Raw genomic sequence first — 144,179 nt, forward strand, 5'->3', positions numbered from 1 at the left:
CAGTATACCTTATGCTGTTCTGCGTGCAGACGCACTGTTCCTTTTTGCTTTTCTGCGACCGACGCTCCCAGAAACACTATCGCGCCGCGTCTTTCGCTTCAGAGACGCAACCAATACCACAGTCGCGCCGCGTCCTTTGCCTCAGAGACGCACCTGAGTCTTCACTGTACTGCGTCCCGGCGCACTTTCCCTTCACTGAATCTGCGTCCCTTCAGATATAGAAGATAAGAGGACTTCAGAACCAACCCAAACACTCAGATCCACAGATCTGATCATGCGCCATATAGATCGTAGTCCATTAGAAGATTTGCCCTTATAGATTTGGACTAGATCACACCAAGAGATGTTCCACCAAGATGATACTCAATCCAAATGAACTCCTTTGCTTTATATAGGCAAGCTTCTCCCCAAAGCGTGGAACAATACCACGAGCCGACACCATAGAAACACAAAACCGTCGGCTAGATACCACACAAGAAACCCCCACGTGCTTTTCTCTGCCTTGAAATGTGTGCACTGAGCGGACGCACCTCCTGAACGGCTGGCCTGCGTCCCTGGACGCGGGTTCTGTATGGTATACCTGCGGGGACGCACTTGCTGAACATATTTCCTGCGTCCTTCTTGATTTACCACCTGAATGAGTTTGCCATCAAGGACAACACCTGAATCATAATGCCAACAAACTCCCCCTTTGGACTTGATGGCAACCACATAATCTTCAGCTTACATAATCTTCAGTTTCATCATTCTCCCCCTTTGACATCAAGGGCAAAGGGTATGCTCCCCCTATGCTCATGCTTCTCCAGATCTGTAACCAGAAATCCATCATGAAGGAGACAGAGACATATTGCAGCTATTTCCAAGATCTCCTTCTCCATAATGCCAACAATGCATTATGTGCTCCCCCTGAGCCTATACCATCAATAGGAAGATGATCAACAGTGATATGATGCATCAACAACCCCCAGCTTTTGCCTGAGGTATTCAAAAGTGTCCCTGGGCAATGGTTTGGTGAAAATATCAGCAACTTGTTCCTTAGAAGGAACATACTCCAACTTGACCTTCTGTTCAAGTACTTGTTCCCGGAGAAAATGGTACTTGATTGGTATGTGCTTGGTTTTTGAATGCATAACCGGATTCTTTGAGATGCTGATTGCACTTGTGTTGTCACATAAGATAGGAATAGGAGGTGTACAAGTGATTTGATAATCCTGCAAAGTCTGCATCATCCAAAGAAGTTGGGTGCAACAAGATGCAGCAGCAACATATTCCGCTTTAGCTGTAGACAAGGCAATTGAACTCTGTTTCTTGCTGAACCAAGATACCAGTCTGGGACCCATAAAGAATGCACCACCACTTGTGCTTTTCCTGTCATCCACGCTTCCGGCCCAATCTGCATCTGTATAAGCATGAAGAGTGAGATCTGTATCTCTAGGATACCATAGGCCATAATTTTGAGTCCCTTGAAGATATTTGAAGATTCTCTTCACTGCTTGAAGATGAGTCTCCTTTGGATTTGCCTGAAACCTTCCAACTATTCCAACTGCATGCATGATGTCTGGTCGGGTACCTGTCAAATATAGTAGACTTCCAATCATAGATCTGTAGGTTGGTTGATGTACTGCTGCAGATTCGTCATTTGCACTGAGACTACATCCTGTGACCATGGGTGTACATACTGGTTTTGCATCTTCCATGCCATATTTCTTCAAAATCTGCTTGAGATACTTGGTTTGAGATAAAAGGATTCCTCCTTTCTTTTGTTGGATTTGCAAACCAAGGAAGTATGTCAGTTCTCCTAGCAAGGACATCTCAAATTCTTTCTGCATGACCGAGGCAAAGCTTTGACTCATAGCTTCTTCATTACTGCCAAAAATAATGTCATCTACATACACAACAAGTATTAGTAATTTGTCATTTTCAACTTTTATATAAAGATTGCTATCTGCTGAACCTTTTGAAAAACCTTGTTGATGAAGATATTTGTCCAACCGGTAATACCAAGCCCTTGGAGCTTGTTTGAGACCATAGAGAGCCTTTTTTAATCGGCATACAAGATTTGGATCGTTTCCAAGAATGAAACCATCTGGCTGTTCAATGTACACTTCTTCATCCAAGTCTCCATTCAGAAAGGCTGATTTCACATCCATTTGAAATACTTTGAAGTTCTGACAACTTGAGAGAGCAAGAAACATTCGGATGGCCTCAAGTCTTGCAACAGGAGCAAAAGTTTCTTCAAAGTCTATTCCTTCTTGCTGTGCATACCCTTTACAAACAAGTCTGGCTTTGTTTCTAATTACTTCTCCATTTTCATTCAATTTATTTTTGAAAACCCATTTTGTTCCGATAACATTCTTATCCTTTGGTCTAGGAACCAGCTCCCAAGTGTTGTTCTTTTCGATTTGCTCAAGTTCTTCATCCATTGCTTTCACCCAACATTCATCTTTGCATGCCTCTTTCACATTTTGTGGTTCAGTAGAGGAGAGTAATGCCAAATAACTTGAAGCTTCTGCAACTGTTCTTCTAGTTTGTATACCTGCTTCTTTTTGTCCCATGATCTGAGATTCTGGATGGTTCTTTTGAACATATCTGGATGGAGTCTTTTCTTCTATTCTTGTTCTTTCTTCTGCTTCTTCGTGAGGTCCTTCTTGAGATTGTTCTTGCGGTTCTTCTTCTTCATCATTCTGTCTTTGAGGGTAGCTTTCATCTTCTTCAATGTCTTCACGATGTATTTGCCTAGGAATGTATCCCTTCTCATCAACCACTACATCAATGCTGTCAACAATTCTGCCAAGTCTTTTATTGTAGCATTTGTATGCTTTGCTATGTGGAGAGTAGCCAAGAAGAATTCCTTCATCTGCTCTAGGATCAAGTTTGCCAAGCTGCTCCTCAGTATTCTTGATATAGCATTTGCTCCCAAAGATTTTGAAGTGCTTTACCGAAGGAGTTTTACCACTCCAGAGCTCATGAGGAGTTTGAGTGCTGTTCACTCGGACATTTGTCTTGTTGAGAATAATAACTGTCGCATGTGCAGCTTCACCCCAGAAGGTTGCAGGAGTTCCTGATTCATCAAGCATAGCACGAGCCATTTGCTGGATTGTTCTGTTCATTCTTTCCACTACTCCATTTTGCTGAGGAGTTCTAGCTGTAGAAAATTCTCTCCTTATCCCATGTTCATCACAGAAATCGAAAAATTCATTTGAAGTAAATTCTCCACCTCTGTCGGATCTGAGGCACTTAATCTTGTGACCTGATTCATTTTCAACCAAAGCTTTGAAGGATTTGAATTTTTCGAAAGCTTCATCTTTGTGCTTCATAAGTCCTAACCAAACAAACCTGGAGAAATCGTCAATAAATAATATCAAGTATTCCTCTCCTCTAGGTGTTCTTTTTCTGAATGGTCCACATACATCTGTGTGTACTAGCTCAAGAGGCATGCTGGCTGATCCTTCTTTCTCTGGAAAGTTAGTTCTGGTCTGTTTTCCAAACTGACATGATCTGCATATGGTGTTGTCAGGAATTTTGATATCTGGAAGATCGCGAACTGCCTGATATTTGCAAGCTTTCCTTATTTGTGAGAAGCTTAGATGTCCCAACCTTCGATGCCATAACCAGTGCTCTTCATCCTTGCTTAGATAGCATTGTTGTTGTCCTTCATCAAATATGTATAGATTATTTGGAGTTCTTTTACCTTTGAGAACTGTTTTACTTGTATCAAGATCACGAACAAGACACCATTTGATCTGAATATAACCTCGGTTCTTTGATCACACATCTGGCTTACACTTAGAAGATTATGCTTTAGTCCATCAACAAACAAAACATTTCCAGCCTTAACATCTTCTTTTAAAGGAGCAATACCTTTTCCTTTTATAGTTGCAGGAGTATCATTTCCAAAAGAGACTTTCTTTCCCTTTTCTAAATTAGAATAAGATTCAAGTTTTTCTTTATCACCTGTCATATGCTTTGAACATCCACTGTCAATGTACCATAGATTTTCTTGTCCTTCTGCATAGAATGCTATCCCACATCTTTCTGTTTGAGGTTCCTTTATTTTCCATGTTTTGGTGCCTGAGGTTTGTTCCCTTTTTTGTTCTTGTACCTTTCTTTCCGGAAACCTGCTTCTGCATTCAAAATCTTCATGTCCAAAATTATTGCAAATAGAGCATTCAACTTCATTTTCAAGAGCTGAAAAATTGTTATAGGTCCTTTTTGTAATCCCTGTCATACTTCTTTGCTTTTGAGCTTCCCTAGTCATGATTGTTTTATACGCAACACATTGAGCTGCTTTGTGACCAAAGTTATGGCAAGAAAAGCATTGTCCATTGAAGAAGTTTCTGCGATTATTGAATCTACCAGCCAACTGATTGTAATTTCTATTTTCATCTATTCTTGAACCAAATTGGGAAGATTTTACCTGTGGCTGGTTGTGGCTTTTGTTCACCCTTAAGCTGGATTGCCCCTGATAGTTTCTGTTTGACGTTTGTCCCTGCTTTACCTGATGATCTTCCTTGTGCTCTTGCTCATTTCTTCTTGCTACATCAAGATAACTTTTTGAAGTGGATGCTTGAGAAGTTTCTCCATTATAGCCCAGACCTGTCTTATTTAGTGGAGACCGCTGCACACTGATAATCTCATTCAACGTTTCAGATCCTTTGACAAACTTGAGATTAATGGTTTTTGTTTTCTCAATTTCTTTTCTAAGACCAACAATTTCACCTTCTAATTTTTCAAGATGTTTTTCCTTTTCATCAATCTGAAATTGTAGAGTATCAATAATCATGTTCTTTTCTTCTATACATCTCTTGAGTCTAGTAATTTCATCATAAAGGTTATCCACATCTACAGCATCCTCATAATCATCATCTTCAAATGCCATTAACAATCTATATTTGTTACCTTGTTCATCTTCATCACTGTTTGATAAGCCATCACTATCTTCATGGGTGTAGTAGCTTTTCTTATTTGCACTTTGTTTCTTGTTCCATCTAACTGGTTCCTTTCCTTTATCCTTATAAGAGCATTTTGCAGCATAATGACCTACTCTTCCACAAGCAAAACATTTGAAAGGTAGCTTACCTCTGAACCTTCCAGAACCTCTTTGAAGATTTCTGACAAAATTTGATTCTTCTTCCTCTTCTTCTGGAACATGACTTGCTTCATAGTGATCTTCTTTGCCTGATGCTTTAAAAGCAGCTTCCCTTCTGTCTGATGGACCTCCCTTTCTCATTTCATAAGCAGTTAGAATTCCATGCAGCTGAGACATAGTGAGAACACGGAGATTTTCCTTTTCTTCTACTGCAGATACTTTAGATTCAAACTTGGGGGATAAAGATCTTAGAATCTTTTGAACTACTATAGTCTCTTTTATTTCTTCACCCAAATTTTTCATACAATTAACAATCTCATCTACCCGAAGAAAATAATTAGCCACACTTTCATCATTATACATCTTGAGAGTCTCATATTGAATCCTGAGAGTTTGAAGTTTAGCTTCTTTTACCTGTTCATCTCCTTCATAGCTAGTGATCATTTTGTCCCATATCTCTTTTGCTGATTTGAAGTGCATGACCTTCATGAACTCTGTTTGAGATATACTTCCTAATAGAGTACTGACTGCTTTTGCATTTGTTTCATACTGCTTTTTCTCAGCTGGATCTGTAGGAGTAGCTGAAGGAAAGGCATAGCCTGATTCTACAATGTTCCAAACTTCTGTACCAAGAGATTGAAGATATGCAGTAACTCTTACCTTCCAATAATTGAAGTTTGTCCCATCGAAGACGGGTGGCCTGATTGATGCTTCTCTCTCGTAGTTGCTCATGATGAACGATCTACCTTCAAGCGATCAAGCTTTTCTGAAGGACCTGCTCTGATACCAATTGTTGGAAATAATACTGAGAGGGGGGTGAATCAGTATTATCTAGCAATTTACCAAATCTTCCTTATTTGATCTTTTGAAATATTCTTGCATATCAGTACCATAAAACAATGAGCATGAATAAAGAAAATAGACAGTCACACCAAAGAACACAAGATGTAAGGTGGAAACCCAATGCGGGAGAAAAACCACCTGCTGCAATATGTCTCTATCTTCTTTCAAGAAATTCTTTTTACAATGATTTTGTACTGGTGCAGTCCTTTACCAGCACGCAGGCTGCAACCTGCAAAGAGCTACAACTCTTTCTCGTTTTCCAGTTTCTCCTGGAAGGGAGCTACAACCCCCTACTTCTTTTCATGAAGAATCAAATCATCAACAAGTAGACAACAGATACAGTCTACTACAGATATCAGATCAGTAATTACATAAACAACCCAGAACACCTTATGAACAGAAATATACAGTCAACAGATCATCTTAAGACAGGGACGCATATTTTCTTTCTGTGGCCTGCGACTGGACGCAGTATACCTTATGCTGTTCTGCGTGCAGACGCACTGTTCCTTTTTGCTTTTCTGCGACCGACGCTCCCAGAAACACTATCGCGCCGCGTCTTTCGCTTCAGAGACGCACCCAATACCACAGTCGCGCCGCGTCCTTTGCCTCAGAGACGCACCTGAGTCTTTACTGTACTGCGTCCCGGCGCACTTTCCCTTCACTGAATCTGCGTCCCTTCAAATATAGAAGATAAGAGGACTTCAGAACCAACCCAAACACTCAGATCCACAGATCTGATCATGCGCCATATAGATCGTAGTCCATTAGAAGATTTGCCCTTATAGATTTGGACTAGATCACACCAAGAGATGTTCCACCAAGATGATACTCAATCCAAATGAACTCCTTTGCTTTATATAGGCAAGCTTCTCCCCAAAGCGTGGAACAATACCACGAGCCGACACCATAGAAACACAAAACCGTCGGCTAGATACCACACAAGAAACCCCCACGTGCTTTTCTCTGCCTTGAAATGTGTGCACTGAGCGGACGCACCTCCTGAACGGCTGGCCTGCGTCCCTGGACGCGGGTTCTGTATGGTATACCTACGGGGACGCACTTGCTGAACATATTTCCTGCGTCCTTCTTGATTTACCACCTGAATGAGTTTGCCATCAAGGACAACACCTGAATCATAATGCCAACAACTTTCATCATTATACATCGTGATATTTTCATACTGAATCCTGAGGGTTTGAAGTTTTGCTCGTTTTACCTGCTCATCTCCTTCATAGCTCAGAACAATCTTGTCCCATATCTCTTTTGCGGATTTGAACTACATTACCTTGACAAATTCTGATTGAGATAGGCATCCTAATACAGTATTGACCGCCTTTGCATTTGTTTCATATTTCTTCTTCTCAGTCGGATCTGTAGGAGTTGTTGATGCAAAAGTATACATGTATCTATGATATCCCAGACTTCTGTACCAAGAGATTGAAGATAGGCAGTAACTCTTACCTTCAAATAAACGAAGTTTGTCCCATCAAAAATCAGTGGCCTGACTGATGCTTCCCTCTCATAGTTTCTCATGATGAAAGATCTTTCTTCAAGCGATCAAGCTTCTTCTGAAGAACCTGCTCTGATACCAATTGTTGGAAATAATACTGAGAGGGGGGGGGCTGAATCAGTATTAATTTATTCTTCAGATATTGATCATTAATTTGCATGTTAGTGCCATATAATAATGAACAAGAAAAAATAAATAGGCACACCAAAGAACACCAGATATAAGGTGGAAACCCAATGTGGGTGAAAACCACCTGCTGCAATATGTCTCTATCTTCTTTCAATTAGAAACTTCTTTTACAAGGATTTTGTACTAGTGCAGTCCTTTACCAGTACGCAGACTGCAGCTGCATTGAGCTACAACTCTCTCTCATTTTCCAGTGTCTCCTGGAAGGGAGCTACAACCCCCTTTTCTCTTTTACTTCTTTAAGGACCACATTTCATTAATTTTCAAACTGGATCCAAGAAGATCAAATAATCATCAAGTACATGTAAATCACCCAATCTCCTTATACAGTCAACCAAAGAATCACCCAACTCCTCAGAATTTTGTAAACAGAAAAGTACTACTAGAAATATCAACCCAGAACTCTGCAGCAATAGATAAAAGACAGCCAACAAATGTTTTAAGATAGGTCCGCAACTTCACCAATAGTGGCCTACGAATACCCACAGCTCTTCTGTGACAAAACTGCGTAGATCCGCACCTCGTCGGTCCACTGCTCTGCGTATCTCCGCACCACTCGTTCTGCTACCCTGTGTACCTCTGCTCAGATCCGCACTTGCTCTGTCTGTCCAACAGCGTACCTCCGCAAATTGTTCTTCTGTTTCCTGCGAACCTTCGCACTGTGTCTTCTTCTGCACTGCGCACCTCGCACTGCGCCTTCTGCTGCGCTGCGTACCCCTGCACTGCGCTTTCTCCTACGCTGCGTACCCCCACACTCACGCCGTGGATAGCCTGCGAACCTCTGATTAGGGCCAAATTAACAGTCTTGCAATGTGCCATAGACATCCAGATCCACAGATATGATCATGCGCCCAAGAGATCACGACTTATCAATAGATTCGCCTTGTGTTTTCTCCTTGATTTAGATCTAGCTTTTAAAACCAGTCACCCAAAATTCCAGATCTTAAGATATTCAAATTTCACAAGTGTCTAGCCAAGTGATCTCTTTTCCTTTTTATAGGCAAGCCCTTATTCAAACCATGGGACAAAACCATCGAAAACCAATACAAGGGATCCAAACAGGGGTTCAAATAATTTATATCCTATACCATGGGCCAAAACCATAGGATCGTGAACCACGGGCTAAATACCAAGGGCCAAACATAAGAAACCCCATGTGAGCACGCTTCTCTGCATTGGAGTGAGTGAACTGGGGGACCGCACCTTATGAACGGATAACCTCCAAGTATGTCCGCACTTCCTGGATGGCGAACTTGCGGGTCTGCACCTTTTGAACGATGCACCTGCGAACCTCTTATTTTCCATCATTTTGAGAGCCTGAAATAGAATTTTGTCACTTGAGTGAATTGCCATCAAGTACAACACCTGTACCATAGAGCCAAACCAGAATCATAATGCCAACAGTCATTAAACTTATTCAAATTTGTCTAGTACATACATTGTAAATGATCTCATTGTGGATTTTTCACATAATTATTGCATTTTCTCTGTAGCTAATCTCTGTATCTTAGGAAAGTTTAAAATATACCATGTTTCCAAATCAAAGGTGAATAATAGAGCTAAAAATAAGCAATGCAACAGCCTTTTTCTATGTAGTTTGTACAGTAAAATTGCCAAGAATTACTTGTTTCAAACACAAATAAACTTCAAAACAAAAGAATATGAAAAATAGCTTTGGAAATAGTCAAATATCATGATAAGAAAACATAAAAATCTTGATGAAATTAATATATGGAATTACTAAGTCTCCCATTAATCTATTATTAAAGTGAAAACTTATACAAAGTATCCTACTTCTCCCACCAAAGGGAATACAATCTACCATCATCCATAACTTATTTGATAATTATAAGTTTTAACCCCATACATAAATTACTTGCCGACAAATTCTAAAAATAGAAAATAAACAATGGAGAGAGAATAAAACATAAAAAAATATACATAGATACTTTCCCATGGATCCCAAATATAGGATGACCAAATTGATATTTCATTATATTACTTTCAATGTTAATATATATATGTATATGTATATGTATATGTATATGTATATGTATATGTATATGTATATGTATATGTATATGTATATGTATGTATGTATAAATATACATGTCAAAGCATCCATAAACCCCAATCCATTAACCCCGGATTAGAACATAATCGTAGTTCCCTTGATGAGATCATAAAATACCATGGGAAAAAAGCCATCATGCCCAAAACCATGTGCGAAAACTAGGCACAAAACCATATGTAGGTCTACCAACCTACTATAGTGTCCAAAAAAAATCCTCATGGTACTACCCTAGACCTGTTAGAGGGGGCCTACCGCCCCCCCCTCAAACCTCTCGACAGGGTGGGGCTGTCACGCCCCTGTGACCCCCCTGCTGCGCCCAACGTAACGAACAAGGGGGGCTCTCACGCCCCCTGTGACTCCTCCGTGCGTGGGCCTAGTCTTGGAAAGGATATACACACACCCAACAATATTTAGATGGAACTAAATCAAATGTTTTTTATTAAACAACATAATTTTTTATTATCAAAGCGAAAATGAAGAGCTAATGAGAAGCGACATGGTAATCATTTTTTATGTTGTTTGTGGAATATGATTCCCATGAAGTTCTAGGTTCAAAACGAAAGTAAGTTCACAAAAATAGAAAATGAGAGATAGATTTGGAAATAAAATTATTTGAGGAAACATGAAATTTTTTATGAAATTAAGCTACAAAATTAACTTGGTCTCCTATTAATCTATTTTTAAAAGTGTAAATTTATAAAGTATCCCAATTCTCCCTATAAAAGAGGAAATTGTACTCCACCAAAGGATGTAGAAGTCCTAAGGCTACTTGCATGACCAAACCTAACAATAAAGTCAATGGGGCTTTGGTTCAATGGTGAGGTCAATAGATATTAAGTTGTAGTGAGATTTTATAGAAAACCCTCATCCTCAAAGTCCACGAAGGTTCCAATCTTGTTGTGGTTTAGGCCAACAAAATTGCCTGAGTTTTGAAAAGATGATGTTGGGTGAATATGCAGGCAATTGTAGTAGAATATCCTCCCCTTAAACCTGGCACCTATGCTTTCCCTTAGGGCATGTTTCTTGGAGTAGTTTAAACAAAAAAGGGGAAAAACAAGCAGTAAATATTAAAGGAATAATGATAACACCCAAGGCTCATTATTTGACATACATACATCACTATTTGTTGCAATATGACTTTCTGGACATGTCAAGAACATCAAAATTGTATTTGACCATCTTATTGAGAAGGTGAAGGCCCAAATCTCAAAATTTGTCTCATGTTCCATGCATTTTTAGATAAATTGAGTGGCTTAGTGGATAAATTGTCCAAACACATAATCGTTGGCCAATAAATATCATTGTGATTATCACCATCTTTCCTACTAAATAGTCTTTCATATAATCGTCAACAAATTCTCTAGCTTGTTTCTAGATTCTTTTGTGGTTTATAGATGGAAAATTCAGGAAGGGATTTTAGATGTTATATTTTTTGTTCTCCTAAAAGAGATTATGGATGTTTCATAAAATTTTATGAAACCAAATTTTCAGAAAGTTTGTAATAGCTAAGAAGAGGTTGAAGTGTTTCCTTTACTTGAACTTTAATTTTCAGGAGTGCTAACAACTCTAGAGAATTTCTAAATGTAACGAAATAATTTTATCTAGAAATAAATATATTAGGATTTTTTCCTTGAAAAGTAAAAATACATTCATGTAATCATTCATCACTGATGTGTTCCACATCAAATGGCTTCCCTGTGGCATGAAACTCGATCTGTAGGTGCATTCTCCCAAACTTTATCACTAAAACAAGTACGCTCATGAATGCCTAGAAGCATTTAACTATAAACAAGTAAATAAAAGAATCACATGGACAACAAACTTCATCAAATTGATTGGTACCAATACTCATTTAACAAAGTTAGGTCCTATAAATCAAAGAAAAGGTAGATCATGCAAGATCAAAGAATCTTGTTGAAAAGGGAGAGGTGTCTATTGGGAATTTTAAGATGGGAAAGTCACCAAGAACACTACCTCGGACAATGGGGATAGAGAATCTTGTAGGAAAATTGACCTAGGACATCCTGCAATGAATGAGCATTCAAATAAAAATTCAATGGATGACCCAAGTGAGATTCAAGGAATCAGTAAAATGAAGCTTGTTGTAATACAAAAAAAATCCTCCATGTCTTGCAAAACCAGATCATAAACCTACACTTTTTTCATCCATTGGGAAAGTCACCAAGATCATCACCCCAAATAGTGACGATAGAGAATTCTATAGGAAAAATTACCATGGTACTTCTTGCAATGAATGAGCATTCAAATAACCATTGAAATGATCACCCAAGTGACATTTAAGAAATCAACAAAATGAAGCATGCCATAATACAAAAAAATCCTCCACGTCTTGCAAAACCACCTCCTAAGCAAACAATTTCTTCTTTCCCTATGTGTAATATTGTAAGAGATACTAATGACATACCCATCCCCCCACCTTGTCCACCAGCTCTACCGAGTGCTCCTCGTGTGCCTCCACATCCACCTTCACCTCTTGGAGGCATGGTAAAATTGCAAGGGCCATCAGGAAATAAAATGTATAAGGCTCTAGAGCTTGTCAAATTCTATCAATCTTTGATGAAATGAGAAGCTAAGAAGGAGGTTTCTACTATGTCTTTTGCAGCATTCGATGTTTCACATTCTTGGAATAGAATGATTTGAGAGAAATAAAATCGATATGAATTCCTCCTACTTGTAAGTGTCACATTTGGAGTTACTACAAAAAATAAATAGATTCATTCATGCAGACCCTTAACAAAGTACCTATGTTTTAAAGCTGAAACTGCATGATAAGAGAGATGTAAAATGATGCATGAAGATAAAGAAGAGGAATGGAATATATTATTACATTTTCCAACATATTATTACCTTTCTACAACTCATATTAGCCCCCAAGGTACCTTTGTTTTTGGCACTTTATAACCTAAGATTCAAGGCCCTCTAATAATGCACTTTTGCATTCTTTAGGACTGCCTCAACTCAACTTTGACAAAACTCATATAATTCGGTGGTTACCCCTCTTCTACACCTATCATACCTGCACATTATCATGAGTGAACTCTTCCCTTATTCTAGTAGATAAAGACATTATTTTTCAACTGATTTATGGATTTGGCCCTCCATTATTTGCTAAGATAAATTTAGCCTAGCTTTAGAGAAGTTTTCACCATCAATTTTTCACAAATCATGCCCATAATACACCTCCTTTCTCTTTCTTCCAGCTTTCTTTTATTTGGCCCAACAGTCACTAGAGGAACCATGTTGAATATATCTCCTTCTTATATTTGCATTGCCTTCTTTAGCTTTGGCTCAATCACAAAGATGTTTCTTCCTAGGATGAACCAATCAATATTCAATACTTCTACACAATTATTCTCCCTCCCTCCCTTGAAAACATTCATTTCTACTCTCCAAAAATAACTTGGATCTAAGCAACAATTTCTATGGAACTTGGCCCTGATTAGAGCATCCTTTACCTGCATAAAAAATAGAAATACCACACCTACAAGAATCCTTTACCTACGCTTCACATGTAAAGTAAATTTGGTTTGGTCTTGACAACTTATCACGCTACTCAGCCTCCCAAAACACAGACTTCCTTTCACCTATGCAGCACAATATCTAGAACTAATAGGTATGAGATTGACCCTCTTCTAATGCACAAAATTTATGCACTAAGACTCAACCTATCCTTCTAGAAAACTTACTCTCCTTCTCTACCTTAATATGCCCAGATTATACCCAAAACAATCATGAGATAGACCTCACATAACGTCTTCTTCTCTTATTCGTTCAAGTTACTAGGGTTGCGACCTTCTAAAGTATTATTGGCCTCCTATTTTAGTCTACACATGAGATAGAATGCATTGACTTAATGATTCAGTTGAAGGAACAAGTCCTCCTTGAGTACTATCCCTTAGCTTTGAAGATCAGCTTTCTCATGGACTATACCTTAGAAAGTACTTGAATTGATGTCCAAGAATGACATACATCATTAGAGTAGTTTATGTCATAGTCATTTATTTCCTTTGGAATAGACAACACATATTATTTTAGAGATAGGGTTACCTACCTTCCATATAAAACCATGTCGATTGCATTCACATATTTGTATGAGCTCAGATCATGTACATCGTAACTTCTGAAGAGACTTACATAGATTTTTCTCCTATATCATTGATATTACTTCACTTGCCTCCGTGGTAATTTGGATTGTATTTGCTTGTATGACTGTAGCAACTTCACATTACTATACTTCATAATTCTCATTTCTATTGAAATATTTTGAAATTGAATGCTAGCCAGGATCTAGTAAGGCACTACTCATTTTTGACATTAATGGATGAACTATTGTAAAGGGTATTTTTATTTTATGCCAACATCAATGATTATCAAGGCAACTGCTATTAACCATAGATATAATATGACGTTGGAAAATCAATATGGATGAATATTATAGTTGATTTTCCTTCGCATGATAATTATTTGTGAACTATGTTGGCTTTTTATTAAATTATTTATGTTCTCTTTTCATCAGAAAATTATCAAAATGTAAACATGTTTTCACTAATAGTGTCCTAATTAACCATGAAGTGATAACATATGTGTCTTGAACCTAATAGGAAAGGATTCAAAATATTTATGGAAAATAATGAACTTTCCGTTAACAATTAAAGCTAGTTCTTGTTTGAAAAGCCTCAATTCCCTTGAGGTTAAGAGGGTATGGTTCCTCGAGAAAATTAGCCTTACATTGATACTTCCATAGAAAACCAATAGAAGGTACTTGTAGTGTCTTTGATAAATATTTGCAACTGTACCTATTCATCAAGGTGTCCTCAAGGGGAGTACCTTTCCAAGAAATTGGGGTGGTAAGAAAATAGTTAAGCTTAACTTCAAATCATGCCCCAAGTGTCCTGGAAGATGACTGCTTGTTCTTTGTTTTAACCACTAACACATTTCTTAATAAATTAGAGCCTAGAATTTTGGATCTTATTGAAACAATGTCGCATGAGGTGTTTAAATAATTCAATGAACTAACGCCATTTCCATTTGCAGACAAAGGCATGGGCGATGACTCGAAGGATTCCATGAGAGTAACAGAATCTTCCCCTTTTCTCCTGAATATAAAAAATAAATTAGACATAAAAGCATCATGAAATGGAAATTTGTCTATATGGGGGGCATGATGACACATACATTGTACTTCTCCCGATTCAACAAGGAAAGTGGAAATTTCTCATTTGGTAGAGTTGGTGATAAGAATAACATGAGAACTAAACCATGTGTCTATCTACATGGGATCTTACTTCTCATTTATATGCTATCGATAATTCCAGACATTGTAAAATACAAACTTGAATCCAATGAAGTACTTGATGGAAGAGTACTAAATATTTTGGATGATGTTAAAACATTAGCAACAAGATCTTAGTCCATTTCTATGATTCGCACTTAAAAATATCAGGAACAATAATTAAAATTTAATTTCTTATTGTATAATAAACATAAATTATAATAAAGGTGACTATGATTATATGAAAAAACCAAGTCAAATGTTTCAAGACAAGCTTGTGATCTGATGATTCTTGTAGAAGCTTTGATTCCTCTATAGTAGCTGCCAACTGATAATGTGTTAGACCACTTGACTCCTTCCCTCTTTTCCACATAACAGAAGATCCTTGCAAAGGTATTGTCAAATTTCTCTGTGTTGTGATTTTCCATATGTCCAATGATCGTTGTTGTAATCCTTTACTTGAATACAAGAATGCAAGTGTTCGTAAATTCCAAGATTATTCTAGTAAAGCTTCTAGTTCCTCGTGCACTATCCATTAAAACCACATGGTTATCCTTCTTGAAGCCTTCTTATAATAGTCTCCATGCCTTTGCACCATGCATGGTTTCTAAATTCTATAACCCCACTTCTTTCCAATGTATCAAGAAGACACAAAATCTTAAGGTCTCTAGTCACTAAGCTAGACTACGAAACTAGAATGCAAGATGACATCCATTGGCCTCTGCTGACAAGTGAAAATGAATACATAGTTTAACCTGACAAAATATTATGTATTAAAGCAACATAATACATTAAAATGAAAGTTACATACGACAACGCAACTATTTTCTATTGGAAATTACAATATAATTTGTGCATGCCTATTGATTTATTTATACGAGGAAGAATAGGAAGCCAATAGTGTTAACAATGTCATCAACCCATATTTTAGTAGTAAGAGCTTGTCAGATTGAAAATGAATCCAATTTGTTGAATTTGAAGCCGTATTGTCAAGAAGTTTAGAGTTCCCATTTGAAAAAGGAAGCCTTACCATGACAAATTGTGAGAAGGCTAGCTTATCATATGAGGCTAACATGGATAGTAACTCATTTGAAATCAATAGATTAAGGAATATGCTTAAGGAATTGGAAGAAAGGAAAGTTACACTTGAAGAAGAACTTTTTGAGCATTATGGTATGAATAGGCAGGAAGCAAGCATAGGATAACTACCAACTCATAGGGTTTTTAATTGTTTCCCTCTTATCAATGATATGCCCACTTGTACTCACTAATCTAGGTCATCCATAAATAATATCCTTAATTGAGTTCTTCGTTGCTCTAAGGTTAGTCCTTAGGGGACATATACCAACCATCAAACCAATCTTATTTTTCCACAAAAATGTTTGTACTTAAGGTACACAAGGAATCCAACAAGTTTATTCAATGAAACAAAACTTAGGGATCCTTTACTGTTATTCAAAACTTCTATGGATAGACCTCATAACACTATCATCAACACATTAGTGATCATAACAAAAGAATAAGTCAATGTACCTTTATAGAACTCATCACATCTCGCAAAGGTACCTCTCTTATGGACACTTGAGAAAACAAGATTCCAATCCATCATATAGTTCACCTGTGGGTTATTTAGGAGTTCCTTATCTCAACCTTGATATAACTCATATAAGTCTGCGATTACCCTTCTTCTAGACCCATCACACCTACACATTAGCATGAGGGATATCTGCCCTCATACTAGAATTTAATCGTATTATTGTTCAATTGATTTAGTGATCTGGCCCTCATTTATTAGCTCAAGTAACATCGTCCTATTTTGAAATAAGTTTGCACCATCAATTTTGACCAAAACACACCCAAAATACACTTCTTTTCTTTTTCTACCAACTCTATTTTAGCCCAAAAGTCACTAGAAGAACCATGTTGAAGAGATCTTATTTTTCTCTTCGCTAAGCCTTATTTAGCTTTGGCTAAATCATGAATATGTTTCTTATTAGGATGAACCAATTAATGTTCAATACTTGTACCCAATTCTGCTGCCCCTCTCCCTTGAAAATATTCACTTATGCTCTCCAATTATACCTTGGATCTGAGAAACAATTTATTTGGAACCTAGCCCTGATTAGTGAATCCTATACCTGCATAAAACATATAAACACCATGTTGTGGGGAAAAGTATCCGACTCGGATGACCCTATCCCTACTCTAAAGGTGACAGTCTTTAGCAACAACTGAAAGTAAAGCTTTGATATTTTCCTTTATGAAAGTACAGAGAGAAGGAAGAAAAGATTAACCAACCTGGTGTCTTTCGTTTAGTCGATCCTTATCCTCTCTCTTTGTCTCTTGTTCCCAACTCCTTGCTCTCTTTGCCGGTCCAGCTACACACAGATCCTGCACAAAACAAGAGAGGAAACTACAAGATACATGTACTCATAACTGATGCATGGATTAGAGTGAATCAAATATACAAGTAAATACAATACATCAATGCAATACAAGTATATAGGAGAACATGCAAAACTTTATTGATAGAAGTAACAGGGTTCTGAGAAGGTTACAACCATTGATGGCTCCAATCCAGCAGCACCTCCCCAGCAGCAAGAACTCTCCTCTTCACCTCTAGTAAAACAATCACCCAATAGCTCTAACTGTAAACCAACAGCACCTCCTTGCTTTACACAAAATTCCAGCCTCCCTAGACCTCATAGAAGAGCTCTATATATAGGAGAGAAGAAGAAAGGATGAGTCAGCTTGAGGCTGGCATAGAGCTGACTAGTGTCCTCTCCTTCTTCAGTTAATCTTCAGTTCTTGAGTCCACTTGGAGATCCTTGCTTACACATGGTGATCAAGTACCTCTTACTCATTACAGGGCGAATCTCATGAACCAAGTGTCAGTTTGGAAGCTTCCTGGGCAGTTGACACCTTGCAGAATGACTGTGCCACTTGGCCAATCTCGCCCAGCGTAGGTAGCCTTCATTAGATTTGACTTCCAGCGCAGGTACAAGGAGGAGCAGTTGCATTCCAGCGCAGATGCTCAGTGGAGCAGCTGACATGATCCAAAATAAGCCTGTTTTTGAGTGTTTTCAGGTGGAGAACTGATGGGAAGTGCTGTGGTTTGCTGACCTTGTTCTTCTAGGGGTAATAACAACATGTTTAGGGACTGAGGATCCCTGTAATTATTGACATTTCATGCTCCATGCTGCGAGGCACAAAAATGTCTATAACAGTTGCCCCCTAAAGTATGAGGCCGTTTATCGGGTGAAATGCTTTATCTAGAGGGTCCGAAGTTCATTCCAGTGCTGAGGAGGCGCCCTGTAATACAATACAATACAATACATTATTTTTCATTCTGTTTTCATGATCTAGCTGAGGCGGGCATTCCCATGCTCATCTTTATAAATACATTTTGGTACATAGAACAGACGATCGTCTGATAGTAGACTGATAATTCTCTGCTGAAATTATCATCCTTTGAGTAGGATGATCATCTGCTGCAATGATGTACATGACAAATGCTTTTATATTTCCTGAATATGTATCGCAGCCCAGATGGATGAAACTAGATCCGGGGTCTTCAAACTCGTTCGATCTTCACTCTAAGTACAAGTCGATCCATGTGAGAATTTCGCTGAAGTCGAACATGGAAAGACATCGCTTGATTACCGGTCAATGATGAAAACCGTTAACAAGCGCGAGAGGAATCACCGATAATGATAATGACCCTCAAGGTACTGCAGTACAATTCACGTGGCGTGAATAAAGGACTTGGCGTCGAATGCCACGCAAAATCTTCTGGTCGAAGGTCATTGATGTATACCTGTCGCCGGAAGTGAGAAACTTGCCATTGAGGCATGCAAGCTTCAAAGTACTGATGGGGTTGTTCCTAGATCAACTTCTTGGATAATGAGCTGAAGTCGACAAGAAGCGGTCCGTCAAAGGAGGGCCTTAATGAATCCCACATCAATGACACGGAACGGAGCTAATGATTTTAGTGGAGGTGAAAACAAACTGTGATATAGGATTCAGGGTGGCGATCATGAATGGATGAAGGATAATGTATGGCAGTGGATGGGACACGGTTGACACTTTCAGAATGACCCCTCTTGAACATATAACGACACTGATGAGATGGATCGGTAGCATTACCCCAAATGTGGATGGTTTGGCGAGGACCATGGTGATGAGACCGGTGAATGAAACAACCCAACCCGATGTGGTACGGAGGAAAAGTGTCATGTTCAAGAGTGACTTGCTACCATTAAACTTTGATGTTCTCCCAATTTTTCCCCAGTCATTTCTGACCAGTACCTCTTTATTTTTGTCAAGCTTGAGGAGGATAACATATGCTTGTTCTATAACCTGCCCTTCGGGCAAGCCCATCGCTATGATTTAACGAGCTTAGCGATAGGGAAACTCGTTCTCGTCTAAAGACAAGTTTGTCGCTATTTAATCATTTTAACGAGTCTAACGACAAAGAAAACTCGGTCCTTTTCATCTTTAGAGAGTCTGAAAAGGTACAGAAAGTTAACTCCATAATTCCTTTTTCGTCATCTAATCCCTTAAGTCCGAAAAAGTATAAAACGATACAGAAGGGATGGCTGTTCGGTACTTTTAACGAGCCAAACAAGACAAGCGCTCGATCCTTTTATGCAATAATCCCTCAGGTCCAAAAAGATTAAAATTTAGAGGAGGGATAGCGTTCCGGTCATTTAACGAGCTGGAAGGCCAAAACTCGGCAAACTTTTCATATTTTACGAGTCAGTGAAAAGAGCTCAAAGAAGACTCGTCTTTTGAGGAACGAGTGATAAACAGGGATAGCAGCAGATTCCAGGTACAGGTTGGAATTCTCCAATCACGGCAGTGTCACAAGGATGGCTAGGTGAAATCACTCTTCGCAGCTGTTTCTCAAAAGAGGTAAACACATAAATGGAGGTGAATGATCGGCCAAATGAAAAGTGGAGGTGACGGTGCACAAACACGACCAAGGTTTTTATGGCTGATGGATTTATGATCTCAAAAGGTTATTTACCGGGATAGGTTCTTTTTTTAGATAAAAATGAGCTTAAACTCTGGAGGGAACATTGCTCACTGCTTTTATTTATTTTTTAACGAGCATGAAGACCGCGTTAAAACTGCTCGGATCTTTTGCATGCCCCCAGCATCATAATAACGCATGTCAAAGGAGGGTGCCCCCCAAGCTTCATTGCATTCAACTCGGTGGTTGGAATGAAGGTTTACCTTTGAGAAAGGGGATTTGTTTCATTTTTTAATGAGGTTGACATAATAAAAGAACTATCCTCATGACTCCTTGTTTCATTTTTTAACGAGGTTGACACGAGATTAGAACCGTCCTCGGAGCCCACTGTATTTACAGTATTTCCATTAGGGCAATGATCCATGCTGACAAAATGTTCAGGAATCTTCCGAATCCATTAGATATAGAAGATTTCATATTGTAGGTTTCCACTGTGGCCACTTCCGCCAGATTTCTTGCAGGCGGTAGGGCAAAAGTACCCATTAAGGCAGGGTCTTTTAGGAGACCTACTCCAATATTTTGAAGCGAATGATCGCTTCCATGGATCATTGGAATGCTTCCCGTAACTTGTGAACTGTCGGGGAGGAAAGTTTGTTGGTCGACGACTGTAATCCCTCCTTGAAAGGGAAATGCAATCTTCCTGAAGTAGGTCGACACGACTGCGGCCATGGCATATATCCAGGGCCTTCCTAGTAGGATGTTGTAATCGAGGTTTCCATCAATTACTTCAACATCGACTTCTACTGTTTTGCCCCCCAGTTCAACTTGCAAGTTACTTATAATCCCGTAGGGAGTGTATGATCGTCCATCAAATGCTTTTAAGGTCGTTGACGATTTCGACAAGGGTGGTGAGCCTAAATTTTTCCAGCAACTCATCGACATAAGACATGTAGATGCCCCCTCATCAATAATTGTTCGATGAACAGTTTTGTTGAGGGCTTTCGCTTGAATAAGGAAAGCTAGTTGAGCTGGTAAGTTAGGGTCATATCCTTTATGATCAAAGGCCACAAGATTGGAATCCATTGGGCCAATCCCACCTATTGCTGATAATAAAGTTTGCTCTTGGGAGGGGCAATTTTGCGGTACCTTAAGTGTCGACATAGCGGACGGCGATTGGGCCAGGTCCTCTATTATATTATAATTTTGTGCTATTTTGGCACGAGGATTAAATGTCGATTTTTGTACTACTCCCTTTGGCAACTTTATCATTGGTTCAGGAATGATGGGTGGCACAACTTTGGTCAAAGCTGTCGTCGAACTACTAGGTTGTTCATTAGCCTTGTTATTCGACAGCCATGGATTCCTGTAATCTATATTCCTTGTCAAAGCATTATTCTGCTGCTTTGAGGTAGACAACATAAGCACTTGGGATCGGGAAGAATTTTGATTAGCAACCAGATTTTGACCAGGATTAGGAAACGGATCAGTCAACACAGCTGAGGTTTTCGGACTCTTAAAGAATCTTTTAAGCTCAGCTTTGCATGGACAATCTGCTGTCCAATGATCCTCATCGCATATATGACACCCCAAAGGGGGTTTCCCTTTTCTCCCTTTCTTTTTATTCTTGTCTCCTGGTTGCTTCAGTTGTTTGCCCTTGTCGTCTGACACGGCACTCACTTCCGAGGCAGGAAGTTCTTCATTTGCATTTTGATTCGAAGTCTTACGGGTTTTCTTAGACGAATCCCGTGTTGACTTTGCGTTTGCAGTGCCAATCACACCATCGCCGGCATGATAGTCACTATTTGATCCAGGAGGGGGAGGAATTGAAAATTCCGGTCTAGGGGCGTCAGGTATCTTGTCATAGAGCGTGCCAGACTGAGTATATACTAAGTCTAAATACTGGGCACGAGCAATAACTTGCTCCTCTGTTACGACGCCTCCCTTGGCCACATCTTCTGTTATAGCAGGAAGAAGCGACTTTATAAACCACTCAGCTAATAGCTGATCTGGAACATAGGTCTTCACCATTCTGCGACGATGACGCCACTCATGTATATGATCAGATATATGTGTGGCCGTTGTCTGTTTGAAATTGGTTAAGATCTCTGTTCCAGTTTCGTACCTTATAGGTAACTGAAAGTGGGTTAAGAAAGTCGTGGCTAGGGAACTGAAATTGTCGAAAAAGGCTCTAGGTAATTCAATATACCATTTAGCCGCCGAACCTGTCAATGTCCTCTGAAAAAGGCGAAGCCTTATCAAATCATCATTCAAGGTGTTCGACGAACACCACAGATGGAAAGTCATCACATGATTCGACGGGTCTTCTCCAGGATTTCCATTGAATTTAGGAATGTCCGAAGGAAGTTTGTGAGGAATCGCTGGCCACCAATGGGCATAGGCGATTGGATCATTCGTCAATCGATGTAAATCTGGTAATTCTAGAGTCGCCATGAATGGCAACTGCTGATTCAGGTTTGGCGAGGCGTACCCAGGATACGATGGAATCGCTTGAGCAGTAGGCCTTTGCATACCAGCATAATGCAACTGATGTTGATAGGACTGATATGGCTGGTGGGCTTGGCCACTGTAAAGTGGTTGATTTAACCCGTTCTGAATATAGGGTTGCCCACTATTTGCAAAGATCTGTTGCTCAGATCCCTGGTACACCTGTTGAAACTGAGGTTGTTGGTATTGCACCATCCATGGCTGCGAAGCCATGTTTTGCTGTGCGATACTAACCAACGGACCAAGATGCGGGGTTATGGTTCCCGTTTGTATCTGTGTCGTCCCGGCAGTTGGCGATTGTGGTTGTGTTGCTGGGTCAAGGGGCTGTTGCATTACAACTTGGGGTTGACATACAACAGGCATCGATTGAACTTGCGACACGGTTACAATTGTTGGCGTCGTCGGGATGCTAGACATAGGTACACATTGTTGCATGGAATATACAACTCTCGGTTGTTGGGGCAACATAGGCACCCAACCACTCGTCGTAACTTCAGTCAAACCTGAATGCGGTTGAAAACTGCCGTATGGGTATCCTCCCGGAGGGGGAAGTGAAAGGGCATATTGCCCCCCATACGGTAACAATCCGGAGCTCAAGGGTATAGATTGCCTTTGAGGACTGGATGGTCCAAACTGATTTCCAAAGGGATCAATTTGTCTAGTTTCAACATAAGAATTACCGGGTATTATACCGGAAGAACAAACTGGAACAGACCAAGTTGTCATAATAGTCCCTGGGTGGACTCCTTCTAGCTGTTGAGAGCTAGTCGGGACAGCTGGTATGCCGGAAAACATCGTCGGAGTCACAGCAGGAGCTTCTGCTATTGCTGTGTCATTTGGCACAGTCCTAGATGTCGACGGTTGTTCAGACATTTTAAGTCTATCCAATAAACTTCCTAACGATTCTTCAGGAACTTCCGGTGGCGATAGACAAACTTCTGATGCAGAAGGAAAAAGAGGGGTACTTGCTCCAAAATGAATTGGAGTATTTGCTTGCTGGTCCTCTACGATTTCCTCTATTGCAATCAGACCAGGAGGAAGAGGAAGACCGTCAGGTCCGTAAAAGATTTCTGGTGCCGAAGAAGGGGTTGCTTCGACAGCGACAGTTGTTTGACCAACAAGACTCTGTGGACCGGTTTCAGATGGAACTGGTTCAGTTATGCAAGTACTTGTTTTCAGACTAGGATCAGTACAACTGTCCTTCTGTCGCTGTTGAACTTCTTCAATAGAGGCAGGGATTCCAGAAATATTAGGAGTGACCAGAATCTCAGATGTAGTTGGAACTGTTGTTCTAACTTTAATGGGAGATTTTGACCCGGTCAAGCGAGTTTGCTTCGTCCGTACTACTCTCGATTCCGGAGACAAAGACGGTTGACTCGCGAGTCTCCTCGAACGACGGAGTTCTAATTGACTTTCCTCCACGGTTGCGGATTACTCGATCAACTAAAATACAAAAAGGGGAATTAGGTTTCCGTATTGAATGAATTTTATTAGACGCTTTTAGACACAACTTGCTTTTTCATGTTTTAAGAGTCGAGAAAAAGCTAAAGATGACTCTAGTCGCCTTCGATGTATTAACGAGCCCGAAGTGACAAATGATCGGTTGGACTTTTTCAGTTATAGAGTTTGAAAAAGGCCAAAAGAAACTGCTCTGGAGATCTAGGCAGAGGGTGTGCCAAACCTTTCGCGAAACCACAGAATACGTTTTACGGTACGGGTGGTCGATCTTCGTGAATGCTGTGTTCACTGCATCGCGATCAGTAGGGCGGTCGACACGGCTTCCTAAGGATAAAGGATAATTGCCTATAGGGGTCTCCCAATATACGCGACGGTACGCGGGAGCTCAAGTCCGTATTAGTGCTATCGTCCCTCAGGAGGAATCACCCACCTTCGTAGAGATCGACAGTCACTACGTTTAACGACGCCGGAACAGGTCTCTACCTAGACCTCTATTGTGAGCGTTATGTTACAATGCGTTTTTAGATTCATTCAATATATTTTAAGTTGATCTTGTTTAGCAGTTTGTCTTTCAGGATCACCACGAGATGTATTGGTACAAATTCCTAAATGCAGCTAAAATGATAAGCAAGCTTTATAATCTTTTTAGCTTTGAAAATCCTAACTACTGAGGGGAGAGAAAAACATTATCTTTCCACACAGAGCACAAAGCACAAACTAATGCACTTTCTCCTAGATCAGTCACGCAAACTTATCAAAATATGCAAATGCAAGATGCATGTATTTCTTTTCTTTTCCCTTAATGTTGATGTAAACAAAAAGGAAATTGTCGTATAATTTTCGAATTCAATTTGAAGCGTAAACAAACAAGTTTTGTCTAAAATGAAAAGACGCTTTACAAGCACTTGTTTTGACACTAAAAATGTATGAATTCAAACCATAAAATGAAAAACAAACAAACTCAAACAGCCATGAACAGTAATAAAACTAGCTCTTAAGATCACAAAGACACTTTTACAGTTCAGGATTTAAGAGGTCACAGCTATACTGGTTTGCTTTTCACAATGGGAAACTGTAACTGAAACAAGAAATACTGAAAGAACAATCACAGTTTCATCATACAACTGAGGCGGAATAATGTCAAGGAAAGTTGGTTTACAGCAAGTACAATGACCAGCAATCAGCAGCAAAAAATCAGTGAAAACAGGGCTAAGACACAGTGGAAAACCCCTGGAAGACACTGGCTAACAGGTCCAGCGCAGGCTCTGGTCTGTCAAATTGACTTCCAACGCAGTTCCCGAAGGGAGTACCTGCACTGTAATGCAGACTGCCTGTGGACAGCCTGCTCTGGGACACGAGAGTTGCGTTTACAAGGATTTCCGGGTCATAAAAAGCTCAAAAATGCACTGTTTTTGCTAAAATAAAAAGCTATAGGTCAAGTACAGGCTAAGGGATGATCAAGAGGATGAAAAGCTATCACAAAGAGTATAAGAGTCTTTTGTAGATCAGCTCTTCAAATCATGAATCTGCTCAAAAATGAGCAAGAGTAGCAGACCCTCTACTTCGCTTTTGATATAGTCAAAAGCTTTTCGATTTGGTACTCTTTTCTTCAAGAAATGAATAGCAAAATACTACAAAGACCAACAAGATACTAGGCTCCCCAGCGGAGTCTCCAGTTTTTTGTGGGGAAAAGTATCCGACTCGGATGACCCTATCCCTACTCTAAAGGTGACAGTCTTTAGCAACAACTGAAAGTAAAGCTTTGATATTTTCCTTTATGAAAGTACAGAGAGAAGGAAGAAAAGATTAACCAACCTGGTGTCTTTCGTTTAGTCGATCCTTATCCTCTCTCTTTGTCTCTTGTTCCCAGCTCCTTGCTCTCTTTGTCGGTCCAGCTACACACAGATCCTGCACAAAACAAGAGAGGAAACTACAAGATACATGTACTCATAACTGATGCATGGATTAGAGTGAATCAAATATACAAGTAAATACAATACATCAATGCAATACAAGTATATAGGAGAACATGCAAAACTTTATTGATAGAAGTAACAGGGTTCTGAGAAGGTTACAACCATTGATGGCTCCAATCCAGCAGCACCTCCCCAGCAGCAAGAACTCTCCTCTTCACCTCTAGTAAAACAATCACCCAATAGCTCTAACTGTAAACCAACAACACCTCCTTGCTTTACACAAAATTCCAGCCTCCCTAGACCTCATAGAAGAGCTCTATATATAGGAGAGAAGAAGAAAGGATGAGTCAGCTTGAGGCTAGCATAGAGCTGACTAGTGTCCTCTCCTTCTTCAGTTAATCTTCAGTTCTTGAGTCCACTTGGAGATCCTTGCTTACACATGGTGATCAAGTACCTCTTACTCATTACAGGGCGAATCTCATGAACCAAGTGTCAGTTTGGAAGCTTCCTGGGCAGTTGACACCTTGCAGAATGACTGTGCCACTTGGCCAATCTCGCCCAGCGCAGGTAGCCTTCATTAGATTTGACTTCCAGCGCAGGTACAAGGAGGAGCAGTTGCATTCCAGCGCAGATGCTCAGTGGAGCAGCTGACATGATCCAAAATAAGCCTGTTTTTGAGTGTTTTCAGGTGGAGAACTGATGGGAAGTGCTGTGGTTTGCTGACCTTGTTCTTCTAGGGGTAAGAACAACATGTTTAGGGACTGAGGATCCCTGTAATTATTGACATTTCATGCTCCAGGCTGCGAGGCACAAAAATGTCTATAACACACCACACCTGCATACCTCCTATACCTGTTCTTCACCTGTAAACTAAATGTGGCTTGGCCTTGATAGCTTACTAGCCTGCTCGACCTCCCAAAACACAAACTTCCTTCCAACTGTGTAACACAATTTCTTTTCCATATTAGAAAGAGATTGACCCTCTTCTCATGCACAAAATTTATACACAAACACTCAGCATATCCTTCTAGAGGAATTCCTCTCCTTCGTTACCTTAATCTACCGAGATCATATCCAAAACAATCAGGAGATAGACCTCACATAACACCTTCTTCTCTTCTTCTTTCAGGTTAGTAGGGATATGAATTTTTTAAGCATCCTTGGCCTCCTATTTCAGTCTACATATAAGATAGAACGCCTTTATTGAATGATTTAGTTGAAGGAACAAGTTCTCCTTGAGTATTACCTTAGCTTTCAAGATCAACTTTGTGATGGACTATGTATTAGAAGTAACTTGAATTGATGTCAAAGAATGACATATATCATTACAATAGTTTATGTCATAGTCATGCATTTCCCTTCGAATAGAGAAAACATATTATTGTACAGATAGGGATACCTACCTTCCATATAGAACAATGGAAATGTAATTAAATATCACTATATCACTTCTACTAATTAGATTGTATCATTCCATGTTGCTTGATTGCATTCACATATTTTTAGGAGTTCAAATCATGTACATCGTAACTTCTAAAGAGACTTAGTTGTGTTTTTTATGAGTATCATTTTTATTAATTCACTTGCCTCCACAATAATTTGGATTGTGTTTTCTTGCATGAATGTAGAAACTTCACATTTCTATACCTCATAATTAAATTGAATGGTAGCGAGGATCTGGTATGCCACTACTCCTTTCTACGATTGATGGAGGCACTGTTGTAAAGGATATTTTTATTTTATTCCAACAACAATGATTTTCGAGTCTCCTTCTATTAACCATAGCTCTAATACCATGTTGAAAAATCAAGATGGATGAAGAATATAGTTGATTTTAGTTAGCATGATAATTACTTGTGAACTATGTTGTCTGTTTATTAAATTATTTCTATTCTCTTTTCATCTAGAAATTATCATAATGTAAACATGAATATCACTAATACTATCCTAATTAATGCATAAGTGATAGCATATGAGTCTTAAACCTAATAGAAAGTGATTCAAAATCTTTGTGGAAAACAATGAATTTTCTCCTAACAATAAAATCCAGTTCTTGTTTGAAAAGCCTCAATTCCCTTGAGCTTAAGAGGGGATGGTTCCTCAGTAAAAGTAGCCTTACATTGATATTTCCACAGAAGACCAGTGACAAAGAGTTGTAATGTCTTCCTTAAATATTTTCAACTGTCCCTATTCATCCAAGTGTCCTAAAGGGGAGTACATTTCTAAGAAATTTGGGTGGTAATAAATTAGTTAAACTCGGCTTCATATCAAGCACCAAGTGTCTTGGAAGATGGGCACATGTGATTTGGTTTAACCACTTCATCAATTGCTTAATAAATTATATCAATTAAGCCCCAGATTTTTGGATATTAGTGAAACAATGTCGTTCGAGGTGTTTAGATCATTCGATGAACCAACGCCATTTGCATTTGTAGATGAAGGCATGGGAGATGAATTTAAAGGATTCCATGAGAGTCAGAGAATCTTCCCTTGTTCTCCTGAATATCATTCCCCTTTTCTTCTGAATATCAAAAAGAAATTAGACATAGAAGCATCATGGTATGGAAAATTCTTTATATGGGGGGCATGATGACTCGTACATTGTTCTTCTCCTTATTGTATAATGCAAATGGAATTTTCTCAATTGGTAGAGTTGGTGATAAGCATAACTTGATAATTTAGCCATGTGTATATTTACATGGGATGTGGCTACTCATTTATATGTTATCAATAATTCAAGACATTATAAAATACAAACTTGAATCAAATGAAATACCTCATGGAACATGACAACATCTTTTGGTTGATGTTAGAATGTTAACAGCCAGATCTTTGTCCATTTTTATGATCTGCACTTAAAAATATAAGGAACAAGAATTAAAATTTCATTTCTTATTGTATAATAAACAGTAATTATAATAAATGTGACTGAAATTATATGTCAAACCCAAGTCAAATGTTTCAAGACAATCTTGTGATCATATGATTCTTCTAGAAGTCTAGTGGCCTCTACAGCAGTTGTCAAATGATAATGTGTCAGACCACTTGAATCCTTCCCTATTTTAAACATAGCAGAAGAACCTTTCAAAGGTATTGTCAAATTTATCTGTGTTTTGATTCGCCATATGTCCAATGGTTTTTGTTATAATCCTTTACTTGCATATAATAATGCAAGTGTTCATAAATTCCCAAACTTTTCTAGCAAAGCTTCTAGTTCCTCCTGCACTATCCATTCAAGCCATAGGGTCATCCTTCTTGCAACCTTCTAATAATAGTCTCCATACGAAACTAGAATACAAGATGACATCCATTGGACTCTGTTGACAACGTGTAAATGAATACACACTTTAAACTAAAAAAATATTATGTATTGTAGAATCATAATAAATTACAATGAAAGTTACATAGCACAACGCAATGATTTTCAATTGGAAATTACAATAGAATTTTTCATGTTTATTGATTTATTTACAGGAGAAAGAAGAGGAATTCAAAAGAGTTACCAATGTCATCAACCCATCTTTGAGTAGTAAGAGCTTGTCATATGGAGAACAAATCCTCTTGCTTGAATTTGAATACCTATTTTGAGGTAGTTTGGAGTTCCCATATAAAAAAGGAAGCCTTACCAAGACAAATTGTGTGAAGGCTAGCTTATCATATGAGGCTACCATGGATAGTAACTCAGTTTAACTCAATATATTAAGGAATCTGATGACGGAGTTGGAAGAAACGAAATTTACACTTGAAGGTGAATTTCTTGTGTATTATGGTATGAATGGGCAAGAATAAAGCATAGGGGAACTACTAGCCCATAGCGTTTTCAACTTCTAACCTCCTATCAATGATATTCCCACTTCTACTCACTGATCTAGGGAATCCACAAACAATGCCCTTAACTGAGTTCTATGTTTCTCTAAGATCAGTCCTTAGGGGGCATATACCAACCATCATAATAGTATGATTTTCCAACCTAGATGTCTGTCCTTAAGGTACATAAGGAATCTCACATGTTTCTTAAAATTACATAGAAATTAGGGCTCCTTTACTTCTATTCAAAACATCTATGGATATACCTTATAACACTATCAAAAACTTATCAATTATCATGACAAAAGAATAAGTCGATCTACATTTCTATAACTCATCGCAGCTCACAAGGTACCTCACTTCTAGGATCTTGAGAACCTAAGATTCTAATCCCTCTTATAGTGCACATGTGGGTTCTTTAGCACTGCCTTAGCTAACCCTTGACAAAAATCATATAAGTGAGTCGTTATCCTTCTTCTATACCCATCACGCCTAGCATGAGGGAAATATGCCCTTATATTAGCATATAAACACATTATTGTTCAACTGATTTAGGGATTTCGCCCCCCTTTATTAGCTCAGATAACACTGGCCTAGTTTTATAGAAGTTTACACCATCAATTTTGCACAAAACATGCCTAGAATACACCTCCTTTCTTTTTCTACTAACTCTATGTTATTGCACCCAATAGTCACTAGAAGAACCATGTTGAATATATATCCTTCTTATCTTTGGTAATCCTTCTTTAGATTTGGCTCAATCAAAAATATGTTTCTTCTTAGGATGAACTAATCAATGTGCAATACTGGTACCCAATTATGTTCCCCCTCTCCCTTGAAAAAATTGGCCTCTGCTCTCGAAAATTACCTTGGATCTGAGCAACAATTTGTGTGGAACTTTGCCTTGATCAAGGAATCCTATACCCGCATAAAACTCATAAACACCACATGTATAAACCTCCTTTACCTGTGCTTCACTTGTAAAATGAATGTGGCTTGGTCTTGACAACTTACGAGGCTTCCCGACCTCCCAAACCGTAGGCTTACTTCCAAATGTGCAACATAATTTACTGTCATGATCAGAAGGAGATTGACCTTGTTCTCATGCAAAAAATTTACACTCAAGCAATCAGCCTATCCTTCTAGAAAAATTCCTCTCCTTTGCTACCTTAATCTTCCCAGATCATACCCAAACAATCATGAGATAGACCTCACATAACATCTTCTTCTCTTCTTCCTTAAGGTTACTAGCATTGTGACTTTCTGAAGTATTATTGGCCTCCCATTTCAGTATACACATGAGAGAGAATCCCTTGATTGAATGATTCAGTTGAAGGAACAAGTCCTCCTTGAGTACTATACCTTAGCTTTCAAGATGAACATAGTCATGGACTGTATCTTAGAAATAACTTGAATCAATGTCAAAGAATGACACACATCATTAGAGTAGCTTATATCATAGTCATGCATTTCCCTTGGAATAAACAACACATATTATTGTAGAGATAGGGTTACCTACATTCCATATAAAACCATGCCACTGGAATTCGATATCACTGTATCATTGCTAATCCGATTGCATCATTCTACTGTTGGTCGATTGCATTCACATATTTGTAGGAGTTCAAATCATTTACATCGTAACTTCTAACGATACTTACTTGTGTTTTTCACCAGTGTCAGTGGTATTAATTTATTTGCCTCCATAGTAATTTGGATTTTATTTGTTTTTACGAATATAGAAACTTCACATTTATATACTTGATAATTCTCATTTCTATTGAAATATTTTGAAATTGAATGCTAACCTGGATCTGGTATGCCACTACTCCTTTCTGCCATTGATGGAGGAACTGTTGTAAAGGGTACTTTTGTGTTATACCAACATCAGTGATTTTCAAGTCTCCTTCTATTAACCATAGCTCTAATACCATGTTGGAAAATCAAGATGGATGAAGATTATAGTTTATTTTCCTTAGCATGATAATTACTTGTGAACTATGTTGGCTTTTTATTAAATTATTTACGTTCTCTTCTCATAAAAAAATTATCAAAATGAAAGCATGAATATATCAAATAGTGTCCTAATTAACCTTGAATTTATAGCATGGGAGTCTTGACCCTAATAGGAAGGGATTCAAAATATTTATGGAAAGCAATGAATTTTCCCATATCAAGAAAAGCTAATTCTTGTTTGAAAAAGCTCAATTCCATTAAGCTTAAGAGGGGATTCTTCCTCAAGAAAAGTAGCCTTACATTGATGTTTCAACAAAAAACCAATAGGAAAGAGAGTTGTAATGTCTGCCATAAATATTTGCAACTATACCTCTTCGTCCAAGTGTCCTGAAGGGGAATAGCTTTCCAATAAATTAAGATGATAATAAAATGGTTAAACTCAACTTGAAATCATGCTCCAAGTGTCTTGGAAGATTGGTGCCTATGCTTTAGTTTAACCACTTCACCCATTGCTTAATAAATTATCTAAATTAAGCCCCAGAGTTTTAGATCTTAGTGAAACAATGTCGTCTGAGGGGTTTACAGAATTAGCTGAACTAATGCCATTTTCATTTGGAGACAAAGGCATGGGTGATGAATTCGAATGATTATATGAGAGTACAAGAATATTTCGCTTTTCTCATGCATAATAGTTCCCCTTTTCTCCTGAATGTCAAAAATAAATCAGACATAGAAGCATCATGACATGGACATTTCTTTATATCTGGGACATGGTGACTCATACATTGTTCTTCTACCGATTCTATAATGCAACTGAAAATTTTTCACTTCGTAGAGTTGGTGATAAGCATAGCATGAAAATTCACACATATTTCTATTTACAAGGGACGTGACTACTCATCTATATGTTGTCAATAATTCAAGACATTATAAGATAAAAACTTGAATCCAATGAAGTACCTAGTGGAGGAGGACTAGATATTTTGGATGATGTTGAAATGTTAACAACCAGATCTTGGTCCATTTCTATTATCTATAGTTAAAAATATAAGGAACAACAATTAAAATTTCATTTCTTATTGTATAATAAAAATAAATTATAATAAATTTGACTAAGATTATACGAAAAACCCAAGTCAAATGTTCAAAGAGAAACTTGTGATCAGATGATTCTTCTCGAAGTCTTTCTACCTCTACAACAACTGCTAGCTAATAATTTGCTAGACCACTTGACTCCTTCCCTATTTTTTTCATAACAAAAGACCCTTGAAAATGTATTCCCAAAATTCTATTTGCTGTGATTTTCCATATGTCCAATTCTCGTTGGTGTAATCCTTTACTTGCATACAAGAATGCAAGTGTTCATAAATTCCCAAACTCTTCTAGAAAAACTTCTAGTTCCTCCTGCACTATCCATTCAAGCCATAGGGTCATCCTTATAGCAACCTCTTTATAATAGTCTCCATTCTTTTGTAGCATGCATGGTTTCTAAATTCTAGAACCCCATTTATTTCTAAGGTATATGGAGGACACATGATCTTAAGTCCTCTAGTCACCAAGCTTGACTATGAAACTAGAATGCATGATGACATACATTTCCCTCTATTGACAATGTGAAAATGAATACACAGCTTAACCTAAAAAAATATTATGTATTTAAGTAACATAATATATTACAAGGGAAGTTACATACCATGGCACAACTATTTTTGGATGATGCAAGTTGATCCATTTCATCTGTAAGTCCAAGAACTCTTTAAAGGTACATTAAAAGTGTATCAACACCCTCCTTCGTTAAAGGAGACATATCCTTGTTTCGGGAAGTTCTGAGATACCTAGAGTTGTATAAGCAACATAATATTGCATATAAAAAATAAATTGTGTCAGAAAATTGCTTAGGTTTGGGGGAAAGAAAATCAAAAGCTCAAATTATTTTGTTTGGTAGACATAAAAAGCAAGAATATATTACCATCCTACAAGAAATTTATGCCAAAATAAATAGCGACTATTGTTGTCAAATTAATACAGAAGCGCTTCACATTTTTCTAAGTCTCTATTAATAGCATTGATATATTTCAAGTTCTGTGATGAAAATGGTCCTTATAGGTAGTTTCAGTGCTTCTTTGGAGATATTGTTTGTCATAGAATTTAATTCTCTAATAATGTGCATGAAGGATAATTAGTCGAAGGTGGAGAGAGAAGCCCTAAGGTCTTGTAGGATAGGTTGTAGATAGATGTTTTCAATAGAGATATCCTTGCTTTCCTAGTCGATCACAAGCTTTGGGTCCTCCATTATTTCTAGAGATTTGAGATTTTTGTGAGGAGCTATTTCCAAGAGGGTCTGGAGGGAAAGAAATTTAACTTGGTTATTTATGCCATACACAGGGGCATAGTGAACCTGAACACTAGAAAACTGTGTGAGGAATAGAACCACACCAACTTTACACTGGAGTAGGTATCCTTGTGATATTTCATTAAAGAAACCCCAACGGTGTCCCGAGTGTTAGGTGCTAAAAGGTGTCTTTGAAACACCTAATTACCTCACATTAATCATCAACCTCGGCAAGTCTTTTTGTTTCAAGAGTATACACAATATGTGTATGCTATAATCCTAGAGAGTAATGTTCTTAAAAGGAAGTATATACCTTTGATACTGTTGACACCTAATCCTTGTGATTGGGTGAATTAATGTAAATAAATAAATAGGAAATATGAACAGTCATTGGGAGACGAACTGAACAGTCTCTCCCTCATGTATATAATGAAGACCTACCTGAAGGAATAAAGTAGTCAAATCATTTTTGCCTTATCGAGTTATTGCCTAGCCTGACATGGTACCAGAGCCATCTCCATTTTTAGCTCTTGTCCCTTGTAACTCCCTTGTCTACTTTGATATACATGCGCTGCACCTCCATACAATTAGTTGCGCCCTCTGTCTGCCATATTCCATTTATATAGACCTGCTCCCTCCACACTCACTACCAGGTCTAAACACTGTCTACCTGTGCTATCTGCACTGTCCATGAATGTTTTGAAAGAAAAAAAGGTGTTGTGCGTTAACATTCCTATCCGCTCTTGCTCCTCACAGCACCACACTCCGCATTGATACCACGTTGCCTCTACTATTCATTACTTGTGTAATACGCCTCTACCTGAGATTTAATGCTGTGTATACCCAATACGCCTCTGCCTGAGATATAACACTATGTCCATTACTGTCACCTGAAAGATAACGCTATGTCCATCCTCTTCATAAAATCAGATCACTCTTATATTTTTTCATAGTCATGTAATATGCAATATTCCAGTGAAATCATCGGTGCAGAGAAGCTACATTTCATTCCTTTGAACTTCAGTAATTCTGCAAGAGCGTCTGAGCATAAATGGCAGTGACAAAAATGTTTTGAATCTTAACTAATTCTGTAAAATTAGTGCCTAGTGACAGTGATAGAACCGTTTCTGAATTCATTTGCAGTATCTTGGTAAACGTTGATACATACGCTGTTCACATGGTATTTTTTTAACGCTGGTCTGCTCCATATAAACGCTGCTTATATTGCTTTGAAGAATGCTCTCTGCTCCATATAAACGTTGTTGCTCTTGCTTTGAATAATGCTTGTCTCATAACCCGAGATGTCAGGCCTTCTTCGAGTGGATCGAGGGGATGAGCATGTCCTTGGAGGGCTCTCTCTATTGACTAACTAGATTGTGCCTTTTCCGACGACTTGAGCTAGAATACGACGAACAAAAATGTCTCTTCATCTGATCAATCTGTTGTCCGAACTTTAAATGAAGACATGAATCATTCTTTCATCGCAAAAAAAAAACCAAAGGCTTTTAATCTAGTCAATCTGTTGGTCGAACTGCAAAAGAAGCCATGACTCATTCCTACATCGCAGTTTTGAATGGATGAAGTTGTATGAAATGAAGGCATTAGGGCTTATGTTGTTTGTTGATGACATGACATATATTGCATGATTGCAGTTGATTCTATTTTTTGGGAAGTCATAGAAAATTATTGTTAGTGTTTTGCAACAAATACTGTAATTATTTTTGGGCTCAGTTCAAATTTTTATAATGGAGAATTTTATTGAAAAAGTGAAGGGTTTGGAAAAGAAGACAACACTTATTGCACACAAAAAGGATAATCTTGTTCTATATTCTTCCAGGGCAAGAGGTAGAAAACATTTTAGAGGTATGGGGGGTAAAGAATCTCAAGGAGAAAAGGCAAATTTGCACTGCATACGCTGCAAAAGAAATGGATCACATGATGCCTCTACATGCAAGCTACCATGGGACAAAATTGAGCAGAAAAGAAACCAACAGAAAGGTAAAACTGATGATACAGACAAAGGTAAAGCACCTAAATCGGCTCACTATGTTGTGGCACAATGTAACATTGGAGTAAATGAAGACTTATTTAATGCTTCACTTGCTTCTTGGAAAAATGATTAGTTGATTGATTCAGCAGCAACCTGCCACATGACTCATAGAAAAGATTTTTTTGAAGATTTCACTGACAATGTTTATGGAGCAGTATACTTTGCAGATCAATCAAAAATCAAGCCATCAGGGCTTGGCAAAATCAGGCTTAAACTGCCTAATCTTCCAAACTTTCTTCTGCATCATGTTCTATATCTCCCACAACTCAAGAGAAAGTTGTTGTCCTTGCTCCACATCTGCCAGGAAGGTCACTCCATTCATATGTTTTATGGCAAGCTTGAGGTAAGAAAAGCATCTGACCACTCACTTGTCATGAGGGGAATAGAAGAATAAAGGCTTCTCAAGTTGTAAGGAACTTCTGCTCGTGCACAACATTTCTCATACAATTCTCATCATGAAGAAGGTACACTTCCATCAAGTTTATTATGGCATGCTAGATTTGGACATTTAAACTATGACAGTCTCCGCTTGTTGAAGAAAAATGGTGTTGCTGGTTTGCCTACAATTCCTAGAAAACTTAAGCAATGTGATGCTTGCATTCTAGGAAAGCATAACAAACAATCTTCTCATGATTCACATTCAAGAGCACATAGAAAAATTGAACTCATTCATTCAGATTTATGTGGTCCAATGCGTGTTCCTTCTGCAAATGGAAATAAATATATCATGACATTTATTGATGACTACACCAGAATGTGTTGGGTTTATTTATTGAAGAACAAATCCGATGCTTTTCAAACATTCAAGAATTTTCATAAATGGATTGAAAATGATGCACAGTGTCATATTGGGTCTATTCACACTGATAATGGAAAAGAATACACATCAAATGAATTTGTAAACTATCTTCGCCAACATGGGATCGAGCATCAAACAACTGTGCCTTATAATCCCCAACAGAATGGTGTAGCTGAAAGAATGAATAGGACAATCTTAAATATGGTATGATCCATGCTTTTCTTCAAAAATGTAAAGATAATGCTTTGGGCTAATGCCGTTCTATGTGCTGCATATATAAAGAATAGATGTCCATATAATGTTATAAGAAACAATACTCCATATGAAATGTAGTATGGACATGTTCCTTCGGTAAAGCATCTCAAGGTCTTTGGTTCCATCTGTTATACCTTGATACCAAAGGTACATAGAAACAAACTTGGTGCTAGAAGTCGTAAGTGTATCTTTCTGGGGTATTCAAAGACCTCCAAAGCATACCGCCTCTATGATGAAGTAAATAATAAGTCTGTTGTATCTAGAGATGTAATTTTTCTTGAATCATCCAAGACTGACAATGTTGTTGAGCGGTAACTTGATTGCTTGGATAGATTCGCAAAAGAAAAATCATTTCAAGAATTCGATAATCAGATTCCACATCTTGAAGGGGGGATTCCTATACTAGATCAACATGTGGAATCTTCTTCTAAAGAACAATCATGAAACTCCAACAATGGATGATGCTTTAAGTGATGTAATTGATAGAATTGGGAGACTCAATCTTGATTCATTCCCAACTCAAACAATGGAGCAGCCTGGACCATCTAAAAAAGGTCCCCCAAAGCGGGTGACAAAGACACTTGAAAGTGTTCATCCTGATGAAGTTGGAAAGATAGGAACCAGAAATTCAAACCGGCAAAATGGAGGTGATGTAGATGACTCTAATTCATCCGTTGATATGGATGTTTCTTATGATTGTGAATTGAACTTGTCTACAGATTTTGAACCAACTTCCTTGAAAGAAGCTACTTCTCATGATCAATGAACAGAAGCGATGCAAAAGGAGTATGATGCCATCATAAAGAATGACACTTAGAAGATGGTTGATCCTCCACTAGGAACCAAACTAATTGGTTGCAAGTGGGTCTACAAGAACAAGTATAAAACTGATGGCTCACATGACAAGCACAAATCTAGGCTTGTAGCAAAAGGTTTTGCACAGAAGGAAGGGGTCGATTATGAGGAGACTTTTTCCCCCACAACAAAATGGGCTACCATCTGGACACTCTTTGCACTAGTAGCTCAGAACGGTTGGAAAGTCCATTAAATGGATGTAAAAACTGCTTTCTTGAATGGAGATCTAAAAGAGAATGTTTTTATGGCCCAAATTGAAGGATTTTCTATGAAAGGACATGAACATAAAGTATGCAAACCTGTGAAGTCCTTGTATGGCCTCAAACAAGCACCGCGAGCATGGTATGAAAAACTAACTGAGCATCTTCTGAAACTCAATTTCAAACATTTTGATCTTGATGATGCAACTTTATTTGTCAAGAAAGTTCGAAAAATAGTTGTATATATTGTGGTGTATGTAGATGATCTTTTGATGACAGGGAACAATGAAAGCTACATTGCATCCATAAAGAAGGAATTGGGGAAAAGTTTTGAAATCACTGATTTGGGCTATGTTCATTACTATCTTGGCATTGAAGTAACCCAACATCCAAAGTCCATATTTCTTTCTCAAAATAAATAAATTGGAGATCTGTTGAACATATTTGGCATGACAGAGTGCAATCCTCTCACTACTCCAATGGAACAAAACTTAAAGCTCACATCTATTGAAGGAAAAGAATTTGAGAATGCAACAATGTATAGATAGCTTGTAGGAAGTCTCAACTACCTAACTACTACCAGACTAGACATTTCATTTGCTGTTGGAATTCTCTCCAGGTTTATGAAAAAACCTTATCAGAGACATTGGTCTGCTGCAAAAAGAGTTCTAAGGTACTTGAAGGGAACTCAAGACTTTGGAATCAAGTATACATAGGTGGACAACTTCAGTTTGATTGGATACTCTAATTCAGACTTCGATGGAGACAGAGAAACTGGGGTATCAACTTCAGGATATGATATGAGTCTTGGATCAGGAGCTGTCTCCTGGAGATCATGCAAACAATCAGTTCCAACAGATTCCACAACAGAAGTAGAATACGTTGCAACAATTGAAGCAACAAAAGAAATTGTGCGGCTTAGGAAGATTCTTGAAGATTTCCAAGTAAAACAAGTACAATCAACTCCACTCGTGATTGACAATACCTCTACAATAAAGTTGGACAAGAACCCAAAGTTCCATGATCAAACAAAGCACATCAATACTAAATATCATTTGATTCGACATCATGTTGAGGCCCAAACAATCCATCTATGTCATTGTTCGAAAAATGAGCAAATTACAGACATCTTCACCAAAGCGCTTGGAAGGGAAAAGCTTGAATGATTTAGAATGATGCTTGGACTCACCAACATCCCTTCAGTTTGGGAGACGAACTGAACAATCTCTCCCTCATGTATATAATGAAGACCTACCTGAAGGAATAAAGCAGTCGAATCATTTTTTCCTTATGGAGTTACTTCCGGGCCTGACAGATACAAGAGTAAATGGATACATCTAATAAACTCAAATTGTAATCATTAAAGGAAATATAACATCTAAGCTTCAAGGCTCAATCCTCTCCTGAAAGTGTAATCAATTCTCACACAAGCAATTCAATTAAAAATAGCATTAGCAGAGAGCACAGTAGCAATAACTCATCTTTTCTTAGCTGATTCAATTTAAATCATACTAAATCTCCAATAAGCAATCCAAAAAGCAATGATATCAATCTGAGAGTTCAATAGCGATAACCAAACTCTTACAGCTGATTAAATCAATATGGATCACTATCTAAATAATGCAATCTAGAATAAGCGTAAATCAAATCAAATGATAGTGCTGTAAAACATATAAACAAAAATGCACTACTTCAATAGAGGAAAGCAATAAATATCGAATAAGATAAAATCACAGAAAGCAGGAAAATTAGCAAACCAATCAGAGTTACAACAATTAGAAATATATAACACAAAGAAGCAGCTTAATCCACCAGAGGCCAGGCCCTTAGCCACCAGCGAATGCTGCTGAGCTACTTCAGATAAGGCAAATGAACAACAACCTCAAATTATAGATTAATCATTGAACTTGAGTAACATTACAGTATGATCGCGTTCTCTTGACAACACAAGTCTGTAAATTAAATTTACAATTTGAAATAATAGATATCCATCCCCTTTCCTCCTATCCTATCCTATTCTATCTCTAATTATCTATCTAACCTCTAATAATCCACCTCATTTTTTATTTCTGTTTTGTTTTAAATATAGAGAGAGAAAAGAGAAGTTACAACTCAGATGATTACAATATGATTCCCATTACAATATTGGATTGTTCACAACAAATTGATCAACAAGTTCATTTCTAAAATATCTTTTCGCTAGCATTCAACAAGAACAGGTCGAATTTGGTATTGCAACTAAGATAATTTGAAACCAATCACAACAATGAATCTGAGAAAAGCATCTTAAGATAACCTTCTGTTTCTCTTAATACAGACAGAATTTGGGAAAACGGATAATTGCAAAACTAAAATTGTCTATTCTGAACAAAACCCATGTTTCAGATTTTCCAGATTCTTCTCCATTTGCCTGAAACGTCCAATACAAGACTATCGAATTTCTGAGTTGGCACATTTAATGATGAGCTGGAGATCAAATCTGCAACATGGAAAATATCTTGGAGGCTAAAATAGTGAGTGATGTTACAAAAAAATTATTAATAAACCATCATTGGCAAAATCATGCATAATAATCATCAATTTATTAAAAATAAAAGAGAAGAAACAATATTTATCCATAAGACCATAAATAATTATAAAATGGAATTATCTGATAAAGCATGACAAATGAGATGATAAAGAATGGTAGAAATCGATGAAATAGGCATTAAAGAGTGATAATAATAATGATAAACTAGCAGCCCAACATACCCCCAAACTGAATATATTGCATGTCCTCATGCAACCCAAAGCCTTTGTATTAACCAAGCAATAATACAAAAAAATTTCATCCCAACTCATGAAATGGATGGAACAAATGACTTCTTCCTCAAATAATAAATATTCAGTTTTAGCAATGTTGATGAAGGCATAACAATTTTTACATTGACGTTCAACTATAACTATATGAAGTTGCAACAAAATATGATATAACTAATAACAAACTTCATTAACTATTTTCTCAAAAAATACAAACCACTTCTTGCTGAAATTTTCCAAGTAGATTTCTACTATATTAAGGCTTATATGATCCAAAAATTATAGCATTTTGATGCACGGATCATGAGATATAAACAAAATGGCTGTAGGTGACAGTGCATGATTTCTAAAATTTGACAAACTAATTTAACTTGAAATTTTCTGGGTTTGTGTACTTTAATGATAGCTCTTTATTTTTGAGAAATCTTAAGAATTTAGTTCATTGTTTTAAAGATATACGCAAATCAATTTTTGCACTGTATAAAAATGAAATTGTATACCTTAAATGATAAATAAATTAGAAAACATCCATCATGTGTAGCAATTCCTCCTCCAAATTGGAGAATTAGCATGCCCTCATGTAATGCTATAAAACAAATTGAAGTGGTTGCTACAATCTGTTGAAATCTATGCTTGGTGTAAAACAACATGGAATAAGGGAGGTGTTGAGAATAAATAATCCATGTCTTTGAAAAAAGGGAAGTGGTAAAGATGTGGAATGAATGATGATAAATAATGCTCAATGGATTTTCATGAAATTCTCCTAAATTTCTAATAAATCAGAAAATTATGCTATTTTACCTCAAGTTTTACCTCCATAAAAATGTGGAATGACATGTATGGATTGATATTTGTTGAAGCTGATGTTGGTTGAGATGATGTTGAAAGTGATGCAAAAGGTGGAAGCCATGCAAGGACATCCTATTTTTGAGTTTCTCGAGCCTCTTCTATTAGTTGCAATAATGTGGACTTGCTGCGAATAGAGTTTCCCCTCATACTTTTCGTTCTCTTGTAAACAAATCACTACACTACATGCAAATTTCTTGAATCCATAGTTTTAGTTTTGAATAGAAATAGATAGGCCGCATGAAAAAAGTTCAAACAGATTTTTTTTTTTGAATAACCTTCCCCCTCTAATTGGAAAATGGCGTTTATGACCATAAATCATAGGAAAAATGTTATTCTGATGGTAAGGCAAGCGAATGAACAGTACAACAATAAATGAAACAAAGTACACTTTTCAATGATAGGACAATAAGAGGTATGGTTATAATGAGAGCAGAGTGTCTAAAGATAGTTATGAATAAGAGATATGACGCTTTGGATTGATGATACATTATGTGAAAAGGAAAAAGGACAACAATATGCCAAAAAGATGCTTTGCTGATGGTATTCTAGGTGAGAATGATGTGATTGATCAGAAAACAATTTCTCATGCGTAAAGGTTCAAAAAGGGAAAAATAAAGGAAATAACTTCTCTAATAAAAAGAGAGAATAAGAAAAGGGTATTATAGTAATAATTGACAATAAGATATAACTTCAATACCATCAGTAGATCGTCTGCTCCCAATAGGCGTCCATAGCCTCGACAGGGTTTCTTTTTAACCCATTTGAGCCAGGCTCCTCAATTTATAAATGGAGGGTTCCAGTGCTATTCTATATAAGAGATCAGCGGTTTGGCATGGTAACCAGATAACCACACTACCATTCACTGGGATGTAGCAAAAGTGATCAAGTCGGCTCATGATGAGACTTCCTGTTCCAAGGATATTTTGGCTATCCAATGGATCATAACCCTAGTGTGGAGGCCATAGTGGGAATGTCACTTAACTACATCCTTATGAACATGGTAGGTTGACTCTTAATGAGACCCCGTATCCTCTATTTGTAGGCAAAATTTTGTTGTTATTACACATTTTATGATAAATAGAGGGAGGCTCAACATTCTTTAAGAGTAGGGATGGTGGAAGAAGTTGAACATGTTAATAGAAAAAAACTATACCCATAATATTTTTATTATAGATAGAGAAGATTATAACCAAGAAGGGTGGAACCCGCATGGTATTAAAATGATCAATCAGTATCATGTACAACAGAAAACAATGAAATAAAGTAGTATATAAATAACTATGTTCCTTCAAAAAGAATCTCTCATCGAAAAGTTGTCCTATTAAAGATCATAACGTGAATGATATTAACTCGCTTCAATAGAATCCATAATTCTTGTCCTCATAAAAGTAGTGTAATTCATGCCATGAAAGGGAATCAGTAAAATGTGGTTGAGATGAATTAGGAATAATCCCACAAGAGGAATGAAGGGTTGTTCTCGAAAATACTCCCAAAGTGTTGTTCCCTTGAAGGAACAACAAACGCACTCAAAAAAGTGTTGTTCCCTAAAGGGGACAACAAGAAAACTGGAAAAAGTGTTGTTCCTTGTAGGGAACAACAAAGGAAATGCACACCAACAAAAAATACACATGAAAAAGTGTTGTTCCCTACAGGGAACAAAAAAAATGCACATAAAAAAGTGTTGTTCCCTATAGGGAACAACAAAAAAATGCACATGAAAAAGTGTTGTTCCCTGTATGGAACAGTAAAAAAATGCACGCGAGAAGGTGTTGTTCCCTATAGGGAAAATAAAAAAATACACACAAAACGCGAAAAAGTGTTGTAACGTGTAGGGAACAATAAAAAAATGCACGCAAAAAAATTGTTGTTCCCTAAAAAATAAACACAAAAAAGTGTTGTTCCTTATAGAGAACAACAGGAAACAACAAAAAATACACACAAAAAAGTGTTGTTCCTTATAGGGAACAACAATTGTTCCCTATAGGGAACAACTAAAAACACACACAAAAAGACATTGTTCCTTATGGGGAATAATAGTTGTTCCCTACAGGGAACAACAAAAAAATACACAAAAAAAAAAGTGTTGTTCCTTATAGGGAACAACAACTACTCGCTATAAGGAACAACAAAAAATACACTCAAAAAAGTGTTATTCCTTATAGGAAACAACAACTGTTCCCTATAAGGAACAACAAAAAATACACATGAAAAAGTGTTTTTACTTATAGGGAACAACAGTTGTTCCCTACAAGGAACAACAAAAAAAAATACATGCAAAAAAAGTGCTATTCCTTATAGGGAACAACAGCTATTCCCTATAGGGAACAGAAAAGATGTTATGAAACCAACTCAAGAAAAGATAGGAAAGATAGATCAACACCTTAGAATTCAGCCTCTTCGAGGGGGCAACCTCCTTTACATTACATAAATGAACAATTCTTGGATTATTCAAATGAAAAAACCTCCTTTCAATATATAACAGTCTAAGGAGTCACAATATAATCCAGCCGACCTAACAATAATAATATAAAGCCACAAAAATAACAATAGAGGGATTCTATGGGGCACAGAAATAACAATATGGGGGTAATAGGGGCACGACAATATAAATAAGGGGTATAACTATAATAGTAATGGGGTAATCACTAGTATTATAGGGACCCAACATGCCCCTCTCCTTCAAAAAAGTGTTGTCCTCAACGCTTGAGTAATTCTGGATACTTCTGCATAAAATTCTCATCCTCCCATGTGGAATCTTCAACAGATAAGTTCTTCCACTTGATAAGATACTCTGAAATTGATCGATTTCGTAGCTTTCGAGTTCTTGTTTCTGTGACTGCTTCTGATTCCAATATGATTTTTCCTTCCTCGTCAAGTTCTGGAAATATTGTTTGAATTGGGAGCTTGTCGCCTATAACCTTCTTTAAACATGAAACATGGAAAACTGGGTGCAATCGAGAAGCTACAGGAAGCTCCAATTTGTATGCCATAGTACCAATCCTTTGCAACACCTTGTACGGACCATAATACTTTGTTGATAGTTTATTATCCTTCTTAGATTGCTTTAGGGACATTTGCTTATATGGTTGTAGCCGTAGGAATACCCAATCACCTACATCAAAACTTCTTTCACTGCGATGTTGATCTGCCTGTTGTTTCATTCTATTTTGTGCCAACACGAGGTTATCCTTTAAGAGTTGGAGGACTTGTTGTTGATGTTCGATGTGATGTTCCATTGCCTAAACCTTAGAATTTTCTCTTAAATATGATGTGATGGATGGTGGTTGATACTCATAAAGTGCCATAAATGGGGTCATTTTTGTTGTTGTATGGAAGGAAGTGTTATACCACCATTCACCCAGAGGCAACCATTTGACCCATTGTGTCTGTTTATCAGATACAAAGCAATGAAGATATCCTTCCAAACATTTGTTTACTATCTCAGTTTGCCCATCAGATTGAGGATGATAAGATGAGCTATGAGCTAACTGAGTACCAAGACAAGAAAATAATTCTCTCCAAAAATTTCCAGTGAAAATGGGATCTCTGTCACTTACAATAATCTTTGGGTTTCCATGTAGCTTTTGAATTGTTTCCATAAATGCAGTAGAAACTGTACTGGCTTTAAATGGGTGTGATAATGCACAAAAGTGTGCATACTTGGTAAGTCTGTCAACTACCACCATGATGACACTCTTTCCCTAAGACTTGGGTAAACCTGTGATAAAATCCATTGAAAACTCCTCCCAACGTTGGCTTGGAATGGATAAAGGTTGTAATAGACCCGGTGTCTTAACTGTTTCAACTTTATTTTGTTGGCAAACCAAACATTCTGCCACAAACTTTTGAATATCTGATCTAAGGCCATCCCAAAAAATTCCTTCTTAACCCTGTGGTAAGTTTTTAAAAATCCTGAGTGCCCTCCTAAGGGAGAAGTGTGCAATTCGATAAGAATTTTTTGTTTTAGCTGTGAATTCTTACAGAGGTATAAGCGATCTCTGTACCATAACGAATCATTTTGCCAGCTAAATCTATCAGAAGTAATGGAATCTTTTTGTAGCTTTCGAATAAGTGCCCACACTTCTTCGTCATTCTTCCATTCCTCCCTTGCTTCGTTTATCGAATCTGGTTGGATAATAGAAATGGCACACAACAATGCTTCCACATCCTCATCCTTTCTTGAGAGTGCATCTGCCACCACATTTTTCTTCCCTTTTTTGTAGATGATTTCAAAGTCATAACCCAACATCTTTGTGACCCACTTTTGTTGCTCTTTAGAGGATAATCTTTGTTCTAAAAATTATTTAAGGCTATCATGATCCGCTTTTACCTTGAAGTGTCTTCCCATTAGGTATGGTCACCATTTCTTAAGTGCATGGAGTATTGCCAACATTTCCTTCTCATAAATAGCTTTTCTTAAAAACTTTCCCTTGATTGGACAACTTTCAAAAGTAATCGGTCTTTCATCTTGCATTAGAACAACACCAATTCCATTTCCTGAAGCATAACATTCCACAATAAAGGTTTTTGTGAAGTCTGGTGTAGCTAAGATCGGTGCTTGGCACATTGCTTCTTTAAGATGTTCAAAGGCCTTTGTTGCTTCCGGAGTCCATGAAAATGAATCTTTCCTCAATAATGTTGTTAGAGGTGCTGTTATTCTCCCATAATTCTTAACAAACTTGTGATAATACCCTGTCAACCCAAGAAATCCTCGTAGATGCTTTATGGATGTGGGGATTTTCCATTCCTTAATGGCTTTAATTTTGCTAGGGTCTAACTTAACTCCTTCATGAGATACAATATGAACCAAATATTCCACCTCCTGGACTCCAAAGAAACATTTGGATCTTTCTACATATAATTGTTTCTCCTCCAATAGTTTTAGAACCCTGTCAACATGTTCAACATGATCCTTCCAGGACTTGCTGTAGATTAGTATATCATCCAAAAATACTAACACAAATTTTCTAAGGAATGGTTTGAAAATTGAATTCATCAAACCTTGAAATGTTGAAGGTGCATTGATAAGGCCAAAAGGCATGACCAAAAATTCATAATGACCCTCATGAGTTCTAAATGCAGTTTTCGGAATGTCTTCAGTCTTCATTCTGATTTGATGATATCCCGAACAAAGATCCAACTTGGTGAAGTAAATTGATCCATGCAATTCATCCAGTAATTCATCAATGACAGGAATGGGGAACTTATCTTTAATAGTGAGCTTGTTGAGCTCCCTATAATTCGGACACATGCACCATGATCCATCCTTCTTGCGCACCAAAACTACTGGAGCTGAGAAAGAACTTTGACTCGGTTGAATTATACCAGCCTCTAGCATTTCTGCAACCATACGTTCAATTTCACTTTTTTGGACATAGGGATATCTGTACGGCCTGATGTTTGGAGGAACACTTCCTGGAATCAGATGAATAGCATGATCATGATCACGCATAGGTGGGAGACCTTTGGGAGTCTCAAATACCTTGGAATGATTGTCCAGGACTTTTTTGAGATCTGGAGAAATGGATGATTCCAGTGTGGAAACATCTAGTGAACATAATTGTGCAATTACACCTCTTTGCTCATTTTTTAGAAGCTTAGTCATGCCATTAGAGCTAATTATCTTTCCTGGTTTCCCTACAATACCCCTTAATTCAACTTCCTTTCCTTCTTTAGAAAATTTGATGAAAAGTTCTTGAAAATTAAAAGCTATTGTACCCAAGGATTGTAGCCATTGGACTCCTAGTACAACATCGCAGCTCCCATTGGAATGGAAAGCATTGGGCTAGTCAATACATACTCTCCCATGGATAGCTTGATATTATGGCACTTTCCAGAGCAATTTATTGTTCCTCCATTTGCAATCATCACTTGACACTCTGGTGCTAGATATAGGAAGCAATTCAATTCTTTTGCTACCCTACAATGAATAAAATTGTGGGTGCTTCCTGAATCAATCAACACTATTACCCTTTTCTTCTTGATTTGTTCTTCTATCTTGATGGCTTGAGGAGTGGTAATTCCCACCAATGCATTACAAGATATGGTCAGATTGATTTGTTCTTCATCTAGGCTTTGTTCCTGAAATATATCCTCTTCTTTTGACCTTTCTTGCTCCTTTTCTTCTTCCTCTTCACAATCTATGTAGAATAATTTCTTCTCAGCACATTTATTACCTTTTGTGTATTTGCTATCACAATTGTAACAAAGCCCTTTTTCTCTTTTTTCTTCCAATTGTTGTGGTGTCAACCTTGTAGGTTGTGGAAGACTAGGGGCAACAACACTTCCGTCTTTATAGTTGTGAGTGGTATGCTTCCTAGTTGCCATAATTTTTCTTTCCATTTTTCTTGCTAACCTGAATGCCTTCTCTAACGAATCAGGTTCCCAAAGGCGAACATCATGTTGGATATTATCCTTTAAAGACCCTATGAACACATCAATCCTATGCTCCTCTGGAATATCTTTTACCCTTATGTTCAATTATTGGAACTCCTCAATGTGCTCCATTATTCAACCCTTTTGTTTGAGACTTATCAATTGGCTAAAAAGAGTGTTGCTTTTTGTATCCTCATAATGTGCTATCAATTCTTCTGTAAAAATTGCCCAAGTGATAAATTGCTTACGAGAACAAAGCCATTGATACCATACAAACTGATTTGGTTCCAAATATACAGTTGCCATACGTACCTTTTGTGCGTTTTGCACATTATTGAGATCGAAGAATTGCTCCATCTGTAATATCCATGTGGCGGGATCCTTGCCATCAAACTTCCTCATATCGATTTTTGGAATATGGTCATTCTTCGATCCAACATTAGCGTCTATGGAATCATGATTAACATTTCTTTTGTTCTCATCATGAGTTTCCTTTACTACCTTTTCACCATTAGTAAGTATTTCTTGTAGAAAATTTGTCAAATCTGTCTTCAAATCTGCCATGCCTATCTTCAAATTTGTGTTCAAATCTATCTTCAAATTGTCCATCTTAGCTTTTGTGCCATTCATCTTAGCTTCCACGCCATTTATCTTAGCATATGTTAACTTTTGTGAGCGTGACATTTGTTGCACTTGTTCTTGTAATTTTGATATATCATGTAGCATTTCTTCCTCTTCTTCACGAGTCATGCTAGAGCTTTCAGGTTCCTTACTAGGTGTTTGCATTTTCTTTCCTCAGGGCATCAGTTACCGATAATAATGCTCTAATATGCCCTTTGAATTCCTTCAAAATAAAATTCCAAACCAAGCTTAAGCAAAAATTTAAAAAAAATCTACACACCTTTTTTCACTATGTAGGAGCTCGATATTGCCTCTGATGTATCTCTGTAATTTACAATCATCTAGTTCTGAATTTGTGACCTGTAGTAGCTCTCTATGTCCTCTTTCCAATGCAACCAGTCTGATCCAAATTGGATTCTCCAAGAAAGAGTTATGCACAATCTCCCAAGATGACCTGATCATAGACCTTTCCAGAAGAGCGAAGTTGTATGAAGTGCCACGTGTACAATTTTCGATATTTGGTTCTGAAAAAGATATAAAAAAAACTACAGTCCATCCTCTTTCTATACCTTCTTATGAAATTTCAATCTAATTCCCATAGAGAAAGTTATGACAATTTTCCCCAGGTCACCTGTTTTGAATGTAATTCAGGAGTCTGCAAAAACACCAACTTCCTCAGATCATATCTCCGAAAATATCATGTGAAAAGCTCTGAAATTCAGACCCAAGGTTCAGAGCGATTTCTTTACAAATGTGATTTTTTTACGACTTCTAAAACGTCACAGAAAATAAGTTATAGCGAAAATGCCACGATGACCTGTTTGGAGCAGCGAAACCCTAGAATCCAAAGCTCTGATACCAAATGTTATGAAACTAGCTCAAGAAAAGATAGAAAAGATAGATCAACGCCTTAGAATTCAGCCTCTTCGAGGGGGCAACCTCCTTTAAATTACATAAATGAACAATTCTTGGATGATTCAAATCACAAAACCTCCTTTCTATATAGGAGTCTAAGGAGTCTCAATATAATCCAGCCGACCTAACAATAATAATATAAAGCCACAAAAATAACAATAGAGGGATTCTATGGGGCACAGAAATAACAATATGGGGGTAATAGGGGCACAACAATATAAATAAGGGGTATAACTATAATAGTAATGGGGTAATCACTAGTATTATAGGGACCCAACAAAAGAAAAATAGGAAAAAAATGACAAACAATCATCTCTACTACTCTAAGAAAATAAAATTGAATAGAAAAAAAAACAATTGTATGTACAAGTTTCAAAAATAAATTATTTACAGGACTAGTGTTGTCGAAGAGTGGCCTTCTGCAGCGAGAATTTGGATGGTGGGGTCTTCATCATTCAATCGCCAATGGAGCGGAAACTACATTTTGAAGTAAGCAACACCTGAAACAGAAAAATATAAGACAAATCATAAAGGAAACAACATTTTATTTAAAAATAGTATGTAAATTTTGGCATTATGATAAAAGTGTTGTCCTTGATGGCAACTCACTCAGAGGTATGAAACAGGTGATGGCAACTAAATCAGAGGACAGATCCTAGTAGAGCAGGTCAAGAGAGAGATATACGCAGGATAACCTTGATGGAAGTGCATATACACACGGGTGAGAACAACAAAAGGTGCGTATGCGTACACATGCAGGTTTATAGAAGGAAAGGCACGTACATGTTGGAAAACTAAGTTTTGGTCCATGGTATTTTGGTATTCGTTCGTGGTATTTGGTCCGAAGTGTTGATCCCAAGTATTGGGTCCAAGGTATTGTTTCTACATGGTTTTCGACCATGGCATTTAGAGAAGCCTAAACCTATATAAGGAGAAGATAATTAGGCCAAGGGAAAAGGTGCAAGTAATGAATGTCTGATGAAGGGTGAAGATCTAGTATTCTGGTTATGGGTCTGTGATTCTTGGATCGATCTGAATCAAGTTGGAAATGGCAATGAAGATATAAGTAATTAACTTTAGATCTATACACGGGTTCTCTCTGGTGAAAGCACGTGTACACGTGGTTTTGACACAGTGAAGTGGCGTATACATTATGAGGTTTGATTTTCAGGTTGCTTTTAGTTCTAGTGGTTGTTGCAGAGTTTTGGGCTTTGGTCTATGTTCAGGTAACTGTATTTTGATGATAGGGTTTCAGTGATTCAGTATTGGGTGATTCGGAGATTGATGATGCAGCTATAAGTTGATTATTATATTTCAGTGCTAATTATATTGTATTTATGGATCCAATATGAAAATGTATGAAATGTGGTCCCCGGAAGAAAAGAGAAGGTTGTAGCCTTCTGTAGGCTAGCACCTACGTAGTAGTACTTCAGCTAGTACAAGAGTTAAGAGGGTTGTGGCTCTCTTTAAGGAGAGTCTAGAGAATGAGAGAAGGTTTTAGCCTTCTACAGGTGGCAGCTTGCGTACTGGTATAACACTGTACCAATACAGAATCATTGTAAAAAGAAGTTTCTAATTAAAAGAAGATAGAGACGAATTGTAGCAGTTGGTTTTCACCCACATTGGGTTTCCGCCTTATATCATGGTGTTCATGTGTGCTCCTTATGTGTGATTATTTGTTCTGTTTTACTGCACCTGTTTACTATTCATATGGTTAATAATGTTCTGATGCACTCATTAAGGATCAGCTAACTAAATCATAAGTTTTCTTGATATACGCTTGTTGCATTACACACAGTTTCGTATACACACGGTTTGTCTTAACTAAAGTAGCGCATATGAATCGGAGTATGAAAATGAAAAATCTATATTGATTTGATAATAATGATTCACCCCCCCTTCTCAGTATTATTTCCAACAATTGGTATCAGTGTAGGTCCTTTAGAAGAAGCTTGATCTCTTGAAGGAAAGATCCCATTAGAATGAGCAATCAATAAAGAGAGGCATCCATCAAGCCACCAATCTTTGATGGGAGCAACTTTTTCCACTAGAAGATAAGAACCACATCATATTTACAATCGCTTGGAATGGATGTTTGGGGAATCATGGAAGGTGGATACACATATCCATCAGAAATTCCTACAGATACAGTAGAGAGAAAAGGAGGACCATCAGATATGAGAGAAGCTACATTCGAAGTGTCAGCAAATGAATCAGGATACATTTCAGAAGGAGAAGATGAGGTACATTTCGTCAAGAATCTTGAACGGGGATATGGAAGGTTCAAAGGTAAGCTACCTTTCAAATGCTTTTCATGTGGTAGAGTTGGTCATTTCGCTGCTAGATGTTCTCATAACAAAGGAAAGATGTCTGAAGAAGGTAATAGAGTTATTATACCCATATTAAAAGTAATGACGCATCCAATAGTGATGAAGTCATTAGAATTCTCATGGCATATGAAAATAAGGACGTAGAAACAGAAGAAGTTACCAGATTAAAGGAACAGTTGGGGTCAGTAACCAGAGTAAGGGAGCAATTGCAGGATGTAGTAAAAGATTAGAGCATAACAATTTAGAGACTTGAAGTGAAGATCCTCTCTCTAAAGGAAGATCTTAAAGAATCAAAGAAGCAAAATAGAGAAGCTCTTGAGGAACAAGAACATGAAGTAATCGAATTAAGGAAACAAGTGGAAGAAGGGAGAAAAGCTGAAGAAAACATAAGAAAACAGTATTTGGAAAGGGAAGAACAACATCAGGTTGAGGTAAATATCTTAAAAATTAAATTAGAAGAAAATGATAAACTCTTACGATTTCAAGATAGTACTAAAATTTTGTATGACATTCTCGATAGTCAACGATCCCCTACTATCAAAACTGATCTTGGCTTTTATGGACCTAGTGAAGGTGAATCTAGCTGACAAGGTGAGGCAAGCAACTCTAATGAGAATTCTGAAATACCCAACAAGGAGATGAGAGGACAACCTCATCAACAGCCAAGGAAAGAAATTCCTCAATGAAAATTCTTTACTCCTAACTATGGAAGTGATAGACGATTATTCCCTCCATTGAATAATGTTGAATGTTATGTATGTCATAATCTTGGACATGTTACAGCCAGATGCAGAAGTAGAATGGCTCAAGACTGTCACATAAGATCATCACATTCCAGGTACTTCAAAGGATATTGTTTTGCTTGCAATATGTTTGGTCACAAAGTAATTGATTGTAATAGAAGGAACATAAAACATGTATGATGTTATGCATGTAACATGTTTGGACATAAAGCAAGGGAATGCAGGAGCAAAATTCAAACTCCAAAGCAAGAGGATTATACATCATCACAATTCTAGGTATTAAAGAAGACAAAATTAGAGACAGAAAGGTGTGACATAACTCAGTCAGCTGACATAACAGACACAGGGGAAACTGAAAGTGTAGACCTTCAGTATTCCGTCTTACATACGCTAATATAATAGAGATAAGTCACGTATATAAGCGATCTAGAGGTTGCAGAGTCGCGTATATGGAGCTCGGAAGAAAAAGACAGTTGAACAGACTCAGGAAATGGTTCGATCATGGTATATGGTGGTTGGCACAGGCTCAGGGGGAGCATATACTTCAAATAATGAATTGTTGGCATTATGGTTAGAAGTCTTTCGTGATGATGCTTATGTGGCTAAATGAAACATCTTGTTGTTTGATCAGAAGAATGGTATTGCAAGGTACAGAACTGGATGATGATGCCTATGGTGCAGATCATATATGGTGTATGATAGTGGCTAATGACTATCATGGTCTTGAATGGATTGCTAGCCTTTGTTATAAAGACATTGCATGTGCTTAGGGGGAGCCCAATGAGAGATTTCATCAAGTACTCAGGGGGAGTATGGACTACAGAGTGAGAGAACTTCTTGGTCTTCCCTTTGCCCTTGATGTCAAAGGGGGAGAGTGACTTGGTGTGGTGGTTGCCATCAAGTCCAAAGGGGAATATTGTTGGCATTATGATAAAAGTGTTGTCCTTGATGGAAACTCACTCAGAGGGATGATATAGGTGATGGCAACTCAATCAGAGGACAAATCCTAGTACAGCAGGTCAAGAGAGAGATATATGCAGGTTAACCTTGATGAAAGTGTGTATACATGCGGGTGAGAAGAAAAAAAGGTGCGTATGCGTACACATACAGGTTCACAGAAGGAAAGGCACGTACATGTTGGAAAACTAAGTTTTGGTCTGTGGTATTTGGTCCGAAGTGTTGATCCCAGCTATTGGGTCCAAGGCATTGTTTCTACATGGTTTTGGACCATGGTATTGAGAGAAGCCTAAACCTTATAAGGACAAGATCATTAGGCCAAGGGGAAAGGTGCAAGTAATGAATGTCTGATGAAGGGTGAAGATCTAGTATGCTAGTTATGGGTCTATGATGCTTGGATCGATCTGAATCAAGTTGGAAATGGCAGCGAAGAGATAAGTAATTTTCTTTAGATCTGTACGCGGGTTCTCTCTGGTGAAAGCGCATGTATACGTGGTTTTGACACATTCATGTGGCATATACATTATGAGGTTTGATGTTTCAGGTTGCTCTTAGTTCTAGTGGTTGTTGCAGAGTTTTAGGCTCTGGTCTGTGTTCAAGTAACTGTATTTTGATGACATGGTTTCAGTGATTCAGTATTGGGTGATTCAGAGACTGATGATGCAGGTATAAGTTGATGATTGTATTAAAGTGGTGATTATATTGTATTTATGGATCCATTATGAAAACGTATGAAACATGGTCCCTGGAAGAAAACAGAAGGTTGTAGCCTTCTGTAGGCCAATACCTATGTAATAGTACTTCAGCTAGTACAAGAGCTAAGGGGGTTGTAGCTCCCTTCCAGGAGAGTCTGGAGAACGAGAGAAGGTTGTAGCCTTCTGCAAGTAGCAGCCTGCGTACTGGTATAGGACTGCACCAGTACAGAATCATTGTAAAAAGAAGTTTCTAATTAAAAGAAGATAGAGACAAATTGCAGCAGGTGGTTTTCACCCACATTGGGTTTCCACCTTATATCATGGTGTTCATGTGTGCTCCTTATGTGTGATGATCTCTTCTATTTTGCTGCACCTATTTACTGTTCATATGGTTAATGATGTTCTAATGCACTCATTAAGGATCAACTAACTGAATCATAAGTTTTCTTGATATATGCTTGTTGCATTACACACAGTTGCGTACACATGCAATTTATCTTAACTGAAGTAGCGTATATGAATCTGAGTATGAAAATGAAAAAGTTATATTGATTTGATAATACTAATTCACCCCCCCTTCTCAGTATTATTTCCAATAGTAAATAAATAAATTAAGTTACAACAGCTATGATGTTATTTCCTAAGGGAATATCAATATGTCAATGGAAAAAATGATCTCTTCGAAAAATGTTTTGGCGGCAGTGACATTAATCTTCGAATGCAAATAAATTCTTAATTTCTTCTTTATAAATCCATTAGGTAATGAATTGGATGAAATGCCCTTGTTTCATTAAAATTTCTTTTAAGAATCGCTTGTCCATAAATTGACCTTGTTTATTCTCCTAAGACGTGCACAAACCGAGTGTCTACCTGCAATAAAACATTAAATCATGGAGAAAGAGAGGTGATAGGGCTCCCCTAATCCAAGAATTATGCAAAAAACTAACAAGTAGTTACTCTATGAAACAAATCCATGGAAAAAAATTACAAAGTAAAATTTATTTGTCACCTAGGGGAGAGTAGTGGTCGACCATACTAACCATCAATGTTTTATTCACAACTTCTTTGTTCTTGGTCTGATTCGAGTGATTCAAAATCCAAATGAGAGCTAATTCAAATTTATATCACCAATTGAAATAGGTTTTGAAAATTCCATGATATGATAGGTCAATTTTACTTAGAACAACCTCCATAACAATGTCATTTTTGATTTCTTGACATAGAGAAACAGTGGATATTTTAAGAATATATTTCTCATTTAATGACAGATTTGAATGATTCAAATTAGAAATGAAGTTAGATTCATTTGTTTATCTCTAGTAGAAACAGGTTTTGAAAAAAAAAGGAATTGATGGGTCGATACTCTAGTGAAGAACCGACAAAACATAGTTCTAATAGTGCTAATTTACGATAGACAGTCAGTATTTTGGTCATAAATTTCTCATACGATATTGAAAATGAGTGACTCAAATTTATTTGTAAACTAAATTCATAAGGTAATATACCATAAAAATAGGTTTTCAAAATATAGTCATTTAGGCCACCAAAAACTGATTGTCCAACTCTGTCCTTGAGTTGCCTACTGGACATCCTGTTAATGTTTTGGTTATAACATTTCTGTTTCAAATGAAAATTGAGTAATTAAAAATTAGTTGGAAATTATACATCAAGGGATACTTAGGATAGAAACAGGTTTTAAAAATATAGTCATTTAGTCCTCCAAAAACTTATTGTCCCAACTCTGTTCCTAAGCTGCCTACTAGACACCTTTTCAATGTTTTTGTTATAACGTTTTTGTTTCAAATACAAATTGAGTGACTCAAATTGGGTTGGAAAGTAGAAATCAAGGGCTACTTAGGATAGAAGCATGTTTTAAAAATATTCCCTTTTGGTCCCTCAAAACATGACTGTCCCAACTGTGTTTTCAGAAATTTCATCAAGCCCACAAGCCAAACAAAATATGATATTCAAGATTTTTTTTCAAATCGGTGATAAAAATGAATATGAGTGTTTGTAGAAATTTTATTTCCATTACAATTCATATACATATATAAATTAATTAAAACATTTGTCACCGATGTTGATTTCCACACCGTGTTGCAACAAAAACAACTATTTTTACATAAAAACAAAATGTACCTATTTATCTCTTTATTTATTTTATTTTTTTACACTAACCTACTCTGATTTGAACAATGAATATGATTACGTATAAGATTACTTCCAGTGGAACCATTTTAGAAATAAGGCTTCAACTATGTACATGCCCAATTTGAAAAATGCATGTTAATAAATATTAGGGTATGAGAAGCCAACTTCCGTTGAAAAGATGATATCAAAAATGGTTGAAGTATGGAGTTATGCTGCAAACCAATGATGGAGTGAAAAAAATCTTCAATATATCCTTTACTTTCTTGATTTCCCATAGCCATCATATCATGAAGTTATTGAGCTTTCAAAACGGCTTGTTGATGCAAACTAGAAGAAACCTCACTTTTTTCCATAACCTCTACAATTTTTGGATTTGAAACATTCTAAATCTCAATATGAGTTTTCTCCAATGGTGCATGTGAGATATAATGGGTGGGAAGGGTGAATAAATTTTGCCGTTCAACACTGTAAGCATGTTGTACTGGTTTATTATGGTGAGGGTGTTGAATGAGTTGAGCAGGAAATTGTGTATGGAATGGAGCATTTTTATGATGTAGTTGATTGGGTTGAGTGGATTATTTTTATAGGCAAGCAAGATGTTGTGGAAGAGCTGGTGGAGAATATGGAGGATGTGTTTGTGGTGGTTATATTGAAATGGACATGGCTTCCCTAAGACATGAGTATTCCATGCAAGTAAGAGAATGGAGAGGAATTGTTTTGTATCATACACGTAGGCCATGATTTCCATGGTTTTGACCTTGTTGTAGCTTCCCCATCTCTTTGATATGTTGCCTCCATCCTAGACAAGGAAGAACAACTATCTATGGGATGCTCCTTTCGGTAATGAGGGAAAAACACTTCTTCAATTTCTTGATATTTCTGAACCTGCAAAACATCCAATTTTGAATCTAGAGAGCCAATAAAATCAACTTTAAAATTTTCAAATAAAACATTTATTTCAACTCTTACGTCTCCTGTGCTTGTAGTAGATTTGGAAAAAAAAGAAGAAAATTTTGTAGAATTCTTACCAGCCTTGGAGATTCCTCTTGAATACCTTATGCACAATTCACAAACATCATCATATGAAAACTAAAAAACATCACCTTTTCCTATGAGATTTAAGAGTTCTAAAAATGCATCTTTGATTCCTTTGAGTAGGAGTGTTTTTAAGATCTCTTTTTCCAAATACTTATCCTTTTATTTTTAAAGGTTGTATCGAAATCGCTCCACATAGTTCTCCAATCTTTCATCTTCCCCTTGTATCAAACAGAAAATATCTTCATTGTCCTTACAATAGTCCTAGTACTTATTCAAGAATATGTTCTTCATGACCTCCCATGTTTGGATGCAGTTCCCACCTAGGCTCGTGAACCATCGGAGAGATGCTCCTTTTAGAGTAAGAGGAAACACTTTCGACCTTTGATCATTAGTACAATAACCATATCCTCTACAAAGTATTTCGAACTCAAATAAGAATGTATCTGCATCTTCATTTGTCAAACCATGAAAATTTGGTACAGAAGAGGGGGGAATTATGTGCATTTGTGTCACTCCTCCTAGATCTTTGATAGGGAATTCAAAAGTTGCAATGTGAGCCATTTGTTACCATAATAGGAGATATTCTTCATGTGTCTCTTTGAGGCTCCTCCTTCAAATGCTCATATCAATTGGTTAGTGAAATGGGTGGTGCTTACATCACCACTTGAGTGGAATTATGATATTTTTTCAAAAAAACAAAAAAACAACCTCTAAATTTCCTACAAAATTCCGACAAAATTATGTTGAAAAGTAGATGGAGGAGCAAGAACTTTATTTGCTCCTTACGCAAGTTCTTACCTTCCATTTTTAATACCCAATTCATTCACATTAGACAAATATGAAACACCTACTTCAACTTCTATGCAAATGTGCTGAAAAGCGGGCAGAAGAGCAAGCACTTTACTTGCTCATTATGTAGGTTCTTACCTTCCGTTTTTAATACCCAATTCTTTCCCAACAACAAATATCAAACATAGATCACTCTCTATGAAATGGCAACACTCTCCCTGGCAATGGCACCAGAATGTTGGGTGCTAAAAGGTTTCTTTTAAAACTCCTAATTACGTCACATTAATCATCAACTTGGGCAAGCCTTTTTGTTTCAAGAGTGTAAACAATATGTGCTTGCTATAATCCTAGAGTGTAATGTTCTTAAAAGGAGGTACAGACCTTTGATACAAGAGTAAATGGATACATTTAATAAGCTCAAATTGCAATCATTAAAGGAAATATAACATCTAAGCTTCAAGGCTCAATCCTCTCGTGAAATTGTAATCAATTCTCACACAAGCAATTCAATTAACAATAGCATCAACTGAGATTACAATAGCAATAACTCATATCTTCTTATCTGATTCAATTTAAGTCATACTCAATCTCCAATAAGCAATCCAAATAGCAATGATATCAATCTGAGAGTTCAATAGTGATAACCAACTCTTACTGTTGATTAAATCAATACAGATCATTGTCTAAATAATGCAATCTCGAATAAGCATAAATTAGATCAAATCATAGCGCTATAAAACATATAAAGAAAAATGCACTACTTCAATACAGGAAAGCAATAAATAGCGAATAAGATAAAATCACGGAAAGCAGGAAAATTAGAAAACCAATCACACTTGCAAGAATAAGAAATATATAACACAAAGAAGTAGTTTAATCCACTAGAGGCCATGCCCTTAGCCACCAGCGAATGCTGCTGAGCTACATCAGAGAAAGCGAATGAAAAATAACCTCAAATTATATATTAATCATTGAACTTGAGGAACATTACAATATGATCGTGTTCTCTTGACAACACAAGTCTGTAAATTAGAATTACAATTTGAAATAACATAGATCCATCCCCTTTCCTCCTATCCTATCCTATTCTATCTCTAATTATCTATCTAACGTCTAATAATCCATCCATTTTTTGATCTCTGTTGTTATTTAAATACAAAGAGAGAAAAGATAAGTTACAACCGAGATGATTACAATATGATTCCCATTACAAAAATTGGATTGTTCACAACAAATTGATCAACAAAACATATATAAAATATCTTTTCACCAGCATTCAATAGGAACAGGTCAAATTTGGTATTGCAACTGAGATAATTTGGAAACCGGACGGAACAGTGAATCTAAGAAAAATTTCGTGAGAGACCCATCCATTTCTCTTAATAAGGACCGAATTTTGAAAAAAATCTAACCACAAAACTAATATGGTCCGTTCTAAACAAAACCCATGTTTCGAATTTTCCAAATTCTTCTCCATTTGCCCGAAACATCCAATACAAAACTATCACTTCTTATTCCAACGAATTTCTGAGTTGGCACATTTAATGATGAGCTAGAGATCAAATCTACAATATGGAAAATATCTTGGAGGCTAAAATGGTGAGTGATGTTACAACAAATTTATTAATAAACCATCATTGGTAAAATCATGCATAATAGTTATCAATTTATTAAAAATAAAGGAGAAGAAATAATATTTATCCATAAGAACATAAATAATTATAAAATGGAATGATATGATAAATCATGATAAATGTCGTGATAAAGAATGGTATAAATGGATGAAATAGGCGTTAAAGACTGATAATAATAATGACAAACTAGCAGCCCAAAACTGAGGTGAGGGGAAGCATGATAGTCATGTGACACTTCTGGGCTTTTGGTGATGTCTTGAGAACTAGATATATTGTTGTTTCAAACCTACCTGAGGTTTCTTATGAGGATACATGGAATTCCTTTGAATGAATATGTAGATTTATTATGAAGCCATGTTTTTAAGCATTCTTCCAAACCTGTGTGGGACAAGGACCTTAAATGTCCAACTCGACTATTACTTTTAATATGAATTACATTATGTAGGAATAATAAATGAAGAGGTGTCAAGAACATTTGCATGAATATTTGTACAAGGGACATGAACTAGTGACCTACCAACCCCTCTTGTTGGCCTTTTCCCAAGCGAGAAGCTTGTTGGATATTGCCAACCAGGATGTGAGCTTTCATTTTAGGGGGGTGGGCATGCAGTTCGAGAGCAAGTCCCACCACCAAATTTTTGCTTTAGAGAAATGTAATTTTGTGTAGGCTTCATATACCAGTTTTCCAATAAAAGCCTATTTGATTCATTTTTTATAACCAAATTCATCCCTTATATCCTCCACCATCCCCTTCGATCACTTCTTGTCTTGCGAGTCCTAGATCAATAGTTGCTTTCCATCCTACCAGACCCCATTCCTAGGAAGACTGGGCCTTTTCATCTGCCAACATGTAGATACTAGATTGGTGAAGGTGATCTCTGAGGTTAAATGATAGAGTGAAATCTTCACCTAAGACGAGCCATGGGTCTAAACTCTAGGCCCAACTTTACTTGTTGGCCATTACTAATGGATAAAATTATCAAGTTTCCAATGAGTGGGAAGTAAATAACTGAGGCTTTACATGTGTTCGAGCCTTTTGTGGATTTTGATGGATGGAAGAACCAATTTGAGAAAGATATGGAGGGAATATATTTGGCTTTAAATGTCCTTTCCCCATAGGGAGGTGTTCTGCAAAATATATGATAGACTTCGAGCCATAAGGGATTTGCTGAAGGTGTACATGTTTTTGAATCCTTGACTTCCCAAGGACTTTTGAAGAGATTTTTCTTTTCCATTTAACCAAAGGTATTCCGTCAATGGATTTTTTCCCTCACCAAAGGAATTGGAAACATGATTTTCTGATCTTTGTTAAGACGAATTTTACAAATATGGTATGGAACACCAATACACTGAAATTATTTCGAGGAACTCCTTGATAAGAATGAATCTATCCCCTCATGATAGTAGTTTATTTTCCGAACAAATTATTCAAGATTTGATTTTCTAGTGTAGCCATAACTAGTCTGCAAAACAATACCCTAGGGACTTGAGGAAGAAGCCAAGGTACTTGAAGCCCAACTTAAAGGAAGAATGAGTGTTATAGACATTTTTGTGCCTTACAGCATGGGGCATAAAATGTCAATAATCTGAGGGATCCAAAGTCCCTAAACATGTTGTTCTTACCCTTAGAGGAACAAGGTCAGCAAACCACAGCACTGCAAATCAGTTCTCCACTGAAAAACACTCAAAAACAGGTCAATTTTGGATCAAAGCAGCTGCTCCACTAAGCATCTGCGCTGAATGTCAAAAGCTCTATGGTGTACCTGCGCTGCATAGCAAGTGCAACAGAGGCTACCTGCGCTGGGCGTACTTTGACATGTGGAGGAATCTTTTTCTCAATGTGCCAGTGCCCAGGAAGCTTCCAAAAAGACACTTGATCAAAAGATTCGCCTAATGATGAGTTAAGAGCTTCTAAAACTCCAAGTGGAAGGTAGAAACTCCGAGTGAAGAGCTGAAGAACAACTGGAGTTGAAGAGGACAACAAGTCACACATCAAGCTGATTTACCTTCACTCCAAAACTCTATATAAGGATCTCATCCCATGGGATCTAGGAGGCCGGAATTTAGTGCAAAGGATTGCTGTTGGTTTACAGTTGTGAGCATTGGGTGATTGCTTGAGGAGGTGAAGAAGAGATTTCTCTCCGCCGGGAAGGTGATGCTGGATTGGACCTCTCATGGTTGTATCACCGCCTGAACCTTAATTCCATATATTAATAAAGCATTTGAGGTTCTTCTATTCGCATGTGTTTCAATGGTGTATTGTCTTACTTGCGTCTTTGATTTATACTAATCCTTGAATCGATTATGAAGGCATGCCTCTTGTAGTTTCCTTTTCTTGTCTTATTTGCAGGATCTCGTGTAGCTGGGCCTGTGAAAAGACTTGGATCTGGGAGCAAGCGGCAAACAAAGGAGATCGGATCGACCATTTGCGCAAGACATCGGTAAGTGGATCTCTTCCTTCTATCTCTTGCATGTCATAAAGAAGAAACTTTAGATAGCTTTGCTTTCAGCTGTTGCTAACGAACTGTCACCCTTAGAGTGGGTTAGGGTCATTCCGAGTTGGATACTTTCCCCCACAACAGACTGGCGACTCCGCTGGGGACCGTGTCTTGTTGGTAGCTTGTGTTTCTTGCTATTCATTTCTTAAACAAAGGGAGTACCGAATCGAACTGCATTCGAGTCCTTCGAATGCAAAGTAGAGGGCAGATACTCTAGCCCAGTGCTGGGCATGTTTATGATCTGAAGAGCTGATCCACAAGGACTCTTTGTAGCTCTTTGTGATAGTGTTCATCTTCCTTTAATCATCCTCTAGTGTATACTTGACTGATAGCCTCTGATTTGGCCAAAAACCATTGATTTTTGAGCAAACTGTGACCCAGAATCTGAGAGAGACGAGAGTTGTCTCATCAGTGCAGCTGCAACAAAGGCTACCTGCATTGCAACGTAGGTCCCGAAGGGGCTACCTGCGCTGCATCTCAGATTGACAGTGCAGCACCTGCGCTGATCCAGTTTTGCCTTGTGCAACTGGGGTTCCCCACTGTCTGTTGCCCAGTTTTCAGTATTGTTTTGCAGCCTGTTGTCAACCTGTATACCCAGCTGAAACCACTTCTCTTTGCATTCATTCCGCCTCAGTTGTATGAAGAAACCGTGATTGTTCTTATTGTATTTCTTGCTGTCATTCACAGTTTCCCATAGCGAAAGTGAACTAGTCTTGCTATGACCTCTTGGATGTAGACCTATGAGAAAGTGTCGTTGTGATTCTAAGAGTTAGTTTATTGCTATTCATAGCTGCTTGAGCATTTGCTTTCGTTATATGGTTCGAATTTCAGTATTTCTTGTGTTGAAACGAGTGAATCTTAAGGTGTTCTTTTGTTTATTGGACGAAAACTTGTTTGCTTTCGCTCGAAATTGAATTTGAAATTATACAACAGCTTTCTTTTTGTAATACATCAACATTAAGGAAGAAGAAAAGAAATACTTGCATTGTGCATGTGCATTTTGACAGTTTGCATGTCGATTTAGGAAAAGTGCATCAGTGTGTGCTCTATGATCTGTTTGAAAAGATGATGTCTTTCTTTTCCTTCAGTAGTTAAGGTTTTCATAAGTTGAAAGAATTGAAAAAGCTTGCTTATCATTCTTAGACTGCATTTAGGAGTTGTATCATACATCACGTGGTGATCCATAAAGGCAAACTGCTAAGCAAGATCAACCTAAAAAGAACTGAATTTATCTAACAACGCTTTGAAACATAACGAAACACAGTAGAGGTCTAGGTAGAGACGTGAACCGGCGTCGTTAAACATAGTGACTGTCGATCTCTACGAAGGTGGGTGATTCCTCCCGAGGGACGATAGCACTAATACGGACTTGTGCCCCCGCGTACCGTCGCGTATATTGGGGGACCCCTATAGGAACAAAGGCTTTATCCATAGGAAGCCGTGTCGGCCGCCCTACTGATCGCGATGCAGTGAACACAGCATTCACGAAGATCGACCACTCGTACCGTAAAACGTATTCTGTGGTTTCGCGAAAGGTTTGGCACACCCTCTGCCTAGAACTCCAGAGTAGTTTCTTTTGGCCTTTTTCAAACTCTATAACTGAAAAAGTCCATCCGAGAATTTGTCACTTCGGGCTCGTTAATACATCGAAGGAGACTAGAGTCATCTTTAGATTTTTCTCGACTCTTAAAAAGTGAAAAAGCAAGTTGTGTCTAAAAGCGTCGTCATATAAAATTCATTCTAAGCGGAACATAATCACCCCTTATTCCTACGTTGATCTTTAGGTTGAGAACATGGAACGCACCAACCAAGGGATTCCACATGATGGGACCCCTAGCCCTTTCTCCTCTTGGGGAGAAATTGGTGCGCCCCACATGGCCACATTGTCGCTTCCAGGACCGACAATTGGCCTGCCAGTTTGGCTATTCTCAACCACTGTAGTTCAGACCACCACGGTTCCTGAACAGTCGAGTCAGCAGTTAGACCAGTCAAGAGCTACCCCCCAGCCTTCCACTTCTTATAAACCTTCCTCCAATCCTTCTTCTTCGAAAGGTCAAGCCACCGAAAGCGGAGCTCCCATGGAAAAGAAGAAGGAAAAGAAGAAGAAAGAAAAGAAGCAGAAGGAGCCAAAGGCGCCTGGGGGCAAGCAAAAGGTATCTAACGAAAACCCACACACAGCACGGATCGGGCCCAAATCGCCATGTGTCATATGTAGAGGAGACCGCCTTCACCGTGACTGTCCCAGTATTCCCCGGATACTAAGGGACTGGTCCCCTCGTTTGCACAGTTCGGAAGCGTCAACCTCTGACAACCAGGTTGAATGCTTACCGTCGACCAGCGAAAGTGAAGGTTCTAGATGACGAAGGGGAAAGAGATTCCCCTGCGAACTGTGTGAAGGAAATCACACTCTTCGCCGTTGTCCCTTTTTAGATGAAGCAAAGAGAGTTTTTGAAGATCAACCGATTGCACCGTTGCTACTTCCTCCTGGATACCAAAAACTCGCGCCAAGTCCTTCGTTGGTCGAAAATACAGTTGCCCCACTCACAGGGCCAGCTGAAGTGTCAGTCGCTGAAAGTGAACCTACTGAATCCGGACCGGACGAAAGTCCAAAGGTCGAAACGGCAGTTGACCCGATTCTCCCTTCAGAAGTTTCATCTTCAAATACCATAGTCACTGAGGATTCATCTTCAGTTGACACCCTCACCGAAGAGAGTAAGGATGACACCGTCCAGATTCTCTTCATCAACACCGATTCTGATGAACATCAGGGCAATGTGCCCACTCCTTTATCGCAGGAAGGAGCATCGTCAGGGTCATATCCGGCTGTATATTCGGTCCCACCACCAAGCAACCTAGTTGTGTCCTTTGATTGGAACCAACTAGGCAGACCCCGGTTACCAGCCAGTATACCATTTAGAATTATAGTCCAAATATACAAAATGGTGATGGCTGGAACTATCATTGATGAAGGGGCATCTGTGAGTATCCTGTCCTCTATTGCTTGGAAAGCACTGGGTTGCCCGACGCTTTTGCCTGAGACAAGAAATCTCTCGGGTTTTGACAAAGGAACCAGTCAACCATTAGGGATTCTACCTAATGTGCCTATTACCTTGAAAGAGAAGGCCGTCAAGATGAAGTTGATGGTCGTCCAAGGACCCTTGGATTATAACCTACTCCTTGGACGAGACTACATATATTGCATGGAAGCAATAGTCTCCTCACTCTTTCGGATAATGTGTTTTCCATACGAAGGAAGAATGGTCAAGCTCGTAGACCAACTTTCACTTCCGGGATCACGCATCGCAAGTAGTCACATACCTATCCTGAATGGTCTATTTGATCAAGAAAGGTCTCTACCTCCGGTTCTTCTTCCTGATGAGTGCGAGTAATTCGGGAGAGGAAGGCCGGAACCCAGGGGGCATGCATCCTGGTCTGCTCTGGAGGCAGAAAAAACCTTGGGTGTAAAGTAGAATTTCCGCGGGAGAATATGACTAGTCCGTACCCCATCCCCTCCTTCTTCTTCGTAAAACAGAAGAGCCGGCAAGAGCTCTCATGTGGAAGAAGCGGCAGTTAGGAATGGGGTTGTTCTGGAAAAAGATTCTTTTGTTAAAGTTAAGTGTGTGGTGGAGCATCGTCATTCACCTTTGTCTAGAAAAGTGGGCTCTGCCAAAGAGGGGGATCCGTTTGCGGCAGCAAGTAGTAACCATCTTTGGATAAAAGGCAAGCCTCACCCATTAAAACAAATGTTTTAGAGGATAAGTAGGGGCAGCCTCCAAAGAAAGGGATTCAATTGCTGCAACAAATTGTAACCATCTTTGTGTAACCTAATGATAGACATCGCCGAAGAAAGTTTCTGTTTGAAAGGATTAGCAGAACGATCTTTGGGTAACCTGAAAGAGGTAAGCCTCACCTGTTGAAAACAAAGGTTTTTAACGGAAAAGTAGGGGCAACCTTGAAATTAGACTTACACCTGGGCGCATGCAAACCTCTTGGAATTCAAGCTCGGGCGGCTTTTTAGTTTTAGGTAGGACTAACCCCGCTAACCCGTAGATAAGCCGATACCCGGCTTTCACAAAGAGAGGATATGGAGCAATACGTAGGGAGATGAAGCTCTTTAAAAAATAGCGATCTTCCATGAGACCTTACTACTTTATGACTGGTAAAAACGAGCAGTTTTGGCAAAGTTCATGCTCGTTAAAAAATAAACGCAAGATCCGAGCAGTTTTAATGCGGAAATTCATGCTCGTTAAAAAATAAACATAAGCTTGTGAGCAGGCTTTCCCCAGAGTTCAAGCTCATTCAGAAAAAAAATGAACCGGTAAATAACCATTTGAGACCGTAAATTCATCAGCCATAAAAGCCTTGGTCGTGTTTGTGTACCGTCACCTCCACTTTTCATTTGGCCGATCATTCACATCCACTTGATTGTTTACCTATTTTGAGGAATAGCTGCGAAGAGTGATCCCACCTAGCCATCCTTGTAATACTGTCGTGATTGGAAAATTCCAACCTGTACCTGGAATCTGCTGCTATCCCTGTTTATCACTCGTTCCTCAAAAGAGGAGTCTTCTTTGAGCTCTTTCCACTGACTCGTAAAATATGAAAAGTTTGCCGAGTTTTGGCCTTCCAGCTCGTTAAAAGGACCGGAAGAGCTATCCCTCCTCTAGATTTTAATCTTTTTGGACCTGAGGGATTATTGCACAAAAAGATCGAGCGCTTGTCTAGTTCGGCTCGATAAAGATATCGAACATTCATCCCTTCTGTATTGTTTTATACTTTTTCGGACTTAAGGGATTAAATGACGAAAAAGGACCCCTGGAGTCCACTTTATGTACCCTTTTCAGACTCCCTAAAAATGAAAAGGACCGAGTTGTCTTTGTCGCTGGGCTCGTTAAAAATATTAGATAGCGACAAACTTGTCTTTAGACGAGAATGAGTTTCCCTATCACTAGGCTCGTTAAAACATAGCGATGGGCTTGCCCGAAGGGCAGGTTATAGAACAAGCATATGTTATCCTCCTCAAGCTTGACAAAAATAAAGAGGTACTGGCCAGAAATGACTGGGGAAAAATTCGGAAGAACCTCAAAGCTTAATGGTAGCAAGTCGCTCTTGAACATGACACTTTTGCCTCCGTAAATATCGGGTTGGGTTATTATCATTCACCGGTCCCTTCACCATGGTCTCGCCATACCATCCATACATGGGGCAATGCTACCGATCCATCACATCAGTGTCGTTATATGTTCAAGAGATGTCATTCAGAAAGTGTCAACCGGGTCCCATCCACTACCGTACATCATCTTTCATCCTTCCATGACCGCCACCCTGAATCATATTTCACAGATCGTTTTCACCATCATCACTAGCTCCGTTCCGTGTCACTGATGTGGGATTCATTAAGGCCCTCCTTTGACGGATAACTTCTTGTCGACATCAGCTCATTATCCAAGAAGTTGATCTAGGAACACCCCCTCAGTACTTTGAAGCTTGCATGCCTCAATGGCAAGTTTCTCACTCCCGGCGATAGGTATACATTAATGACCTTCGACCAGGAGACTTTGCGTGGTGTTCGACGTCAGATCCTATATTCACACCACGTGAATTGTGCTACAGTACCTTGAGGGTCATCATCATTATCGGTGATTCCTCTCGCGCTTGTTAACAGTTTACATTATTGACTGGTAATCAAGCGATGTCTTTCCATGTTCGACTTCAAGAAATTCTCACATGGATCGACTTGTACTAGAGTGAAGATCGGACAAGTTTGAAGACCCCGGATCTAGTTTCATCCATCCAGGCTGCGATATATATTCAGGAGATAAAAACATAGACATGTGCAGCAGATGATCATCCTACTGAAAGGATGATAATTGAAAGAAGAGAATTATCAGTCTATTATCAGACGATCGTCTGTTTATGTATAGCAAATGTATTTATAAAGCTGAGCATGGGAAATGCCCACATCAGCTAGATCATGAAAAGAAAGTGTGAAAAGATAATGTATTGTATTGTATTTTGTTACAGGTCACCTCCCGACGATTGAATGAACTTCGGATCCTCCTAATAAAGCATTTCAACCGATAAACGACTTCATACTTTAGGGGGCAACTGTTATAGACATTTTTGTGCCTTACAGCATGGGGCATGAAATGTCAATAATCTGAGGGATCCAAAGTCCCTAAACATGTTGTTCTTACCCTTAGAGGAACAAGGTCAGCAAACCACAGCACTGCAAATCAGTTCTCCACTAAAAAACACTCAAAAACAGGTCAATTTTGGATCAAAGCAGCTGCTCCACTAAGCATCTACGGTGAATGTCAAAAGCTCTATGGTGTACCTGCACTGCATAGCAAGTGCAACAAAGGCTACCTGCGCTGGGCGTACTTTGACATGTGGAGGAATCTTTTTCTCAATGTGCCAGTGCCCAGGAAGCTTCCAAAAAGACACTTGATCAAAAGATTCGCCTAATGATGAGTTAAGAGCTTCTAAAACTCCAAGTGGAAGGTAGAAACTCCGAGTGAAGAGCTGAAGAACAACTGGAGTTGAAGAGGACAACAAGTCACACATCAAGCTGACTTATCTTCACTCGAAAACTCTATATAAGGATCTCATCCCATGGGATCTAGGAGGCCGGAATTTAGTGCAAAGGATTGCTGTTGGTTTACAGTTGTGAGCATTGGGTGATTGCTTGAGGGAGGTGAAGAAGAGATTTCTCTCCGCCGAGAAGGTGATGCTGGATTTGACCTCTCATGGTTGTATCACCGCCTGAACCTTACTTCCATATATTAATAAAGCATTTGAGGTTCCTCTATTCGCATGTGTTTCAATGGTGTATTGTCTTACTTGCGTCTTTGATTTATACTAATCCTTGAATCGATTATGAAGGCATGCCTCTTGTAGTTTCCTTTTCTTGTCTTATTTGTAGGATCTCGTGTAGCTGGGCCCGTGAAAAGACTTGGATCTGGGAGCAAGCAGCAAACAAAGGAGATCGGATCGACCATTTGCGCAAGACATCGGTAAGTGGATCTCTTCCTTCTATCTCTTGCATGTCATAAAGAAGAAACTTTAGATAGCTTTGCTTTCAGCTATTGCTAAGGAACTGTCACCCTTAGAGTGGGTTAGGGTCATTCCGAGTTGGATACTTTCCCCCACAACAATGAGGTAAATGGAAGTATTGTTCAGCAATGGACTTTTACAGGCTTGGAAGTAGGTTGGGAATATAGTTAATATTTATTTGTGTTAATCAACATTCCTGTGGAACTTGAAAAGAAAGTCCATTTCCAACTAGCGTTGAGTGCTTCGGGATATATCAACAATATTGTGTCAGGACAGAAAGAAAAGGAAAGGTGCCTGATAATATTTTGAATCACCAACTCCAGTAAGATATTTCTACTTGAAGAACTAGAAACATGATCTCACACTCTGTAAATGGCATAGTTGCAAGAAATTTAGCATAAACCATGGGATAACACTACCAAAGGACAACTCAGATGCAGTAGGAATAGTAAAGGAAAAAAATTGAATGGATTTGTTTGACAAGAACTATGTCGTATCATTGTATCAAAAACCACTTCTCGAAATCAAATTATCCTAGAGAAATTTCCCACTCGAAAATGTTATTGAAATATAAAACGTAAATATTAATAAACATGGAGAAACCTAACCAAAACTAAGAAACCTTCTGAAACAGTAAGGAAACCTTTTCATGTAGGAAAAATCATAAAAGAAAGCACACATACCAAAGGTGACCATGGATTTGGATCAGGCATTATAAATGGAAAACTCTCTGATGATTGCATCACTTCTAATTGGAGGAAATGGTATACTGCTTTCTCAAACTGCAGATCAAATAGCAACATAAAACTAGCCTATGCATGGACAAAAGAAAGCCTTTCCTTAGCATGCTCCTCTTCCCCCTATTTATGCACTCCTCTATCGATAGACTACCTCATCATAGCTTTTTTTCCTCAAGAGTTCTTATAATTATTCTTCTATAGATACTTGTTGCAAGCAGCTTACCTGATAAAACCTTTAATTAGCACGACATTACGAGGAATTATGTAGGAAATCTACACTATTTTGGAGTCATCAATCCATAACATAACAATGGCTAGGTTGCAAAGGATGCTTTCTCAAGTGAATACGGAACTACATCCAATCATGTGTGTTTTCAGGTATAGTCGACCTGATTTCAGAAACATGTTTAAGAAATGATTCCTCTTGAGAAGTAGATGAGATAGGCTAAGATAATTTAATTCATATCTGTCAAAGGTCCATAAAAGTAGGGCAATGGGACTAAAAATGGTAAATCCAGTGTAAATTCAATATGGGAGAGATATGGCAAACCTTGCTCCAATTTTGATATTGCTTATATTAATTGTATTCTTGTTCCATCATGTTGTTTTCCAGAAGTAAATATGGCACTAGGGATTTAAAAACACTATTGATCATATGACATCAATCTAAAATTGACCTACAAGCTTTGAAACTTGGAACTGATTTGGCAGTTTTAAGGAGTGAAAAATTATCTCATGGTGGGAGATTTTGTTTCCACGAAGCTTTGGTATTTGGTTTGTACTTTATTTATTTATTTAGATTATTTCATTAATAATGAGACACATTTTGAATAATTATATTTATTTAATGTAAATTATTTGGTAAAAAATAATAATATAATATATAAATTCAGGTGGGAATTTGGATGAATTTTACTTTAATAAATATTTAATAATAGATTAATGTTAATGTAAATTTAAATAAAGGGATGTATTTAAAAGTAAAATACAGAAATTTATTATTATAGAAGAAGTTTGATTTAATGAAAAAATGCTCAAGAAAGTTTCATCATTAAGTAATGTTTAATTTTGTTGATGGTTGTTTATAGGGCCTAAGTTGGGCATGCCTTTAATCGAGGCAAGGTGACATACTCATTGCACCATTTTTTATCTTTATATCACAAATAATCCAATGTAATGAAGGATTTCATAGAGGGTTGAGAAGTGGGCCAAGGCTTCAACAAAACCAAGACAATAGAGAAAAGAACAATATTTTGAGTTTCCACTTGGGCTCATTGGTTTTGCACAAGTTTGGCTTGGTTAATGGGTGCCATGAAGGTTGCAACATGACCAACCATCCCAATTTTCCAAAGAGAGGAAGAACCAAGGTGGGTGAGAGTGCAAGTGAGCTCGCGGGTGGCATGGTTTCCACAAAGGCATGACACGACAAAGGAGCACACCCCCAACAGTGAGTCCAAACAAGTTTACAGTAGTGCCAACAGATTTAATGCAATTTGAATTTGGTGTGGTTTGACCGAAAACGGTGGATGAACATGGAACAAGTTGAACATTGGAGGTCCTCCCAAATCAAAGAAGTGTTGTGGAAGATATGCTCGTAGAGAAAAGATGAACTAACTGAATGGAAGGGTCACAAGGGATAAGCTAACAAAAAGGGGTGAATTCGCATATATATAACGGACACAAACGATGGTTGGGGAGAAGAACAACACATCAAATATATAATTCAAGGGACATTTAGGAAAGTTGTAAGGTGAAGAGAAGAAACCAATCATTAATAGACAAATATGAGTTGAGGTAGTAAACCCAAAAGCAAGGGAGCTCGGGTGAGTGGGCACTTGGCAGACAAACCAAGCAAGTCGAGAAGGAACTAAAGGGAGACATGAGTAGGGTAGAGATGACTCACTGGGTCAGTTAAACTGAGCAGGATAGGTTTCTAGGAAAGTAATTGTTTTGTTGGTTTATTCGTTCTATTAAGGGTTAAGCCTTTGTATTGGACCCTCATATAAAGTAGTTTTACATTGTTTAATAAAAGTACAAGGTTGAAGGGTTGTTTCATGCAAATTGTGTATTGTGAAGACGATGTTGTTAATAATGTGAATTCTTTACATTTATTGCACATGAATGTAAGTTAATTAAACTATTGTGACACTAAATTAAATTATCAAGGTGAAATTAATGAAAAATTCAATTACAATAGGGAATTTGCTAGATAATAAATCTGACATAGATGAGTCATGTGTTGACTCATATGAAAATTTTATTCTCATTGCTTGAGGGAAATAATACACACTAATTATTTATTAACAAATTGATTGACTCTAACCACTATGGCCTCAGACACATAATGAAAAAGGATATATAAAAATGATCTTAAATTGTTATCTTTGGACAAAAAATATATGAACAGTCACATAGTATCATCAAAAACACATTAGAATGATCAATTATGATGAATATTTTTTTATTGTCACCAAAAGTAATCGAAAAGAGAATTGGTGAGGGTAAATAAAATATTCTCACTAGATGTGTCACCAAAGAGAGAATTAGTGATGCGCCTTTAATAACCCTGACCAAAAGTGTCATTGAACTGGCTTTGGTGATAAACTTTAAAGGAATATCACTATATGCACTTAGAACAACGCCTTTTTAAAGACCATCACCATATGCAACATTGGTGACGAACCTTAAAGGTCCTACATAGGCATGACCCTCACCAATTACCTTTTTTGTTGTAGTGTGTATTAAGGTAGTACCTGTTAGGTAGTCGTATTTTTGTTCCTCGACTAAATTAGTCATTCACGTTAGTTATTTTTAGTTGTATTACTTATTTGTTAGTCATATATTTTAACTTGGGAATAAATTAGTTGTTTTTAGCTGGGTTACTTAAGATTACTCATTATTGGTAATATTTCACTTGGAAAAGTTTTGGTGATTAACTTTTTTAGTAACCTAGTCACTAATTTGTCATTTTCTACTAGTGCACTTGACCCTCATCATGATTCCCACAATATGTAAAATTAAATTGACAGGAAAACATAAATAGCATCTCATATCATGCAGGTGTTATTGATTTCAACTTTTTCCACCTTATAACCATCTTGTAATTTCTAAAGATATTGACATAGATTGCATATCATAATATCATACCATCTTGTTTTTAGTTGCAATTCACATTGCAGCGTTTTACCTTTCACAATTTCTTATGTTGCCACTATCCTACCCCTACTTGATCACATCAACACCATTAGTTACAATTGTTTCTAATAGAACCATAACTTATACAAAATATTGTCATGAACAAAATATTTGTCATATAGACTCAATATGGATTTAATTTTCACATGCATCTATGTTATCAACATTTCAACATGTAGAAAGGTATTGAATCAGTTACTTTTCTTAAAATATTTCTATGCATCAAAAGCAATTTACCAAGTAAGAATCATATTCCATATGTTAAAATGAAATTTCTATCAATTTGTTTTTTCAAAACAACATTTAAGGGACCAATACTTTGATCATTGACATTCCCATCATTTCTTACTTTTGTAACATGCATTTTAATTTATGCACATGAATTTAATCAACATTCATTAATTAATAGAAACTAATAGCACCATTGAGTCATCAATTTATAAGATTGGTAAGTTTGAACAAAAAAGGTAATCAACATCATCAGATTATACTAACATTAAGTTCATGAAGCCATCAAATCAACCCTTTAAATAACACTACTATATCATCATCTAATTTATTTAACACCTTCAAGAACTTGCAGTAATAGATATGCATTGTTAGAATAGTGTTGAACTTTGCAATCATTGTAGTTTCATGCATATAATATTGTCATGCATAAAGGTATATGCAAGTATTCATTAATGCGTAAATTTCAATGATAGTTAGGATAACAATACAAAAAATTATAATTTCCGATAGTGTACTATTACTCACAGACTAGCACATGAAGTAAATACCACAATCACTTGTTTACAACATGCGATAATCTTTAATAAAAATTGATTCATGCATATTAGTTTTAATACTTAGTCATGCAACCCTAACTAATCAATGCTACCATCCATATTAATACATACATGACAAGGATCTATCAACAACTAGCTATTCCAGTCAAAAATCGCATCTTGACTCATTGTTTATTATTGACATCTAAAAGGTTTTTTCCAATGTCCTTTTAGAAAATTCTATCATACACTTCAAGGAAATTCCCCATCTTTTAAATTCATGCATTCATTAATTATAAGTCATGCATTGTAACTTTAGACATGTTCATTAAGTGTATCATTAATATTGTTATATTTGGAATGTTGGTAGTCAACTCTCACTTTCACTAGTTAGAGTTTTGGATTGTTCATAGGTGCAACAAAGGTTTTATTGTTTTTTATCCTCATCAGGATTCGAATGCAATGAACACAGTTTTGCAACATACTTTATTACTTAGTCTTCATCAATGTGATTATAAAAATGCATCATGCATCTCATGTGAAAATTAGACAATTACATATATCTATTTTTTTTTTTAGAATCATACCTAAGATGATTCCCACCATTATCATACTCGATTTCTTTTCTTCTTACCAATTCCCAAAAGGTTTAGGGGCTGCAACCCTCAGCTCTCATATCACTTGTAGCATCCCCACGTAACCTCACATGAAAATGCATCGAGTTAGAATTTTTTTATAGAATTTTCCAATGTGTAAATTTATAAATAAATTTTTATATTCCTTCCATGACCATTATATAAACCATCAACTATACATAGACTAATCTTTAGTAAAGGAATAGTAATTTAGACAACTATTAATGGCCATTGTTGTAGCATACTAGCTTAAACTTCTTGATGTAGCCTTTCCTCAACTCCATGATTCTTTTAACTGAGTTAATGAATTACATTCTTGATAATATAAATTTAACATCATGAAAAGAAGCAACATCACAAAAATTCCACAATATGCAACTACTTCGTTAGACTTCAATATATCCTGCGAATCCCACAGGGTAAAAACTAGCAAACATTTAATTTTAGTATCAACTCTCATGTGGATGTTCACCCCTCACTCAATGTCTTGTAAGGGAGTCCATACCTTAACCATTTTCATAAAAATTTACAAAGAAATATCATTTAAATACAATGTATCTAGCTAGAAGCTATTACTATAATTATGATATCATTTACCCACAAATCCTCAATCTTCATATCCTTGTGCCTTGGTTTTTCTTTTCAGCAGACCTTATTGCAACTTCCACTCCTCAATATTCATGTACCATTGGTTCTTTACATACCATAATGTTAAATACAGTCTATCCTTTGGATAATTCACCTTCCAACCATTGTTGTCATAAAAAATAAATTATTTCATGATTAGATAAAATATTAATCAACTAATAATAAATCTTTAATAGTGATTATTCAACATCTATTAATGTGCACGCATGTCTTGTAGAAAAAATATTATGACATGCTTCCTTTAACAACATTGTGTATGCATTAGTAATAAACATATAACTATAAAAGCATGCTTATAAAATAAATATCACAATAACTAATATTTCTATGACACAAGCACACATTCCTTGTGAAGAGGAAAACCACTACAATTATAGTTGATCTTTGTGTATGTAGTTGAATAAAATTTACTCAAGTAAACTAGATCCTCGACTATTTTCTTGTACATGGATCTATGTAATCTTTCATGCATAACACATATTATTGTTATGCATGAAAATGCATGTCTCTTTCGAAAACAAATCTAACATAAGAGGTTATTATTTTCTTGCAAGAATGACATAAATCCCTAATCAGAAAAGAACACGTTCTTTTCCAAGAACATTAACTCATTGGCAATATTTTATGTATAAAAACACCTATTATTTTCAAGGGGTCTTACAACGTGGCTAATTTTTTGCACATCTCTACGAATATTATTTTCTATAATAATTTGAAATATTATTCTTTCAATGGATATTTATTTCAAAATAATCCCACATCATGGTTGTACTTTTTATGGATCTAAAGATCATATTTCCTTTCAAGACAATTAAAAAAATATTTCTATTTTTCCTGCAAGAAAATGACATTTTTTTTTCAAGAAATATCAAACATAGTATTTCTATTTTGTGCTTGTAATTAACTTATTTCCTCTCAAAAAATATCAAACATATTAGTTCTATTTTGTGCAGGCAAATAAGTTATTTCCTATAAAGAAATATCAATTATAATATATCTATTTTTTTGCATGTAAAAAACTTATTTCCTCTCAAGAAATGTGAAACTTAATAATTCATTTATTTTCATTCAAGTAACTTACTTGTTTTCAAGAAATATAGATACAATAGTTTTATTTTGTGAATCAAAATACATTTTGCTTTTCCAGGCAATCAAAAGCATAGTAGCCTTTTTTTGGCATATGCAAAGACAGGTTTAGATTTATTTTTGTTTTTTTGTCAACCAGTCAAACATAATGTGCATGAAAACGCATGTTTCTCTCCAAAAAAAAAATCAATGCCACACAACATGCAAATATATGTTTCTTTTCAAATAGTGGTTTACAACAATAATTGTTTACTTCATGATTTCCAAGATATTTATCATAATCACTTATTCTATTCATCTAATTATATATTTTATTTCGAGGAAAATACTTTTACTGCATGCTTTTATATATATAGTCTTTTCAAGAAATTGACGCAATACTATTCTTTTTTTAATGCCAATATTTCCAAGAAAAAATGTAGTAATGTAACTTGCCATACCTAATTCTGTACAATTTTTTAACAAAATATCATAGCTTCTTGACTTCTTGATATTTTTACATGCATTGTTTTTCTTTAATAAAGTTACTTATTTTTATGAAAAACATAAAGATTCGATAGTATGAATACTTATTTTTAAGCCAAAATATATATGGACCATATTTTTGAAGAAACTAAGATTATTAAGTTAACTTTTATGTGCATAAATGATGCAAATATTTCAAGAAAATAGAACAGTTAACTTATCTTTATCTCTCCATTCGCTAGGTGGAGTTTTTTTTATGGACTAATTAACATCAACACATCTCCCATTAAATAAAATTACTTTAGTAAATAGACTTCAAGAATGAATCTATGTGAAGACATCTAGTCTCCCATTAAAATTTTCTCTTGAATGTTCTATACCATCACGCAAATGAGAGCAATGAGTAGAGGTTGCCACAGCCTTGGAAAACCAATACTCGAATGACAAAAATGACAGCAGAGTACCATGTGGCCTCAAACTTCCTGATCACATTAAAGTAAAGAGTATCACATTAAAGTAAAGAGTATAAGGGCTGAGGGGTGACATACACAATGTATTCTCCGGTTCGTCACATCCTACCCACAATAATATACAACAAAACCAAATACAAAACACAACTACACACAAACTTCTACCATCCATCTTTGGCTCCACAACCAAAGAGTGCTGACAATAAAAGATGAAGGGTAAATCAAAGAATTCATAAAACAAATTAAGGAGGTAGTCACAATGTAGGCAATGACTCACCATCACTTCAAATACAGAGAAAAAATATATCTGTGAGATATGCCGCAAATGTATATCAAAAGGCTATCTCCAGAAAAAGATTATGTTATTAAATATCTTGAAATGAATTTTAATTTAGATGTAAATCAATTTCGCCTATTACCACTAGTTTTGTAACTAATTTCTAATCGTAGTCATTCAAATTACACTAAATTAATAATATTGTCAGTAATAACTTTATGTATTAAAATTATTACGTAGCGGTATTACATAGTTAAAATTCTAAAATAAATATTTAACATTAAAAGTCATATTAAAGTATGGAGTTTGTAAATAACTTCATTTTGATAGGAATTCTTTATTATCATTTAAATGATATATTCAAAAAAAAAAAAAAATCATAAAATCCCTAACCAAACTTTTCAATAATAATACCTTCACTTTCCTGTCGACACAATTATTACTCCTTCCTCTCTTATTGGTACACACTTCACTTAAAACTTGTGCTCGATAAATATGGAAACCTTATTTACTTAATTGAGTAAAGAAATATTATCCCTACTTATCTTATTGGTAAAACTTATCCTTAATCAATATGGAAGGTTTATTACTTTAATAAAATTAAAAGTAAAGGAAATATTTTTATAATAAATATTTTTACACATTTTTATATCTTAAATTTGTAAAAATTCTTTGAGGATAAATTAAATGTGAACTTTTATATTAAATATTTTTTAATTATTTACTGTGGTTCATCATTAGGACATAGATGAATAGGAGATTCATCATTATGACAGATGAATAGGAGATTCATAAACAAATTTAAATTTTTTTTTTATTTTTATTTTTAATATAAATATATTAATAATCTAAGTTCATGTTTTTGCCTCTTTTTATTATAATATTGTTAGTTATAATTTATACAATTTTTATATTATAATATTATTTGGTAATAACAATTTTTTCATAACGCTAATAATTATACTTATTTTAATATAACTTTAATTGTTTTAATAGTAATAAATAATTATAATCATTCTATTAGTTAGTTTTTATTTTCACCTCTTTCATAATACTATAGTTTTCATAGTTATATTTATAATATTTTTAGTAATTATATTTAGATCTTTTATATTTTGATTTACTTTTGATTTACTTTTTCATATATATATATATATATATATATATATATATCTCTCGACTTTATAGTTTATATTCACTTACAAACATTGAATCTCTACTATTTATTGGTTTTCTAGTTCAAGCTATCCATGTATGTCTTGATGATGAACCATAGTAAGTGATTTGAAATGAGTCAACATAAAATATGATATACGATTTCTGTAGAAAGTATTTTTATAAATCATGAACCACAAATTCCATTCTGACATCCTAAATTTGATTACCTTATTTACAAAAATATAAATTCTTATCAAATTTTATGATGTATATTTATTTATTTTGTAACATTCCCCATTAGCCTCGCATGAAAATGTGTGGAGTTAGAAAATTTTAACATAATTTACTCACGAGTAACTATATAAATTACTATTTCATATTCCTTATTAACCATAAGATAGAATCTTCATGATTACATATAGTAACTTTAGTGAAGGAATATGAAGTTACATAACCATTTACATGCATTGTTGTAGCACATTAACATAAATTTTTATGATGTGACATTGCATCATTTTCATAATTCCTTTAACTAGATAAGTTAAACACATATTTGATACTATAAACATCAGCTCATGCAAAAATTCCATTTCATCAAAGTAGCACAACATGAAACCACATCATTAGACACCAATATACCCACCAGTAAAAAATGGAAATTACTTACTAAAACAATGACTAAAATTTGCATATAAGCAACCATTTTTGAATTGGTGACTAGTAGTAGCTTACTTACAGTATCTTATAACATGACCAATTTTAGTCGTTTTTAGTTTAGTCATCAATGGGTTGTCTCAATTGTATTGTCTAGTAGTATATTTAGTCATAAATTTGGTCATTAATGTAGTCAATTATTGCCACAATTAATGACCAAATATACAATAAAATATACTAGTATATAATCAACGAAGAAAACCAACTAATGACCAAACAAATATGACCAAATGTTGGCCTTGTTATATTATACTATAAATTAGCTACTAACTGTCACATATATCCAAATTTTGGTCATTGTTTGAAACAAATTAATGACCAAAGAAATATGACTGAATTTTGGTTGTGGTATAATATATTATAAAGTAGCTACTACCAGTCATGTATATGCAAAATTTGGTCGTCATTGTAATCACAAACTTATCATTGGCATTAGTCATTTAGCTTTTTATGTTAATTTCATATTCATTATATAAACAAAATTATATTCATTTCATTTACTTTTATTAATAATCATTATAAATAACTAATTTAATCGTATATTAATTTTATTTATGTTGATCATTAATCAATATAAACTGCTAATTTACTAATTTTAGATTGATTTTATGTGTTGGTTATTAATCAATATAAATTAATTAGTATGATTTGTCACTAAATTAAAAAAATCATACAATGTGCATGTTCATTTAATATTAAAATGCAAATTTACATATGTTAATTATAATACTAAACAATAGCAAGTGAAACTATAAATTCTTTCAACCTCATAAATTATATTACATTAATTGTCAAGTATTACAATAAGAGTTTCCAACTTAATATTGGTTAGACTACAATTTACACATGAAATGTTCTTTCATCACTTCAAAACATTATGATTGTGTTGTCAACGCATTGGACGTGAATTCTCCAACTCTTAATACTTGACCATGAATCTCTATATATGTGTCTCATATGAGATATTGGCTCTAAGGGTATCACTAGATTGATTCTCTTATCTCTGTCTCCTTTTGTATTTGTTTCCTCAGTGTTGTTGTTCTCTTATTTCTCCAATTCTTGCTTCTTACCACCAATATTCAGTTCCTTTTCTAAAAAAAAAAATACAATGCAAAGTGTAAGACATGAAAGCCGACAAATACTAGAATATAAGGTAAAGTAGACTATTAAGAATTTATACGACAAAAGAAAAATCACATTAAACTCCAAACCTCACAATCATTGAATCCATTAAACTCTCTATATGGCATGAGAAAGAAAGTAAATTAGATGAGGTGAAAGTTTAAGGCACTGCCTCTATTTAAATCATGACCGTAAGAGGGTTACAGTGGCTTTGTGATCAGTTTTCATGACATGCAAATGTTTAGATGAGATTATTCCATTATTAAATTCACAATAGTTGAAAAAACACAAATCCCATTTTTTTTTTGGAATTTAGAATCTGTTTAAAGCTTAATATAAATTATCATGATTGATATCTTATGAGAAATTAAGAATAGACTGGCGATTCATGGAAAATTTTTCATGACATTAAGAAAATAAATGTAAAGATTGTAAAATTGTACATACCTAATATTATATCCTCACCTTAAAATTTATATTTTGATACACATCCACACGTGTTGAGCCAAAATCATTAGTGTGTTGAACCTTTCATTTGAATTGCAGCTTGACGATGATCTCAAAAGAGTTCTTGCAAGTAAGCACAATAAACATTAAATTTCCTATAGCAAAAACACCTATCATGAACCAATGCATGGTTTCATTGGGTTTGCACAGTCAAAAGCTAGACTTTCAAATTTCTACATTTCGCACTCTCAATATAAACCAATCTCCCACATTCTTTATCCTAGAAACCAATAATATTTTAGTGGCAATTAACATGGTTACTTGAATGAGACTTGCTAGACTAGCACATATTTTTGCACGAAAGTGTTCATAACATTTTTCCACTATGATTCGGGGTGTCCATTGGACCTTCATAGCCAACACCACTACATATCCCCAAATTCAAAATCTTTAAAAAGACCACAACTTCTCCAAATGGCGCTTAATCAATACATATCTATTCTAGTCTTGGAGTCAATGTTAGACCTTACGAAGAAAATATGAAATCCAACGCTTCAATACGAAATTTACCATATTGGTTCATGTACTCCACCTAACTCTTAAAAAACAACTTTAATTCAGGCATAGTATTTCTATTGAAATTTTATTATTTATATTCCTCTGAAATGACAAAAATAAAACTCCAAAGCAACAACGTTATAAATTCCAACCATCCTAAAAATTTTGTTGTACCTAGGCAAGGAAGAACATGTAATGTTATAGCTTCGTGATCGTACAAAATTTAAGGTATTACTATACCTTCCAATAGTTCTTTTATGTAGAAGAGAGGAAAAGATATATTTATATGTGAAGAAATAGCCATTGATAAATGAATAAATTAATGATTGAGAATTAATTTCTGATTCTTAGATACCAACTCAGAAAAGATTCTTATTGTAGTAAGGAACATAGTAATTTAACTTTTCTAAACATGGAAAAAAACTATTTCATATCTTCCTTTGATGGGTAAGGTTGAATTCTACTTTATTATATAAACTTGAATGGACATTCAATTGATACTAATTTTAGTTTAAGGAATAAATTCAAACAATGTTAATAAGTCATTAGAGTTGGGGGCATTCTAGTAACTGTCATAGGATATGATATATAAATAAAAAAAACAAGTGAAAGGTTGAGAATAGATACATTATGGTCTAACATAATAATGAAAAAGCCATTTTGAAATGTGATCTTGTTGATGTTATACATGTCAATGCCAATCTCTAAATTTCTGAAGGATTTTTTTATGCTTTTACATCATGTTCATACAATGCCTCCCACAATTGAATACATGCTTACCTATTTAGTGAGCCACAAGTACATTATCAATGGGTTATGAAGCACAAAAGAAACAACTCCACTACTATGAAAAATGAGTTGCTTTTATTTTCCGAAAACTATAATCAATGTAAGGCCTAGGATGGCTAATATTTTTATTATATTTACCTTAAAAAATTGCCATATTGTCACCTAATAAAGGCTTTCATATAGTAGTAATTCGGTAAATTTAATTTATTCTTCAATACACTATTTCCAAAGACAGAGTGAGAGGAAACCTTTTAAGACCTCTTATCTCTACAAACGAACTATAGGAAATTAGTCTAAGATCACTTGTTAATTACTCTTCCCTTTGAACTCCTGCCATTACAGTCACAAGGGGCTTTCCTTAGTGATGTTATGTTGTCAACGAGTTAAGGCAAATGTGTAAATAGACAAAGTGATCAGCACACGAAATATTTGTCATCGAGATGCATGCAAGGAACCAAGGGAATATGAAAACTCAGTCAAATCATATGAGGAAGTTTCAATTTCATTAGTGAACAACAACTATGAATGATGGAAAGGAAACCAAAATTGACCTTAAATGAATGTAGAATCAAAATAAGGCATTACAGGAACACATAACATTGTAAAAAAATGCAGTTATACAACAACAAGACTGAAGGAGGTATAAAGACAAGGCATAATCAAACCTTATATGTATATTAATCAAGATATTATTTACATCATAGTGATGAGTACAACATTGGCTGCATAACTAAGAGTGCATGTAGTTACGGTAGAAACAAAAATGGTTGGAAAAGGATGAATAAAAATTATGGGAACCCAGAGCACTGTAACAAGACACAACTATTCAATGATGAGACATAGAGAGGTAGAAATATTGTTGTAATCTCACTGTTTTGACTTCAATTTGGTAGAATTTTTTTATTATTATTAGTTCCTCAACTCAAATAATGTTTTTTATATGTTACAAATCCTATATAGGATGAAAATAAGTTACTACAACACTTGATCACTAAATTTTTTTGTTTCCCCTGATAATTATGTACATAACATGCTACCTACTTAAAATACATTAAAAAACATCTCCTCTCACCAGTTGAGGAATACACCAAAGTTTATGCAATAACATGCTCTAGCATCGCTATGCTTAGTCGTTGATTGGACTCCATGGAACTCACATCTAGAAGAGGCTGATAAACCAATTTGATTGTTTGAGGTTAGAAAGTTACATGCATATTCCAAATGCTAGTTTCACTTTTTCAATTCATGCTACCAAGATTAATCTAGCCCATTGACCTCCCTTGAATAATTGTGTCCCATGGAAACGTTCAACCAAAATTTTAAATATAAATAAGTTAGACCTAAGTTTTTTAAAGATAGTGCAAGTCAAACTTGGGTTTGGGTTATCCAAAGATAGAATGTCAATTTACAGTTTTAATTGACCAAAATCGGTAAATGATCACCTCCTAGTAAATGTAGAACTCAAACCATGAGAAGAGGATATAGATTAAGTTGGAAAAACATACCAGACTACCAAATATACCAAAGGAGGTCAAATTAGGGTTTGGAGGTTCACATTCTTAGCATGCCTCAAGTGAAAACCCTCTCAATTGTTAACATATGTCACACAAAGAACACCTCCACTTATGCAATTACTGCACATTGGAATGATCAGACTAGAACTCGTACCCGCCACAACGAGAAATGCTAAATATAACCATGCCAAAAATAGCACAGTGAATCCTAAAAGATAGGAAAGATGGAAAATGAATGTAACTCCTAACTTCCTATGAGACTGTTGCCAACTAGAGCATACCTAGAACTACCAACATCTTGGATGTTGATAAAAATAGCCTCATCAGACTCACTACAAAAAACCCAAATATATGCTCAATATCAACATGTAAGCCCTAAAACCAGAACTACTAAAAGCTTAAAAATAGCAATGTCATGAAAAGATTGGCATGTCCCAAAAAATTCTCATTCGTAATGTGAGCTGACAAAGACAAATGATACAGGGTCAATTGTCATAAGAAGGCCTTGGACCTATGGCTCCTAGAAGATAGGGAACTTACTAGTAACATAATTTTCCTCAAAATTTGGTGAAACCTGATGCACCTATCACTAAAAACTCACCCGATGAAAATGAAATGGATATTAACACTCCAATTTCATAGGCTAATTTAGGGGTTAACAAAGCTTAGTTATTCCCCTCTTTTCAAACATCTTAAGGCAATATATTACCCTTGAACTTAGGGTAAGGATTGGTACAATTCATTTAACTTCATCAAATATATAAAGAAAGAAAATATCCATGTTGAATGAAAAAACAAAGGAATAGGATAAGTGTGGAAAGGCTTATATGTTGATTAATAGATACCAACATAGATATATGGTATTGATATAGGTTGGTGTGTATGCACATTTAATTTTTCCAAGTGTAATACAACCAACATGCAATTTATTTGAGTTGTAATTTTTCAATTTTTTTTATTGTCATGTACATAGTCATACATTATGTAACAACATGTCCCCCTGTAATAGGTGGTAAAGCAACTCTCGGTGCAATAGGTAGTACTAGATTTGACTAAGACCCATGAAAATCCATGTTCAAAACAAATTTACAAGTCAACGAGTTTTTCCTACTCATGTGAGACAAACATTCCCATTGATAGTTTAACTCAAACAACATGAGTTTTACTAGAAAGTAAGAGTATGACTTGTTTGGCTGAGTCCAACTCTACTTAACCAAGTTAAACTTGCTTGACAACCTACATAGACCCTTCATTACCAAAAATTTTGTCACTATTTGGTCATTTTTATCTCTGTTGGGAAATTTTATATTGTGAAAATTCAACAAACCAAAAAAAAACCAAGATCAAAATATTCTCAAGACATTTTATTTTTGTTAAAATATTTGTATATCTTTATTTTTTCACTTTCCTAGCTTTTCTTGATTTTTTACCAAACGGAGTCAAACTTGACTCTTATACATCAATTTTTTTTTCCCAATTCAAAGTATTATAACTTTATAAATACATTAAGATTATGACAGTGAATTCATAAATTTATTTAGTTTTTTCCTTTAAGCAAATGAATTATGGTAGTGTTGTTCAGAAATATAATAGTTGTGGTAGGAATAAATTCATAAGTTGGGCAGAAGGTAAAAAAAAACCCACTACATATTCATTTTATTTTCGTTCATCTAGATCTTGTCACATGCTCAACTATATGCATATATAAATCCAAACTTCATTTCCTCAGGACTACAAAAATATAAAAACAAGGATTTAGATAAAATGTATCCTACATACGAGTTTGTGTGGAAATTTTCAACTCCAAGATCCTCATCCCAAAGGAAAATGTATTTGTAGTTAGCAACTACATCTGGATGTAGGAAACAATTTGCAAACCACCTACATGAGAAGTAATCTATTGACTTAACATGAAAGATTTTGCAATATGTATCCATAAAGAAGACAAATATATTTAACAATATCATTACCACTTGGTTTGATTGATTGCCACTATATGAATAGTCTATTGCTCCACTCCAAATCACTCCATTTATCTGTGACACCATCATAATGGAACAACATGACTGTGAAGTTCTTTAAAGTAAGATGGAAAAAATCCCATGTAACATAGCCATTAGTTAGTCCAAAACGAAAATTTAGGACATAGATAACCACCTAAATAATGCATTACAACACACTAATTATTAGCTAAACTCATTGAGAAAATACCTTCCTAACAAGCAGGTCTACATTCTCCTTCTATTTTATTCCAATTGCAATGTAAAACAAGTTCTGCGGACTCTTTACTAATGGTTGTAGACATAGAAAAGGTACAAGAAATTGATAATAATGAGTTATATTAATGAAAAAATATTGAAATATTGATGCAAAAAAATTATCGATATTTTTCTAAATCCAAATGCGTGCTTCTGAGCCATAGATGAAAATAGTTTATGCTATAAGGGAGAAGGTGATAGAAATGTGTACCACAAATTAACATGCATAGGTACTGGAAAAATACCATAATATTAAACCATGATTGAGAAATAAATTTTAACTAAATCAAAAGCGAGTGGAGGGTTCTTCTTAGCCCAATAGTCCATGAATAATGCATAGTAACCCTAGCACACAAATCCCTAGAAAAATTGAAAATGTAAGCTTCCTAACCATAGATGAATGAATAACTATTATAAGCGAGAAACAAATAAAACAATGTGCATCAAAAAGTAGCCTACATAACGTACTGGAATTTTTTTTTAAGAAAATTCCTTGAGTGAGCAATAAACTAGGGACAAAATAGAATGGACTAGATAAGTATTATTAATATGGTAGTTCTTAAAGAATGCACATTGTATACTAATGCTTATCACATACAAACACATCTTAAAATGCAAGCATCGCAGCCATAGATGAAGTGAGTTGATGCTCCAAAGAAGCAATAAAAAACTACATGCGAACAATAAACTAGGGAAAAAAATAAAATAGAGTAGATAAGTCTTCTTAATTTGGTAGTTCTTAAGGAATGTACATTGTATAATAATTATTATCACATACAAACACATCTTAAAATTCAAACATCGCAGCCATAGATGGGGTGAGTTGATGCTCCAAAAAAGGAATAAAAATTTACATGTATAAGAAATTAAATGCAGTAGGAACTACAAACATAGATAGGAGTGAACACTGAAAAGAAATAAATTTATGATGAAATAGAACAGAGTATGGGAGCATTTTTAACTTGGAATTCCATCAAGAATGGATTCCTTACAAATGGAGGATTAAAAATCGATTAAGAAAAAAAGAGGCCAAAACAAGAGTCTTTTTAACAAGACAATCCATGAAGACTAGATTCCTTAGAAACAAACAAACACACCCAAAAAGGAAATTGTGTTGTCGGATTGGTTGCCAAAAAGGGGTATCAAGCAGATTTCGCAGTCATAAAAGCTGCTCCAAGATGCCACAAGATAAGATTATTCGATTGTTTCACACACACCCACACAACATATCCCACAAAGGGACGAGAAGGCCAACCAAAAAATCATACTCAAACTTCCACTCATTAACCATTATATTAGTATTGGAAACCACATATGTTGGGATTTATAGATGAGGTCACAGAAATTTTTGTCAATTACGAAATTGCCTCATCCATTTTTGGTGGTAATTTTGGATTCCCAATATATTTCTTACTCCAAAAATCTATATTTCATTGCTAGGAATGGCTTATTGTTACTTGGATTATTTGTTTCCTTAACCTCCTTCTACTCTTCTTCTAGTGCCCTTAACATGGTCGCTTGCTACTTCTTCTGGTGAGAATATGATCTTATTAATGCCCTGAACAAATATTCTTTGATAAACATAAATATCATTATTATACAGATGGGCACTAATCTTTCCATACACAAACATAACATTCCCATCCACTTCCTGAGTGACTATCTTATGACGGACCCTATGAGTATCATAGTTGACCTTATCGAACCTCCTCATAGTAGTATAAAAACTCTCCTCACTCTGATTCTCTAGGATAATGTGATAATACATAATCTGCCCCAGAGCACCCAGTTTTCTCAATTGATCTATTGTTAGTCTCCCCATTGTCTCATCATTGTGCATCAAGACAGTGGTGCGGTAACCCTCTGAAATGAACTTGGTCATATTAGATGCTAAGGAGCTCAAGTTCTTGTGATGTGGTAACCCTATGAAATGAGCTTGGCCATATTAGATGCTAAGGAGTTCAAGTTCACCAAGATATTATACATATCATTGTAGCCACCATAAAGCATCAATGTGTGAATGAAGTCATTCATCTGGCTCTTCCCATCAAACCAAATGGTGAGAAAAAGATTTTTTTTTTTAAATATTATATATCTTTCCAATTAACTTTGGAAGTCTATTGTCTTTCAATCATGAAACTTCCACTCTATAGACACTTTCCTTTTTATGAATTTTAAATACAACATTTAGCGTTTGGAAGCATTCAAGGTGTCATAGTTTGATACTTCTGATCTAAATTGTATCCGGTTTATAGCTGCATATTGAGTACTCAAACAGAAATGATGTGATTTCCATTGGCACTAAATATTCGTATCATGCAACATCATTCTATTTAGATTCTAGAATACTTCCAAATGATACTTGCCATAAATTTCTTCTCTACACAGACTTCATCAAAGTGAGTTGTCAGTTAACAAATCTATCATGGCACAATGAAGACCCGTGAGCCACAGTTGACAAATTCACCAATAATGGCACATGAAGGTAGTGGAAATAAAATTAAATTCTATGGAACCAACAAGCAAAGAAACGTTTGAAAATAACACATTCTTTCATCTTACCCCTGATTATATTAGATAAGTAATTGTATGTTCATCAGAACCTCCATAGGAAGCCATAGAAAAACAAATTCCTTTAGATTTGTTTTAGGTGAGAATCCATCAAATAAAATGGATCCATTGGTGAAGAAACTAAATGACAACACTACTAGTGTATCAAGTTATCAATAAGAAGCAAAGTTTTTCCATAATGGAAAATATTCTACCCTCTAACCAAATGGCCAAGTTTATATCTGACCACCACCATAATCATTATCTAATTATAAAAGTAGGGATATAGATCATTTACCATGCATATTTTGTACAAAACCCATAGGAGGAATTTTAACAAATGTGATATATGGTACTCATAGGGATAGGAATTTAGATTTTGCATTGAATTTTCCAATCTAACCTTTCCAACAGAAAATAAAAGGACATGAAAATAGTATTAAAGAAAAGATTCTTTCAAGAACCTCAATTTATGCTTTTCATCATCCATAATTAAATCAACTGGGCCTCCCTCGGAATTACTTGGATCTTTTTGGGTTTTACTTTGATATCATGGGTGAGTAGGAAGCAAAATTCGGTTGATATAAGCACTGCCAAGACCGAACACATAGCCACGAGTATGATCTCATATGAAGCTTCCTGGTTGTGGAAGCTCTTCAATGAGCTATTTGAACACATGATGAATACCAACATATCCTCTATGACAACTAGGGGGGGCTTTGATTGTTGAGGAATCCCATAATCAATGATTTCTCCAGCGAATAGACATCAGATACTACCTTATCTGGGATATGGTAAGCCGATGAGCGAGGAAGCTCCATCACATTAAGACTAATGTATAGATCGCAAACATTTTGTCAAATCCCCAGGGAATGGTCAAATCTATGACTTCCGCAAACGACCTGCAGTTGTTGAGAGACCTTCGTATAAGGGTCCTGCATGTTGCATGCATTGAGCTTTGGGAGCTCTGGTGGATTGGGGTACTTATTGGAGCAACACAAGACCATAGGGTGACTCACCCTCCCCTAATGGTGTGTTGTGTAGAGGGCGAATAGCTCAGCATTCACCTTTGATACCGTGAGGTGACTTTGGGACAGGATGATTCATTCTCTTATGAGCCAGGATGACTCATTCTCCTGTGCACTAGGATGATTAGCTCTCCTGTGTGACACGATGATTAATTCTCCTGTGGTAGAGGATTATTAGTTCTCCTGTCGGGGAATCCTATCCATGAAGTATGGGACTCACGAGAAGTACCTCTCATCTGATCAATGAGCAGGGAAATGGGGTTAGGGACCATAGTAGTACTATCAATGGACACATCGTTGTATCTATTGCACTCCCTATGCTAGGATGACCTCCAACTGATCTAGGATCAATAAAACTAACTTCGGGCCAGTAAAAATGATATGACACACTTGCTTCATATGGAACTGACTTCGCATTAGTCAAGAATGGTATCAGACATTCTCAATCAATTCTTATTTTTCATGATTTATGAGAATGGGGCAGATCAGATCTTAGCAGAGCAGAACTAAGTAGATCTCAGAAGAGCAAAGCAGTGCAAAGAAAAGCAGTGTAGGGCACTGATGGCAGAGATAGTACAGTTGGACATATGGATCAACAGATGCAATTCTCCCTAGTTGAGAGGGAGTGTTAAAATTGGAAACTAGGGCAAAAATCCATGTGAGTCATCCTATTTATGATAGCTGATATTTTTCTTGGATCCCTCCCATCGAGAGGTGTAGGATTGATCTAAAGATCATCTAATTCGATAAGTATTCATGCAGTTATGAATTTATTTGTGTTATCAGACAATGTGTCAAGGTCGGCCAGCAACTAAATAACACCTGCATGTGCTCAACGTTTTAGTATAATAAGAGGTGGATTGCTAGTCATTTGTACACACTCTTCTTGTGATCTCTTTGTCTCCACTTGTCTTTGGGTTTTGGTGGGAGGATAGATCCTAAGAGATATGCTGCCCTAAGAATATTTGCCCTAGATGTTGCCATGGGGAAGAAGGATCTACACAGCTCCTAGAAGATGATTCCCTAGCTCTATGTGCCCTAGATCTAGGATGTTGTCATGGTGAAGATGCCTAAGGCAAAGTCATGTTGAAGCTACCCAAGTGAGAAGAATATTTGGAGGGTTGTTCGAGGACTGTTGAGAAGCATTTTTGGCTACACAAGTGCCTTAACTAGAACAGTTTGGAGCAACAAAGTGAGAAGAATATTTTGAGGGATGTTCAAGGATTGTTGAGAGGAGCTTAGGGCTTTCCATGCGCCCTAATCAGAACAATTTGGAACAACAAAGTGACAAGCATATTTTGAGGGTTGTTTGAGGAATGTTCAGAGGAGTTTAGGGCTGCCCAAGTACCCTAACTAGAACAATTATGAACAACAAAGTGACAAGCATATTTGGAGGGTTGTTCAAGGACTGCTGAGAGGAGTTTAGGGATCCCCAACTGCCCTAACCATAACAGTTAGGGACAACAAAGTGAGAAGCATATTTGGAGGGTTGTTCGAGGACTGTTGAGAGGAGTTTAGGGCTACCCAATTTCCCTAACTAGAACAATTAGGAACAACAAAGTCACAAGCAGATTTGGAGGGTTGTTCGAGGACTATTGAGAGGATTTTAGGGCTACCCATGTGCCCTAACAAGAATAGTTAGGAAAAAAAAATTGAAACGCAGATTTGGAGTAGTGTTAGAGGTGTGCTGGGTCAAGGATATTGACCAGATTTGGATCAGATTCAGACATCCTATGGAGGCCATGTTTTGGGTTAACATGGAGTGTTGAATACCCCAAAGGAGTGCACCATCATGTGATGGATGCAGTAGTATTGTATATTGCAGCACCATGGTGCAGTAAGGTGCATCGAACAACATGTTTAGATGTAGTAGTTAGACAAGAACAAGCAATACAAGGGACAACAAGCTAGTACATGAGACAACTGCAATCACAGTGAAACATCGAACAGATGCAAGCATGGTGAAGCATGGAAAACAATAAGAAGCTTGGGATAGCTAAAAGCATGGTGAAGCATGGACAATCGCAGTATGGTAAAGCAAGGACAACAACAAGCATAGTGTTGTAAGTACATTGGGACAACAATATAGTACTTGGTTCAACAAGGACACAAATCAACAATGGTGCAGCACACACATGGTTGACCACATGGTGCGATCATGGCACTAGGTACATCAATGCTAAACACTAGGACAACAACAGCATGAGGTCCAACATTGTGATGATGGGTACAACATGGTACAACACAGTGAGGTGCAACATGATGACGAAATGTACCACAATGGTAGGTGAAGGAGTCACCTTAGAGAACCAGTTGAAGTAGAGTGTCTTCAACTGATCTCACGTATCATTTTCCTAGAGATGATATATTCTCTTACCTAGATAAGTCAAAGTGGTGACTTCTGTTGTAAATGTACTCTCTCTCTTCCTCTCTCTCTCTCTCTCATGAGCTATTGAAGAACATATAAGGTGAATTGATCAAGCATTTCCCCACATTGGGGTTTGTCCCTGGTTAGCACCACATCTTGTGTGCTCTTGTTTTGTCTTGTCTTCTACGATTTATATTTATGTTCTATTTGCAGTTTACTTTAATGCTGATGTGATTGCTAATATGGAAAATATATTGAGCTAACTGTGAAAATTGAAATAAATTGCTCTAGCATGGAACATATTTAAAATTAACATTAATGTAGGTATTAAGATTGGTTATAATAAGGCATCTTAGTGCACCAACATTTTGGTGCCATTGTCAGGGGGAGTGTTTCAAGGTGATTTCCTTTCATCTTTCTGTAAAAGAATTGTGTTTTGAAGGTGAGAGGTAAGAACTTGCTTGACCAACAAGTAAAGTTCTTGCTTACTAGCCAACTTTTGAGCAAAATCACAGACATTAAATAGAAATAGTTCTTTATGAATGACTAGGAATAAAAAGATATAAAAATATCACAACCCCCCACCTAAATACAGAAAACCCAAGGGATCAGTGAGCCTTGGGAGAACAACTTTTATAGGTGAAATCGTAAGAAAATAAGAGTCTCAAGCATCAACAGGATTGCACATTGTCTCTAGAAAAATCCCTACTATAATCCCTCAGGTAGTAGGCTCATCATCTGCAATATACGCTGAGATTCATAGCCAAATTGGAGGATCTGAATATAGTTTTTAGGTTACAGAAAATTTACATTATGATCCTCTACAAGAGGGAAAATTGTGCAACTTAAGAGAAGGACACGAAGAAACTAGTGGAATTGCTAAGGCACGACCTCAGTTGTGTGAACAAGGATCTCCTATGATCCCATATCTAGGCAATGCTACAAAACCAACTTATATTGTAAATCCTCCACTTGCTCAAATAGAACCTCCTAAAATCCCTAAAGGATATTGACACATTTTTGACCAAATGGTGAATCTACCACCTCAAAGTCAGACCTCGATGTTGTAGTACCCCATATTTGAAAAGGACACCAATGCCTTGATGAAAGTTATTCCCTTGAAAAGCATCCAAACATTTCATGGGATGATCACAGAGGATACAAATGCACTCTTATTTGATTTTGATGTCCTCTGTAGGGGATATGACTATACCACCCTCAAAAACTAAAATTTTTCCCTTTTACTCTCAATGGAGCAACTTTGAGGTGATTGATGGGTCTAGGTGGACATACTATTAACTCTTGGGATGACATGAAAACTTCTTTGCTCACAAGATATCAAGACTTTTGCAATACTAGCGAATTAAAAGATGAAATATTTAAGATGGCTATGAAGGATATTGAAACTCTAGAAGAATATGTCGAATAGTTTAACTATAATTTGTGGATATCCCCTCACACCACTTTACCAAAAGAAGTCTTGAGAGATATCTTAATTAAGGGAATGAAAGAAGAATGGATATAAACACTAAATTTGATGGGGAAAGGATATATTTCTCAAGAATATTATGATGAAATCGTTCGCTTGTGTATTAGGTGTTCACGAGGTAGCACACGCACAGGGTCAGGAAGTCGAGATCCTATAACGAGAGGAAGAAAAAAACATAGTAGTGGTGTAACAAGAATGGAAAGTGGTAACCTCTTGGAAGAATTCAAGATGGACATCATTGGAATCCTTACAACGCAGTTGGACATCTTGCAGGCTAAACAAAAATAAGCCTTAGTAGAACAAAATTTGGTCCTTTTTTGCCTATGCTACCAGAAGAAGCACAACCAATGTGAGTGTCCATTGGACATGATTTAGACATTTTCCATCTGCACCAAGGACCACACCACTGAACAATGTCCATCACTTCCAAGGCTAAAAGTAGTTTTCAAAGAAGTAGAAGAAGAGACAGAGCCAGTATACTTAATGAACCAGAATCAATAGTGGTATGCCAAACCCACAGGTATGTCACAAAACACATCCCAATTCTTTCCTTCTTCACCATTTAATCAATAATAGAACCCTGGGGCAGCATGGCAAGGTCAGTCACCTTACTCAAATTTGGAATCCCATCCATTCCCTTTCACACCTTGGCCAACTCAGTCCTTTCCAGGTAATGGTTGGAAAAATTATCCTTTTACTCTTGTTTGACAAGGTAATTGATATCCATCCCAGTGGCCTGCCTCTACTTCTCAAATCCAAACTGGTCTCCAAATTGGCAGCGACCTTTGGGGATATCCAATACACCTATGGGGACAGGTCCTCAACCTCAACCTGCATTATCAGCCGCATATCCATTATAGAAAAATCATTAGCCCTTTTTGCTCCTCAATTGCTAGCTCAATCAAATCTGAATCCCAACAATAGACTGGTTCAGCTAGTGCAAATTGTTGAAAGCTCAGACTATGAGATTGAAAAAAAAGAATGTAATCAACTTAGATTGAGGATAGGAAGTATTATTACCTCTAAAGAAAATAGAGACCAACCATCTTTTGAGTTGGAAACCCCACCTGTACATATACCATCAACTATGATTGACACATAAATAAAACAAGTAGAAGATACAGAACAACATTAAGATCCTGAGAAACTCATAGTCACTTCTCCTCCTTTCCCCAAAAGGTTAACAATACCTAAAACAATTGTTTAACCTGATTTTGATCTTATAGGGGAACTAAAGAATATTTGTGTTAAAATTCTTCTCCTCTAGGCCATCGAATATGTTCCTATTTATGCTAAAATGATTAAATAACTATGTGTGAAGAAGCGTGTGAGGGAAGCAAAAAAATCACCCACCATTCATGTTGTAGGGACTTTATCTAATTTACTCTTGGAAGGGTAAACTCCAATAAAATATGAGGATCTTGGGAATCCCATAATTACATATCAAATATATGGCCACTCCTTTCCAAGCACACTAGTTGATCTGGGTGCAGCCATTAACATCTTAACAGTATAAACCTACCAGACACTTGGTATTATAGCTCTGAAACCAACCACCACCCTACTAGAACTTGTTGATCGTTTGGTGGTAAGGCAAGAGGGAACTTTACATGATATTATGGTTTATGTTGATTCCTAGGAACATCCAGTAGATTTTCTCATTATAAACCTGTTGAAATGGCTAATGTGCGCTATGCCAACAAGGGGAACTAACCCCATCACAAGCCCCAATTAGACCTACTTTTGTTTGGAATGGCTAGCTCTGACGGGTTTTAAGGGACCCCGTAAACTGTTTGATCATATCGAAAGATTGATTCTTGGAGGAAGACTTCAGTTAAATCAACAAAATAAAATAGCTAACCTCTATGTATTAAATCCTATCTATACTACTTCTAACTACTCTAATCTAGTCTTAGCTATACTAGTCTATCCTGTAGAAGCATAATACAAAGGTTTGAACATCATATATATGTTCAGCAGGAGTGTGATAAAGAAGATTACACATCATGTATAGATTCAAGTCCAAATGAATCAATCACTGAATTCACAGCTAGACAAGGCTGTATGAAAGATAAATTACAATCCAATCACTCATATAGGAATCCACATTCTTTTATGGAATTAAACTTGCAACTAATGTTTAACTTAGTTTCAAATCAGAGACCATTCACAAGTTAACCATGAAACTGAATCACATTCAATTTAACAAGACTAATAGTGAAGTTAAGTCATCAATATGCATAAATACAAATCAAATTTGCATTCATGCCAGCAACAACACTTTGATCCAAAACATATAAAAGAATAATCAAATAAGTCTGAAACTAAAGGCTCCTTCTTCCCCTAAAACAGTCCACAATAAGGCAAAATTGTTCCTCTCGAAAATCAAAAGCCCTTTCTCCTCTACAGAAGTAATACTTATGCAAACACCCCTAACTCTAGGTCTACCCTGCCTCTTCATCTTCCCAATATTTCAGATATGAAAATCGAGTACATAGAGATAGGATCGTCAGCGTGACTGCTGGCATGTAGAAAGCGTAGTGGCCGGATCGATTCCTTTCCTGAGGAAGTGAACAAATGTTGGTAAAAAGGATGACTGTATGATGCCTTCCCATAATGAAGACCATGACATCTCTACTTATGGAATGTGTAGGCAACACGTGGGGTTCCCACCCGGAATGCTTGCGGCCAAACCCTTAGACACAACACTTCTGCATACATGGCTCTTCGAATCGCCTCCTATGTCCTTTACTTCTCACCTCCAAGGATAGGTATCATTAGATTGATGATTGTGAACAATAAAACATAAATGTTCAATCAAACGTAAATTCTACCTTGATTCATTTTATAAATTACGAAACAAGTGTGAAAAGGATTTATGCCTAATACACAGTCAACATACAATTTCCCGCTCAACCCATAGGCTTGGAACTTTTTTTTTTAGGGCTTCTTTTAAATCGCAATTAGGTATCGGCACCTCTGCAGGTCACAGTACCCATGCCTCCCACTTCTCTGATGCGTAATTACACTATCGGGACTCCACAGGCCCACCTTTTACACTGAAAACCCGATCCCTTTGTAATTTCGGAAAATTTGGAAAACACATGAAGGAACAGGAAATCTTGCCCAGATGGTACAAGCTGGACCTCAAATGTTATATGTTGGAGTCTATAAATATCGTCGGGTCTGGCCTTTTGCATATCGAAATATGCACAAGCCTGGGGCTCCACCTCTCGCAATATGCGATAGGGCTTCGGAACCCAAAATATATATATCGTATTTGATAGCTTGGCAGGTCCACCATATCGTTGCATGTATTATGTATAAGGCTCAAGCTCCACGGATACTCGATATGTGATTGGGGGTCCGACCCAACAATGTATACAATGAGGTTCATAGTGTCGTCGGGTCTATAGGCCAAGGGCATGCCATATATATATAAACCTTGGACTTAGGCCGATTGCAATATGCGAAGGGATTTTGGACCCGGAAATATATATATTATGGTTCATAACGTCGTCGGGTCTGGTGCCTTGTGGCATGCATTATGTGCCTAGATTGAATGTAATAAGCGAAAGAGGGAGGATATATGTATTTTATGAAGGGTTTCCTTTGTAAAGGGATTATAATGGGAAAATGATGCGATGAATGGTTTTTGAAGCTAAACAAACCCCAATGAGCATATGAATGAAGGGATTAACAAGGTTATATGTGAGGAATTTGTTAAGGGGCTTTCACCATTTGTGAATGGAATACTTGGCTCTTCATAGAGTTAAAATCACTGGGATGAAAAGGATCATTCAGAGAGATGATAGATCAGACTTATAGGGGACACATTCAAAATTTGGTATCGAAACATGTTTTAATAGGGTGGTAGTTGTGGCCACAACAAATGGCGAACCGATGGGCGAACGAGTTATCTCTATTTCCAAAAAACCTTCAGATTAGTAAAACATCAGGGTCTTAAGATAAGCTCAAAATTCAAACTATATAGATGGATAAGCATGGGTTCCACTTAAACATTAACTACTTCAGGAGGGATAGAGACAAATAACTTCTAAATACTGATATGATTTTGATAGGAATTCTCCAATGGCAGTATTATGGGGTTTATTGACCTTCCTTTACTTGTTTCCCACTTTCAAAAAAACCCTTTGAGGTTGTCACTGGTCTATCCAGACCTGTTTAGGTGTGTACCTCAGCTCCGAATTACTCATCAAGCCTGATGTAGACATTTTATCTTAAACTTTATATGAGAATTTCAGTGCTATATTTTCATTGATTAAATGGGGTGTAGTCATGGATCATGCCATATTTTTAAACCACTTAAGCAAGGTTGGGATCACTGTGTTAACCAGTACTTTGAGCCCAACAAAGGTCCTTAATCTAACCAGCTTCCCAAACAAACTATCCTTCCAGATTGGCATAGGGACTTGACATTTCGTTTCCTTTTAGATAAGTCCTTCTAGTTTTAGACACGAGGACTAGAGCACAATTAGATTTGCCACAAGGTATGAGACAGTGAGCTTAGCCCATGAAAGGAGGTTTACTTGTGAGAAACAGGTATTCGACCATTTAATGTGGTGGATGGGACCAATGGAGAATGACTGTAAGCCTTACAGGTAAGTATAGGCTAGGTCTAAGTGGGATTTATTTATATTAATGTTCCTCCATGCTAGTCCAGCTGTAGTTACACATTTTTTTTGTTTTATAAATATGCCCCTACATGCTCTAGATATCCACTTTATCAACAAATCTTCCATAGTTTCCAACAGATTCCAACGAGGGGTTTCGATTTGCATTCCATTGTTGATTTTCAAGTGCTTATGGGCTGATAGAAAGTTTGTTTGATTTGCAAGCAAATGATGGATTTAGGAACAACAGAATCATCAACAAGTTAATGAGGGGTGCAAAAGTTGAAGGCTGGGAATGAAGGTGACTTGAAGGGGTTTGAGAGGGTGAAAGCAAGGTTGGAGAATAGAAATCAGATGGCTGAATAGGTTGAAACTGAAAACAGGAAGGAAATACACTTTCAAAGAAACAAGAAAGGAAAAGACAGAACTGTAATTAAACTGGCAACAAAAATGAAAATGAATTCTAACCTACTTAGGAAGTAACCACCATGTCGTGGCTATTGGAAGTATCTCTTGAAACATTGACCATTAATAGGGATTTTTTCATCTTCTACCTGTAAAGTTCTCAGCCTATAAGTTCCCTAACCAATTTTCTGCTCAACTTGGTATGGGCCTAGCCATAGGTGCTGGAATTTTGTGTGTTTACCGTTTGACTTACTCAACCTGCCACAGTTCAGCACTAGCTTTCCGTTTCTTTGGGGACAATAGTCTCATGCGTGCCTTATGAGGATTATTTTATTAATAGCGAATCCACTTGATTTTAGAGATGAATGGTAAGGAGCATTACCTAGCATGAGAGCGTAAGGGATTCCAAACCTGTTGATGATGGATTTCTCCATAACAGACATTACCTCGCCCTCATTAACATTCCAAAGCGGGATGGCTCTGGTCCGTTTGGTGAAGTGGTCAATTACTATGAGTGTATGCTTATGCTCCTTTCCAGTGATAAATGTATTTTTGAATGCCTTTCTACAATGCACGAACTCCAGGGTTTGATTATGACCTTCGAGCACCTGCCAGTTTGAGAAGTTATCAGGAATGAACGGTCTAAAAACTAATTCAACATAAAATTTATTCTTCTTCAATCTAAAATCAGGCAAAAGTTTAACAATTGTACTAGCCATCAGATTGGTATTTTGGTTTCTCCCTTGAGGTACGTATGTGGAATTAAAGGAATCAAAACCATCAATTAAGCTCCATACCTCATATTGGTACTTAACGAGGTGTGGTGAATTGCAGTATATCCTTTTCCTTACCTGACGTATGATTATCAGGGAATCACCAACTATATGATTTTTCACTTCGACATCAATGGCCCCTTTTAGGCCCCGTTGCAATCCTTCATATTCTATGTGTTGTTGGTGTATGCGACCTCCAACCAGCCGACCATGAGATGTTGGTTCCCTTGCGCGTTGATGAGAATGTTTCCAGTGCCTACACATTCAAGACAATTAGAGCATCAAGATAGAGTGCCCAACATGTATAATCTAATGCTACATCAATTGAACTATTATCTACAAAATTAATCCTATCGTCTACTATAACACAAGATAGCTCATCAGTTGGATTATGGGGGTGATTGATTCTTTCTTCCAACTGTGCTTTTGTCAAAGCCTCCTTGACTGTTTTTGCATGGTATTCTCTGAGACACGTTTCCATGGCACAAACCTCAAAACTGTAATTCCCAAGGATAGAGTTATAGAACATTACAGGTTCATTGGGGCTGTTTAGTTCCGTTACCACATATTTCATGTATCTTTCTCTATCGAATCTCAGGATATCACCTTTTCCCCTCTAAGGTAGCAAGAGATGGGATGAATCAGTTTAGAAATATCCATTGATATTTGATGACCAATCCCTACTAAGCAGCGTTCCATAAGCCCTGGGTATGTCGACCACCACTGTATCAATGACTTGTGTGTACTGTGGTTTAGTAGCCATCCGAATCAACAAATCTTTTAATTCCCCAATTACTTTCACATTCTTTCTGTCCAATTGCATAATTCAAGTTCCAGTTTTCTTGGTCACTACCTAAAATCTTTTAGCAACAACATAAGGCATAACAGTGGATGAGGCGCCAAAATCTACTAGGCATTGTGTACATTCATGTTGAAGATTTCAAACGTGATAAGGAACAATGGAGTCATAGATTTTGATTTCCTCCCTATCATGGTTGCACTGACATCTTGGGGTCTTCTCTTTATTTTAGATAAAGTGGCCTCCATAGAAGATGGTATTTGGGATGCACTAGAGGTACTTACAGGTTTGGACATTGGCCTTTTGGTTTGGGTGCTTGAGGTAGCAGGGGATTTGTAGTTCCACTCATTCATAGCTTCCAACAACAAATCTCTTTGCTGCAACAACTTTAACAAGTCAAAATATGTGATATTAGCCCTAGACTTCCTGAGATCATCAACAATATTGTAGTCATTGTTATAAATGGGATAGGGTAGGGTAAACACACCTGTGTTGGGATTGTTATATGGGAGTTTACCATCTTGAGTTTCCTTAGTTGCACTGGGAGATGTCTTATTATTTTCTGGATGGTTTTCAACTCGGGTATTCCAGGAATCGCCAATAGATATATCTTGTCCAAGAGAAACTTTGGGAGCGGATGTTTTCACAGGGCAAACATCTTGCTTGGTCCGGTCTATGGGCTTTGTCACACCTAGGAGCAGCCCTTTACTTTGCGTGTGGATCTCATTAGAATTGATTTATGCAGTGTTATCTCCCTCGTCATCGTTCTCATTACTATGGAAATCCCATAGCACATTAATTTAGGTTTCCTCATCCGAGGATTCTTCTACATGGTATTCGTCGTCATATCCTTGTTCTGGTTCGAGCTCTAGTATAGGTTCTTCTTTGTTAAGGAGTGATCCAATAAGAGCCAACTCTTCTGTGTTTAAAGCCCCTTCATTAGGTGGAGCAGGCAATGCAAGTTGACCATGACCATATTCTATTTTCTTACGATAGAAAGGCTTGAAGGGCTTTCTATTATTATAATCTCCTCCATTCCCATTTGTACTCTCTCCAGCATTTCTTTTCATATCGATGATTGTGTTTTTTAGTTTCTTAATGATCTATGCAAACCTTCCACATATGTGGTATCCCCTTCTTTTCCCTTAGCTACTTTGTTATCACTCCCATTGTTCTTCTTGGATGACTTAGAGGCTTTCTTCTCTTCATTTGAAGGGTGGCACGCTATGAGATTGATCATTTTTATCTTGATTTTCACTGCTTCATTGATGGCACCTTGTAAGGTATGTGCGTTACTCCTTTTAACCCACATCGTTGTAGGGACAGGGAGAGCAAAGATGTAGAATTCCATTATCACTTCATCAATAGCTCGAGCATTAGCTGAGATTCTATTAAACAAGGTGTTGAACCAGATATTAAAATCCTTGGCCTTGTCTTTGATTCCCATTTTTAGATGGGATAATTATAAAACTAAGGCCACAGATGTTTTGTCATCACCAAAATTGTCTGAAAAGGCCGGCTGAAAAGCATCCCAAGAGGTGATTGACCCTATTCTCAAATTGAAATACCATGTGGAGGCTGCACCAGTCAAAGTAAAGAGAATAGGTGCCACACCACATCTTCATCAGCGACCCCCAACTTGCGCAAGGCAAGGAAGAAAGAGTGAATATGGTTATCAACGATATCTCCCTGCTCACGGTCAAAATCGGTTAACACTCTTTATTTATTTTTGCGTAAGGGATGTTGTTGCCTAGGTACTACTACAACATCTTGTGCAAGCCAGGGAGGGAGTGCTCCTAGAGGAGGTGGGGGTTGATTCCCACCCGGAGGATGAGGTGGAGGTTGATTACCACTTGGAGGAGGAACGTTGGCCATATTATGGACAAGGAAGTTTTGGTTGGAGGCTTCTCCATTAGGATTCTCAAAATCAAGTGAGGAGTTACCTTTAGAGGGTGAATCCTTGGGAATTTCTTCCCAAGGGGTGTCGATACTTTGTAAGGATTCTAGCACGATATCTTCGAGAGAAGTGTTTGTAGATGTATCTTTGCTCAGGGTAAACATCTTCGGCTTTCTCTTAGTTGTCAGAGGTAAAGAGTGAAATATGGCAAGCTGAGAGAGGGAATGAATGTAAGCCCAAGTAAGCATTTTGACTAGTTGTTCCTGAGTGATAGGATACTCCCACAGTCTCTCTTCCTTAGGTGACCTAGAAATAGGACTTAGAGGGGTGTCTATTTCTTCGAAATGAGGCTCTTTCGAATGGGTGGAGTGGTCTTTTCGGCCCCTACGATCAATACATTAATCCTTTTGAATCCATGCGTGGCACTTATATATGAAACTTTGAAAGGCTAGGGACGACGGTTCAGGCCCTCCTTCTAGTGCCAATTCGTTGACATTGCTAATGTGTGCTATGCCAACAAGGGGAACTAACTTGATCGCAAGACCCAATTAGACCTACTTTCATTTGGAATGGCTAGCTCTAACAAGTTTTAAGGGACCCCGTAAACTCTTTGAACATGTTGAAAGATTGCTTCCGTGACGAAGGTTTCAATTAAATCAAAAAATAAAACAACTAACCTCCCAAGGGGTGTCGATACTTTGTAAGGATTCTAGCACGATATCTTCGAGAGAAGTGTTTGTAGATGTATCTTTGCTCAGGGTAAACATCTTCGGCTTTCTCTTAGTTGTCAGAGGTAAAGAGTGAAATATGGCAAGCTGAGAGAGGGAATGAGTGTAAGCCGAAGTAAGCATTTTGACTAGTTGTTCCTGAGTGATAGGATACTCCCACAGTCTCTCTTCCTTAGGTGACCTAGAAATAGGACTTAGAGGGGTGTCTATTTCTTCGAAATGAGGCTCTTTCGAATGGGTGGAGTGGTCTTTTCGGCCCCTACGATCAATACATTAATCCTTTTGAATCCATGCGTGGCACTTATGTATGAAACTTTGAAAAGCTAGGGACGACGGTTCAGGCCCTCCTTCTAGTGCCAATTCGTTGACATTGCTAATGTGTGCTATGCCAACAAGGGGAACTAACTTGATCGCAAGACCCAATTAGACCTACTTTCATTTGGAATGGCTAGCTCTAACAAGTTTTAAGGGACCCCGTAAACTCTTTGAACATGTTGAAAGATTGCTTCCATGACGAAGGTTTCAATTAAATCAAAAAATAAAACAACTAACCTCTATGTATTTAATCCTATCTATACTACTTGTAACTAATCTAATCTAGTATTAGTTATTCTAGTCTATCCTGCTGAGGCATAATACAAAGGTTTAAACATCATATATATTTCCCGTAGGAGCGTGACAAAGAAAATTAAACATCATGTATAGTTTCAAGTCCAAATGATTCAATCACTGAATTCACAGCTGGACAAGACTATATTAAAGCTAAATTGCAATCCAATCACTCATATAGGAATCCACATTCTTTTATGGAATTAAACTTGCAACTGATGTTTAACATAGTTTCAAATAAGGGACCATTCAAAAGTTAACCATGAAACTGAATGACATTCAATTTAACAAGACTAATATTGAACTGTAAGCCATCAATATGCCTAAACACAAATCACGTTTACATTCATGCTAGCAAAAACACTCTGATACAAAACATATAAAAGAACAATCAAATAAGTCTGAAACTAAAGGCTCCTTCTTCCCCAAAAACAGTCCTCCTTATTCACAATAAAGAAAAATTGTTCTTCTCAAAAGTGAAAATCCCTTTCTCCTCTTCGGAAGTAATATTTATGCAAACGCCCCTGACTCTATGTCTAGTCTACCTCTTCATCTTCCCACTATTCCAGATACGTAAATCGAGTACACAAAGATAGGGTCGTCAGCATGACCATTGTCATGTAGGAAGCATAACGGCCAAATCGATTCCTTTTTGGAGGAAGTGAATAGATGTTGGTAAAAAGGATGACTATATGTTGCCTTCCCATAATGAGGACTGAGACAACTCTGCTTACGGAATGTGAAAGCAACGCCTGGGGTTCCGACCCGGAACGCTTGCGGCCAGACCCTTAAACGCAATGCTTTTGCATACATGGCTCTTCGAATCCCCTCCTGCGTCCTTTACTTCTCACCTGCAAGGATAACTATCATTAGCTTGACAATTGTGAACAATAAAATATAAATTTTCAATCAAACGTAAACGTGCCTTCATTCATTTTATAAACTATGGAACAAGTGTGAAAAGAATTTATGCCTGATACACAGTCAACATATAATTTCCTGCTCAAACCATAGGCTTGGCACAATTTCTTTTTTTTAGGGCTTCTTTTAAATCACAATCGGGTATCGACCCCTCTGCGGGTCACAGTACCCATGCCCCCCACTTCCTCGATATGCAATTACACTATCAGGACTCCACAGGCTGGCCTTTTACACTAAAAACCCGATCCCTTTGTAATTTCAGAAAATTTGGGAAACACATGAAAACACAGGAAATCTTGGCCGGATCACCCATGCTAGACCTAAAATGTTATATGTTAGAGTCTGTAAATATAACTGAGTATGGCCTGTCACATATCACAATATGCACAAGCCTAGGTCTCCACCGATCACGATATGGGATAGGGCTTAGGACCCGAAAATATATATATCGTATTTCATAGCTCGGCAGGTCCACCATACCACTACGTGGATTATGTATAAGGCTCAAGCTCTGCCAATATGCGATATGCAATTGGGGGTTGGACCCAAAAATGTATAGAATGTGGTTCATATTGTCGTCAGGTCTGAAGGCCGGGGGCACGCCATACATATATAAACCTTGGACTTAGGCTGATTGTGATATGCGACAGGCTTTCAAACCCAAAAATATATATATTGTAGTTCATAACACTATTGGGTCCAGTGCCTTATGGCATGCATTATGTGCCCAGATTGAATGCGATAAGTGAAAGATGGAGGATATATGTATTTTGCGAAGGGTTTCCTTTGTAAAGGGATTATAATGGGAGAATGATGTGATGAAGGCTTTTGGAAGATAAACAAACCCTGATGAGCATATGAATGAAAGGATTAACAAGGTTATATGTGAGGGATTTGTTAAGGGGATTTCACCATTTGTGAATGGAAGATTTGGCTCTTCACAGAGTTAAAATCACTAAGAAGAGGAGAGGTCATGTTGCACTCGCATTCTCAATTTGTAAATTTATCGGGTCCCTCATTCGTCTTCTGATATTCTCAAGTAAGTTACAAAGTCCAGCGTTCTCATTTTGTATCATAGCCCTATTCTGAATCCTGTTATAGATTACATCATGGAAAACTTCATTCGATCTTTCTCTAAAATCAATAGAAGATTAGTTTCTAAAGTCAAATCTCATTCAGTAGAACTTGAGGTTGATCCCAATCAAGAACATGAAATAGTAGACAACCTTGAAAACTAGAATCCACCCATTCGACATGCTACCGACATCTATAAGACTCCTATAACTTATATTTTAAATAGAAAGATAGTTCTTAAAGAAGTAGAAGTGAAACTTAAGATTTGTGGTCCACCTGTACAAATTGTTTCTTTATCATTGTTCACAAATGAAGAAATAAAAAAATTTAAAAAATATGTAAAAGACAAAATATATTTTTATCTTCATTTTGGAGGTACAAGCATAGGATTAGCTCCCTTGTGTTGTCATGGTCTAAATACACCCTGTATAGCCAAAGTTTTTGATACCCGACATCAAAACTATGATCAAGCTCGAATAGGTACCATAGTTAGCAATTTAGCCTCTAGATGTCAACATGGAACAGTCTATCCAGACTATGCCATTAGTCTATCAGACCCACATCTAAAGGACTATTGGAAGTTAATAACTGGTATCGAAGGAATATAGATGGTTGATGACAGTGAGTACCTCTCGGTATTAGTTTAGACATCGTTTCAGTTAACAAATATTGTGCATCCCAAACTGAAATAGCCAGTATTAAGAGACTGCGTCACTACTAGAATAGGAAATGCAAAAATTGAAGGAAGTTCTTATGATGAGATAGGAATTCCTAGTGACAGCTAATTTTAGTATAAATCACTTGCAGATGATAAAAAATCTAAAGATAGACCTCGTAGAGTCTATATGAGAGATGGACAAGTGAGAATCATACCAGACAGACCTTCAATTCCCCATCCAGTAATTCATCCCAGAAAGTTTTCTCTACCCAGATATTCCATTGATGAACCTTCTTCATCATACATAGCCAACAAAGATGTTGAGACTATTAATAGTCAACAAATATTATCCCCTCATGATTTTTATATTCCAAAAGTCAAAACACTTTTTGTTGTTAATAATATGTTTAGAATTTCTAGTTCTCAATTTCCCCCTATTGAGGAGTGGCATTTTGCAAATCGTAGATATGTAAAAGGAGGAAAATGGCTCCGAAAGACAAATTTTTGTACTACCTCATCTTTGTCCAAACAACCTCCTACTCATGTTGATTGTGCACCCCTCATTGAACATAATTCATCAAATCCAAATGATCTAGATCAGCTCTATCAGATAAGTAATTATGTGACTACATGGTGTTCTTATGTAGAAGATGCCATAGATGATCTAGGGAAACAAAAAGAACTTATTCTGGCTAATCTAAAACTATTATATGATGAACAAATAGAAGACAAAATTGAAAAGGAAGCCAAAAAGCAAAAGAAAGAAAAAATAAGAAAAACCAAAGAATCCTAGAGTTTGAAATTCACAATTGATATGTCTACTCCCAATTTTTGGGACCGCGAAGAAAGAGAGGCCAGCACATCTAAAGCCAACACATATTTTGAACCTCTAAAAGAACAACATGCTTTAGAAAGATTTTGAAAATCAAATGCAAAAATAGTCACACTAGAAAATGCTACTTCTAAATTCCCTTCTTTTATTTTACCGTCAATCCAGAAAGCAAATTTTGTCAAAGATGTTCACAAATATCCTAGAATAGAAGAAGATATTTTTGCTTCTAATTCTAGTGGATATATCTTAGATCTTGACAAATCTACAAATCCAGGAGAGTCGATAAGAATATGGATAGGAGCCTTATATCAAATGCAAATTACAACAAGGCTAGATAATATATCCATATTTGTCCTAGCAGAGAAAAGAATGGCAGGCATTGTATATGACTGGTGGACAGGACCGCCAGAAGCAGAACGACAAGCAGTGATAGCTACAGGACCATCTACAGTAGAAGCACTATTAAAAACATAGTTTTTTCCTGAACCCATTGACGAAAAGAAACAACTTATTACTGATCTCACTAGGATGGAATTGAAATATTTAAAGTTTCTTGAGAAATTTGGTCAATATTTTATGGGCAAAATCTACAAAGCCAATCTTTCAAATGATTCAACTCAAAAAGTTGCATTCTTATCAAAGCTACCAGGAAATTTAGGTGATATGACTTCCAAAGAGCTTGAAATTCAAGGTAAATCCATTGACCAAATTTATTGGATAGATCTGCTATTTAGATGCCAGGAAAAAGTAAAGTATCTCTGTTGGCAAAAACAAGCACATGATATAAATCCTACTGCTAATGTCTGTTGTGCAGCTCTTCGCTGGACATCTTTTAAAAAGAGAAAGAAAATTAGAAGATAGGGTAGATTTAAGCCTAAGAAGGTAGCCAATCCTAGAAAGAATTTTAAAAAAATTCGCTTCTTGAAAAATAGGAAACAACCAAGAAAAAACAACAATTGTTGTTTCATATGCAAACAGGAAGGAAAGTTTGCTTGAAAATGCCCGAACAATTCTTCCAATAAATTGAAAGCTTATGTTAATATTTAAGAATTTCTTGATGATTGGTCAGTGGTTGAATCACAGGAGGATTTATTAGATGTATATATTTTGACTGATGCCTCCTTGGCAAAAGATGAAGAAAGTCTAGAATTTGCTCAAAATATGAACATTTGTACATATTTTTTAGATGACGATATCTCAGAAGAAAATGAACTTCATTATAGTGATGAATTTAAGACAAGCTCAGAAGTTTCAGAAAGTTCAGAAGAGTCTGTTTCATTATGTTGGTCTCCTAAAAAGACTAAGGACAAAGGTAAGCAATCTATATCATCCTTACCAAAGTTAAATTCTTTTTGTCCTGATGAGAATAAGATAGCTGCCTCATCCTCTTCTATGCCTATTCCACAATTTTATCCAGAAGCTGAACAAATTCTTTTAAAGAAACTGGTGAAAACTAATAATTTTTTATACATATCGATCTCTGTACAAGTCAAGAACAGTTAGATAGATGTTGATGCTTTTATCGACATCGGAGGATCCAACAATTTAACCAAACCTTTTTTATTCAAAGGAATGTGGAAGCCACTCCAGAATATACTTTTTAAGAAAAAATTGGAGGTACAGTAAATCTCACTCACTATGTTGATAATATTTCTATGAAATTCGGAGGGAGTATTCTCAAGATTTTAGCTATTCAGCATTATGATGCCTCGGTCAATGTATTTCTTGGTATGTCTTTTATCAATTCATTTTTACCAGTAACAATCAGTGAAGAAAAAGTGATCATCAATTTAAATAAAAAAACAATCTCTATATGAAGGCTACAAATTGCAGATTCTGAAGCAAGAAAAAAAAATAGTCAAAGAAAAACTGGGTTCAGAAGGCTAGAAAATGATTCTCGAAACTCGCAAGAAGTCTTGCAAAAATATGCAGAAAAGGAGACTCTCAAGACAAATAAAATAGCAGTTATAGATCCTTACTGGTCTAAAGAATAGGAAGACACAGATAAAATACTACTTTAAAGTTGCTCAGAAGACCCAAAGAAGTTTTGGGAAAAAGAGAGTCCAAAACAAGAAATCATCACTCTACGTGACAATGGAGTAAAAGATAAGCTTATTCCCTATACTCCTGGTGATCAGCAGGAAATCAAAAAACAAATTACAAAATTACTAAATCTCAAGCTGATTGAACCTAGTATTTCTCATTACTCATGCTTTGCATTTCTAGTAGGAAATCATTCAGAAATAGTCAGAGGAAAAGCAAGAATGGTAATAAACTACAAGCCGCTAAATGCCATCACTCAAAGTTTTAATTATCCTCTACGCCATCAAGAAGTTATAATGCAAAAGATTCAGAAGAGCAAAATCTTTAGCAAATTTGACATGAAGTCAGGTTACTACCAGATTCAAATTGAAGAAGTAGATCGACATAAAACAACCTTTACATGTCCAGCAGGATTTTATCAATGGAAGGTTGTACATTTTGGGTTAGAGAATGCCCCTGCTTTCTTTCAAAGAAGGATGGATTTCATATTTGGTAAGTATGAATTTATCATTACTTACATTGATGACATTTTGATTCATAGTCCTGATCTTGCTACTCATTTAGCACATTTAGAAATATTTTTTAAAGAAGTCCAGAACCATGGAATAGTCTTCTCAGAAAAGAAAATGGTTCTGTTTCAAGAAAACATTGATTTTCTTGGAATACATGTCGTAGAAGGCCACATCCAGATGCAACCCAATGTACTCACCGAACTTGTTGATTTTCCTAATGAGCTCAAAGACACAAAAATGATTCAGTGTTTCCTAGGAGTGTTAAATTATATTCATAAATACATTCCTAGACTATCTGAAAAGACTGCACCTATTCGAAAACATTTAAAATCAGGATGGTCAAGCCAAGCAATAGAAGTAGTCAAGAAGCTGAAAGAAGAATGCAAAAATCTTCCTAAATTACAGCCTCCAGGAGAAGGTTTACTCATTATACAAATAGATGCCTCTGATGAATTTTGGGATGTAATTACTTTTGAAAGAAAAGGGGATAATAAAGAAGAAGAGCTATGTGCATATTCATCAAGAGAATTTCTGCCTAATTAGAAAAATTATTTCATTGCTGAAAAAGAAACTCTTGCAATCTTTAATGGTATTCAAAGGTTTGAACTCTATCCTGCCCCAAAGAAGTTCTTAATTCGAATTGATTCAATGAACTTTAATTACCTTTTTGTAGTAAAGGTATCAAGACAAATGGCCAGAGGAAGGTTATTGTCATAGAAAATATGGTTTCAGCAATATGATTTTGATGTTGAATGGATTCCTGGAAATTCTAATAATATTGCAGATGCTCTTACAAGAGACATGAACAAAACTCATAGGGTCAGTAGCAGTAGAGAACCCCAGCAAAGCATATTTGAGTTAATAGGTAAACAAGATGATTTTTCTAACTTTGTATATAGATTCAAGTTGTTAGAGAAATGCTGTGAATATCTCTATACAGAAATCAAGAAGATAGTTGGGTTAAGATTACGAAGAAACCAATTGATACAAAGATGCCAGGCATGGCAATCAAAGAATATTGGTACTCTTCTAGGACTTGATCCAGAATTGATAAAGATTTACTCTCTCCCAAACATGAAGGTGAAAGTATATTTTAGAATGCTTGATGATTTATGGTCCATATAGTATACATAGCCAATGATATGGGTCTTGCAGATTTTGAATTATTATCAGTTAATTGGCAGCATTGATTTTTCATTAGAAATATTTACTAGTGCAAAGATGATGGATCTTGAAGAAATTAATATCAAGGAAGATGTTGGTAAATTTATGTTAACATTAACGATCCCAGATCTGTTTGATGAATTAGAAGCCTCATTCTTACAAAGGCTTACTGAACATTTTGAAAGTACAGATACTTTCCCTCAATATGAGATTTTCGAACAATTTGCCGATTGGGAAATTAAAGAAGGATTATGCACAAAGAAAAGGATGATCAGAACATCCCAATGCATTGAAAGGACTTTTCAGTATATCAGGATATTCTCATCACCATGGGATTATCAGAGTATGGAATTTAGGAATGCCATTATCCCAAATCCTTTTGCATAGGTATTTGAAAATAATTTCTCTGAAATGACTATGATTGCAGATAACAAAGAGGAAATACAAAAGATAATCAATTGCTTGAAAGAATTCATCAAAAGCAAATTGACTGAGAAAATAGACATTCTCAAAATTCTGAATACTTTGCAAGGAAATAATAAGGTTTTTAAAATTTTCTGTTAATCAAAACACCTTAGTCACCATTGGAATAATGTTAAGAAATTGGACTGAAGATACAATATGTTTAATCACTCTGTTTTTATCTACAAGGGTTGGTACAACATTTAATTTTGAGTTGGGTTGGTAAGAAAAAGATAGCATCAGCGATTGCCGCAGATTATGGATACAACATACAATTTAAACAGCCACCAATTGTATGTTGTATCCATAATCTGCAGTGATCGTTGATGCTGTCTTTTTCTTACCAACCCAACTCAAATTTAAATCTTGTACAAATCCTTGTAGATAACAATAGACTGATTAAACATATTGTTTCTTTTGTCCAATTTCTTGACATTATTCCAATGGTGACTAAGGCTTTTTGATTAATAAAAAATTTTAAAACCTTATTGTCTCCTTGCAAAGTATGCAGCTTTTTGAGAATGTGTATTTTCTCAGTCAATTTGCTTTTGTTGAATTCTTTCAACCAATTGATTATCTTTTGTATTTCCTCTTTGTTATCTATAATCATAGTCATTTCAGAGAAATTATTTTCGAATACCTACGCAAAAGGATTTGGGATAATGGCATTCCTGAATTCGATACTCTGATAATCCCAAGGTGATGAGAATATACAAATATACTGAAATGTTCTTTCAATGCATCGGGATGTTCTGATCATACTTTTCTTTGTACATAATCCTTCTTTAATTTTCCAATCGGCATTTGTTCAAAAATATCATATTGAGGGAAAGTATCTGTACTTTCAAAATGTTCAGTAAGCCTTTGTAAGACTGAGGCTTTTAATTCATCAAACAAATATGGGATCCTTAATGTTAACATAAATTTACCAACATCTTCCTTGATATTAATTTCTTCAAGATCCATCATCTTTGCACTAGTAAAGATTTCTAATGCAAAATCAATGCTGCCAATTAACTGATAATAATTCAAAATCCGCAAGACCCATATCATTGGTTGTGTATACTTTATGGACCATAAATCACCAAGGGTACTAAAATATACTTTCACCTTCATGTGTGGGAGAGAATAAATCTTTACCAATTCTAGATAAAGTCCTAGAAGAGTACTGATATTCTTTGATTGTCGTGCCTAGCATCTTTGTATCCATTGGTTTCTTCATAATCTTAACCCAACTATCTTCTTGATTTCTGTATAGAGATATTCACAGGATTTCTCTAACAACTTGATTCTATATACAATGGTAGAAAAATCATCTTGTTTACCTGGTAACTCAAATATGTTTTGTTGGGGTTTTGTGCTGGTGTTGATCCTATGAGTTTTGTTCATGTCCCTTGTAAGAGCATCTGCAGTATAATTAGAATTTGTGGGAATCCATTCAACATCAAAAACATATGGTTAAAACCATATTTGCCACGATAATAACCTTCCTCTTTCCATTTATCTTAATATTGTTGCTGCAAAAAAGTATTTAATGTTCTTTGAATCAGTTTGAATTAAGAACTTCTTTGGGGCAAGATAGCGTTCAAACCTTTGAATACCATTAAAGATTGCAAAAGTTTCTTTTCCAGCAATGAAGTAACCTTTTTGATTAGGAAAAAATTCTCTTGATGCATATGCACATAGCTCTTCTTCTTTATTATCCTCTTTTCATTCAAAAGGAACTGCAACCCAAAATTCATCAGAGGCATCTATTTGTAGAATGAGTAAACCTTCTCCTAGAGGTTGTAGCTTAGGAAGGTTTATGCATTCTTCTTTCAGTTTCTGGACTGCTTCTGTTGCTTGGCTAGACCATCCTGATTTTAAATGTTTTTAAATAGGTGTAGTCTTTTCAGATAGTCTAGGAATCTATTTATGAATATAATTTAACACTCCTAGGAAACGTTGAATCATCTTTGTGTCTTTGAGCTCATTAGGAAAATCAGCAAGTTTGGTGAGTACATGGGGTTGCATCTGGATGTGGCCTTCTACCACATGTATTCCAAGAAAACCAATGTTTTCTTGAAATAGAACCATTTTCTTTCTTGACAAGACTATTCAATGTTTCTAGACTTCTTTAAAAAATATTTCTAAATGTGCTAAATGAGTAGCAAGATTAGGACCGTGAATCAAAATGTCATCAATCTAAGTAATGATAAATTCATAATTACCAAATATGAAATCCATCCTTCTCGGAAAGAAAGAAGGGGCGTTCTTTAACCCAAAAGGAACAACCTTCCATTGATAAAATCTTGCTGGACATGTGAAGGTTGTTTTATGTCGATCTGCTTCTTCAATTTGAATCTAGTAGTAAGCTGACTTCATGTTGAATTTGATAAAGATTTTTCTCTTCTGAATCTTTTGCATTATAACTTCTTGATGGGGCAGAGGATAATTAAAACTTTGAGTGATGGCATTTAGTGGCTTGTAGTTTATTACCATTCTTGCTTTTCCTCTGACTATTTCTAAATGATTTCTTACTAGAAATGCAGAGCATGAATAATGAGAAATACTAGGTTCAATCAGCTTGAGATTTAATAATTCTACAATTTGTTTTTTGATTTCTTGCTCGTCACCAGGAGTACAAGGAATAAGCTTACCTTTTACTCCATTGTCATGCAGAGTGATGATTTCTTGTTTTGGACTCTCTTTTTCCCAAAACTTCTGTGGATCTTCTGAGCAACTTTTAAGCAGTCTTTCATATATGTATTTCTGTTCTTTAGACCATTGAGGATCTATAACTTCTTTTTTCTTTGTCTTGAGAGTCTCTTTTTCTACATATTTTTGCAACACTTCTTGCCAGTTTCGAGAATCATTTCCTGGCGTTTTGAACTCGATTTCTCTTTTACTATTTTCTTTTCTTGCTTCAAAATATGAAAATTGTAGCCTTGGTATAGAGATTTCTTTTTTCTTTAAATTGATGATCACTTTCTCTTCATTGATTGTTACAGGTAAGACTAAATTGATAAAAGGCATACTAAGAAATAGACTAGCTGAGGGATCATAATGTTGAATAGCTAAAATCTTGACAATACTCCCTCTGAGTTTCATAAAAATATTATCAACATAGTGAGTGAGATATATTATACCTCCAATTGTTTCTGAGACAAGTATATTCTGTAGTGGCTTCCACATTCCTTTGAATAAAGAAGGTCTAGCTAAATTGTTGGATCCTTCAGTGTCGATAAAAGCATCAACATCTATCCAATTGTTCTTGACATGTACAGAGAGTGGTATATACAACAAATTATTAGCTTTCACCATTTTCTTTAAAAGACTTTGTTCAGCTTCTAGATCAAATTGTGGAATAGGCATACAAGAGGATGAGGCAACTATCTTCTTCTCATAAGGACAGAAAGAATCTAACTCTGGTAAGGATGATATAGATTGCTTACCTTTGTCCTTAGTCTTTTTAGGAGACCAACATAATGAAACAGATTCTTCTGAACTTTCTGAAACTTCTAAGCTTGTCTCAAATTCATCACTATAATGAAGTTCATTTTCTTCTGAGATATCATCATCTGAACAAAATGTAAAAATGTTCATTTTTTGAGCAAATTCTGGACTTTCTTCATCTTTTGTTAGGGAGGCATTAGTCAAAATATATACATATGATAGATCCTCCTGTGATTCAACAACTGATCAATCATCAAGAAATTCTTCAATATCAACACAATCTTTCAATTTACTGGAAGAACTGTTCAACCATTTTCGAGAAAAATTTCCTTCCTATTTGCATATGAAACAACAATTATTATTTTTCCTTGGTTGTTTCGTCATTTTCAAGAAGCGAATTTTTTTTGGGATTGGCTACCTTCTTAGGCTTAAATCTACCATATCTTCTGATTTTCTTTTTATTTTTAAAAGTTGTCGAGGAAAGAGTTGCACGACAGACATTAGCACTACGAGTTATCTCATGTGCTTGTTTCTACCAACAAGGATACTTTTTTTTTTCCTGGCATCTAAATAGTAGATATACCCAATAAATTTGGTCAATGGATTTGCCTTGAATTTCAAGATATTTGGAAATCAGATCACCTAAATTTCCTGGTAGCTTTTGTAAAAATTTTGAATAATTTAACACATATTCACAGAGATTATCCTGATCATACATTATAAGCGGAACATGTATAATACATAATCTCCTCTACGTTGATCATCAATTTACAGAAGCAGAAACATTCACAGGCACACATAGAAGCATCAATCAAATTCATTAACACAGTATGCATCCCGGGGAAAGCATCTCGCTAAAAACCCCACACTATCTGTATATTATATTGATTGAATCATGTAACATTACATAGTACAATACTCATCCCAAGTACTCAGTACTATCTCCTCATGCTACACACAATACAACTCAGATTTGATCTCCAAATCTCCCCCGCTGCTTGCCTGTCTCTCCAGCTCAATACCTCCTCAAGAACTGATGAGAATGGCTTCCCAAACTCGTATTTCACCTCAAAATAATCACTCAAACTTTGTTGGACGAGAGCAAGGGCTACAATACTGGTAAAATACGTGAGCAAACTCATTGGAATACTCAATCCCTTCATTGTGCAAGATCTGGTGCACAACTATAGTCACAACTGATAGCAATCTGATTCTCTAACACCTGTCCCTGCTGAACTGAACATGCACTGACATGCAACTGAGTTAACTGATGTATTCTATAGTTGCATTATGAGTTAATAACTTGTGAATTAATTAATAACTAATTCACCCAACTCATCTCTAGTCTATTGATCAGTTAGACTAAATACAACTAGTTTAACAAAGCTAAACTGAACACAACTCCATCAACTGTACCTCCAGTCCACTAAACTCAACTCACTTGAGTTCTAACTGAAGTCCTGCATGCAAATATTAGTCATCCATAGGTAACCTCGTATTTCCCTCTGGGATCTGCATGTACCACATCCGTAGCTCATCCTGAAGTGTTCCAAGAGAATAAGATCAAGTTTATAGTCCAAATATTATTATGAGACAATAATATTTAACTTTTCTATTTTTGACAGCCAGTCTAAAAATAGACTTTGATCACTCACACTTTGATAAAAAATAGAAGTCCATCTGTTGTTCCCAACTTGACCAATCATCCATAAATAGCAACCTACAATCCATAGACATGATCCATATGTCTAAAAATAGACATAGTCTAAAAATAGACTTGCGCCAAAAATAGCCTGCGGGCCCACTTAGTGAAGGCGACTCTTTTCACTAAGCTCCATCATCTTGTTGCACTCTCAACAAGCATTTCTTGTTGCACACTTTTCAATAGCTTTGATAAGAATGCAACTTTTTGAGTTGAATCATTTGAAAAATTGGCTTTGTAGATTTTGGCCATAAAATCTTGACCAAATTGCTCAAGAAACTTTAAATCTTTCAATTCCATCCTAGTGCAATCAGTAATAAGTTCTTTCTTTTCATCAATGGGTTTAGGAACAAACTGTGTTTTTAACAGTGCTTCTAATGTACATAGTCTTGTAGCTATTACTACTTTTCGTTCTGCTTCTGGCGGTCCTGTCCGCCAGTCATATATAATGCCTGCCATTCTTCTCTCCCCTAGGACAAATATGGATATATTATCTAGCCTTGTTGTAATTTGCATTTGATATAAGGCTCCTATCCATATTCGTATTGACTCTATAGGATTTTTAGATTTGTCAAGATCTAAAATATATCCACAAGAAATATTTTTGAAAATCCTTGACAAGATTTGCTTTATGGATTGATGGTAAAATAAAAGAAGGGAATTTAGAAGCAGCACTTTCTAGTGTGACTATTTTTGCTTTTGATTTTCGAAAACTTTCTGAAGCATGTTCTTCTTTCATAGTTTTAAAAGATGTCTTTTCTGTAGATGTGCTAGCCTGTGTTTCTTCCTGGTCCCAAAAATTGGGAGTAGACATATCAATTGTGAATTTTGAACTCTGGGATTCTTTGGCTTTTCTTCCTTTTTCTTTCTTTTGCTTTTTGGCTTCCTTTTCAATTCTTTCTTCTTGTTGTTCATCATATAATAGTTTCAGATTAGGCAGAATAAGTTCATTTTGTTTCCCTAGATCATCTATGGAGTCTTCTGAATAAGAACACCATGTAATCAGATAATTACTTATCTGATAGAGCTGATCTAGATCATTTGGATTTGAGGAATTATGTTCAATTAGGGGTGCAAAATCAACACGATTAGGATGTTGTTTGGATAAAGATGAGGTCATACAAAAAAATTTCTTTGGGGGCCATTTCCTCCTTTTACATATCAGCCATTTGCAAACTGCCACTCCTCAACAGGGGCAAATTGAGAACTAGTAATTCTAAACATCTTATTAACAACGAAAAATTGTTTGACTTCTGGAATATACAAATCGTCAGCGGATAATATTTGTTGACTATTAACATTCTCAACATCTTTGTTGTCTATGTATGATGAAGATGGTTCATCAACAGAAGATCTGGGTAGAGAAAACTTTCTGGGATGAATTACTGGACGAGGAATTGAAGGTCTGTCTGTTATGATTCTCACTTGTCCATCTTTGATAGAGACTCTACGAGGTTTATCTTTAGATTTTTTATCATATGCAAGTGATTTATACTGTGTTGGCATTATGATACAAGTGTTGTCCTTGATGGCAACTCACACTGATGACATATCATAGTGCAGCAAGTCAGTAGTAAAGAATTGATGATCAAACTACAAAGAATGAAGAAAGAAAAGTATATACGCAGGTTCACTATATACCAAGTCGTCTACACACGCAAGTTCATTATATACCAAGTCACATATATATGTAGGTTCGCTATATACAAAGTAGTGTATACAGGCATGTTATACACGTAGGTTCACTATATACAAAGGGACATATACACGCAAGATTACTGATCAAAAGTTGCATATGCGTATGCATGTACTTTCATGCACGAAAAAGCACGTACATGTGGGAAAGCTTATTTTTGGGCCTGTGGTATTTAGACCTATGGTTTTGGACCTAGGTATTGTATCCAAAGTGTTGAACCTAGGTATTGGGTCCCTAGTATTGGTTCTAAATGGTTTTGGACCATGGTATTGAGTAAGCCCTAAGACTATAAAAGGAGAAGAAGATCATTAGGCAAAGGCATTCAAAAAACCTTGAATTTCTGATGATGTATGAGATCTAGTATGCAGGTTATGGGTTCATGATACCTTGCTTGATTTAAGCTAAGGAGAAATCTTAGCGGTTGATGGAGAACAAGATCTAAGGATAGGTCGAGATCTAATGACTTGGAATGAATCATCTCTATATGGTTTGATCTTGTTAAGTCTAGATCTGTATACTAACGCATGTAATGTTCTGTAAATATTATGATCTGGGTATAACTCAAGTTTGGAATAGATGCAAATCATGAATGAATATTTACAAATGTATATTCTGGTTGACTATGATAAAAGTGTGTACATACGGAGGTTAGATACATCTAAGTAGTGTATACGATATGAGCTATGATGTTTGAAGTTGTAGGTGGTTCTTGTTGTTGATGAGTTTTGATGACTGTTTACTGGTGTCAGTATTTTAAATATTCAGTTTGGTTGATTGTGTTTAGCTTCAGTGTTGAAGGATGAGATCTATAATGGATCAAGATCATAATGACTTATCTTTATGTGATCGGATGGACTAGATCTGGTTGCTAACTTATGTATTATCCTTGTATATGTAATGATCTGGGTATGTCTGAAGTCAGGAAGTGCATCAAACTATTAAGTAAGTAATTGATGACATATACGCTAGTTCGTTTTGGTGAAGTTGCGTATACACACTTGTTTGGCTCTTCCAAGCAGTGTATGCACTCTGATGCATGATTTTTGATGATACAGTTAGATCTTAACGTTGTTGTAGAGTTTTGCATTCTACTCTGTGTTTTTGTGACTGCAGTTTGTTGACAAGGTTTCAGTGACTCAGTATTGGGTGATTCAGAGATTGATGATGCTAGTGTTGTTTGATTGTGTGCTTCAATGATATTGATGGGTCCAGTATGAAAATTGGATGAAACGTGGCCTTCAGATTATGATGATGTGTTCCATGAGTATCCAGTCTGAAAATTTATGAAACGTGGTACCTGGAGGAAGAAAGAGAAGGTTTTAGCCTTCTGTAGGTTGGCACCTATGTACTAGTACATCAGCTACTACAAGAGATAAGGGGTTGGTAGCTCCCTTCCAACGACAGCTAGAAAACGAGTGAAGGTTGGATCATTCAGTAGGCCAGCACCTACGTACTAGTAAAAGGATTGGCTAGTACAAGAGCTAAGGGGTTTGCAGCTCCCTTCCAGGAGAAGCTGGAGAACGAGAGAAGGTTGTAGCCTTTTGCAGTTAGAAGCCTGTGTATTGGTATAAGACTGCACTAATACAGAAATATTGTAAAAAGAAGTTTCTTATTAAAATAAGATAGAGACGACTTGCAGCAGGTGGTTTTCACCCACATTGGGTTTCCACCTTACATCATGGTGTTCATGTGCGCTTCTTGTGTGTGATGATCTATTCTGTTTTACTACACCTGTTTACTGTTCATATGGCTAATAAAAGTTCTGATGCACTAAATAAAGATCAACATTTAATGGATTAACTGAATCATAAGTGTACTGGATACACGCTAGTTTCTTTAGACACAGTTCCATGTACACGCAGGTTCCCTTCACTGAGGTAGCGTATATGAATCTAAGTATGAAAATTAAAAAGTTATATTGATTTGATAATACTGATTCACCCCGCCCCCCCACCTTAGTATTGTTTCCATCAATTGGTATCAGAGTAGGTTCTTTGGTAGAAGCTTGATCACTTGAAGGATATCCGTAGAACAATGGGAAAGAAAATTAATAAGAAAGTGCCTAAGAAGAAGAAGACATCTCAGAAGAACTATGACAGTGGGAGAATCAATTGGGGAATATGTGGAAGAAGCACTTCAGATTCAGAATCACTTTAGAATGAAGATGAACTATTAGGTATGAATTTGTTATCCTCTGGTGATACACTTATCTATCCATTTGAAGATGATGAAAGTGGTAGTGAAACAACTAAATTTTCTCTTATGGGTAAGAAAGAAAGATATCAAATAGAGGTAGAATTTAAAAGGCTTACAGACAAAATTAGAGATCAACAAGATCTATTACACAAGAGGGATTCTATCTCCAAAGAAGAAGTTACCAAACTAAAAGCTCAACTAGAGGAAGGAAAGAAGGTGAGGACGCTATTCAAGGAAAAGGAAGATCAATGTCAAAATTTGTAGGATGAAGTGACATCATTAAGAAATGGAGTAAACGAAAGGAGCACAACCGTCAAGAAACTCAGAGAAAGATCCACTGACTATGAAAGTCTTGAAGCTACGATCCTCTCGCTAAAAGAAGATCTTGAAGAATCAAATAAGCAGAATAAAGAACTACTCCAATCTCTTGAAAAACAAGAAAATGAAGTTCTTGAATTAAGACACCAATTGGAAGAAGGAAGAAAAGCTAAAGAAAACATGAAGAAGCAGTATTGTGAAAAGGAAGAGCAACTTCAGGTTCAGGTAAAATTTTTAAAAGGTAACTTAGAAGAAAAGGATAAGCTCTTATGATTTCAAGATAGTACTAAGATCTTGGATGATATTCTTAGTAGTCAAAGGTCTCCTGCTGTCAAAATTGGTCTTGGTTTTCATGAATATGTTGAAGGTGAATCTAGTTCACAAAATAAGACAAGGAACTCTAATGCACATTCTGAAATACTCAACAAGGAGATGAGAGGTCAATCCCATCAAAAACCAAGGAAATAAATTCTTCAAAGAAAATATTTTACTCCTCCGATGAATAATGTTGAATGTTATGTATGTCATAATCTTGGACATGTTGCAGCCAGATGCAGAAGTAGAATGGTTCAAGACCACCACACAAAAAGATCATCATGTTCTAGGTACTTTAAGGGACATTGTTTTTCTTGCAATATGTTTGGTCACAAAGCTGTTGATTGCTACAGAAGGAATATGAAACAAGTAAGCTGTTATGCATGTAACAGGCTTGGACATATAGCAAAGGAATGCAAGAACAAAGTACAGGCACCATACCAAAAGGAGAAAACATCATCACACTTGAAGATATGGAAGAAGAAGGAAGTATAGATAGAAAGATGTGGCACACCACAATGTACAGACATAACAGACTCAGAGGAAGCTGAAAGTATAAAACTTCAATGTTCTCAATCTCATACGCAAGTTTCATAAAGAGAAGTCACGTATATACACGAGTTAGATAGTGCACAGTCGCATATACGTCAGTTTGAGAAAACCAGTGGGACACGCTAAGGAAAAGGGTCTGATATGATTTAGTCCATTTATTTGCTCTGTTTGATAATGGTTACAATCTGCTGATGATGTGTGCAAATATCTTGACACTTGTAAGATGTTTAAAATTTTTTGATCCTAAATTAATGATGATGATGCCTTAATACTTCTTGCTGATATATGCATGATCAGATCTGACAGTGAACAGATGGCACAGGTTCACGGGGAGCATATGCTTTTAATAATGCATTGTTGGGATTATGGTCAGTAGTCCTTGGTAATGATGCTTATACGGCTAAATGATATATCTTGCTATGATATGGTTATGAGTTGTCCATGACAAAATATCATATGATTCTTGGGGATACATAGTTGATGTTCAGATCATATTTGTGGTTGATTCTCTGATGATGCATATATGGTGCTTACATGGTGATCTTCGTAAGGATAAGGAGAAGTACAATGCTTGAATACACATCTTCATTACTTGATGATGAGTCACTCATATGCTGCTATCATCATATGCATAAAGATCATATAATACAGTTATGATGTAGGATTCCTATAGTTCTTGGTGCTCATGTGGATAAGGATTGTTGTTGTTGATGATATCAAGAAGTCTTGACAAATGATCATGAGCTCAAGATACATAGTGCTGGATACATGAATGATTACTCAAAGTTGCATTGTTGGGGACATGATTATGGTGAGTTCTTACCTATATTATGATAGGTTGGTACTTACATATGTTGATTGATGTAGATGTTCCCAAAGTGATGATACTTGGATCATGCATATCTTGATGTTGATGAGACGGCTATGGTGTTTTTCACATATGATATAATGTGAATGATTTTGTATGTCATATGTAGAATTATGTTCAAAAGGATGAGTTGATATCTATATGCAGACATACCTCGTTATAGGTTGATGATTTATACACTAATGGACATATACAGGTTGCTGGTTTAAGATGTTGTTGACAAATGCTTATGGAGCAGATCATACATTGTGATGGTCTTATTTAGATGTTTGGTCTCTGTTATAAATGTCATGTAAAGGTCATATCAAGACTCATGATGTAATAGGTTGTCTCTATCTATTGTAGTCATTTGATGAATCCCTTTTGATCATATGATGTAATTTGTACCCCCACTATGTATGGGAAGGATGATGTAATATTTCAGTCATGTATAAACAATTGGTATCTGGTGTATCCCCACTTGGTTGGGTGGATGAGTCAATATTGGTATATCCCCACTTGGTTGGGAGATGGATGTATGTATGAGTCTTTGGTGATAGGAATGTCATTTATGATAGAGCCATGTTCTTCTTGAAGAACATCTTTTTGCATACCTTGCTTACAATCAATGGGAGCATGAACAACACACTTCAGCAGAGAAAAGATTTCAGCATGTACTCAGAGGGAGCATGGACAGATTGGTACACCTTGGCATATACAAAGGGGGAGCTCATTCAGAGGTTTTAGCAGGTACTCAGGATGAGTATGGACAACGTAATGTTTATCAAGGAATGAGAATATCTTGGTTTGCCCTTTGCCCTTGATGTAAAAGGGTGAGAGTGATTTGGTGTTGTTGCCATCAAGTCCAAAGGGGGAGATTTTTGGCATTATGATGCATGTGTTGTACTTGATGGCAACCCTCTTGTAGAAGAACAAATCACTTATATATAAATAGATGAATCTACAGAAGAGATATCAGATGTGACAGAATACATGGGATCAGTTCAGATGTAATGAACAATGACAACTCATTAATATGACAGTTCTCAGTATGGCAAGTTAGTTTTGCCATCAAGTCCAAAGGCGGAGATTGTTGGCATTATGATACAAGTGTTTTCCTTGATGGCAACTCACACTGATGAAAGATCATAGTGCAGTAGGTCAGTAGCAAAAGAATTGATGATCAAACTACAAAGAATGAAGAAAGAAAGGTATATACGTAGGTTCACTATATACCAAGTCGTGTACACACGCAGGTTCACTCTATACAAAGTCGTGTATATACGCAGGTTCACTACATACCAATTAGTGTATACACGGAGGTTATACACGTAGGTTCACTATATACAAAGGCGCGTATACACGCACAATTACTGATAAAAAGTCACGTATGTGTATGCACGCACTTTCATGCACAGAAAAGCGTGTACATGTGGGAAAGCTTATTTTTGGGTCCATGCTATTTAGACCTATGGTTTTAGACCTTGGTATTGCGTCCAAAGTGTTGAACCCAGGTATTGGGTCCCTAGTATTGGTTCTAAATGGTTTTGGACCATGGTATTAAGTAAGGCCTAAGACTATAAAAGGAGAAGAAGATCATTAGGCAAAGGCATTTAGAAAATCTTGAATATCTGATGATGTATGAGATCTAGTATGCAGGTTATGGGTTCATGACACCTTGCTTGATCTAAGCTAAGGAGAAATCTCAGCATTTGAGGTTATGGGTTCATGACACCTTGCTTGATCTAAGCTAAGGAGAAATCTCAGCATTTGATGGAGAACAAAATCTAAGGATAAATCAACATCGAATGGCTTGAAATGAATCATCTCTATACAGTTTGATCTTATTAAGTCTAGATATGTATACTAACGCGTGTAATGTTCTGTAAATATTATGATCTGGGTATAACTCAAGTTTGGAATAGCTACAAATCATGAACGAATATTTATAGATGTATACGTTGGTTGACTATGATAAAAGTGCGTACATACGCAAGTAAGATAAATCTAGGTAGTGTATACCGTATGAGCTATGATGTTTGAAGTTGCAAGTGGTTTTGGTTGTTGATGACTTCTAATGACTATTTACTGGTGTCAGTATTCTGCATATTCAGTTTGGTTGATTGTGTTTAGCTTCAGTGTTGAAGGATGAGATCTATAATGGATCAGGATCATAATGACTTATCTTTACGTGATCTGATGGACTAGATATGGTTGCTAACTTATGTATTATCCTTGTATATGTAATGATCTGGGTATATCTGAAGTCAGGAAGTGCAGGGAAGTTATAAGTAAGTAATTGATGACATATACACTGGTTCTCTTTGGTGAAGTTGTGTATACATGCTTGTTTGTCTCTTCCAAGTAGCGTATGCACTCTGATGCATGATTTTTGATGATATAGTTAGATCTGAATGTTGTTACAGAGTTCTGTGTTATGCTCTGTGTTCTGGTGACTGTAGTTTGTTGACAGGGTTTCAGTGATTCAGTTTTGGGTGATTCAGAGATTGATGATGCTAATGTTGATTGATTGTGTGCTTCAATGATATTGATGGGTCCAGTATGAAAATTGGATGAAACATGGCCTTGAGATTATGATGATGTGTTCCATGGGTATCTAGTCTAAAAAATTATGAAACGTGGTACTTGGAGGAAGAAAGAGAAGGTTGTAGCCTTCTGTAGGTAGACACCTACGTACTAGCACATAAGCTAGTACATGAGCTAAGCGGGTGGTAGCTCCCTTCCAGTAGTAGCTGGAAAACGAGTTAAGGTTGCAGCATTCAGTATCCCAGCACTTACGTACTAGTAAAAGGAATGGCTAGTACAAGAGCTAAGGGGGTTGTAGCTCCCTTCTAAGAGAAGCTGGAGAACGAGAGAAGGTTGTAGCCTTCTATAAGTAGAAGCCTGTGTACTGGTATAAGACTGCACAAGTACAAAAATGTTGTAAAAAGAAGATTCTTATTAAAATAAGATAGAGACAACTTGTAGCAAGTTGTTTTCACCCACATTGGGATTCCACTTTACATCATGGTGTTCATGTGTGCTTCTTGTGTGTGATGATCTATTCTATTTTACTGCACTTGTTTACTGTTCATATGGTTAATAAAAGTTATGATGCATTAAATAAAGATCACCATTTAATGGATTAGTTGAATCATAAGGTTACTGGATATACGCTAGTTACTTTAGACATAGTTGCATGTACACGCAGGTTCCCTTCACAGAAGTAGCATATATGAATCTGAGTATGAAAATGAAAAGGTTATATTGATTTGATAATACTGATTCCTCCCCCCCCTCTTAGTATTATTTCCAACATACTGAAAGCATTAGTCACTAGGAATTCCTATGTCATCATAAGAACTTCTTCAATTTGGGCATTTCCTATTCTAGTCGTGACACAGTCTCTTAATACTGGCTGTTTCAGTTTTGGATGCACAATATTTGTTAACTGAAACAATGTTTGAAGAAATATTGAGAGGTACTTGCTATCATCAACCATCTGTAGTCCTTGGACACGAGTCATTAACTTCCAACAATCCTTTATATGTGGGTCTGAGAGACTAATGGCTTAGTCTAGATAGACTATTCCACGTTGACATCTAGAGGCTAAATTTCCAACTATTGTACATATTCATGCATGATCATAGTTTAGATGGCGGGTATCAAAAACTTTGGCTATACAAGGTGTATTTAGACGACGATGAAACAAGCGATCTAATCCTATGCTTATACCTCCAAAATGAAGATAAAAATATTTTTTGTCTTTAATGAAAAGGATCATTCAGAGAGATGATAGATTAGACTTATAGGGGACCCATTCAAAATTTTCTATCAGAGCATGTTTAATAGGGTGGTAGTTGTGGCCACAACACAACCCAAAGAGTCGATTGGATCAACACCCTGTAATTTTGGACCGACCTTTTCTAGCAACAACCGATGCTTACATAGGTTGTTGAGAGAGCAACATGACCATTGCCAAAGGGAATGCCATAAAAAATCTTTTTTTATATCCTCCTGCCAAAACAAGTCTATCCATTCTAAAAATATGTAAACAACCACCCGCATGACTAGAAGAAAGAATTCATTCACCACTTATAGTAGTAGAGAAACTTGAATGCAAGGGTTGGACTGAAGATGATGTTATCAACATCTTTATCAATCAACCAGCTAATGTGAACAATGTAAAATGCCAAATGTTAAAGGAAATTCTTGATAATGAAGCTTTAGAAGACCTCTTGGAATATATTGATGATTAGCATCTCCAGATAACTATTGTTCATAACAACAAGCCTATTGAAATTGAACCAGGCAAGGTTTTAAACATTAATGATAGCCTGGACAACAAGCAATATCAAAAACTCATTCAGGCCCTGCAAAAATATAAAGGGGCTTTTTCCTGGGACTATCTCGCCATGAAGGGCATAGACCCACAACTATGTATGCATCATATATACAGAAAAAAGTATGCTCGTCTTGTCCAACAACCTCAATGGAGATTGAATCTGCATCTCAAGGACATTGTGAAAGAAGAGCTCAAAAATTGTTCAACGTGAATCTCATTTATCCCATTTCAGATGGAAAATGGGTCTCTCCATTGGTAGTTGTCCCCAAGAAAAATGGGAAGTGGTGTATCTCTGTGGATTATTCGGAATTGAACAAGGAAATATAAAAATATCACTTCCCTCTTCTATTTATTAATCGAGTACGTGATACTCTAACAAGGAAGTAGTTATTTTCCTTTCTAGACAGCTTTAGTGACTACAATCAGATTCTAATTGCCCCTAAAGATCGCGAAAAAAAACCTTCACCTGTCCCTCGGTACATTCACTTACAGATTATTACCATTTTGTTTATGCAATGGCCCGTCTACATTTAAAAGATCTATACTCTGCACTTTTGCTGACCTGATAAATGAACGGCTTGAAGTTTACATGGATGACTTTACCCCGTATGGGGATGACTTTGATCAAGAGCTACAAACATTAGAGAAGGTTTTGGAATGATGCATCGCCACCAGGCTATGTTTAAGCAATGTCAAACTGTGTCACATATGACGGAAAGTGTAATCTTGGGACATTAAATTTTTGCAACAGGGATACAAGTAGATCCATCAAAGATATAGGTAATTCTTTTACTACCTACACCTTGTACTTAGATGGAGGTATGTAGCTTCCTTGGATATATAGGGTAATATCATATGTTTTGAAAAGAAAATCACAAATTGCTGCACCTTTATATGCTTTAACTGAAAATGTTGACTTTAAATGGTCTAACATATGTGACAAAACTTTTACACATTTAAAGAAACTAGTTTCGACGACACCAGTATTACATGGACCTAACTGGGAGCTACCCTTTCACATCTCCATTGATGCGTCAGATGCAACAATAGAAGCTTTCCTTGGCTAAGATGAGGACATAAAACCTTATGCTCTATATTATATCAGCAAAAATCTTACTACTGCTGAAGATAATTATACAATAACAGAAAAGGAATTCTTAACTGCCATTAATTCCATAAACAAATTTAGACATTATATAACTAGATACCAAGTTTCTTTGTATACTGATCATTCCGACATTAGTTACCTAGCCAACAAACCTATTACAAATGGTCAAGTGACTCGGTGGTTGTTTCTTTTGCACGAGTTTGATATCAACATCAAAGATAGTCTGGGGAAGGAAAACCCACTCATTGATTTTCTGTCTCAAGTTCCAAAGGTAAGTGATCCATTGGGAGTGGACGACCAATTTCCAGATGAAAATTTCTTTGCCATAGCAGTTAAAATGCCATGGTATGTAGATGTAGCAAACTACCTGGCAGTAGGAAAGTTGCACGTGCACTTGACAACGAGGGAAAGGAAACAGATTGTCTTCCACAACGCCCGAATCTCTTTGATTTGTAGATAACTCTTTCACATAGGGTTTGATATGTGTATATGTAGATGCATTCATAAGGATATGATTTATGACATCCTGAGGGCTTTTCATTATGAGCCCGCTAGACGACACTTCGCAGATCATAGGAACGGGCATACGACACTATAGATGGGCTGTTATTGGGCCACTATTTTTATATGCTAAGACATATGCCTAGGCTTTGATAGTTGCCAAAGGATGGGCCGACCTGGTCAATCTAATGAAATGCCACTACAGCCCCAACTAGTAATTGAACCCTTTGAATGATGGGCACAAGAGTTTGCTGGCCCATTTCATCCTCCATCAAACCAGAAGACCTATATACTAGTTGTCGCAGATTATGTAATGGAGTGGGTAGAAACAATAGATTTTTCAAGAGCTACAAAAGAAGTTGTTATTAATTTCCTTTTTGGGCTATTTATGCAATATGGTTGACCTCCGGAATTGATAACGAATGGAGGAGGGCAATTTGAAGGAGACAAGATTATAGCCACTCTAAGGAACCACTAATTTACACATAGAGTCACTTCCCTGTATCACCCATAGACGAACAGATAGACTGAAAGAATGAATAAGGTCATTGAAGTAATTCTGATAAATACTATCTCAACACACTGACAGGACTGGGCTGCTAGACCCCTAGAGGTCCTATGGGCCTATCGCACAACATGGAAAAATACTACTGGATATTCTTTGTGCCAACTTGTGTTTGGAAAAGAACCTACCTTTCGTATTGAATTTGAAATAAATACTCTATGAAAAGCTCAAGAAGTGGGATTGGATCTAATAGAAGCCCAAACCAAACAACTTCAACAAATAAATGAATTGGATGAGGCTCAACTAATTGCTCTACAACGCACTGCAGTTATTCAGCAGAAAATAATGAAGTGGGAGGATAGTCTTACTAAAAAGAAGACGTTTCAAAAAGGAGATTAGGCACTTCTCTATGACTCCAGATTCAAAGACTTTCCAGGAAAGTTATAGACAATGTGGCTTGGCCCTTATGAAATTCAGAAAATACATAACAATGGCAATATCACTCTGACTACCACTGATGGGTTTGGCAATTCTTTCAAGGTGAACTAGCATCGGTTGTTTCTTTATCACAAACCACTCACCAAGGAGTCTTTTTGTCAATAGGTACATGATGACCCTACCATGCAAATTTGAGGGAGTAATGACCCGACAACTTTGCTCTCGTGAAATTGTATCTTTCTTTAGTTGTAAATAATGTATATACTCCTTTATGGTTGATTGCAATCTAGTTAGGCATCACCATGTAAATATGAGGATTTCTCTTGTCTTTAGGTGTGTTTAATAAATGTTTTTCAATTGATTGAATGATATTTGTTCAATCAATTGAACAACACTTATTTTTGTGTGTTGTTGTTCAATTGATTGAATGATTGGTGTTCATTCAACTGAACATCACTTACTTTTGTGTGCATTGGTGTTCAAGCGATTGAATGATTTCTGTTCAACAGATTGAATGATTGTTGTTCAATCAACTTAACATCACTTATTTTTGTGTGTGTTCTGTTGTTCAATCAATTGAACGATTGTTGTTAAATCCACTGAACAACACTTTTTTTGGTCTACTTTTCAGTCATTTGAAAGACTGTTGTTCAATCAATTTAATAACACTTACTTTAGCGTGTTTTTCCATTCAGTCAATTGAACGATTGCTATTCAATCATTGGAACAAGTGTTGTTCAATCAATTGAACAACACTTATTTGTTTGCGTATGTTTCGTCGTTCAATCGATTGAATGGTTGTTGTTCAATCAATTGAAAAAACTATATTTTTTTTATTGTATGTTGTTCAATTGGTTGAATGATTGTTGTTCAATCAATTGAACAACCCTGATTTTCCTTTTTGTGTGTTTGTTGTTCAATCAATAGAATGAATAACTATGATTTCTTTTTCTTGTTTTTATCATCTGTCTCTCTTTTTTCCATTTTCTTTCTCTTTTGTGTTTTGAATAAAACCATCTAGTTGGATATGTGCCTAAGATAAAGAAAAAAAATTAATTTTAATACAATTATGACCTATGAAACCTTTTTGATCGTCATTTTTTTTCAAAAGCTAACATGGTGCATCTCTATAATGATTAGCTTAATATCTTCGCTTTGGACAAATCATAAAATGATTTATTATTCTAATACCATGATGGTTCATCTTTTACACTTTCAAATGAATGAATCCATTTGATATGATGATATGGGGGTAAAATAATAATGTTACTTGGATTTTTTTGTACTTCTTAGGCCATCCCTAACTCTTAAGGAGTAAATGAGTCTCCCTCCTTTACAATAAATGATAAAAATATGGAAATATATAAATATGAAAATACAACTAATATTGGTTTAAAGAGGAGGGGTTCTCAGCACGAGCCAACCTGATCAATTTGTTATATATTGGTGAATGGCACTATGATTATTTGGTTACCATGCTAGCATAGTGGTCCCTTTATAACAAATGAAAAAGGAGAATCATATAAATACTAAAAAGAGGACTCTCACTCATTTGTGGGTTAAAAAATGACCCTGGAGAGGCTATTAATGCCTGCTAGCAATAGTGGTTGTACTTGTGGGATTGAAGTACTATGTCACACTGCCAAATGCTCTCTATTCCATTACCACATATGGATTTGTTTCTAAAGAAAAATTTCCATTTGAACAACATTCCTAAAAGCCAACATGCATGATAACTTATATATTATATCCATTATATCATATTTGTCCGAACACATTACTGCCAGTCATTAATATTTATCTTCGGTTGTTTGTTTTCCACTTTTCCACCTAAGGTAAAAATCTATTCACATAATGGTATAAATCTTTGTTTTATTTTACGAGCATTTCAAATATTTTGATGTGTACTAATTTGATTGTTGTTGTTGTAAATTACACCTCTTTTATTGATTGGTTGGCTGCGTTTATGATTTACCGATAATTTATCCTTTATCTCTCATGCTTTGTGGGCATGGACACCCTTTTTTGATTGGAGGGGGGATGGCTTGCATATGAACAACATGTGTGAGAATTTATGGATAGTTATGTGATTATTATTAAACTGATTTCAGTTAAAGGACTCCATGATGATTGCATGTGTGTAATAATTATCAAACCATTTATGATTGGAGGAAAGAAGGCAACCATTATGGGTAGCATGCGAATTGATTATGATCATGTGCCAAATATTGTTGACGAGACAAATAAATTAATTGTATGTGATATTATTTCTCAGAACAATATCATTTTCCTGTCAATAGCTTTAATGTTCTCTGTTTCTATTTCAAAATGTGAAAAGTGTGAGAGAAGTGCATGCAAGTGAATCAGCGATAGAAAAACAACAACCATAGGAGGAAAAGCCATTCGAAATGAACCCATAGTGCTCAGGGTATCAAACCAGGCTCGTACAATTATTTAGCATGCCGACTGGTTATAATACTTGACCAAATTACAAGAATTTCATGAGGATATGACACTTGAATTCCTAGAAAATTTACGGAATGGCCACAACATGGTGAGAGGAAGGAACATAATAGTCCCCAAATTAGTCCTAACTGAAGCCATTGGACTTGCAGTAGAAGGAACGATACGGAAAGACAAACATGTTCTTTTGGGGGACGAAATCATAGTATTTCAGGACCCATATGAAAAATTGGTGCAAAAGGGAAAAGGCGTTCAACCTATAGATTTAAGATAGCCATGGCAGGAATTGGCGATCATTTTGGAGATGTATATCACATGCGATGGATAACAGGACATTGTAAAGCCTCACCAACTTGAACTCTTAGCTATTTTGAAATAGAGAATTACAGTTAACTTGCCATTTTATTTAAATTTTCTATTACATGATGTTGCTAATCTGGTCAGAAAGGAAAAGGACCCACATACAGTCATTAGTCATAATGGGCTAATAAAATTAATCATTATTCATGAATTGGCCTAGTAGCAGCTAACCTGGTATCACCTTATTAATTGTACCTTGGCCCCACCTATACAAAACCCAATAGTTGAACAACAAGGGCCAAGATTGACAGGTCCAAAAATGAAACAAAAAAGGGAGAATCCCTCTTTGGCCTCAAACCCATCTAAGCGAAGATTCTCTACGAGGATAAAGTCGCAGTGAAGCACCCCAATTCAAATAGAAGAGGTAGGGCCATCTCACACACCCCCTCTATGTCCATAATATGTCTCTCTACAATACTATGAGGAAGAGGCTTCCCGAGTACTGGAGAATATAGGGATATTTATGGAAGGAAGGGAGCAATCCAAGAATTCTAAAGGGAAAAATTATGCCCCCAACCAGTCTGCCCCTACTGACAGTCATGGTCATGATGAAACCCTATGATTTAATGATAATGTTGAAGAACAAAGGGAACCAGTTCCCTCTATGGAGAAGCCCCTTGAAGCAGAAGTGCATGAAAAGGAAACTATTAGGGAAGGAAATCAAGCAGAAGCTATTGGTTCACTGGAACCCGCAACAAATGAAAACCCTACAGAAGAAACCATGGAAGGTGAAAATCAACTCAGGAGCACCATTTTTATGAAGTCCCCAGAGGACGAGGCCCATCTTGAAGAAGACCCTGAAAACTATAATTTCTCAGGGGACACCATTCCGTTGGGGTCTCCTAAGAGGGAAGCTCATGAAGATATAGACCTGGAAGGTGAAAATCCATCAAGAAGCACGGTCCCATTAGAACCCAATCCTAATGTTGACACAATTTTGACCTGAACATGAAGCTGAAGTAAATACAGTTATACCACCAATAGTCAGAAGCCTCACAACAAAGAAAACATACAAGGAAAAACTCAGGAAGATGCTTATAAAGTATACGAAGAAAAAGAAAAAAATTAAATAGCTAAGACAATGGTTGAAGGAAGAAATCAGGGTTAGGAAAGTGAAAGTAGAGTTGGAGACCACAAGGACCCAAAACAGAACATTATCCTAGCGAAGATGTTGAAACCCAGACTGAGACCCTTTACGTTTATTCAAAAGAATCCCAAACAGAGCCATGTCTTTTAGAAGATAGTGAAATTCAAATAAAATATCCTTGTGTTTTCTCACACGAAACCGAAACAAACTTCCCTACTACTGATGTTGTTGTCCAAATTGATGCTGAAGAAAACAACCAAGTTTATTGTTGCATGATTCAAGAAGCGGTCGAGGCTTCTTTTTAGACTAATAGAATTGAGACACATGATGATGAGGTCTAGACAGAGGGGAGGCCTGCCTACATTCCCCTAGTAAGGGAAGAGGTCATTACGAAATTGAAGAATGAACTAGTCAAGACTCAGTAGCAACTGACTCGACATAAAGAGGATGTAGTGACCTTGTGAGTACACCAAGAATTACAAAATAAATTTGAGGCACTCATGGTCACAGAGGATGAGGATTTCTCTAAATACAAGGATGAATAGACGAAAGTTGAAAAAGAAAATGTCAAGATGCAGAAAGATAAAGAGCAATTGTAGACTGTTTTCTCTCTTTACTGAGATGCCTTGTCATGCTGAGTCCCTGCCACTGACTATGTGTTGTTCCTACTAGAAAGATACCTCTTATTGACGGTCAAAGTTATTAAAGCTGGAAAGTCAGTGGAGATTAAGACCACCACAAAGTTTTTCAAGTGTTTCAAGGAACATAATGAAAAGGTACATCGCCTCTTGTGTGAATTGTACATGCATAATTTATTTTTAGAAGATCACTTAGACAAAAATCCTAGCCCCCTCATAGGGGATATCCAATTCCAAGCTTTTCTTTCCTTCACCACTAACCATATCAAATGGGCTAAACCCCATAATACCTTTAGAAAGAGAGAATATTGCATAGACTTATGGGTGAGGGGAGAACCTACAAAACCCCTACACCTCTTTGTCCAACACAAAACTTCATGAAATGAATGGGTGTTGTGGACCAAGTAAGACCGCTGCACATAGAGATCATACAAGCAGGGAAGGAGTACTTCCAGGAAATCAAAGAAGAATATTTATTTGTAGCCAAATATAGATGGGAAGCATTCAACAACAATATCAGGAACAGAGAGCCATATGGATACAAGAATTTCAAATCTCCCTCCACTCGCTTACACAAATACAACAACATGGTCTTGAGCATGGGCCCCGAGTGGATAAGGTTTTGATATAGAATTCCAATTATCCCATATCCCCGAGATGGGTACCATAGTGATTATAACTTGTCATATCATCGAGTGAACCGGGCTTTTTTAGTGCTCAAAAAGAAAAATAGTTTCATGCTGTATAAGGAGGAAGTATATCCTACTTATTCCCTAACTCAACTACACCTTAACCATCTGATTGCATGAGGACATGCAATAAGGTAAGCGGGGGACTATGTTGGGTTGAGGAAAAGGTATGTTTTATCTTGGTAAATAGCCTAATTAAGCATTTGTATTCACATGTTTTCTTCATTTCATGGATAGAAATAGAGGAAACAACAATAAAAGATGGGTAAAATTGATTAGTAAGAAACTAGATAAAGTGGGGGATGGAAAACTAACTTTTACTATATTTATATGCAGGGACACGGATTGGACAATTGTTGTCCAATTGACATAACAACACCAGCAAGTAAATGAAAAAATAAAGCGTCCCAAATATGGAAGAAAGACGAAGACCAAGAGCACCATTGCTATTTTAGGATGAAATCAGATCCACTGTTGTGAGATCCTCAAGATCTCGTGATCCTGACGATTCCCTTCTATTTATTTACTTTTACAAATTTTATATAAATTGATAAGGAAAACTGAAAAATTAGTTTAGGAATTCACATATTGTAACTATTCTTTTTGGAAAAAATACTTCCATCTTGGTGATGATGTAACTCTTTTATTGGTTTTGATGAAGAAGATTGCATTTAACTCATAATCATATTCCAAATATCTAATAGCGGGGACTTTTGTAGACTTTTGGCCTACTCAATAGAATATCAACTACTTCAATGTTGTTATAATCATTTATGTTTACTCTTAACTATTTATTATTGTTAATTGTAAAGATAGTATCATTCTCATTACTGTGATGGTTGGTGATTCTTCTTTGCATTTGTTGTTCAGTGAAGATTCTAGAGTTAGTTGTGGGATTATATATGTGTCATGATATTTATGGAATAGGTTATGTTAATTCTAGCATTAGATTGCTATTGATTCTAAGGTAACACTATCATAGATTTCAAATGTAGAGTGATTTCTTTCCCTGAGATGTTTATATGGTTATTTGTTCTTCAATTTTCATAGATTTCTTTCATGTTAAATGAGTTTGTTTCAATACCAGTTAGATTGTCAAGTGTGATTCTTTCTATTTTCATTTTTCTTCAGTTGCTTGCAAAATAGATTAAGTAGCTTTGAAAGTGTGTTATGAATTCCTTTAGGAATTTTTGGATTGAATTTAGAGAAATAGACATTAGCAATTGCAATGATTCCAACATAAGTTGACCTTTGAATTCACTGCATATATAGTGCTGACACTCATGAAATATAAATACTTGCCCTAGGTTGATGATTAATGTAGGTATTAATATTTCTTGTAATCAGACATCTTAGTGCACCAATAGCAACACTTCCACCTTTATATTTGTGAGTGGTAGACATCCTTGTCACCATGATTTTTCTTTCCACGTTTTTGGCCACCTGAATGCTTTATCCAGTGAATCAAGTGCCCAAATGAAAACCTCATGTTGGATGTTATCCTCTAAACTCCCTACGAAAAAATCAATCCTATGCTCCTCTCGAATATCATTTACCCTTATATCCAATTTTTGGAAGTCCTCAATGTGATCCACCATTCATCCCTTTTGTTTGAGATTTATCAATTTGATAAAGAAGGTGTTGCTCTTTGTATCCTCATAATGTGCTATCATTTCCTCCATAAAAATTGACAAAGAGATAATTTGTTTACAAGATAAAATCCATTGATACCATACAAATTGATTGCATTCGAAATATATAGTTGTAATGTGTATCTTTTGTGTGTTTTTTGCATTATGGAGATGAAAATATTGCTTCATCTATAGTATCCATGTTACGGGATCCTTGTCATCAAACTTCCTCATATCGAAATTTTCAATATGATGGGTCTTCAATCTAATGTTAGAGTCTATGAAATCATGATTAACATTTCTTTTTTTCTCATCATGAGTTTCCTCTACTACCTTTCCACCATTAGGAAGCTTTTCTCATAACAAAATTTTCAAGTATTTTTTCAACTCTTCCATGTTGTCTTTCAGTTTTTCTTCTATAACATCGATCTTAGCCTCTGTTAATTTTTGTGAGAGTGAACTTTTTTGCACTAGGTCTCTCAATTTTGATATATAAGGTTGTGTTTCTTCCTCTCCTACATGTGTCATAGTAAAGATTTAGGGTTGCTTACTAGGTGTTTGCAATTTATTTCTTCAGGGATTCAATTAATGATAACTGTGCTTCACTATGCCTTTTGAATCATTTCAAACTATTTTTTCAAACAAAACTTATGCAAATTTTAAAAACTGCGGATGTTTTGTTTTTTTCTTGTAGGAGCTCGATATTGAATTTGTTGTAAATATGAAATTTTGGATCTCCAAGGTATGAAATTATGTACCCTGGTATCCGTTTTCAGAATATTTTGAACTTCACTAGTCTGATCGACATTGGATTATTCAAGAAAGAGTTTATGCCCGACCTCCCACAATGACTTGATTATTGTTTGGTTCAATGGAGAAAACTTGTACGAAGTTCCATGTGTCATTGTTTTAACATTTGGCCCTAAAAACGATGCTCGACAAACTAAAATTCATCATATTTTTGTCATTTTTACGAAACTTTAATCTGATGGTCACATAGAAAATTATGACGATTTTTGCAAGGTCACCTATTTGGGGAAAAATTATGGATCATGCACAATCCCTAACTTCATTGGATCATATCTCTAAAAATATAGTGAACCAAGATCTGAAATATTTACATGAAGTTCATGAGGCTTCTAGATCCTTGTGATAAAAATTTCATCTTGTGAACCTTTGTAGAAAAAATGTTATAGCAAAAATTCCACGATGAGTTGTTTGCAACCACAAAACCCTAGAATCAATAACTTGATACCAAATCTTATGCAACCAACTCACAAAATAGAAGAATTAATAGATCAATGACTTCAAAATTAGCCTCTTCAAGGGGGAAACCACCTTTACATTAAACAAATGAACAATCCTTAGATGATACAAATGACAATACCTCCTTTATATATATACGAATCTAAGGGGTCATAATATAATTAGAGCCTACATAACATTAATATTGTAAGGGAACAAAAATAACAATGGTGGGCTTCTATGGGCCACAAAAATAACAATATACGGACTACATGGGCACAAAAATACAATAAGGGGGTTTCACTAATGACAATAAGGGGCTAGAATAGTGATATATTGACCTAGCAAAACATGAGTGGTTGGGTTTCTTTGAGTTGCTAAAGGGGTATTATAATGATCTTTCCCACGAATTTGCAATGGCATTGCACTCTCAAGATGAATTCAGTGAAAAATTGTTGTTAGAGGTTTGGCCATCTCTCTTTGTCCTAAAACCATCAACACGGTTACCACCTTGCCTCTAGGAAATGGGTGGAGCAAATAAGAGAAACAAGTAAGTGTCACAGCTAGGAAAAACAGTTTCCTTTGAAAACATAAGCCTATAGAAGACAAGAATGGACTGAGAAGAGAAATTTTTCCTTATCCTTTGGATGAGGTAGGCTATCATATCCTTAAATGTACATCTTATGGAGGGAGATCAAGTGTGGTTTATGCCTACCACTTCACGTTGCTATAAGAACTGTGATTCAAATTAGAATTAAACCTTTCTCAAATATGTAGTGTCCCTCATTTCCTTCTAAAATCAATCATGGAGATGAGTCAAAAGGTAATGGAAGGAAAACACCAGCATTTAGATCATCATGGCCTCATCATTTTGATAGTGGTGGATGATCTTAACCATTTGAGAATCCCAATAATATGGAACAAATTTGTGGACATGGATAGGGAGACCTTCATAGAAAAATAAGCCCTTAGACCAGGAGAGACTCCAGCCTCTAGTATCGGAGGAAGACAAGGAAAAAAAAGAGGAAGAAGAAGGAGAAAAGATACATGAAGAGGAGACAACAAGAAAATAAGAAGAAGAAAGAAAAAGAGAGGAAAGAGATCCATTGGAGACAGAGGGAGCAGAAGAATAGATTAAAGGAGAAGAGGGGGGAAGAAATGAGAATAAATGATAAGGACTGAGGAGACTTCTCCACTCCAGGGAGGAAAAGACCGTAAATAGAAGTCGTTGCAACCTTAACTACATTAAACACTCCTGTCAATCCCAAGAGGAAGAAATCAATACCACATCAAATGTAGTTTAGAATTAGGAAGAGCATTGGAATTAGAAAATGGAAGCCACAAAATCCTACAAAAGTTTTATAATTTGATGAGTCACCAAGAAGAAAGGAAGAAATAGAACGTAATGAAGGAAAAATTGAGGAGCTCACTCTTCCTAAAAGCAAAAACAAGTCCCCTATAGCACCTTTGAGGAGTTATACCACTAGGTCTATCACCTTCCAGAAGCCAATGCCACAATATTCCTTTGAGAAAGAAGAAAAAGAGAAGCTACACAAGGATCAAGGTTTTCTATAGGAGAAATAGGGTTCCCTACAGGAGGGCCGTCTACTACAAGCAAGACAAGGGAAATTACATGACCACAATAAAGAATTACAAGAAGAGGCCACCACCTCAGTGACTGTTGGAAAAGACCTATAAGAGTTTGAAGAACCTAGCCTACAACCTAGCTTGAGCTCCTAATACAAATTAATTTAAGAAGGAAGCATTATCCTTGATAATTTTCAATCCCACTCCTTTGTGAGATGGATTTAGAGAGACGTAGAACTCACTGGCGCATGCAAATTTATAAAGCTAAGAATGTAGAGGGGTTCAAGAAAAGGTCACTGAAATGGGAAAAGAATTAAATGATTTGAGAATGGGAGAGTCTATGATGAAGGAGAAACTACAGGAAGAAAACATGAGGTTGAGAGACAGATCGCAGGAGAAAGAAACACAAATTTCCACCATAGGAAGTCTCTCCATGGAATCAGTGTGATGCAGAGAACCATTAAAGTCTTATGCCATATTTCTCAAATATACATGGTTGTAGTTCAAAATCAAAACTTTGGCACAATATGGATCTCAGCCTTTTTAGCACTACAAGAATTTCATTGATTTTTTCAACCAAACTATCATGGAATACATCGTAAACTTGACTCAATTTTACATGTACAACCTCACTTTGATAAATATGAATTTTTTGGATAACGATTCAATATTGGGAGATATGAAACTGATTCCTTTATCATCCTAGATGGCTCATGATGAGAGAAGATATGCGGAGGTGAAAAGGGTAATGAAAAAGGAGGAAAATGAACCATTTCATATCAAGGTAGAGCTAGTGAGACCAAAGGCTATCATTACCAATGATAGTCTCATCTCCAGTGATGATGCTTTAAAACCTAGATACATTGCTACCCAAGGGCAATCCATTCTACACTTTGAAGACACATTCAGGATGTTCGTAACATAAAGTCTACAAGATTTCCAGAGGAGATGGCATGCCCTACCCCACAGTCTACAAATCATAAAATATCACTCTCCTGAAAGGTTAATGGATTCCTTAGAGAGAACACCATTGTACAAGAGGATCATGCAAAGGATGAAAATTGGGTGGATAGATCTCAATTTCATTCCACCCTTACTGCTAGGCTTACAAGATTGAAGAGATGAAGTAGGAGATACGAAGGAATGGATAGAGATAGAGAGGAATACAATGCTTTACCACTAATAGGTCACACCATCTGAGGAGCCTTCGGATGTTAGGCAGGCCACCAAGGCCATGAAGGAGATGCACATGGATGACTGAGTTTGTCATATTATGAGAAACACCTTTAGCAGTGGGGTAATGATGAGTCCCATCAATATGTACATTTTGAAGATCAATATGAAATTCTCTAGCCTTAAAACTATCATTCTCTTACATTAATTCACATCTTTTTATATTATACTTAGTAAGAGGAGTGAAAGGTGTCTCTCATAATATGTGGCCTAATGTGGGTTAATTGAAGGAAAATAAATCATTTTTCAGGATATTACTATGCAAGGGCTTGATGGAGACTACTAGAAGAGAATTTACGGGGTTTTTACATCTCCTTAACTCCGTAAAATCGGCTTGGGATCACCATATCCCTGTTGGAAATAATACTGACAGGGGGGATGAATCAGTATTAGCAAATCACCAACTTTTTCGTTTCCATAATCAGATTCATATACGCTACTTTAGTTAAGGGAACTTGCGTGTACATGGAACTGTGATTAATGTAACTAGCGTATATCCAGTAAACTTATGATTCAGTTAATTCATCATATGTTGATCTTTAATCAGTGCATCGGAACTTCATTAACTATATAAACAATAACCAGGTGCAGTAAAAATAGAACAGATCATCACCCATAAGAGACACACATGAACACCATGATATAAGGTGGAAACCCAATGCGGGACAAAAGCACCTGTTGTCGTCATCCTTTAATATAAGAAAAACCTATTTACAATCTTGTATTGGCACAGAATCATACTAGTACGCAGGCACCCACCTGCAGAAGGCTATAACCTTCTCTCGTTCTCCAGCTACTACTAGACGGCAGCTACAACCCCTAGCTCTTGTACTACCTGATATGTTTACTAGTATGTAGGCGCCGATCTACTGAAGGCTCCAACCTTCACTCGTTTTCTGGTTGCTACTGGAAGGGAGCTCCAACCCCTTGGCTCTTGTACTGGATGATATGTTTACCAGTATGTAGGTGTTGGCCTAGAGAAGGCTACGACCTTCTCTCTTCCTCCAGGGACCACATTTCATAAATTTTCAGAATGGATACTCCTCGAATACAACACCATAATCTGAAGGCCACGTTTCATCCAATTTTCATACTGGACCCATCATCAACATTGAAGCACAAAATCAACCACCACTACAATACAACCATCAACTACACCTACATCATCAATATCTTATTCACTAAAACCTTGTCAACAAAACACAGTCGCCAAAACACAGAGTAGAACACAGAACTTTGCAACAACAACCAGATCCAATAGCAACTTCAAATATCATAATTCATACTATATATGCTACTCTAATGGGCCAAACCAATGTGTTTACACGCTTTTACCAAAGCGAACCCGTGTACAGATCTACAAATATTTACTCATAACTTTGGAACTATTCCAGACATCAGTCATACCCGGATCATAACATTTATACAATAAAACATGAGTCAATGATTCAAATCTAGTATATCCATGATCAAACCACATAATGATAATACATTCCAAACCTTATGATCCCAATCCATCATTCATCATCATCCACTTTAGTGCATCCTTGGTTCAGATCAAGCAGAGAACCACAAACCCATAGCCTACATACTAGATCTCACCCTTCATCAGATATTCAATGCTTGCACCACTTGCACTTTGGCCTAATGATCTTCTTCTCCTTATATATATATTTAGGCCTCTCTCAATACCATGGTCCAAAACCATGTCGGACCGATACCTTGGACCCAATTCCTAGGGTCAATACCTCGAACAAAATACCATTGACCAATACCAAAATACAATGGACCAAATACAACAAACCAAAACTTAGTTTTCCAACATGTAAGTGCCTTTCCTTCTATGAAAGTGCATGTGTATGTTATACACACCTTTGTATATAGTGAACCTGTGTGTATACTCGACTTGGTCAATGGTGAACTTGCATATACCTTTCTTTCTTCATTCATTATTTTCTATTGATGTGTTGCACTATGATCTGTCATTTGAGTGAGTTTCCATCAATGACAACACTTGTATCATACTTGTATCATAATGTCAACAATCTCCCCCTTTGGACTTGATGGCAATAACAACACCAAGTCACTCTCCCCCTTTGACATCAAGGGCAAAGGGTGGACCAAGATATTCTCTCCCTTGATATACATTCTATTGTCCATACTCCCCCTAAGTCCATGCTGAAATCTCTAATTGAGCTCTCCCTTTGTACATGTTGAGATGTATCAATCCCTCCATGCTCCCACTAAGCACATGTTGAATTCTCTGATCGACCTCCCCCTTTGTACATGCCAATATGTAACACTTCATCCATGCTCCCCCTGAGCACATGCAGAGTCTGAAAAAATATTTTTCTAAAGAATAACATGACTCTATAACTCAACTATGTGAGTATGACCTTCCTATCACCAAAGCCTCATATGTACATCAATCTCCCAACCAAGTGGGGATACACTATTTTGACTCATCCACCCAACCAAGTGGTGATATACCAAATGTTTATCCATGACTGAAATAGACATTATTACATCATCCTTCCCATGCAATGTGTGGTTACAAATTACGTTGTTTCAGGACCTTTACATGACTTTTATAACCATGACCAGCAATCTAAACAAGACCATGATAGTCATCAGCAACTATCATACACCATATCTGATCTGCACCATAAACATATGTAACCAACATCGAGACCCGTAACCTGTAATACCATTCTCCTGGCCAACCAACAATAAGTAGCAAAATGTATCATTTAGCCACATAAGCATCATCACCAAATATTTCTAACCATAATGCCAACAATGCATTATTCGAAGCATATGCTCCCCCCTGAACCTATTCCATCTATTCACTGTTAGATATAATCATGCATATATTAGCAAGAAGTATCAAGGCATCATCATCATCAAGTTAGGATCAAAAGCACTTCTAAACAAAATATTATGAGTATCAACAAATTTCCACAGATCGTCAGCAGATTGTAACCATTATCAAATAGAGCAAATAATTGACTAAATCATATCAGACCCATTTTACTGAGTCTGTCCCACTACTTTTCCTCAAACCAACATATAAGTGACTGTGCAACTTCGAAAACGTGTATACACGTGACTTGTCTTTATGAATCTTGCGAATGATATTTAGAACACTGAGGTTCCACACCTTCAGTTTCCTCTAAGTTTGTCATGTCTGTATACTCTGTTATGCCACATCTTTCTGACTGTAATTCCTTTTTCTTCCATATCTTCGACTGTGATGATGTTTTTTCCTTTTGGTATTGTGCCCAAAATCTTCTCCTAGATTCCTTTTCTATATGTCCAAGCTTGTTACATGCATAACATCTCATATGCTTCATATTCCTTCTATAGCAGTTAATGGCTTAGTGACCAAACATATTGCAAGCAAAACAATATCCCTTAAAGTATCTGGAAGCTGATGAGCTTTCTGTGTGACGGCCTTGAACCATTATACTTTTGCATCTTGCTGCAACATGTCCAAGATTATGACATACATAACACTCAATATTTTTCATCTGAGAAAATAACCGACTATCACTTCCATAGTTTGGAGTAAAACAATTTATTTGAAGGATTTCCTTCCTTGATTATTGATGGGATTGGCCTTTCATCTCCTTGTTGAGCATTTCATATTTTGCATTAGAGTTTCTTGCCTCACCTTGTGAGCTAGATTCACCTCCAACAAATCATAAAAACCAAAACCAGCTTTGATAGCAGGAGACCTTTGACTACTAAGAATATCATCCAAAATCTTAGTATTTTCTTGAAATCGTAATAGCTTATCCTTTTCTTCTAATTTAACTTTCAAGATATCTACCTCGACCTAATCTTGTTCTTCCTTTTCTAGATATTGCTTCTTCAAGATTTCTTCAAACTTTCTTCCTTCTTCCACTTGTTGCCTTAGTTTGAGAATCTCATTTTCTTGTTC

The sequence above is a fragment of the Pinus tabuliformis genome, chromosome 2_2 (genome assembly GCF_031772625.1).
Source record: "Pinus tabuliformis cultivar Carrire ecotype Pingquan chromosome 2_2, CPIR1, whole genome shotgun sequence".
Classification (NCBI taxonomy): Eukaryota; Viridiplantae; Streptophyta; class Pinopsida; order Pinales; family Pinaceae; genus Pinus; species Pinus tabuliformis.